The following is a 134099-nucleotide window of genomic DNA, read 5'->3' as shown; positions in this document are numbered from 1 at the left end:
ATTTGTTAGGGTTACAAATGTTGTAATGAAACACCATGACTAAAAGCAACTTGGGTAGGAAAGGGTTCACATAATTATTTTATGCACTGTGTAAAGATTAACCTTGTATTATTCAAATTCTGGTTTCTCTGCCCCATATCCAGTTGCAATCCAGACGCGACATTGTAATGCTTATTCGAAGAATCTCTCCTGTCTTGAGTTTGTGTAAACATAGCTCCCCATTTATTCTCTTATTTATCAATAAAAGACAATCAGACTAGGGCTGACCTTCTGCCAGCCAGGGGATGGGAGAAGGGAGCGGTGAGGGAGAGGAGAGAGAGAAGAAGAAGAGTGGATTCACCACGCAGAGAGGAGATGATCTCAAGGAGACACCATGGGAATACACCTGGGGCAGAGAGAGCCAGATCAATACTAAAATACAAGTACCTCAAGGATTTTGGCTGTGAGGTAGCCAGATTATTTTAGAGGATTAGACTAGATTAATAACTTCTCGGGGTTTATTTGGCTTCCAAATCCTGGATCAGTCCACTGAGGGAAGTCAAGGCAGGAAGTCAAACCAGGCAAGACTCTGAAAGCAGGAACTGATGCAGGCACCATGAGGAATGCTGCTTGCTGGCTGGCTCACTGCCCGTGGCTTGCTCAATCTGCTTTCTCTCAGAGAACACTGGACCACCTGCCCAGGGGTGTTTCTACCCACACTAGGCTGGGCCCTCTCGCATCCATCGCTAATTTAAAAAATGCCCTACATGCTTGCTTGCCTTTAGCCAGCTCTTCTGGGGACCTTTCTTAATTAAGGTTTCCTCCCCTCAAATGACTGTAGCTTGGGTCAAGTTGACATAAAGTTAACCAGGACGGGGGGGCGGGGGGGGGAAGGAACATGTCCAACATGCAGCTCAAAGCCAACATTTTGCCAAGTATATCTATGGCCCACAAAATTATAAACTTCCTTAAAATATTCTGTTTTGTTTTTTCTTATATTTTTGGATCTCTACTGTGTAGTTCTCGGGCCTGGGTATTGGAGATGACAGCATCATGTTGTGATGTCAAGGTTGGCCTTGCTGGGCAGAGGCATCTCTTGAGGGAACTGAAGAATTGAAAACACAAAGATAGCTCCATGGAATGCACTGACTTTTATCGGTCTAAGAGGCACAGTGCCAGGTATGAGCAGGGCTTTTGTAGCCAAGGGTAAGGAAATGGGAGGGCAGAGGGTTGTTGGGGACAGAATTAGGAAGCTGTGGGGCAAGAGATAGGTCAGTTGCTTTGGGGGCACCTCTGGTTAATCTCATAGAAAGCCGTCTTGCCGAAACTCAGAATCCATTTTATATACAAGGGAGTTTTCTTTATTCCTACACAGAGTGGGGTGGGGGTAGACAGCATTGTTTCGTCCATTCTGGCTGCTTCACGATGACTGGGGAGGCATTGTTTTGAGCTTCGGGAGTCTAAAGAAGATTTTGTGGTTGTTGTTCTAACCTAAAATGATAGCTCACTGTTTTGTGTGTCCGTGCATACACATGTGTAGGCGTGGGCTTACACAAATGCAGAGACCAGAGGAAGATGTCAGATATCTTTCTCAAATGCCTCTCCCCCATATTCTTTTTGAGACAAGATCTCTCGTTGAACCTAAAGCTTGTCCTTTAACGAGGCTACCTGACCAGCGAGCTTGAGGTCCTTGTCTCTGCTGCCCGATGCTGGGCACAGCAATACCGAGAGGCTGACCTGAGGTACTCTGGCTTGCACAGCGAGCACCTTCCCCAGTCAGCTGTCTCCCAGTCCTACCTCACTGTTTTCTTCTACACTCTCCAGTCACCATTTTGGTTTTTTACTGTTTGTGGTTTCCCATCTCAGACATTTCAAATTTTTCTCTTCTTAAAACGTCCAGGCTGGGGCGAGGAAGCTGTTCTTGTTACCTGTCGGGCTGTCTTGTTTTGTTTCATGGTTGTTATGGGTTTTGGTTTTAGGGTTCAGTGTTTTGGGTTGCCCATTTCACTGTTGGTCAAACATTAATCCATCATCCTTTTTTATATCTCGGACCTCTCATCTTCAGGTCTCATTTGCTTACAATCTATCTTTTGTCACACAGAGGATTCTCAGTTCCATAAGGAAATGTGAGCCGATCTTTCTTTCACTGGTTTAGTTTTTATCTGTGTGGTGGAGGCCTCCTTTGCTTCCAGGTTGAAGCTACGTTCTTATCTTCCCATCCATTCTTTGGTTTCTCATGTCTGGGTCTCAAAGCAATCTGGAATTTGTTTTCTGATAGGCATGGCATGATGTCTTAGTTCAGGTTTCTATTGCCATTGTAAAAACACCAGCACCAAAGCAACTTGGAGAGCGCTTCCTTTCATATTACACTTCCAGGTCATAGGCCATTACTGAAGGAAGTCAGGGCAGAAACTCAAGGCAGGAACCTGGAGGCAGGAACTGAAGCAAAGTCCATGGAGGGGTGTTGTCTAGTGACCATTCTTCATGGCTTGCTCAGTTTGCCTTCTTATAGCATCCAGGACCACCTGCCCAGGGCTGTCCCCACACACAGTGAGCTAGACCCTCAACAATGAATCATCCATCAAAAAATGCACCCCAGGGCTGACATACAGGCCACTCTGGTGGGGGCATTTTGTAGTTGAGATTCCCCAAATGCCTGTAGTTCATATCAAGTTGACATAAAACTAGCCAACTAGCCAGCATAGGTAAGGATCAAAACTATTTTGATATCATAAAGCTAAGGTAGTCCAGTTAGGGGTTTTGTCCCAACTATATCCTGTCTTTGCCCACCATAACCCCAGCTGAGGCCTACAGAACAAATTTCCAGTCCCTAAGGCTGGCTTCTAGCTGAGCTCTGCCTATGAGAGCACTCAGAAGATTAGAGGGCAGAAACTAAGGAGACCAATTTTCTGCCCCTCTTATTCTGCTCACGCAGCCTCTCTGGAACTAACCACATCTCTTTTATTGTTCCAGATTCCCCTGGGTCATCATGGTGTACTCCCAGCTTCTATCGGATGCCCAAACCCTCTTTATGCCTCCAGCATGGTGTCAGCTTCACAGCTCCCCACCCCACATACACTATCACTCTCTCCCATTCAGCCCCTCCTGCTTTCTGTACTTCTTGTCTTGGGTACTCCTGACTAAACAAATAAAACTGCCCCCCTCAGTGCTATGGATAAGAAAACAAAGAGAAAGAGGGTGGAGAGGAAGAAGGCAGAGGAGGAGGCAGTGGGGGCGTGGATCCTCCCACCAACTAGAAACACCGATCTATCTGATATTGAATTCCCATAAGCACATGGCTTTGTCCCCATCTCTCTGTGGCCTACTGACTGCTCGGTTTCTTGTATCAACATCACAGACCTGGGCTAAACTCCGCAGAGTCTAGTGTGCCCAAGGTTTCTAGCAAAGCCTCACTGTGGTTCTTTTCAAAGTGACTTGCTCTGTTTGCCCGGATTTTCTTCTGTTTGAATCAACTTGATTCCACAAGGAACCCGCCTTACTGAGATTTTGATGGCCCATTAATCTGGAGAGATGGGAATCTTTGTACGTTGCCTGTCTCCATCCTTGGGTACAATATTTCTCGGCATCAGTCGGGATTCCGTTTCCTATGTTTGTGATTGTTCAGACGTCAGTGACCTGACAGTGACGTCTGTCACCAACTGATCACTTGGGTGGATCTGATTCATTTGGTTGGCTAGGTGTGTCCTCATTGCTCCATGAATTACACACTCGAACACAAAAGACAACCTTCGCTGGTTGTGTCAGACTGTGCAGTGTGTAAATAGCCACACCCCTGCTGCTAGAACCCCTAAACAAGCTCCTGACATCCAATCCTTTCATTCTACTGAAGCTACTCCCAAGCACTTTCCAGATTCTATGGCCATCGGCATTTGTATCTTATTTCTTTTCTAAGAAGACCATTGCATTCATCTATTTATCCGTGTGTGTGTGTGTGTGTGTGTGTGTGTGTGTGTGTGTGTGTGTATGTGTGTGTGTGTGTGTGTGTGCGCACGCGCGCACATGTGCGCACACATTTGTGGAGGTCAGAAAACAACTTACAAAACTTGGTTCTCTCTTTCTACTGTGTAGGTCCCGGGGCTTGAACCCAGGTCTTCAGGCTTGGCTGCAAGACTATTTATCCACTGAGTCATCTTACGGAGCCTGATTCTTACTTCTGGTCTTAATTAGTCCCTTCCTCGATGAGGAGCGGGTGGGTTGTTGTGTGGCTCATATGTTTCTCCATCTTGCTGAACTCTCCAATTAACTCCAGGCATTTGACAGCTCCCTGAGACTCCTGATTTTTCTAGGTAGGAAATCGTGTCTGTCTGCAAATAACAGCACACTTTCCCCTTGCAAATTTAGCTTCTTTTATTGCCAAGTCTCCAATTTTGAGCGAGACGCAGAGGCAGAGAATTTGACCTTAACTTGATCCTGGCTTTCAATAGAAACAACTGTCACCATCAAATATGATGCCTGATGAGTACTTCTGACAGGACGGACTGCACCGATCCAATGGAGGTTCTTTTAATTTCCGAGAGTTTAAATTGGCATTGGCAAGTGTGTGTGTGTGTGTGTGTGTGTGTGTGTGTGTGTGTGTGTGTGTGCATGTAAGAGTGCACCTGTTGAGGTTAGAGGCCAACTTGAAGAAGTTGGCTTTCTCCTTGCACCACTCGGGTCCTGGGCATTGAACTCAGGTTGTGAGACTTAGCAGCAGGTGCCTTTACCCACTGAGCCATCTCGACAGCTCTACTGTTTTAATGAGGAACAGAGAACATTCTGTTCCCAATAGGTCATGTGATCCGACCCTCCTCGTGGTGAAAATCAAGAAAACCCAACTGCCCAAAATGTTAAATCTTGAGAATCCACCGGAAAGCTGAGGGCATCATGGGAAACGCCTACACCAGAATGCAGAGGGTGGCTCAACAGGTAAGCCTGACGTTTAGAACTATGCAGTGTGAAGAATTTGAAAATGGCACCAACATCCCCATTACCATCACTCTCAGACCTTCTGCAGGTTATTCCAACATGAACAGAGAGGTGCCCCTGTGAAGTGATACACAAAAGAAATTAGCATCTCAAATCATCACTCCTTCACATCTGGCCAACATCGTTGGTGGGCCCTACAAAGGAAAGGAGATCTCCTCCCACCCTGACCTTGGCAGATGACATTCACCTTGTGAAAGACAAAATCCAAACGACTGTCTACTGATGGCTAGAATAGATTAAATTAGAAATGCCCTTCATAGGGCTCAGATATTTAAATACTTGGTCCCTAGTTGGCGTTACTGTTTGGAGGGGTGTGTAGGAGGAATGGCTGCAGTAGATAAAGTGCGTCATTGAGAGCAGGCTTTGAGTCTCACCCTGAATCCTGTCTGTTCTCTCTGCTCTTTGCATTTGACAGTGTGAGCTCTCAGTTCCTGCTCCTGCCGCCATGTCTCCCCCCCCATAACACGGATTCTCACCCCTCGGGAACCATAAGCTCAAATAAACTCTTCCTTCTGTAGTTGCCACAGGAATGGTGTTGTATCACAGCAGCAGAAGAGTAAGTAGGACACTGGCTCTGAAGACAGAAGGAGCTATGTGGCTGTAGATATTAACCCCTTCTGGGAGTTGAGAGTGGCCCCTGGCTGGCAGCCTACAAGGGAGCAGGAAACCACAGGGAAGTGAAGTCTGTCAAGGAACCTGAGTAGGCCTAAAAGAGCATCCTGATCTCCAGATGAACACGCAGTCTTGTGAGTCCTAAGCTGAGAGCGGATAGCCCCAGAGGGACTCAGAGGGACAAGGCAGGAGGATCACTCGAGCTCAGGAATGAGACTCCATATACAAAACAGAACCAGGGATGTTGAGATGGTTCAACAAGTAAAGAGAGCCAATGCCAAGCTCATGACCTACAGCGTAAGAAAGAAATGGACCCCACAGTTTGTCCACACTGCACATGCTAGAATAATTAAATGTGAAAAAGGATTTTTAAACTGGGTATAGTAGCCTGTGCCCATAATCCTCAGGAGTCTGAAGTAAGAGAATTTCCTTGAGTTTGAGGACAGCCTGGACTACATATTGAGGACAGCCTGGACTACATATTGAGGACAGCCTGGACTACATATTGAGGACAGCCTGGACCACATATTGAGGACAGCCTGGACCACAGAGTGAAACCATGTCAAAAGAAAGGAAGAAAAGGGAGAGAGGGAGAGGGAGAGAGGGAGAGAGGGAGAGAGAGAGAGAGAGAGAGAGAGAGAGAGAGAGAGAGAGAGAGAGAACTAGCACACTTTTAATTCCATAATTCCATAGTTTGGGAGGCAGCCACAGACAGGTCTCTGAGTTTGAGGCCAGCCTTGTCTGCCTACGAGTTCCAGACCAGCCAGAGCTACAGTGACACCCTGTCTCAAAACAAGAAGGAAGAGGAGGAGGAAGAAGAGGGGGAAGAAGAAGAAAAGAAGGAAGGAATGACAGAAGGAAGAAAGAGAAAACCATTCTAAGAAGCCCCTGTACAGAGCCAGCCGTCTGACCCCTGCACTGTGAGCTAATGCCGCGGTTCTTCTCAGCCACTACAGCGGCAATAATGACTTCATACAGACAGGAAATAAACATGTCTGCTGCTCCCCAGGGAGCTCACTGAGACTCGGGGTGACACTCGACAGCTTCACCAGGAAGGAGACCAGTGAGAGATTGATCTGTGAAGCCCTGATTCCTGCTGCATCAGGATGAGCCCCAGACATATTAGACCACATGCAAGAAGCCAGCCCTGAGATGCATTTATCAGAAGTGTCCAGAACGGGCAGGTGCATTTAGCTGTGGCTATGAAACACAGAAAGGGGAAGTGGGGTCTAATGCTAATGGACACCGGGACTCTTTAATGGGAAGGGTGAAGACAGTGTTTCAAAATTAGTCTCAACATATACAAGCACACTATGCTGCTTCCTCTCCCTCTCCCACATGGCTTCCAAGGAGCAGGAAGAGAACGTGGCTGCCCACCCAGAGGCCACAGCTACAGGGCTTCGAAAGTCATGCAACTTACTCTGTCTTGTGCTGCTGCATGTAAGAGAGTACCACAGGTGAGTGGTGTTTGTAATGAACAGAGAGTTATCCGCTTGCTCTTGTGGAGGCTGGAGGTACTGTCCCCTCCCCTGTACTGAATCCCCACCTCTTATAATCTGGTCTTCCTGGAGCATGGGCTCTGTTGTTTTTCCTTACCCAGCAGCTAGCTGTGACCTTCACGCTACATCACTGAACAGCAGAAAACAGAACCACAAAGAGAGCAAGAGAGACTGAGCCAGCACCAAACCCACCCCAACATTCACAGTCACCTCAAAATATCCCACTTCATAATTCAGTCACTTCACAATTAAAGTTCAGCACAAATTTGGGGAGAGACCCACACAGAAATCACAGAACCAGCCAACAAGCCTTACCCAAAAGGTGTAGCTGCATGGCTCTGGGACCCTGGCATAGGACAGTGCCACAGTGGGGGAGTGGAAGGGGACATCCTACTCTCTGAGGTGAAGGTTTGTGATCTAGGCAGGAGGCAGCAGAACCGTGAGCTCAGATGGTGGGTGAGTATCTGGGATACTGACAGTGGGGGGTCCCTGGAGCTGTAGGCTGTACTGTTATATTCGGGGATGCTCAGATAGAAGCACTCAGGGACAGCCTCCCGTTGAAGGAGGGATGGATTGGAGCAGCCATGCCTTCAGTTCTGCATGCACCTCCTAAACGCTGCTCAGCCAGCCTCCCTCCTGCAGCTGCCTTGTTATTAAATTATTCCTGGGAAGTTAGGGACGAGGCATGAATAATTCAAAGCAAGGGGCTTTAAATCTAATCACTCCCTGTACTGCCTGAACTCTGACATGGTGACCGGAGCAGACACAGAAAGCTGGGTAGTGGGGGTGGTGGGGGAGTATGGGGGTGTGTCATCCTGAATGAGAATGTGGGGTCAGCATTACACACAAGCATTGCAGAGGACAAACAAGGTGACACCCCAACCCTGCAGCTATGGCATTCCTGCCTCTCAGTGAGCCCAGGCTAATCCTAGGCCTTGGAAAGTGACTACCCATGCCAGGCCTCAGTTACCTTGTCTATAAAATAGAAACAAAATTAGGGTCTGCCTCCTGACATCGAGCTAAGAAGTAGCCAGTGTAAGACTCCCTTATCCATGAAAGACATCGTCAAGGGACCTCAGTGAGTGTTCAAAACCAGACAGTGCTGAGCTGTACGTGTACTATTTTTTGTTTGTTTGTTTGTTTTTTGTTTTCTTATATATACACACACACAGTCTACTCTGTAACATGTGACCAAACATCTATTCACCCAAGATAGGACACTGTGGCAGATCAAATAAATGAATCCACTCAAGTCTAGCTCGGAGAACGGATGAACATCATGGGTTACTTAAAGTAGCATGGGTGAATGACCCAAAGCAACAGAGACACTGAATAGCCCACCCCAGCATGGGTGATGTCTCCTGAAGGTGAGATTCCCCAGAGCTCCTTGTACAACTTGCGCACATCTCCACTGAAGAGTCTTCTCTCCCCAGCATTTACTGCTCTCACAGCGTTGGGGAGGGCCTCATGACTTTCTTAGATACCCAAAGCTTTTTAGAATCTTGTAAGCCTCCCACTTCCCTCCAGGAAACAATGTTTCTATTTGAAGGAAATAGTTACAGAACACTTAGACAAAGTTTCACCTTTCATTGACAGAAGGCGGGTGTCCAGCTTCTCTAGACCAACCTGAACTTCCACCATCTCTCCTGCGCTTTGTTCTTTGAATATAGATACTGCAGTGCTGTGACAGTGAACCTGATAAGAGACAGCCACTGAATAGCTAAGGTAGCTAAGAGGCAGTCACTGTATACAGCATGGAAACGCAGGACAAATGGGTAATTCCTACCCTACACTAAATGAAGCATGATGGCATGAGATTTCATCAAACCACTTAAGCTGAGAGGGAGGGAGAGAGAGAGAGAGAGAGAGAGAGAGAGAGAGAGAGAGAGAGAGAGAGAGAGAGAGAGGCAGAGACAGAGACACAGAGAGAGACAGAGAGAGACAGAGAGAGAGAGACAGAGAGAGAGAGAATGTTTCTGAATCACTTCTAGAATTCTCCATTGAATATATTTGGACTGCAGATGATCACAACTATATAGAAAGTGTTGTGTGCTGGCACATAGCAGACCCAGGCCTTAGAGTGTGTGTGGGTACCATTCCACCTTGATGGGTCGCATTGGGATAGAAAGATACTTCCGTATTTGCTCAATGGTACAAGTTTAACCCCATGAATTGAGCCTGTAAGCTTGCTAACCATCACGTGCAGAAATGCCTCCTCCCCATAGGGAGAAGGAAAATACAGCTTTTTATCTTCTCTACAAAAGTCCCCTCAGTCTCATTACTTTTGAAATGGCACATGACAGAGAAACTGAATATGACACCCGCCGTTACCATGGTGAACTAGGTGGTGGCCTGCACTCCTGACAGCTTGGGTAGCACCCTCAGCTCCCAGGTCAGAAGAACAAGCCACCTCTGCCATCCCAGCCATCCAAGAACTTCCCTGCCCCCAGTGTAAAAAGTGTCACTTGGAACCAAGAGTAGTAGTTACTGGCTACACGTGACATTGCCTCCCTATCCCCCCCCCCCGCCCGTGCTCTGGAGCTCTTCTGTAGCACCCTGTCCTTACTCCACAGGAGTCACACTTAGGGTCAAGCCTTTATTGGCACAAATCTTCCAGGCACTGTCACTGGACCTGTGAGCCCCCAAGCCTTCATCTATGCACCAGCTGACATCTAAGGATCGTGGGTTGGCGCTCCCTCTATAGAGGTTTGCCAGCACTGCCACTGGGACTCAAGGCTCAAGAGACAAGCTGCGGAAAGGAGCCCTCAGGCAACCGGCTTCCTCTATTTGACTGGGATCCTGGCCATCAGCCTCCTCCTGGATTTTCCTTCTCTCAGCCTCCAGGCCTCTGTGTTTCCCCACATTAAAATGGGGATGTGATTTCACTCTATAGTTATTCTCTGTGGACTAGCAAGCTACATTGTGTCTCCCAAACTCATATTCTGAAATCCTAACAACCACCTCTTAGAGATCATTAAAGTTAAATACTATAATAGGGCAAGCCCTAATTCAACGGGGATGGTGTCCCTCCGTGGTTAAGAGGGTATTAGAGAGATGGCACAGTGAATAAGGGGGCATACTGGTCTTCCAGAGGACCCAGGTTCGGTTCCCAGCACCCACCTGGCATCTCACAACTATCTGTAACTCTAGTTCCAGAGAACCCAAAGCCCTCATCTGGCCCCTGTGAGCACTGCGCATACGTGACGCACATTCATACATGTAGACAACGGTGTACACACATAAAATTAAAATAAATAAATTTTATAAGGAGGCGGTTAGAATCAGGTAGGACGGCCCATCTGAGTACTTGGAATGTGAAGGCAGGAGGATCAGGAGTTTAAGGTCACCCTTGGATGCAAAGAGTTCAAAACTGACTTACCCACATTAAAACAGGTCTCGAAAGAAAAAAACCGAAGGAAGGAGGAGGAGGAGGAGACGTTAAGATAACAGCAGTGACAACTGGGACGTAGCCGCTCACAGAGGGGTAATGAAGGAAACAGCCAAGAAGAGAGCACAAGAAGAAAGCAAGCCGTGGGTGCTCGGCCATAGCCTTCCAGCCTCCAGCCGTCTGAGGAGGGAAATGTCTATTGTTTAAGTCATCCAGATAGAACACATTAACACAGCTACACAGTGGCTTCTCCTACAGACATGGAATGGACTCTCCAAGGCTGTCTTCCAGACACCAGAGTTCCAGAGATAAGTCAGCATATGGGCCTGTGCCCATCTCTCTGAACTTCAAGTCACATCATCAAGAAAGATGTGCCTGAGCCCTGGTCCTCTAAAAACTGCCCATGATCATGGTCAGAGCACTGGGTCAGAGCACATGGTCAGAGCACTTTCTCTTTCTAAACTGTCCTGAATGGTGGTAGACCCTGGGAAGGGTAAGGTTTGTAACACAGTCTAACTTAGAGTTGGAGGTCTAGGCAGAGGACCACCAGGAAAAGGAGCCAGAGACCAGTGGGAAAGAGTCCTGCAGACCAGAAATCAAGCAGTGCTGTTTTGTGGTGAAGGCTGGAGCTAATAAGAGGACAGGCTGTCTACAAATGACACACAGCATGTAATGGTGTGTGTAAACATGCCTGTATCGGAGCCATAGGTCAACCTCAGGAGTCTTCCTCAGTCTCCCTGCATCTCATTTCTAGGGGCAGGATCTCTCACTGAACCTGGGGCTCATTGCATTGATCTGGCCACAGTCATGCCCATGTTTACATGGGTGCTGGGGACCCAGACTCATGCTTCTGAAGCAGGCACTTTACCAGCTGAGCCATCTCCTTCATCCCTGCTATATGGATCTTTTAGGGACACCCTCAAACCATATCTGAATGCATGACTCCTGGGGAGCCCAAGTTGCCATGGAATTACAGCCTCCAGGAGTCTGACGAGACAGTGTCACCCCTCCCCTTGCGGACTACTCCTTCTCAGCTCCAGTCATGAGCCTTCGTGGTCTGCAGCCAGAGGTAGCCCTCATCAAAGACCGAGTATGTAGGCTTAGGTGAAACATTGGCGATTTGTTCCCACAGATGGCATCCAGCAGAACCAACCTTACGTGGCCAGCTCATTTTATCAATGTCATCTCGACCTGCCACATACTGGCCCAAGCCACTAGAGAGCCTCAGACCAGACTATCACTTTCTCTAAGTCCGAGACCTTGGCGTGGGCTCAGATAGTCTCTAACTTCCCCACATTGGTTGGGGACCACCTGATGCCCTCTTATCTTCCCGGCTCCTTGTTGCACCCTGTAGGGCTCAGCTCAGCAAAGGGCAGCCATTCTTCTTTTTGGCATTTTTCAGATAAGTGGATGTTTTTACTCTGGGATTTCGGAGTGACCTTTATCTGCAGTCTGGAAGGAGGCATCTGTCACCAATATGAAGTCTCTAAGTCTCCCAAAGTCTACTCCACGGCTGCCCCCCATCAACACCTCACAGAGGCCTTCGGTGGGTCAGGTGCTGAAGATCCCAACACCTGCACACTGGACACCAAGCTTTCAGTTTATGAGCCTCTGACGGACACCCCTCGAACCAAATGAGAAGACCCCACCTGGCCAGGGAGAGACCTCCCACCTGTGGGATATTTATCCTGTCCCCAGGGCCAGGCACACAGGTGCTGAGGAGCACAGGGGAGGGAGCAGCAAAACGCCACCAGGGGAGAAGGTGTCAGGGCTGGACTTGCCTACCCAGAACTCCCCTCGTCTCACTGGCACAGGGGTGGGGCTCAGCTTCTCCGAAGCACTTTTTTGACTGACAGCTGCTCAGAACAGAGATAATAGCAGCAAAAACCCTAGCTGGGGTGAAGGAAAAGCTGCACATGTCTGAGGTGGGGGTGCAATAAATGAGGCTGTTTGGGATCAGATAGGCAGCCACAGGTCACTTCAGATAAAGCTGTCCTAGGGCATGTGATGTTAGGCGGAATCTTTGGTGGAGTCTCTGTTTTTGTAAGCTGTTTGGCTCACCCCCAAATCAGCACCTCTCTGGTGGACCAACCTCTTGTGGTCTCACAAAAAAGGAAGACTGCACAAGTTAGCAGGAATAATTTGCCCCCTTTCTGGAACCCAGGCCCTGCCACAGGGTCCTCAGACACTGGACTTCACTTCAGAGTTCCTCGAAGCCCAACGCCAACTACATACACAGGGTACAGGAGTCAGACAGGGTACAGTGGAGAGAAGCGGGGACCACCAGCACCCACATGGGATTCCCGTTTAGTCTTAGGGTACCCCCCATCTCCCAGATACTGGAAGAAGACTTGGGAAAATCTGAGGCTAGTGTGGGGGAGACGCAGAGTTGGGTGTAACCCAGAGTAACTCCACCCCCTCGTTTAAAGCAGAACTGACAGCAGGGACCCAAAGTTATGGGGCATTGCCAAGCCCTCCCTTCCAGGAGCTCCAGCTGAGTTAGATACAAGAGGAAGACACAAGTAAAGAGGGCTGTCCCAGGGTAGGCAGGAGAGAGAAAGAAGGCAGCTCCCTAGAACCAGGGCGAGCCAGCTAAAGCAGAACTATAGTCAGCAGATTCCTCTCCACCTCCTGACCAGCCACTAAAAGCCTAAATGCTGTGTCCATCTGCCTCCCCAAGCCAAGGCCACCAGACACCAAACCAGGATGAAAACCGCCTCTGACAGACTCTGGGTCCATGCAGACGTCTTCCCCCAGTCTCTGCCTGGAAACAGGAGGCTTTCTGTGCAGATCCGCACCAGACGGCCCTCATCTCTCACTGTCAATAAATCAGGCGTCTCCAGGGCAATGACTTTTACTTGGTAAATACTAAGCAGCAAGAGACAGCGACACAAGCCTCCAGCCTGGGGAACTGCAGCCAGAGCTCTGCCACCTATGGATTTGGTGTCCTCTCTCCTGAAACCAGGCATGCTGGGTGATGCTGGGGAAGCTAGGTTGGGGGTGCAGACGCCAACCTTTGACCAGATTCCTATCTGCAGGGAAAGGAGGAGCAAGTCCCAGTTCCTCCATGGGACTGGGAGGTGGGGTCCAGAAGAAGGGACTAGAGGTCTCTCTAAGGTCATTTACGTAGGATCATGACAGCTGGTGGAAAAGCCCATCTCAACAGAGAGAATGGCTGCTCCAGCTTGATGACAGTTCAAAGGGAGCAGGGAGGCCTGGAAACAGGAAGCAAACAGACACAGATGGTGGTTCTGATGGTAAACCACACTGAGGTCCCTGCCCATGGTGACCATGGGTGAACATGTATATAGTTCCCTTTCCTTAGCACCCGCCATTTTGTGTACATTCTGCAAAGACTCAGGGTTTGGGTGGTGTTGAGCCTACTTCCCGGGACCCAAGGATGGACTCTTGTGCTTCCAACTTGGCCAATCTGTGTATTCTTTCCCATAATCCCTCTTTCTGTCTGCCTGTCTCTGTCTTTCTCTCTCTCCTCCTCCTCCTTCTCCTCCTCCTCCTCCTCCTCCTCCTCCTCCTCTTCCTGCTCTTCCTCCTCCCTCCTTCCCTCTCCCCCCTCCCCGTATTATACCCTCAGACATATCCAACCTGTGGAGAAACAGAAGCACTGGCCTTGCTGCCTACCCACTGTGGAGTTGGGGATAGTTTTATTGGCAAAGGCATGTGAAGGAGTTATGTGGACCTTCCTCTCTAGGATGCAAATTCATATCCAAACACAAAAATCAAGCATTGTTTCAGAGTGAAGACTCAGTTTCCCATGAGGGGTCTGTATGAGACAACTCAGGTGCTCACATCTGAGAGCTTCCCTGGTAAACTCTTAACTAAGTGGTAACTTAGATCTGACTAAGGAAGTTTACCATTGCGCTGATGTGCTACAACTCAGTCACTCCCTTTATACAAAACGAAATAATGGAAGTTATTGGGGGGCAACCAATTCTTCACCTTCTGCAATTCTAATCACCCAACCACCTTTGAGAAAACCCACAGTAAACTTCACTCCTCTCAGATACAACATCTGTATATCACAAGAAAATGGAATGAAAAGGTGAGTGCGTGACTAGATGGATGCTTACACAGACAGTGAGGATGGGCAAATGCATGATGGATGGGTACGTGGATGGATGGATGGATGGATGGATGGATGGATGGATGGATGGATGGATGGATGGATGTGTTGATGTATGGCTGAGTGAATTTATGGACAGATAGTGGGGCTGGACAAGATGGATGGGAAATGGGTTGATAGATATATGTATTGAATATGGAGAGATGGATGTATTGATAGATATCTGATGGATAGATGCACAGACACATGGATGTATTGATAATGGATAAATAGATGAATGCATAGATGAACAGATAGATGGATAGACAGACTATAAAAGGACAAGTGGATGATGGGTAGGTGGGTGAATAGGTGGACAGATGGATGAATGAATAGATTGATGGGCAGACAGATATGATAAGTGTATGAGTGGGTAATGAAAAATAGGTGGGCAGGTAGATGAATGGATGGATGGATGGATGGATGGATGGATGGATGGATGGATGGATGGATAAATAGCTGGACAGATGATGAATGGATAGACAAATAGATGAATTTCTCTGAGGAGAAAACAGCCTTTTAGAAGGTAGAATTGAAATTTTCACTTGTTTTTACCTAAGGTAAATACCACATAACAGGCTTAACAAAACACTTTTTAGCTGTACTAGACTGCCAGACAGCGCTGGCAGGGTCACCAACCTCAGATCCTACACACATCATGTGACACCCTTATGAAAATCTGGCAAAGTCAAGGGGAATGATTTCGTAATGGCCACACATAGAATCACACTCTGGAGCTATTTCCTGAAAACTGCTGCTGTTTGCACCCTTTAACATGCACTTTGAAACGTAACATTAAGTATATAATTTATATACTATATTATATAAAATCTTTTAGGGCTGTGAAGGGTGGTAAAGCAAAAAGCATTTTATTTTCCTACTTCCTGTGAATTCTTTCCCTTGGCTCTTATACAGAATAGACGCCATCATTTAAAATGGGAGGGGGGGTTACCTGGGAGGAGAGGGAGACTGAGATTAGGATATAAAGTGAATAAATAAATTAATAAAAATAATAAAATGTGGGGGAGTCAGTTATCTCCTTCCACCCTGTGAGACAGGGTCTCTCGCTGTTTCTGCTACCCTGTGTGCCCCAAGCTGGCTGAACAGTGACTTTCCCCTGATTCTCATGTCTCTGCCTCCCATCCCGATGAAGTTCTAGGATTGCAGCTGTGCAATGCTGCATCCATCTTTCTCATGTGGGTTCCGGGAAATTAACTCTGGTCATGGGGTTTACTCAGTGCCTTTACCTACTGGGCCATCCCTCTGACCCTGCAACAACGTCGATTAAGAAAGTTTAAATAACTATTTCCACTCATTATCCAAAAAGCAAAAGAAAACCCCCACTTGTTCTAGCCAGTTAAATCCACACAGTATAGAGGTTTTAAGGGTCTCAACAACCATACATTAGCTTCGGGCTCTCTGAATGCACGAGAACCTCCAGATAGACTTTGGAGACTCCTCTATCAATTGTCCAACCTTGAGGCCACAGAGACCAGAAGAGAGGTGACAGCTCAGTCACAAAGGGCCTGGCTGCACAACTCCAGTCAGGAGCCTTTCTGACCCCTGTCAATAGCATGATGGTGGCTACAGGACAGGAGGACCCTCAACCCTTGTCCATCAACTTTACATTATTATAATGTCTGAGATAACGTGCAAAGAGAACAAGGTCATCATAGCTCACAGTTTGGGAGACCCAAGTCCATGATCGAGTGGCTCCAAGGTTTTAGAGACTATACTAAGGTAGCACATCACAGCCAGAACACAGAAGAAGGCCAGGGGGCCCCACAGTGCCTTTTGAGGGCACGGCCTCCTGAACTTAACAAGCAGTCTTTTGGGAGAAGTTGAAATCTAAACCACCACATACTGTACTGGGGAAGCCATCTCCCTGTGCCTGACACCTTGAGCATCTTGTGGAATGTCCTTCTTGGAATGAGACATCAACAAGGTCATCAAGCAGTGGCCACCCAGAGCCGGCTCCCCTCTCCCAGTGAACCATGACTATACAGACCCAATCAGCCCCAAGCTCATTTCCAGGACCCAGAGCAGGCCTCTTCCATGGTTCTATCCTGTAGAGTCCACCACACCCTTAGTTGACTTGAGGAATGTGCAGAAAGCAGTTAATCACATTGGCGTGGGAGCCCTGCATGGCAGACTGGTAACAGGCTACTGGCCAGAAGCTTCCTCTCTCCACCACTGTCCAGTAAAGAAGTCACAAGGGTCCCAGAACTTTCCATTTGAATAAGGCCGTGAAAATGAAACATCTTCAAGACAGGGGTCAGAAACATGCTAGTTGTCTACTAATTATCTCCTAATTGGTAAGCTTAGTTCAGAATTCTCCCCTTCTTAGACCCAAGGCTCTCAGACATTTTGCGCTTTCAAAACCTGGGAACCCCAAAGAGTTTTGTCTGTGTGGGTTACATTTATCTGTACCTACTATAATATCATTTTCAGCTGAGACATTTTAAAAAACATCCGTCCATTATGTAATGTAAAAGATAACAGTAGTAAGCCCACTGCAAGCTTATATAACTAACACATTTTTAATTAAAAAAAAAAAACTAACTCTATTTTCCAAAAAGCATGAAGCGAGGAGAGCAGTGTTGCCTGACAGATTTGTGAATCTCTTTAATGCCTGGATTAGGAGAAGACAGCTGAGTTCTCCTGGCTTCTGCCTTCAGTCTGTTATGATGTGTGTGGCTGAAGCACAAGGGGACGTGCAGAACTCCTGCTACAGACCGAGAGCAGGGAGAAATATTTTAATAGATTTTCAGAGCCCCTGGGGCACAGACTCCAGGAGGCCCTAGTTCCCTGGAGCCTGGTCCTTTGCAGGTACAGACCCATGCTTTGTTCTCTTCCCAGCATGGCGGACTCTGCTACTGCAATGGGAAATTGTACTCTGCTCTCTAATAGTGCATCTGTCCCTGTGGCGCAGGGAAAAGGTCCCTTGTCCCTGCACGACAGTAAGTGCATGCAGCCATCAAACCTGAGCTTTGATTGTGTTAGTGAGTCTCAACTGTCCAGTGGACACAACTTAGAGTCAGCTAGGGAGACAATCTTAAAGGAAAACTGGTCTCGATCAGATTGGCCTGATGGCTAATCGAAGTGGGAAGACCCACCATTTCACAAGCTGGGCCCTGAACAGTGTGTGGTCAAAGTTAGCTGGGGAGACTCAGCAAGCAAGCTGGGATCCATGTATTCATGTTTGCTCTGTTTGCAATGTACATGGGATGCTTCAAGTTCCTGCCTCGACTTCCCCATAGCAGTGGACTGTAACCTGGGCATGAGCCAAATAAACCCTTCCCTCCCCTTGAGTTGTTTTTGTCAAAATGTTTGTTACAAACCAAACTAGAAGGCCATGCTTACAAGCTCACTAACTTGTTCCTTGAAGGGTTGCAGGCAGAAGACATGAGATGCCCACACCACAGACATAAGACAGTTAGGGCCTGCTCTAACTGTGATAGTAAATCCTGGTTGTCACCCTGACCGGGTTCAGAGGAGCCCAGAAATTAGTAGAGCTTAATTCCTGGTACATCTGTGAACGTGTTTCCTAGAAGGATTAACCACAGGCTAAAAACACTCCTTGAATATGGGTGGGGCAATCCCACAGGTGGGGTCCTAGATAAAAATAAAGTAGAAAATGGAGAAAGCCCACTGTCTGCTTTGATTCACCACGGGGTCCCTGAATGATGCTGTGCCTCTCTGTGGTCCCAGAAACAGTGCCCCAAAGGTGTGGGGCAAAGTTTCTGAAGCCGTGAGCCAAAAGAAATCTTTCTCTCTGTAGGTTGTTCCTCTCAAGCGTTTGGCAAAGCAATAAAATTTGAACTTTGAAGTCTCATAGAGGTGACGTAGAAAGGTTCCAAATGGATGCTGCATACCCAGTGGGTTTGTGTTACAGTTTAAGATTTCTGAGCTTGTGGATCCCTGCCTTTTGCCACATGCAGTAAGCAGATCTTTGTCCCTCAGGAAATAGGTATTCATCCCTCAATACTGCTCACTACAAACACAATTATGAGCTTAGAGGAAAAGAGAACATATTAGCCTATTTTTTGTTACTCTAACAAAGTACCCGAAGCTGGTCATTTTATAAAGGAAAATGTATTGCTTAGGTTCAACCGTATGATGTCAGTGTTAGCCTGGATCTGGCAAAAATCCTCATCACAGATCACATCACAGTGTCAGAGCACTGCAAGAAGAGATCTCATAGTGAGACATGGATCAGGGGATAGAGGACGAGGACTTCTCTTCTTACAACAGCCTTCTTGTGAGAAACACCTTCTAAAGGTGACAGCCCCAGTTCTTAATTGACCTGTCACTGGGTTCTGCCTTTTAAAGGTCTCACCACTTTTCACTTTGCCACATGGAGAAACAAGCTTCTAACACTTGGAGACCTGGAGCACACACTGAAGCCATAAGGAAGGGCTTACATTCTCTACATACTCATAAAAACAATGTAACAATGAGAAATCCATAGAGGCCTAGCCTTCCCTGAAGAAACATGGTATCCTGGTGATTTAGAAAAGACTCCTTTCACCAAGTCAGGTAGATCCTTTAAATATCAACTTGCCTCTTTAGACAACATTTTAACATCCACATTCATTAATATTGCTATCAACTATGGCTAGTGGAATGGCTCATTAGGTAAAGATGCTGCCACCCAACATCTTAATCCCCTAGATCCCACTGTAGAATGACAGAATTGAATTCTGCAAGTTGTTCTATGACCTGCATGTGTGCACCATAGTATAAGCATGCTATGTGTATGCATATATATCTATGCATATACATACATATATGCAAATTTTATTATATAATATATTTATATATTGCCATTAATCTCATCAGAAAAGTCTTTAAATACTGAAAAACTCTCAAGCTTACATAGGGTTATTACAAGTTTTTCAAAATTCTGACTTGCCCTTGAAATCTCAAATTTTACCCTTGGAAACAAATATTGTTAGTTGTTTCCTATGAAGGCCTTCATATATCTACAATAGAATGTCCTCCAGGTGCCTGAGCCTCAACCATCACAGTGCAGTTATCCATCAATCTTTGCAAGTGGAAATTATAGTCCATGAGAAAAGTGGCTAGTTTAGCTTGCAATTCTTACAGTACATGAGAAAAGTGGCTAGTTTAGCTTGCAACGCAAACATTACCCAGTCTTATTTCTGGAGACTACTGTTGTGTCTACTTCCTACTTCTGATCCAAAACACTAAGATGCTTACTTGAGTGCCAGGGTTTGATAAAAATCAGTAGCTGTTCCTACTTTATAAAGGTCAATACTAAATAAGAATCACATCTCACCAGCCCTTAGTTGGAGAATTTATCAAAGCAACAGAAATGAAACCAGCACATTCAGATGAAGAGCAATCTGATACAAAAAGCAGCACACTGGCTGAACGGTCCTGTTTATATAAAGAGCAAGAGCAAGCAAAACTCTCTTACCATGGAAATCAGAACATTGAGCTGCATCTTGGGGCTGAGAGTGTTTGGGCTAGGACAAGATGTGGCAGAGCTGCCTTGAAGTGTACAGGGAGACTCCATCTTGAAAGAAGAGTTTATTACTTATAGTTCCAAATACAAGGATGACCATGACAGCAAGGCCATATGGGTCCACACTGAGGCTAGTCAGAAGGAAGAAACATAGGCCAAGGCCTGTGTGTGTGTGTGTGTGTGTGTGTGTGTGTGTGTGTGTGTGTGTGTGGTTTTCAAGAGAAAGAATTGTACCAAGGTAGAGAAGTTAAGAGGGATTATCACTGAATGCTTTTATGCATCCTGAAAACACTGGGAATAGAGGCATACACGTATGTACCAGTGCATGTGTGCTCTTTGAGAAAGAACTTCCCATTGACCAATAGCTCACCAGTTAGGCTAGGATGGCTGGCAGCAAGGCCTGAAAATCCACCAGCCTCCATCTTCCCAGGCCTAAGGTTACAATGTGCTCCATCCTTCAGCTTTATGTGTGAAACTCAAACTCAAACTCAGGTCTTTCCTTGCTTTTACCCCTACTGACCAACCCATCTCCCTCGGCTCCACAGTGTTTTTAATCTTTTCGTTTTTAATTGCCAAAGGCCAGATAAGGGAAAACTAGCTGTGTTTAGGGTCCCAGGTCTGCACCACACACTTTGTGGCAGATGACATCATGTGAAGATCACAAGTGGGGTAGATTGAGCACATGGTGAGGCAAAGGGGCAGAAAGTAGGGGAGGGTGGAGTCACCTTGATCTTTCAAAACACCCTCTCTCCTGGGACCTGGGAGCTACTGGAAACACACATAAAGGGCCTAATAATCCCTTCTCAGGGTATTGTCTCTGGTGACCCACTGTACTGTCTGGTTTTGTGTGTCAACTTGACACGGCTGGAGTTATCACAGAGAAAGGGGCCTCAGTTGAGAAAATGCCTCCATGAGCCATCCCTGGGCTGATGGTCTTGGGTTCTATAAGAAAGCAAGCTGAGCAAGTCAGGGGAAGCAAGTCAGTAAGTAACATCCCTCCATGGCCTCTGCATCAGCTCCTGCTTCCTGACCTGCTTGAGTTCCAGTCCTGACTTCCTTTGGTGATGAACAGCAATGTGGAAGTGTAAGCTGAATAAACGCTTTCCTCCCCAACCTGCTTCTTGGTCATGATGTTTGTGCAGGAGTAGAAACCCTGACTAAGACACCCACTTAGATTAGTTTCTGCCTCTTAAAGGTCCTACTACCTGACACCATTACTCTGAGAGCCAAGCTTCCAGCATGTGAACTGTAGAGACATGTATGATGTTCAAACCACGACCGACTCACCAAATGGCCAGGATTTTTCTACTATTACAAGCAATGAGGCTGAAGTTACCATTTAATATGCAGAAGCTCCAAGGCAAACCTCAGGATCCAGGGTGGAGCCAAGTAGCCCCTGAGCGTTGCCTAAAAAGGTAGAGTTGGCCTCACACAGGACAGGAAACCTACAGGCCCAGGGTCTGATGCTGTCCTTACTGGGCCCCACGCAAGTCTTCAGCCAGACTCCCCTAGCAGCCACTGCACTGTGTCCTAGAGGCTGAAGCCCACCAGTCTCCTGAGGCCAGCACTGGCCTGGGTCGTCCACACAAACGGGCAGTGTAACGGCATGGCTTACAGCAAGCAAAGAATGTGTGTGGACTAGTGCAGGGATCGCCAGAATAACTCTGAAAAGTTAAAGTGCGTTCTGTAAGTTGTCACCTCCGACTCGCAGATGAGAGTGTAGAGGACACCATCTGTACCCGCATCTGACACGGCTCAAGTCATTCCAACCTGAGCCAACTCCAACCCAGTGGCCATGAGACTGGGCCACAGTTGGATTTCACAGTTACTATGAAACGCCTGCTTTGATACCGGCTAAGCCCTGGTCCAGCCAAGGACAGTGTGGAAGAGTCAGAGCTGGCCCAGATGCTCACACAGATGGGTATGCGGACCTCATAGCCAGCAGCTCAGGGAACCATCCCTGGCCCTGCTGTGGACAGTACAGGTCCAGGTGGTATAACCAGAGCTGGCCTTCAACAGTCCTTCCTCGGTCCTGGGAGGGAATGGTCTAATTATCACAGCCCTGGCCTGTGCAGCTCTCCACAGAGCAGAACCCAGCGAGAGGAGGCCTGTACTGCCAGATGGGCCTCATTAGGATGGGAGTGTGGTATTTCTTATGCAAATGAAGGCAAATAAATCCTTTGGAGAAATGTGAACAGCGAATACACAGGAGTGTGGCTTTCTGCTGGGTTCTGGCTAAGAGGAGGAAAAGGAGAGGGGCCCAGCATGGTCCTGGAGCACATTTAACCCTGGGGTGCTCTGTATTTGCCTACCTAGGCACCCCAACAGAGAGCTGAGGCCCTTGGGGGCTCTAAGAGATGATCCTGGCCAGGCTGGTAACTGGCACAGGGAATCGTTGGGGTATAAATAGGCAGAGATGGCAAGAAGGCCCAGCTGCTGGGACAAGCTGGAGGCCATGCCCGACACTGTCCCCAGGGACCCAGCTCCAGCAATTCCAACAGTTGGTGCGCACTTGACAGACCAGCCTGATCACCCCTGAGCCTCCTCGCGTTCTTGCAGGTTTCCACCTCCCTTCTCCCACAGCCCTGACAACTTCTCTCCACTTCACACTTTCCTCCGCCTCACTGAGCCCTCCTCAGCAACTCTTCATCTCCTCTCCCTAAAGTTTGGGGCTTTATTTGTTTGGGTTTTGTTCTGTCTTGTTTTGTTTTAATGACAGGGTCTCGAGTAGCCGGGGCTAAGCTGGAACTTGCTTTAATAGCTGCTGAAATGACCTTGAATCCGGATCCCTCTGCTTCCTCCTCCTGAGGCTGCCATCACACCTGGCGGCTGAACCCAGAGACTTGACCATGCTAAGCAAGTGCTCTACCAGCCCCTCCTCGAGGCTCCTAACCCACACTGCTCCCTCAGGGCCTCTCCCTTTGACTTTACAGTCATGGGTTCACCTTGGACTCCTGTTCAATGATTGTGGCAGCTCATCCGAGTGCTGTGTGGGTCTCTTCAGAGCTGTCATCGCTGTAGGCAGGGCCTCCACCTCACACCTCACATGAGACTCACTCATAGCCCAATACCCTCCATGAGGGTGACCGGTCCACTGACCAGGCCTAACGCAGGCACCTCCCTTTCCTTCTCCAACTCAGATTCAGCAGTCACTCAGTCATCCCAGCCGCTCTGTATCCTGCATCTCCTCCTTGCCCCCTCTCTGTTTTCTTCCCACCCACTAAAACCACAGACCTGGCTTCTGAGTTGTTGGCACCCCTAGCCACCAGCTGAAGTGGGTGAAATTCATCAGTCATTCATCTAATCTCAACTGGACTCACGTTCAAGACTCCCCAGTGGGCCTAGCACTCACCTTGACCAGGCCTCATCTATTCAGATCTTCCTACTCCACACCCAGCTCTGCGGGCGTTACCCATTCCCCTTTGGGTACAAGAATGGGTCTACCCATTCTGACCTGGCAACCTCAGTCTCTAAGGAAATCGGAGGTAATTTACACAGCTTCCATCCATTAGTCAGAGCCCCGGCACTGTAACACACACCTGAGGTAATCATCTTATATAAAAGGTCCTTTTTTAAAAGACTTATTTTATTGTATGTACATGGGTACTCTATCTGCATGTATACCTGCAGGCCAGAAGAGGGCATTGGATCCCATGACAGATGGTTGTGAGCCACTATCCTTGCTGGGAATTGAACTCAGGACCTCTGGAGGAGTAGCCAGTGTTCTTAACCATTGAACCATCACTCCAGCCTCCCCTTTTTTAAATTAAATCAAGTTTATGTTTTTATTCATTGGAAATTTAGAACCAGCCACTAAGGATACCAAGGAGTGACTAGTCCACACTGGCACCAAAGCCCTTGTCCTTCACAGGGCTTCTCCAAATGACTTCATTTAGAAACAGTGTCCTTGCCAATTACCTAGCTAAAGTGAGGTCATGCTGGAGTAGAGTAGGTTCTCCCTTCTGTAAGTTGATGTCTTCATAAAAGGGTAAGAAACACAGAGACTCAGCCACCCTACGTCTCAGCAGTGCAGGTAGGAAGATGAATCTCCAGCAAGAAACCACAGGGGCTGCAGAGAGGAAGTAATGGCTCCCCCAGCGTCTCAGAAAGAGCATAGCCTGCCGGAACCTCAGTTCTGGATTTCTGTACTCCAGAACCATGGTTTTAAAGCACAGGGTTTGTAGTTATTACAGAAGACCTAGCAACCAATGGAGATGCCAATTGTCCCAACGGTCATCACAAGCCTAACTCAATTCTAATCAAACCCAAACAGGATATGTTCAGACTACAGCTTTGGGTATGTACGTGTGTGATCGTGAATGGCTGTGTATAGTTGTATGTATGTGACTGTAATTGTGTCTGTGATTGTATGTGGCCGTGAGTACATGAGTAGGTAGGATTATGAGTGAGTATATGACTATGTGAGATTGTGGGTGTATGTATGATCTGTGTGTGTGGTTGTAGATGTGTGTGTGTGTGTGTGTGTGTGTGTGTGTGTGTGTGTGTGTGTGTGTGGTGGGTGAGTACCAGAAGTTAGATTGAAAATGGAGTTAGGATAATATCTTACCCTATTTTCCTTCGTTTTTGTGCATTTGGCGAGGGAAAGGGATTTGTGAGTCAACCTCATGGGAAGAAAACACAGTTCTGCAAAGGGAAAGTGGCCAAGCGTGGCCAGCTTAGCCTTCTGGATGTGGTCACTGACAAAGGGAGGGGCTGAGAAAAAAGGGAGACAGGAATAATCAGAGGGGTTCTAGGTCACAATGAAGGAGGAGGACCATCAGATCTATGGGCAAACAGGTCAAACAGGGGTGTCGAGAGAGCCAGAAAGCTGACCAGTCAACACAATAGTGGTAAAATTTGGTGGCAGGTCATACCATGCTCCCTTAGCTCTAGGTCCTGAAGGACTCAGTTTTAAAACTAGATTATTCAAACAGATATGTCAAACTCATACTGGTGGATATATATATATATATATATATATATATATATATATATATATATATATCCACGTGGTAGCTTGCAATCACCTGTTTCTCAGTTCCAGGGAATCCCATGCCCTCTCCCGACCCCCATGGGCACTAGGAACACATGCGGTACACAAACATAAATGCAGGAAAACACTCAGTCATGTAAAATTAATAAAAAATAAATCTCTTAAAATTAAAGAAAGGAAGGAAGGACAAAAGGGAGGGCATGCAGGGCAGAACACAGTGGTGCCCGCTGTGATCTCAGTGTCCAGGAGGTGGAGGCAGGAGGATCAGGAGTCCAAAGCCATCCTCTGCTACACAAAGTGAATAAGAAGGGGCGTGGGTCAGAGGGAGGAAGGAAGCTGTAGATGAAGCGTCCATTTCCCAAGTGCCCCAGCACAGGAACAGTGAAACAACGGTGTCATATCTTTCGGCAAAAGTTCTGGAAAACATGAAGCAAATGAAATCTGGTTTATAACAGATACCAGAAGCAGAGGAAATCTCACAGTAAGTGCACGATTCACTTTTCCCACCAAGCCTCCTTCCTGGTTCTTGCAAGGAGGCTCCTAGCACCTGAACCTGTGCCCACCCAAGCTGACCTCATGAAGAGTGACCCAAATGCTCATGAGAAAAAAATTATGAACCACGCTTTTAAAAAAATTGATTAAACTGTGATATTCTCCATATGCAAAGTTTTTTTTTAAAAAAAACTGAATTTAGGAATTCCCAAAACATGGAGCCTTTTAATTAGCATAAACCAGTGTAAAAGGCATACAAGTCCCTGTCTGAGCCCATGTACTGCACTGGCTTACACTCTTACTGCCTGCACGTGTCTGTGGGTGCATAGAGTGGGGGTCAGAGGTCAACCCTCAGGAGCCACCCACCTTGCTTTGTGTCCTTTTTATTACTTTTGGTGGTATTGTTATTGGTACATGTGTGCATCTGTGTGTGTGTGTGTGTGTGTGTGTGTATGCACGCGCCTGCAATGCATGGAGGGGCATGGTTGCCATGGTTTCTGTGTGGAGACCAGAGGCCAACTTTGTGAAGTCAGCTCCCTACTTTCCACTTTAACACAGGTTCCAGGAATCAGATGCTGGTTGCTAGGTCCGCCTGGCAAGTAGCTGTACCTGACTGAAGAGCCATCTCTCTAGCCCCCACCTTGTTTTTCAAGACACAGTCTTTCACTGTAACTTGGAGCTCGCCAATTAGGCTGGACTGGATGGTCAGCAAGTCCCAGGAATCCACCTGCCCCCTACCTTGCCTCCCTGCTCTGGGATCACAAGCACACCTGGGTTCTGAGGCTAGAACTGGGGTGCTTATTCTGGCAAGGTGAGTGCTTCCCTGTCCTGAGCACTTCACTCCCCCCCCACCCATGCCCCACTTACAACTCTCCCCACACCAAGGGCTCCTTCCACCCTTCCCTCACAGCTCTGTCCGAACAAGGGAAATTACAACCCCAGTTTAGTCCAGTGCTCAGACACCACCCAGAGGAGAGACAAAGGAGCATGGTTTTAGGCAAAATAAATTCCCTCTCCCTTCTCCTCCTTCTCCAGGCACTCCACGTGGTGGCCGGGCTGTTTGTGAGCTGGCCTCTGAAGACCTTCCAAGATGAGGCCTCCAGTTTCTGAAATGTGATCATTCTCACAGCATCACTGGTCCCGCCAAGTCCTGCCACTCCTCCAGCCGCCCGGTGAGTCCTCTGAGTGGGTTCCAGAAGCCGTGATGGGTTTCACTTATCACCTCCCCGGCCCCTCTCTGGCAGCCCACAGAAAAGCCGCCTGCCTGTGGTGAGGACTGGAACACACTGGCCTCTGCTGCACAGTGGGAGACGGCTCTGGATGTTCCTGGGCAAGGGGAAGGTGTGTGGTGGCTGGAGCCTCCGTCTGTCTCAATCCACAGGCACAGTCTGCGAGCCCTGCCCGCAGCCAGCCAGCTGAAGGGTACACACAGGGATTGTGCACAAAGACAAGCCCATATACACTGTCACTCTTTGTTATTAAAATTAAAGCCCCGTGCTGGGCTCATTTCACATCCAGGAAATTAGCAAAAGATCAGAACATTCTGGCAAGAGTTCTAAGTGAACTAGGCCCAGTGTATGGTGAGTATGGCTCTTTGTAAGGACCTACAGGTCCCCAAACTCCCTCAGCTAGCTCAAGCCACCTCCGTCACTTGCTACCAAAGAGAGCTCGTTAAAACAAGGAGCATCCTTGGAGACATTTAGAGCCTCAGCTCATCTCAGAGAGTTACATTGAACACGTATGGCTTATCAGCACAGTAGAAGGAGCTATATGGTCTCCAAATGATATAAAGTCTAAGTGACAACATGAAATAAGTCCACTCGGGGGGCCAGGGAGATGGCTCAATGAGTAGAAGTGCCTGCCACTAAGACTGAGTTCAATTCCCCTGCACCCACACCTACGTGGGAAGAGAAAATCTACTGCATTCCCCAACACCTTCACACTGGGCCCCAGCACTACACAGGAGCCTTTGGGGGACACTGAGCACACACACCATAGCAGGCCTTGAATCTGGCTTGCTTTAGCTGCATGCCATTGTGCAGAGAAATCTTCCTAAAAGGGCAAGTCTCTGCTTGCCTTTCTTGGTCCTCCGAGCCTCACTGCAGCCTAAGGGATCCCAGGCACCTGCGATCCCCCCACACTGCGACTTCACCCCGCACACACCACACTCATGCCACAGGTTGCCACTGCCACACCACGTGTTACAGATACCCAAGCTCGTCCTTGGCCACACTGGTCTCCAGCCCAGTGGTCCCTTCAATGTTTCCCAGTGGAGTGTTTATATTATCAGATTCAGTGCTGTTTTTATTGGTCTGTTTTAATTGTGTGTATTTACAGGACATGGTATGATGGCCTGATATGTCCATCTGTTATGTAAGGAACAAATCCTTCCCTTTGTCCTTCCTTCTTTTCTCTACTCCTAAACTCAAGCGATGCCCCTGTCTCAGCGTCTCCAGTAGCTGGAACACTGTTCCCAGCTTACACTTATAGTTTGTGGTGAGAACACTCATAAAACAATTTTCTAGCTGTTTTAGGATGTACGAAATGTTATCTTTTAATTGTTTTTATTTTAAGTGTGTGTCCATATGCACATGTGAGTGCAGTGCCCTCAGAGGCCAGAAGAAGGTGTCAGAGCCCCTGAAATTGGAATTACAGATCCTGTGGAGACCATACAGGTTCTGAGAACTGAACCTGGGTCCTCTGCAAGGGCAGCCGGTGCTCTTGCCTACTGAGCCATCTCTCCAGCCTCACAATATCACTAACCAGTTACCCTACTACACAACAAACACTAGCACTTATTCCCCCACCTGCTTACAACTTTCCCTAGACCACCTCCCCTCATCCTCCTTACCCAGGGTCTAGTAACAACTCTTTTGTTCTCTAGTTCCAAGGGTTTTATATTTCACCTGAGTGAGATCATACAGTCTTTGTCTTTCCGTAGTCACCTTTTATATAATGTCATCCAAGTCCATCTATCTTGTTACAAGGAACAGGATTGGTCTTTTTTATGGCTTTGTAATATTCCATTATAAATATAGACCATGTTTTCGTTAGTCATTCACCTCCTGCTGAACATTTAGTTGATTTCAGACTTTGGTTATAGTTAATTATGTTCCAATAAATGTGGACAGATAGAGAGCTCTTTGATACAATTTCATTTCTTTATTTTCACAGAAATACAGTAACTAGCTTGTGTGTTGAAATTTTATGTATTTATGTGCGTGTGTGCACGTGGGCATGATGAATGGGGCACATGCATACCGTGGCATGCATATGGAAGTCAGAGGACAACTGTGGAGTTGGTTCTCTCCTTTCATTCATACGTGAAGTCCAGAGATTAACTCCTGGCCAAGCCTGAGTGCCATGCCCCTCTATGCTCTGAGCCATCTCTCCAAGCCATCTTTTCAGGTTTCTGAGGTTATAGTGCTTTCCCTAGTGAGGGTGTTAATTTACATTCCCAGGGAATAAGATGCCCCCTCCACAGCTGACCAGCCCCTGTTATTTCTTGTCCCTGTTTAGCCCTTTGAAAAACTTCTAGAATGTTCCTTCCTCCACGCTCTTGCTAAACTTGCTAGCTTGCTTTCTGATATGTGTGTGCAGTGGTGTCTCATTGTGATTTCTGTTTTTATTTTTGTATTGATAAGGACACTGGCATCTCTTCAAGTTCTTAACCATTCACAGACTTCTGAAGGATTTGTGTTCTCAACATTGGGCTGTGTGTCTTTTCTCGAGAGATGTGTGTATACTCTGTCTAGATAGTAGTCCCTTATGAAACAGGCAAATATTCTTACTTTTCTGATAGTCTGACAATTTCTTTATAATGCAAGCGTTTTTCATTTTGACTAAGTCCTATTTCTATCTACTGTTGCTTTTGCTGTGTGAGTGTACACGTACACACACCTGCACATGTGTGTGCAATAGGAGTATTTTTCTAGCTTTACGGAAGTACATTTTCTTTGCATGCTACAGATCCATCCAGATTTCCTATTTCTTCTTTTTCAATTACATTTTTATTTCTTCATTGCATGTGCACGCATGCACACTTGCCATGATATACACGTGAAGGTCCGAGGACAACTTGCAGGAGTCTGCTCTCTCTTTCTACATCGTGGGTCCCAGGGATCGAACTCAGCTCCTCCAGGCAGGAGGCACCTTTGCTCGCTGAGCCATCTCTCTGGCCCTGCTATTTCTTCTATTATATATTGTCTATAATTTTCCTTAGTAAATTTTCTTGTTCTGAAAGGTTCAAGAGGTAAAAGAGTCTCCTGTTTCACCTGGGCATTTGTTTGTGTGTTTAGTTGTTTGATGGTTTGCTTTGGTTTATTTTGGTTTGTGGTGCTGGAGATTGAACCCAGAACTTGTGTGTGGTAAGCACATTCACTTCCCCTGAGCTCTATCTCCAGCTCCTTGCCCTGTGACAAACCTTTTCCCTGAGTCTGCTAAGACCCAGCTTACAGTTTGCCATCTTCTTGTTTTTGTTTTTTGTTTTTGTTTTTTTTTTTTTTTTTTTTTTTTTTTTTTTTTTGAGCTGGGGACCGAACCCAGGGCCTTGCGCTTCCTAGGTAAGTGCTCTACCACTGAGCTAAATCCCCAGCCCCTTGCCATCTTCTTAAAACACCATGCTCATCTTCCCCACTAAGCTCTAGGCTCATTCCCTGCCTCAGTCATCCCATGACTGGGTCACCTCAACACTCTGGGCCACAGTCTGCTTCTTTTCATACCAGGAAGTTATAAGCGTGTCAAAGGCCAAGAATTCCCTTGTCTCCCAGCTGGGGCATGGTCAACTGAACTCACTTGGACTTGTTACTTCCAAACTGGTGTTCGTAATGTGTGCTGTGTATGGGAATGATGGCTGTTTGAGTTCACTGAGGTGCTGTCTCCAGAACGATGGGCCGTTGCTCCCCTATCCTCCCCCCTAGTGCACTGCAACTTTCAAACCCAAGCATGTTTGAAACAACAAAGTGTCCTCCATGGCTCCTTATTTGGGAATAGGCTGGCCTGCGGACTCTGTGAGAACAAAGCAAGAGAACGCCAGAACAGAGTCAAAACACCGTATCCATGAGAACAGCTAGGTCAGCCGTTTCCAACAGAGGTCACACTGTTTATCCCAAGATAGAAAAAAATGTCTACAGTGGGCAAGAGATAAAGACTCTGGAAGCTCAGCCGTGGGAAGCTCAATGTGGAGAGAAGGCTCAGTTGGGAACCCCCTGCTACCTGCCTCAACTTCCCCAGTGGGTTTCTGGTAGATGTTGAGAGTGAGCGGTTGGACGGCATCGTTGCTGTGTGTTGCTATTTGTTCTTCTTGGAAACCTTACCAGACAGGACGCTTTGCTTTGACCGAGCCTTTGTTCATCAGACATTCTGGCCGGCACCCCCAGTTGATTTTTGCTAGATGTTTTGATCACCCCATCCAATGATATTTAAATACCCGGCTGTCTCTTGCTATTTCCTCTTTTACTTTGGCTTACCATGTTCTTAGTGAACTAGGTCGTTCAAAAACAGAAAGAACGGCTGTCGTAAATCATTCTCTGGCCCATACAAAACGGTGTCAAGGAGGAAGGGTACCCTTGCCTCTCCCCAGCAGAGCCTCAAAGGTAATTTTTAAAAGTAATAGGAATAGAAAAGTAAGCCGGGGAAAGTGAGAGATGGTGATGGGTGAGCGGACATCCTTCGAACCGGCCCTCCCTCTAGCACAATCAGTTCTTTCTAGAACCAGGGGAGGAAGAACGGTGGGTGCTGCCGCTTTTCCAAGCCCCACAAGCCCCACAGCATTGTTCGTTGCTCATAAAGTGTCTTTATGTCACCCTCTTTCTTTCCCCTGAGGTATTTGGCCTGAGCAACTTCACAGATAAGCTTTGAAAAGTGAAACCAGTTTCCACTCTTGCAGCGGCAGCCCTAGGGGTCCTTCGGGCATTATCACCAGCCATCTAAGTTGGTAATACATACCCGGGGCTGAACAAAGCATGGGGGGGTAGTGCTCCCTTGGGGCCAGGGAGGTTTTATGGGATCCCTTGACTAATTAAAATTCACTCTCTCAGACAGCTGTGATCTTTACTGTCTTGTGCACCTGAAAACTACATCATGACATTTAAGCCATGCTCGCTAGCTGAGATGGCCCCAGCAGCAGCCACAAATCCCAGGCAGAATGGAAATGCTAAATTCCGTGTTTGGGGCTTGATTTGAAGGGCAAGAACACTCAGATTCATGAGGTTTGTCTACCAACGCCCAAAAGGGCGACCTCCCACCCTGTCCCTGGGCTGACTCGGCCTTTGGATAAGAACAAATAGCACTTTTATAATGCTGTTATTGGCCAGTTGCTGTCTATATGGAGTACAGTTCACTATACTTAACCCCACAGGGTCTGGAGCCTGAGCAAGCCCACTCCAGCTCAGCTCCAGGTTAGATCTGCACTGAGCCACTATCCCCACCAGAGGCCCCCAAAAGGATCCAAAAGCCAGGGGGAAAAAAATGAAAACTTCTGCCTTGTGGCCAAAATCCTACCTGAAGCATCCCTTTTTTCCTAAATATTGGGGAGACACACATAGGAGGAGTACCCCCCCCCGTTTCCTTCCGTGGTGCCATGGTAAATGGGATTATTTTGTGAGGATGGGCCTCTGGTTCACAGAGACTCAAAGCATATATTCCTGACCCGTGTGGGTTCAGGGAGTGTCTTGAGATGAGCCCCAGAGTTTTCCTCTGCACGCTTCACAGGAGCAGCTCTGATAGGCCAGCATGCCCTGCCTGAAGAGCTAGCACTGAAATGTGGTCCTATCACAACCAACCTTCCTATCCAGGCTGAACTTCTAGCAACGGTTAACCTTGACTGCCAACTTGATTGGGTCTGAAACTAATTAAACAACATGCCTAAGAGCAGATTAGTGAGACGATTTCAAGGATGCTTTAACGGAAGGGACTCTCCCATGTGTATGTAGGACCTTCAGCCCAGAGGTAAAGGAGTCCTAGGAAAAAGCAGTGCTCCACCTACCCACCTTTACTTTCTGTTGGTAAGTGCATCTGCTCTGTTGTTGCTGCTGCTGCCCCTTCAAACCCTGACTTAAGAACCCAGCTGCCTCTGCCTTCTAACATCAACTGACATCAGTGGCTCTCCAGACCTTAGGTGCCAAGACTGGGACTGTGAGATACTCATCCTCATGGGCTGAGCAGGTTCTCAGCCTGTCCAGCCGTTGTTGGACTACCGAGACTGAATCATACTGATAAATCCCCTTTGCAAAATATACTTATTCTGACCATTCCGTTCTTAGAGAATTCTAACACACGCCTCAATGTTGAGAGGTGGGACCTAGTGGGAGGCCTGAGCCACTAGACAGACCCCTTCATGACAGCCACAGAAAGCACACTAAGACATCCATGGTGTACCTCTATCTCAAGGCGACACCCATGGAGACTCTCCCACCAGCACCTATGAGCCAAGGAAGACCAACTCCCTCCTCTCAGGGTCCCACCCATGTCCCCAGCACAGACGCCCCTACTGGCCACACAGTTCTGCGCAGCTCTATCTGTCCTCAGGAGTGGTAGGGAAATTGGTGTCCTCTTGTGGCAGTAAGGCTCAGGGACAGATCTTTCCTGTTGATCAGGGAGAACGACCCAGGACTTCTTGGTCACATCAGCCAGCTTGGGGACATGAGGTCAGGTGACTCGCTGTGGAGAGACTTCAAGTTCGAGTTACTCTACTCTCTTGCTTCCTCTTGAGATGGCCAGAGGAGAAGGCAGACACTTGGCAGAAAAAAGTCATCAGGGTTTGCTGCACAAGTGTGAGGACTTGAGTTCGAACCTCAACACCTGCATGAAAGCTGGCCCCAGCGATGAGCACCTGTCATTCCAACCCTGGGGAGGCGGAGACAGGTGGGTCCCTGGCTGTCAATAGCCAGTTAGCCTAGCCAAACTGGTGAGTTCCAGACCAAAGTGAGCGCTCCTGTGAGAACGGGGGGGGGGGGGGGGTAGAGAGCAGTTAAGGAAGCGTTAACTTCCTTATGCTTAATGAACGTTCATGAACAGGCACACACCCTAGCACGAGAAAGAAAGTAGGGAGGAGGGAGGGCCAGAGGTTAAAGAGCAGAGGAGGATGGGCTTGGCAATCGATGGAGCGTCCTAGATGCTCAGGTAAGCCTGAGTCCTGATTGGGCATCTGTACTGCTTCCACTTCCTACTCTGTGCTGCTCTGGGTCCCCTCTATCACCCGCCACCAAGGTTTGTTTGTAGAGGGCGATGCCCACTCTGGGTGGTGTAACAGATTAGGATAGATGGGCTGGCTGACCAGTTATGGTATTTCCCAAAATTCTGTAGGCTGGCTAATGAGGACCAAGGTGTTGGCAGAGTCTCTGGCGAAAGCCAGGCTTCTCACTGTGTCCCACAGGAAAGGAATGGCAGCTCCCTTGGGGCTATTTGTAAGGGAGCTCATCTAGTCCTGAGACCACTGCCTCATCACCTGAACTCTTCCCCTAAGGCCCCAACAAGCTCACACAGCTGGTCATGGTTCAATGAGTGAAGTTTAGAGACATGTGGTATTCAGACCGTACCAGTACCTACTCGTAGAGTACGATTCATCCGAAAACTGTGTGCAGAAGTCTGAGAGGGACATCTGCAGCCAGCCACTGAGGTCCGTGCTCCCCTCTCCCACTTAGCAAGTGCAGCTGATGTCCACACCTGCTGGGGCCATGTGTGAATGGAGACACCTACTACAGAGGAGTGGGAGGCTCTCAACAGGGTCAGGCAACAACAGCTCCCCAGGGAAGGCGTTGTGAAGGCAGCCCAGCATTGACCATCTTAAGGAAGAGAGCCCGTTCCGGTCAGTGAGGTGGCCCAGCAGGTAAACGTGCTTGCCATCAAATCTGGGACCCATGTGATAGAAGAAGAAAACTGACTCCAGAAAGTTGTCCTCTGACCATGGTATAAATGCACATGCACACACTGGAAGACACACACACACAAACACACACACAAACACACACACACACACACACACACACAGAGGGGGGACGGGAGTGGAGTGGAAGGGGGAGAGAGAGAGAGAGAGAATAGTGTAATAAAAAATATTTAATTCCGGAAACAGTGTTAGGCAGATCTGGGTTCAAGGCTAGCTTACTCTACATATCAAGTTCCAGACCAGCCAGGGCTACAGAGTGATATCCTGTTGAAAAATTAAAGAGGAGGGGGGATAAGGAGAAAAGAAAACAAAAAGTATTAAGAGAACACATATAACTAATTTATTATTAGTTATAATATTATAATTAATTATAATTAATTATGTTATATTAATTTATTTATTAACATTATAATGAATAATTTATTAAATTTATTAGATATTAGTTATAATATTATAAAAATGTCTTATAACTAGTATTATTTTAACTGTTCTACTTTATTAATATTGCTAACCCATGCCTAATTTACAAAATAAACCTGATATAAGCTATGCACATGGACACCATGGTACATCGACGAACACCACCGGTGTAGCAACCACTGGATCCGGAGATGTGGACATGTCTCCCTCAGATAAAGAAAGAAACCACTGCACTTCTGCTTAACTCGGACACTCTGAGCAGCTGACTGCTGAGGCCGTGGGCTGGGTCTGTGGCGCCAGCCCAGGCTGCCCCTTTCCCTCCTCTGTTGTTGTGTTTGAGGTGGGGCTGAGGTCGCTGGACTGGGAGCTGCAGAAACCCCCCAACGACACAGTTGCTAGCTTAATTGGAAGCTGCCTGTTATTTTGCTGCTGTTGTTTCCGTTAGTTGATTTTTTTTCCACTGTTGTTTCTTTTGAGCAAAGAAAGGTAATTGATTTATACATATTGATCAGATATCAAGCATCTTGCCCAACTGCCGCCTCACTAGGACTCTTTCTCTGTAAATGTGGGGGTTCTCTTCTCATAAAACCAGATCATTAGATAACAATTCCGACTTAGTTTCCGATTTTAAAATACTTACGCAATGGATTTCTTCCCCTTCTTTGTCTGTCTAGGACCTCCAGGACAAAACTGGATCAAACTGGATCCTGGGCCCTGAGCTCATCCCCGATGCCTTAGGACTATGTCCAGCACTGTACTACCAAGCATGTGAGAATCACTCGTTCATACATATTATAATTGGACTATATCCATTTTTTATTTTTAAAAGTGTCTTATTTCTTTGTATTTGTTGGTGCATGTGAGTACATGTTTGTGTGGGCACACATGTATGTGTGTGCATGTGGAGGTCAGAGGTCAGCTTTGGGGGTTATTCTCCAGGAACCATTACTTTGTTTTGGTTTCTTTTTTATACATATGTGTATGGTATGTGTGCCTGACTTTATATGTGCTCCCGTGAGTGGGGGCACATGTGTGTATGTGAGTATGTTTACACATGTGCACACACACACAGAGGCCCAAGGTTGATATCAGGGTGTCTTCCTCTATCCCTTTCCACCTTATATATTGAGCCAGGGTCTTTCACTAAGCACAGAGCTCAATGGCCCTCTCAAGGATTCTGTCTACTCCCTCTCTCTCTCCCATTTGATAATTACAAATGGACCACAATACCCCCTTGACTTCCACATGGGTCCTGGGGATTGGAACTCTGGCCCTTACTTACCTATGATAAATGTTCTCATGCTAAGCCATCTCCCTGACCCCCACCTGTGTCTTGAGATGAAGTATAGTAGTTTGAATGCAAAATGTCCCCCATAGGCTCATGTATTTGGACACTTGGTGCTAGATGGTAGCTGTGTTTGGGAAAGTTATGAGATCCTTAGGAAAAGAAGCCTCCATGAAGGAAGGGAGGGAAGGGGTTCACTGGCTTCAAAGTTCTACTTCTTGTTCCCCCTCCCTCTCCCCTACCCTCATCATGGGTCTCTCTTTCCCCCTTCCCTCTTTGGATGTGGTGGGGATGTGACCAGCCATCTTCTTTCTCCTGTTATCCCTCAGGAACTGTGGACCAAAATAAACCCTTTCTCCTTTAAGTTGCTTTTGCCAGGGTGTTACATCACAGCAACAAGAAAAGAAACAAAGATACCGGATCTTGTTTGGCCTGGAGTTCCCCAGTTAGGCTGAGCTGGCTGTGTTCGTCCTCTCCTGCTCCTCAGTCTTGGGATTATGCTCCTCCACTCCAGGCTTTTCTACACAGTTCTGGACTGAAGCTGGGTCTTCATGCTTGAAAGCAAGCACTCTTCCCACTGCCCACCCGCTTCCCTGCCCTGTCTCTCTTTCCTTTCTTCACCTTTACTAAAGATGCATTTCACATGCCACAGGATTCGCCCGTGTAAGGCGTACAGCTCAGTGCTGGCTTGAATATTCAGAGTTGAACAGATATCTAATTTTAGACCACTGCACCGTCTTCAGAAGAAACCCCATCCATCAAGAGTCAGTCCTGTCTCTGCTCCCCTCTTACTGTCTGGGGTTGGGTTTTAATGTGTTGTATGTTTACGTGGTTCAGAACTGAAGATGACAGAGAGCTGTAAAGCAGGTTGCAAAATACCCGGGAAGTTCTAGCACTTACTCCATGCCTTCTACATACCTCCCACAGGTAGCCATTTTCATAAGTTGTCTGTTTCCTGCATTTCTTTATGCAAATACACGGGAAATCCCACGTAAGATTCCGACTCCCTACCCTCTCTTCACAGAAAGGTAAGGTAATTTATACAGTGCTCCCCGCCTTCCTCATTGACTTAATCTGTCCCCAGCACATTCTCATTCTTTCTCACAGCCCTGGTTCATGTTTATTTAATCAGTTCCCTGTTCACAGACCCTTGGCAGAGCTCCAGGCTTTTGCAATTACTCTGTGTAACCTCAATCACGGGTCCTTTAACATTCGTGAATATCTGTGTGTGGGATGGATTCCTGGGGGTGGGATTGCTGGGTCAAAGGACACACAGCCTTGCTTCCTGTCTCTATAAGCAATGCCAAACTACGTCCTGTCAGTACTGCCCAATTTTTCATTCTCTACCACCAAACCTGTTTCCCAACAGCCACACCTGATTATGCGTGGATTTGGAGCTTTGATCAAACTGACTTAGGAGTTCCGCTTGGAACTCCTATAAGGACTTCATCTCGGGTCTCTGTCTCAACCGTAAACAGGCCACTGCTTCTCTTCACTGTCTTTTTTTTTTTTTTTTTTTTTTTTTTTTTTGGTTCTTTTTTTCGGAGCTGAGGACCGAACCCAGGGCCTTGCGCTTCCTAGGCAAGCGCTCTACCACTGAGCTAAATCCCCAGCCCCTTCTCTTCACTGTCTTAGTTTCTCCTTGCAAACGTAAAAGTTGGGCTTAAAATATCCATTGCCCAGCCTGCAAGATGGCTTGCTGCCAAGACTGTCAAACTGAGTTTGGCCTCCGGGACCAACGTTACAGAAGGCAAGAACCAATTCCTGAAAGTTGTCCTCTGACCTCCATACGTATACTGTGACTTGTGCCCAACCCACACAAGTATACATACAATCAATCAATAAAAGAAGGCAGCTGTTGGAGTCAGACAAACCACCTCAAAACAGTGCTTTAAAGCAACCATGACAAACGGTTCCTGGAAATTCTGTGGGTTCAGTGCACTCAGCCGGGTGGGTCTCCTGATCCAGTTGCTACTTCCTGGGGTTACCCCCATGACCATGAGCAGTCAAGCTGAGTGGGATGTCCCGTGGAGACTCTCATTACTGGCTACTCTAATTACTTTGGCATTTCTCCAAATAGCTTCCCCCAGTGGCCAGCCTTGTCTTCCTCACAACATGGTGGTCTGGATGCTGTGACCTCTTAATGCCTGGATCCTGAGGTCATAAGACATCTCTTCTACATTGTGCTGGCTGCAGTGAGTCATGGGGCCACCCAGATTACAAGAACCAGAAGATTTTTTTTACCACTGGATGGGAGAAAGTGGTTGTGCAGTGCAGACACAAAGAGCTGGTGGCCACCTTTGAGACCGCCCGCCACCGTTCACACTGACACGCATCCGTCCTTTGTCATAATTACAAGTATCTCCTGCTAGGCCTGTCCCTGCCTTTTAACTCAGCTCAAGTTTGCATGTCCGACCTGTGCGTGACATGCACGCACGTGCCCTGCTTTTTGTTAACCTATCACTCTGAAACAATTCGAGGTTCCCAGAAGTTCCCAGGATAGCAAATCACTCATGCACATAGTAAAGTAAAATGAAAATGTTTTTAACAAAATTAATATTTTTTTAAAAAATCTAAAGAAGACATCACCTCATGATTTGGGGGCTGGTGGGTCTCACGGTAGAACCTGGATTCTGTCCCACATTGTCCAATGAAGCCTTTGTCCTACTTGATTTGTGGCGAGACAGAGTAAATGTGTCCAGGACAGACCCAGCATGGCAGGTGGCTTCAACTGCTAACATCCCTGTCTTGTGAACGTGAGAACTCACTCCTTTGGGGAAGCTATTATTGGTCCCTCTTGTTCGTGCGTATACTTACGTGTGGAGATACACATGTATGTGTGTGAGGGTGTTCCGCATAGCACACATCAGAAGTCAGAAGACAACCTCAGAGGTCAGTCTGCAGGCAACTGTCTACCTTTTGGTTTTCAAGAGTCTCACACTGGCCCAGAACTTTACCCAGCAGGCTAGGTTAGCCTGGCTAGTGAGTTCCAAAGATCTACCTGTCTCTGTCTCCCATCTCACCACCCTCTAGAGAGCAACAAAGAACTGTCTAACGACTCAGGAAGGGCGCTGACCTGCCGACACTTGAATTTAGGCTCTGGCATCCAGAAATATGAGAGTATACCTATCTGTTGTTTAAGCCATCAGATATTCATTGTAACTCCCCTAGGAAACTAATACAGTGTCCATGCTGTTATATAAATGAAACAATGTAGCACTACGAGGTTGGCCTGTTTGCTCAACAGAGTTCCCTGGATACCCACCAAGATTTAGGTGTTGAATAATCCACTTCATTGTATGGGCTGCGACAGTTTACTTAGCCATATTCCCCCTAGAGCATGGTTCCTTTCCCCCTAGTGTTTATCTACCACCAACCAAGCTGGAGTGAACAGTGCAGACGCTCACCTCCATGACTCTGGGATAAACGTCCAAAAGTGGATTGCTAGGTCATATGTGTTCATTTTTAACATGCCAAACTGTTTTCCAGAGTGGGGAGTACCATTTCACATTCCTACCAAAAATGTATAAGTGACCAAGTATTTTCTGCAATCTCACCAGAACTTAGCATTTTCACGTTTTAACAGGTGTGCGGTGATCTCTCACCGACTTCAGTTGCACCTCCCTGTTATCTAGTGCGGCAGTGTGTTTTCCATTACTGTGACAAACTACCTGAGACAGTCAACTTAAAAGAAGGAAATGGGGGTTGGGGATTTGGCTCAGTGGTAGAGCGCTTGCCTAGCAACCGCAAGGCCCTGGGTTCGGTACCCAGCTCCAAAAAAAAAAAAAAAAAAAAGAAGGAAATGTTCATGTGGGTTCACAGTTTCAGAAGTTCCAGTCCACTGTCACTTTGCCCTATTCTGGTGGGCCCATGACAGTACAAAATGTCAATAAAGAAGTGTGTGGCAGAGGAAGTCTGTTATCTCACGGTACCTAAGGGAGGAAAGGGGAGGATCTGATGTTCCAATATCCACCCTCAAAAGAGTTCCCCTAATGACCTAACTCCCTTCCACCGGCTGCCACCTCACAGAGGTTCTCTTGATATAGGGCTATGAACCAAGGGTCCTAACACTCAGCCTCTGGGAGAGGGGACAGACAGATTAGGGATGTCAGCCATTGGCTCTGGGTTTTAGTGTTCTCTGTGTTAAGGTGTGAAATGTCCCCTCTTCCGCCATCAACTCTTGAGCCTAATGAGTCCTTTGTCTTATCTAGATAAAGATCCTTTGAGGGGGAAGCTAATGTCCTTCGAATCATCAGTAAAACGGTTTCACTTGGGAGCTAGTAGGTAAGTGTAAGAGGGCAGAGGTGTTAACACACACCCCAGCAACTGGGGGTAGGGAGGTTGGAGACACGTGCATTCCTTGGGCTCACTGGCCAGATGGTCAAGTCCCAGGACGCACTGGGATTGAGATTGTCAGTAAAAAGATGCCTGAGCTCTGAAGAACCACCTATGCACACCCATTCACAGTTGTGCACACACACACACACACACACACACACACACACACCACTACATATTGCAGTCTGTATCTATATTCAAGTTAAGTCTTCTTATCTTCCACATATGAGAGGGCATGCAGTTCCTGTCTTCTTGTGTCCGGTACATCACAGGTAGCATACTAAATCTCCAGGTCTACCCATTGTCTCCCGACAGCAGGGTTTCATTATTATTATTCTAAATAATATCCATTGGGGATGATCTCTGCATTCTATTTACATATCCATCTGGTGGGCACGCAGCTTGCTGCTTTTCCATTTTAAATTTTTTATTACTAAAATGATGTACTCTCTGTTTCTCTCTCTCTCTCTCTCTCTCTCTCTCTCTCTCTCTCTCTCTCTCTCTCTGCCTCTTCTCCTTGTCTCTTTCTTCCTGTGTCTCTTTCTTCCTGTGTCTCTTTCTTCCTGTGTCTCTGTCACCGTCTGTCTTTCTCCCCTTTGAACTTCCATCCTCTTCCTTCCCGTTCCTCTCCCTTAATCCCCGACTTCAGCCACCCACGCCCTCGCTGTGACCCGTGTAAGCCTGGGTTCACCTTTGCCTTCGTCACCTTCAATAGGCTCAGAATTCTGCACTTGACCTTGTTGCTTATGACAGTCGTCTTTAAGTCGTCTTTAACCAGACGAGGTGTTCAGAGACTTACCGTTTTCTATTTCCCCCACACACACCCCCATTCTGTGCCTTGACTGCTTTCGCCTCATCTGAATGTGACATTTATTCCCTGTGCCTGCCACTGTGAGAGCCACAGCCCAGCACACTTGTTACCCACCGACTTTTCTCCCCCTGAAGTTCCCCAGCCAGCCCCTCTTCTGCTGATGGCGGAGTCCTCAGCAGGTGCTCGAGCGTGTGCGTGCGCATGCGCGTGCCCACTGTCCTGTTGATGTTCCTGGGTGTTTAAAACTGGTTTTCAACCTTCGTTCCTGCAGCAGAGCTTAGCTGCACAGCCCTTGGCTCACACTCCCCTTTATTGAATCGCTTGGGCATGTTATCCCACTGTCTCCTGAATGCTAATGTGAAGAAGTGTGATGCCAACCTGATTTTATTTCCCTCCAGGAATATTTTTGTCTAACTGTAGCCAAATTTCTTCATCTTACATGTCCCATCGTTTTAGAGGGTATCTGTCAGTGTTGACACTCTGTGGCGGTTTTCTCTGGGATGCTGTGTGCTTTTTCAATATGTAGATTAAAATCTTTGTTTGGGGAAAGTGTTCTTACATTATGTGTTTAAGTAATTATTCTCCCTTTGGGCTGGCCTCCTTTGTAGACCCCAGTTATGCATAGATTGGGTCTCACACCCTTGTCTTCTGTACCTAGCTCTTTCTGTCTGTTACCGCATAATTTTTCATTGTTTCGATGTGGCGCATATGCATGGTGTGGCGTCTACCATTTCGATCTTTTTAGATGTTCCGTTCAGGGCCACTAAGTACATTCGTCGTGTTATGCAACCAGCACTAGCAACATCGCCAAAGCCTTTTTCACCAAACTGAATCTCTGTGCTCCTTAAATAACTTCCCGCTCCCCCTGTCTCTTGTAACTAACCACCATTCCACTTTCTGTCTCTAGGAACTGACTGTTCTATGTGCTGCATAGAACATTTAACTTTTTTGTGTCTGGCTTATTTCACTTCCCGTCCTCCATATCCATCCATGTGTTTACTGGATGTGGTGGTAAATGTCTTTAATCTCAGCACTTGGGAGACAGAGGATCACTGTGAGTTCAAGGCCAGCCTGGTCTACGTAGTGAGTTCCAGAGCAGCCAGAGCTACATAGTAGAGGAACCCTGTCTCAAAAAAGAAAATAGATTCACCCAGGTATCAGAATTCCTTTGCTTTTTCAGGGCTGAGTAGCATTCTGTTGCATGGACATACCGTATGCTGTGCGTGTGTTTGCTCACTGATGGACGCTGGCCTCCACCCAGAGTGAATAATGTAACCGTGGACACTAAGGTTCAGATATCTGTCCAAGTGCCCGATCTCAGGTCTTTGTATGTGAGCCCCAAAGTAACTTTCCGGATCTAATGGCAGTTGTATATTGTTGATTTTTTTAACATCCACCTGTTTTGTGCTGTAGTTTACACTTTCCTGCTCTTTGTTTGTTCATTTGTTTTGTCTCGTTTTTAACATTCCACCAGCAGTGCACAAGGGTTCGGATTTTCTACACTTCTATCCCCACTTGTTTTTGGTGTTTGTTTTTTGTTTTATTAAGCAATAGACTGCCCAATGTTAGCAGGGTTCTTTTGTTAGTTCTTGAACTTAAAAGAATTTTTAAAAGAATTTTTTAAACTGGCTCAGAAGGAAACTCCAGGATGATTTTATTGGAACCTGAGAGAAAAATAAAAGAAGGCAGGCAAGTCAGCAGTCTCAGCAGCTGCCTAGGAGAAGATGGGGGAGGAGCAAAATCATGCTTTCCAGGAGAGGCCGGAAGAGGGCATCCGATCACCGGAACTGACAGTCGTGGCTGCCCTGTGGGTGCCGGGGAACAAACTCAGTCCTTGCAAGCGTGGTGCTCACCTAACCACTGCGCCTCCTCTCCGGCCTCTGTCTGCCTTGATAGTCCTATAAGATGTTAGCTGGGAGTCCAACTTCACCCTTTCGCATGTGAGTATCCAATTTTCTCAGCACGATTTGTTGTTCAGAGGACCATTTTCCCCATCAAATAGCCTTGGCATCTTTGTTGAAGATATTTATTTTTAAGGAGAAGCAAACCATGATTTCCCAAGAAGATAAAATAAGCACATTGAAATGATCTTATTTGAATCATGAATGAATGAATGATAGAATCCAGTACATACTGCAAACAATTTAGAGGCAAGTTCAAAGACTAGAGATACTTACAGACCATAAAATTACACACACGCACACGTGCACACACACACACATACACGTGCACACACATGCACCCATGTACACACACATGCACACACATGCACGCAATATATATATGTATATATTATATATATGTAATGTATATATATGTATATGTAATATATATATGTAATCTTCCAAAGATTTTTTTCCTCCTCTATTGCTAAAATGTTACCACAGGGGAGCCAGGCATGGTGCTATATATACCTTTAATCCCATTACTAGAGAAGAGGCAGATCTCTGTGAGTTTGAGCCCAGGCTGGTCTACATAGTAATTCTGGGCCAGCCAGAGTTACATGGTAAGACCCTGTTTATTAAAAAAAAAAAAAAATCCCAAGAACTGAATTCAACCCCCACTTCCCCATAGAAGCTGCTTACAGTGGTGTGTGTCTGTAACCTCATGCTGGAGAGGCAGAGACAGGAGACTCTCTGGGGCTCCCTGACTAGCCACTATCTGAATCACCAAGCCCTAGGTTCAAGGAGAGACTCTGTATCAAATACGAAAGTGGAGAGTAATCGAGAAAGGCAGCAACCACAGGCAGGTACACACACAGACACAGGGAGCCACACACATACAGAGAAAGACAGACACAGAGAGAAAGAGACACAGACAGACAGACAGACAGACAGACAGACAGACAAACACACACACACACACACACACACACACACACACACACACACACACCCTGAAACATAACTTTTAAAATAAAAAGAACTATAGGGCTGGAGAGATGGCTCAGTGGTTAAGAGCACTGACTGCTCTTCCAGAGGTCCTGAGTTCAATTCCCAACAACCACATGGTGGGTGGCTCACAACCATCTGTAATGGGATGTGATGCCCTCTTCTGGTGTATCTGAAGACAGCGACAGTGTATTCATACATAAAATAAATAAATCTTTTAAAAAAAGAAAAAGAAAGAAACTATAAATGTAGTCACCTAGAACAACAGGTGAGATGGCTCTGTGGGCAAAGGTGCTTGGGACCAAGCCTGATGACCTGAGTTTGATCCCCACAGGGTAGAGAGAGAGAGAACTGACTCCAGCAAGTTGTCCCTCCATATGTGTACCATGGCACACATGATACACACACAGTTTTGCTATGGTTTTTTTTAAGATTTATTTATTTTATGTATACAAGTACACTGTCATTGTCTTCAGACACACCAGAAGAGGCATCAGATCTCATTACAGATGGTTGTGAGCCACCATGTGGTTGCTGGGAATTGAACTCAGCACCTCTGAAAGAGCAGTCAGTGCTCTTAACCTCTGAGCCATCTCTCCAGCCCACTTTGGTTTTTTTTCTTAAACCCAGCAAATCTTGCAGAACTGCAGGTTGGATGTTTAAAATTGCTTGGTAGAGTTGCCTTTCTTCCAGAGGTCTTGGGAGAAAATCCGTTTTCTTTTTTATTATCTTAATAATATATTTTAATTGATTATTTGGGAGTTTCACATCAATGGCTCCAATAGCCATCGCCTCTCAGACCTTCCAGGTCCACCCACTTCTTCCATGACCTCCCCGCCAAAAACATGGAAAAAACAAGTCCATTTTGTGTGGTTCACTAGAGCATGGTCAAATTCCTAGTGGCCACCTCCCCTTCCTGCCCCCCTTCCCACCCCAAAAAAGACATTCTCTGATTGCCTTTGGGCCAGAAACCTTCAAATGAGGAGAGCCCTGCCGACTGATGGAAGGGGTGGGGCCTGCTTTCGCGGGGCGGGGCCAGCTCTCCTGCACTGAGTGGGTCCTGCTTTCCCTCCTGTATGGGCATTAACATAGCCCATCAACATGGTCTTCAATGGAAACAACGGGCTGCAGATTATTAACTTAACCCTTGACAGTTTCAGGTTACTCGTGGCCCTCAGCATCGTCACAGGATTCAGCATGGCCTCAGGTGGCTCTACATGCTAGTCATACCGAGTGGCCCCTGAGGCAGCAAAACCTGAGGACATCACCAATGCAGCTGCGCAGATCGCTTAAGTCCTCATGGATCTCAGGTTTCATCTCTTCCTGAGGCAACCGCATGGGCCACAGTCACCAACATGGCCTCCAGTGGCTTCGGGGACCACTGTGGTCCTTCAGGGAGGTCCAATCCAGTGAGTGAACCTTTCTTTATCTCGAGCTTCCATCCTTGCCCGGATCCAGGGCGATCCTGAAGCCGGGCAGCAGGTTCTGGGGCTGAGTCTGAATAAGCTTCAGACTCTACTAGGCAATGACAGCATGTCCCCCTCAGCGCTCTCTCCCTGTCGCCACCATCACATCTCCAGTTCGGCTTCTCTTCATGGTGTCCGCACTATCTTTCTATCTTTCCCACCCCTCCATCACATTGCTTATTTTAGTGGTGCCTGCCTGTCCTCAAGTGCTTTCGTGGGTCGGGGTGGCGGGGGTGGAGGGGGTGGGGGGGTCTTGTTTTCTTTATATCTAGCAGCTGCCTTTATTCCTGGACTCCTGATCCTGCACCATCCCACCATCTGCTTCCATGGTCATGCCTCCCCCTGGAAGACCTTTTGTGACTTCTCGGGACCTTCCCCTGATGCTCTAGGGCGACTTCCCCCGTCCAGATCATCAGTATCATCACATCACACAGAAGCCTCTTTGGCCTGCATGTGGGAAGGTTACAGGGCTTCCATGGAGACATCTTTGGAAAAGTCAGGGTGTGCCTTCAACAGAGGACCCAGCAACCCTTCCGCAGGAAAAAAAAAAATCTAATCTGCACAGCTACAGATAAAATCAGCTGTGTAGCACAGAACATGGCGGTGAGCACATCTTCAGTCCCACTGCTCCCGGGGCAGAAGCAGTTAGATTGCTGTGAGTTCCAAGTCAGCCTGGTCTACATAGCAAGTTCCAGCCCAGCAAGGCTACAAAGTGAGACCCTGTCTCATGCATAGATAGATAGATAGATAGATAGATAGATAGATAGATAGATAGATAGATAGATAGATGGATGGATGGATGGATGGATGGATGGATGGATAGATAGATAGATAGATAGATAGATAGATAGATAGATAGATAGATAGATAGATAGATAGATAGATATAGACAGACAGACAGACTAATCTAAGGTGTCCCTAATTAAGGAAAGAGTTTTGTCTGCGGTGTTGCTCCTGCCTGAGAATTCAACCTCCCGTACCAGATGGTCTGCCTTAGGGCTGAGACATGTCTAAGCAGTGTGTAACAGTTTCTTACAATCAATCCTTATATTCTCTATACATCTCTATGTCTCTGTCTCTCTGTCTCTTTCTGTCTCTCCGTCTCTGTCTCTTTCTCTCTGTCTCTGCTGTCTCTGTCTCTCTCTCCCTCCCTCTGCCCACTCATGGGTCCCAGTAGAGAAAGATCTATATAGTCTAACACGTATTCCCTCCAAATCCTTATTTGTTCTCTCTCCAGCTTCTCCTGTTGCCGTCTCTCTGAATTCCTTGTCTCCAAGACAGCCTTGCCTACCCTCTTCTATCTACCAGCCAAAGCAGCTCTCAGAAAAACACCTTCTCTCCCTCTCCCTTCCATCTTGTTTGAAGGTCTTTCCTGTGAGCGGTTTGCCCCACCACCTCCATCCCCACAGATCCTAACCCTTCTATTGCAACCTCTAACCCCAGGCCCAGGGCTTCACTACCCTTTCCCTGGTTGTTTGGTTCCCTATAACCCATCACAGAACAACTGAAGGAGATGCACTTCCGTGGCATTAGATGGATGTCAGGTATTAACACTGCTTAGAGTTCTTAAACTTTATTGTACGTGTTCTTTCTGATACTGGTTTTCCTATAAACAGACAAAGATGTTTAGGATCAGGCCATCCAACTCTAATTAGCAGCTGTGGGACACTCCCTTGCTGCTGAGCTGCCTAGAGAAGAGGACCATGGGTCAAACAACTACCCCGTGCCAGCCTGAGCCATCTGGAACAAACCAGATACCTTGAGGCAACCCTAACGAAGCTGCACTGACTGCGTGGCCCCTGGAAACACAGCTCAGTCAAAGCTCTGTGAAGCAGTTTGTACCAGACTATTTCGGTCACAAGCCTGAGTGAACCATGTCCACTTTGGCCAGGGAGCCACTTCTGTGGTGGAAGGGCCACTGTCACTAGTACTAAGGAGCAAGGGCATGATTGATCCCGGGCTAAGAGATGAGACACTGGTGGCTGTCCAGGACTAAGGTCTGGATATCAAGTCCTGCAGGAAGACTGTAGCTCTAGAAAGGCCGCTTGTCAACTGCCTTTGCCTTCCCACTGCCGCTGCACTTCAACCAAGCACTAAACAACAAGAAAGCTGCGAGAGACTTTGTTTGTTCGTTCCTCTGTTTGTGAGTGAGAGGATCTCCTGTATCCCAGGCTAGCCTCAAACTGAAAATAACCTTAAACTTCTGAAACTGCCTTTCCTTTCCAAGTACTGGGTTGTAAGTGTGCACCACCCACTGTGGATTTATATGACCCTGGGATCAAACTTAGGACCCTAAGTAGAAAGCCCCCTACCAAATGAGCTACATCCTCCATCCCCAAACCGACTTTTATAGAGTTTCTTGCCTACCCACTTGTAGCTAGATAGAACAAAAATCCTCCAGCCAGCTTACTGGTGTCATGGGGACAGTTGCTTGGTCACCCAGTGCCTACCTTGGAGACACAAACATCATAATTCATCAAAAAAAAAAAAAAAACCACTTGGGGCTGGGGATTTAGCTCAGTGGTAGAGCGCTTACCTAGGAAGCGCAAGGCCCTGGGTTCGGTCCCCAGCTCCGAAAAAAAGAACCAAAAAAAAAAAAAAAAAAAACACTTGCACACAGAAGTGTGGTGGCACATGCCTTTAATCCCAACACTCCAGAAACTGAATCAAGTGGATCTCTGTAAATTCAAGGATAGCCTGATCTATAAGCAAGATCAAGGCCAGCCAAGACTACACAGTGGAACTCTGGGTCTTAGTCTTCTATTGCCCTAAAGAGACACTATGACCCAGGCAACTTATAAAAGGAAGAATTGGTTGGGGCTTACCAACCAATCCAGTCCAGAGGATTGGTACATGGCCATCATGGCAGGAAGCACGGCAGCAGGCAGACAGGCAGGCATGATGCTAGAGCAATAGCTGAGAGCTTACATCTCACCTCTAAACATGTGTCGGAGAAAGCACAACGAAAATGGTGTGGTCTTTTGAAACTTCAAAGTTTCAAAACTTTGGATGGGCCACTCTCATCCAAACCACCACACCCTGTCTCAGAAAAAAACGAAAACAAAAACTTGCCCAATTGAATGGTTTCACGGCCTGATTTGCCTACTATCTTTTCCTTACCCGGACCTAATGTGAAGCTGAAGAAAGGTATTTATTTAGTTTGCAGGTGGGGTAGCATCTTTCATTGTGTCCATTCAAGGTTTAATGACAGATTATTAGAACAAAAAATATTTTGCTCCTTGAGGAGATGACATCAGCTTTTATGCAGGCCAGAGTGGCAAGCTTGGGAAAGGATATGAAATTGCCCTTTAGAATGGGCTTTATGAGGGGAGCCTACTACCAGAGTCAGAGTGATGATTGACACTTTAGATGGAAGAGCATTAAGAAATACAGCAACATGCCAGAGGGCCGGAGATAGCCTTGAAGAAAGAAAGAGAGGCTTCTGTTCAAAAGCTGGAGGAGGGCTGAAGATACCATAGTTAGGAAATAGCAAGGAGGTGTGGCCTGATTTCTGGGAGAGGATGGGGTGCCTAGCGGGGCTGGGATCTAACACTTTGACACTAAAACATGTTCTACTCTTGTTGATTCTTTCCTGTGTTCAAGAAAAACATGGTTTTGAGACTACTTCTTCAAGATCTCTGGCCCCACATTCCCGAGATCCCAACCATCCCTGCCTTCACGGCCGTGTTGGTCAGACTCCATACAATGCATCTTCATTTTCTGAGCCACAATCCAAGTACCCAAGCCTTTCCATCAATCCTGGTCATGGGATTCTTCCAAGCATTCCTGAGGGCCCAGTTCCATACACCATGTTTCCGGTACCACTGGACTAGAAAGAGCAGACTCAAGTTTGCTGACTGGAAACAGCAAGAACTTGCTGGAAAAGCACGCTGTGAACTTGGACTTAACTTTTACATCTTTATCTGTTTGAGATCCTCTGGGCTCCCTCCCTCGCCCACCCTGAAACCCTAGTGATCCTTGGATAAAGAGTCCTCACTAGAAAACTATTGGGCAGTGATTAAACTGATATCTTTAGGCTTCAGGGAGTCACCAACATCTTCCCAAGTTCCCTAAATAAAAAGATCAAACGTTGACTCAAACATTGATGGCCAGCCCTTGAATTGTGCCTGCTGGTGTCAAGGGCACTGCAAAAAGAACCCTGGGGTGGGGGTGGGGGTGGGGGGCCTTTCTGTGCTGGGAAGCCTGGCTGTGGAATGCCTCCTTTTTGTAGGCACCTCAGCCTCGCCTCTGGTACTTTCCATCCTCGCCTTCTGAATCGCTGCCACTCGGTCCGCTCCCCAGATAAAGTCACATGGAACTTTTTAAAGTTCTCTCACACAGAGCTCAGACTCATAAAGACAGTAACCAGAGCTCCAGGAACTAAAGAGAAGCGGAAAGGGGAGCCTAGGTCTCCTCGATACCGCGCGGCTGCCAGGAGCCTAGCAGGTGAGCCCGCGCCAGCCACCTGGCTGTGCATTCCCCACGTGTCCCCAGCGGCCCACTGCCATGGAAACCGCACACAGCATCGCCTGCTGCTCACACCCTCCAGGAGCCAGACAAACAACCGGGGTTGGCAAGGCCACAGGGTGGGTAGAAAAGACAAAACAAAAAATTAAACTAGCTGAGCCTTCTCTGCTCCCGACTGACATGATGTCTTGGACAAGATAGCCCCCTAATGACTTCCTCCTCTTTGAAAGTGGAAAGTCAGATCTCTTGCATGGGAGATTCAGAGGCACCAGCAGCCCTGGGATCTGTCTCAGTTACGACACATTTGAATAACAACGATAAGGACCGCTCCGGAGGGACCTAGTGGGAAAGTGCCCTCTCAACCTTTCCAGCCTGGAAGCTGAAATACTAAGTTTCACCCCCACCACACACCCCACCCCTTCGTGGAAAATATGATTGCGAAATAGGCCAAATAGCAATCTCTCCACAGCACACAGCAGGAAGTTAAGAAGTAAAAGTTAGAATCTCTTTTCTCTCTTCCATGCCCGGCACAGGTTCCAGGAATTAGATCCTCCTGGTGACATTGTAACCATCTCCCTCCTCCTCACCTCCTCATCCATGGGGATGGGGAGTAGGGGGGCGGGACAGGGGAGGGGAGCACGGCAGCATCACAAATCCCAGCACAGGGAAACAGGAGACAGTACGTGAGTACAAGTCAAACCTGGTCTACATGATTCTGGGATAGTCAGAAGCTACTCAGTGAGACCTTTTCTCAAAGCACTTGTACATGCACACTTGTACACAAAATACCCTCCGTGAATGACAGCCCAAATTCTTCACAATCTGTCTCTGGTCCTGAACCCTCCCCATCACCAACAGCTTGAACCTAAATCCCCACAGGCTTGCCTGCTCATCATTCTTTAAACAGACTGGGCTCCCTTCAAGATCCTTTATTCCAGAGACAGAAGGAGTAGGAGCTAGAGGCCAGCATCTGCCACATAGTGAGTTGGAGGCCAGTCTCGGCATCACGAGATCCTGTCTCAAAAAAACAACATTAAATAAAGCTTCCTCATCCAAAACACCATAAATCAAGTCTAACAGGACATCTCAGGAGCAGTTTGACTTGTGTAAGTAGAAGCTGTGATAAGGGCTGGAGAGACAGCTCAGTGGGCTGCTCTTCCAGAGGCCCTGAGTTCAAATCCCAGCAACCACATGATGGCTCACAACTATCTGTGATGGGGTCTGATGCCCTCTTCTGGTGTGTCTGAAGTCAGCTACAGTGTAACTTATATGTAACAAATAAATAAAAGAAGCTTCGATGCTACCCTGAAGCCTGTCCCATGCTACAAGGGAAAGGTGTGAACACTAGGATTTGATAGCTAGAAAACAAGGAAGAATCAGAACTATTCCTCCCAAAGCAGGCAAGAGGGGATGGCACAACCCCGACAGAGGGACAGCCAGCAAAATCTGCAAATATAACGGGTGCAAAAACCCTGAGATACAGTAGTCCCACTACTGAAATCAAGTCTATAAAGACAAATCCACGCAGACAGCTACGCAAGTTTATTTTGTGTTCCATTTGCTGGAACCGCAGACATTTGGACACTTGCTAACAATAGTGGACTGTATAATGTACTGTTATCCAGATCCGCCAGTCAGCTGGTGAGCCCCAGCATTATGGGTAAGTGTATGGCACACCACCTCTCTAAGGCAGAGAAAGGAAAAACACGTTCACACGCATGTGCACAAAGAGACACTAGAGGGCTAGGGAGGTAGAATTAAGTAACATGCACAAAGCTCTGGGTTCGATCCTCAGCACTGCATGAAACAAAGCCTAAAACATGTGCCTGGGATGCCAGCCCAGCTCAGGAGGTCGAGGCAGGAGGATCAGAAGCTCCAGATCACGCTCAATCACGTAGCAAGTTCAAGGCCAGCCTGGGCTACATGAGAGCTTTTCTCAAAAGAAAAAAAATTTAGTTAATTAATTTTAAAAATAAAGACACCATGTAGACAAGAATCTAATAAAAATGATTATCCAGAGGGTCAGGGTTGTAGCTGATTGGTACGGTTATTGCCTAGCATGTGCTGAGACACCTCACGAAAACAGAGATGGGAGAGGCTTGCTGAGAATGTCTTTACTCTATATTATTTTGACTACTGAATCACATAATGTTCAGCTTCCACTGGGAAGCCAGACAAGTTCTTAAAGGGATTTTAGTTACACGGGTCTGAGACACTTTTTAACCCAGTCACCTTCCTAAAGACCTAAAGAGTTGGGTCCCACTTGGTAAAGATGCTCCCTAGAAGCTATGACCTCTTTTCTCCCTAGAAAACTCCCTGAAGGGACAGCATCTTGTCCCATTCATCTTTGGGTCACTAGACTGAGCAACAGATAGCTGTACATCCTCAAATATTGACTGACTGGATGGGTGGGATTTTGTGGTGGGATTTTGATTGACAGGCACAACTAAAGATGCCAAATTAGGCTCCAGGATGCGTGACAGGGGCTGTTCACTTTATTTAACAAGAATCACCATAGAGATGAGAGTAAGACAGTGGGGGAGATGACGGTTGCTAACAGCAGCAGCCTGGGCCTGTTGAGCCCCCGGAGGCAGAGCCTGTACCATAGCTAAATACAGGGTTCATCTCTGTCAGGAACTTCATACTTTGTGGGGGGGCACTTTTGGGGTGAAGTTTTATTATTTTAACAGCAAATGTTGAAAATGTTCAAATATGTATTATCCCCTAAAATGTGTAGTAGGAGATTCAGTTTTTCTTGCCATTTTTCCTTTGCCGATCAAAAAAAAAAAAAAAAAAACAGGAAATGAAATCTGGTTTATATATAATTTGTCACACATGTAATATACCCAACTCTGTAAGCACTCCAAGTTTTCATTAACTCTACTGAAATATATTCACATTAAGAAATCTCTCAGCCCTAATGTTGTTAGTTTCAAACTTCCCAACTTAGTTGTTTTGCTAAAAATGCAGATTGGAGCCAGATGGAGGGCAGAGCACCCCCGTTTGACCTTCCTCCTAGCCAGAATCCCACAAATGACAGGAACATCTTCCCTGATTAAAAGACGCATAAAGAAGAAAGGGAGAGAGAGGAAAGGCAGGTCCAATCCTGGTGTAGGCGGATAAGAAAGACCACCATCACTGACCACAGCATTTGCTGTCAGTCTAAAGCCCATACCCTCAGCGGTAACAAACAGATAGGCAGATGCCCAAGGATCTACAAGTACTTAAAAAAAAATCACCACGATTAAAAAAATAAATAAATATGACACCAAAGAATTACGACCAAAGGAAATTAATAGAAGAAATAAAGAAATTATGATATAATTTCCATCTTCTGCAATGTAATAGAAAATAGTTCATTCATTTAAAAACAAATTATAGCTATAGCCAAGAATGGTGGTGCAAACCTGGAAGCACTCAGGAGGGTGAGGCAGGAGGATGCGTCTGAGGCCAGCCTGGGTTACATGGTAAGATTTAATCTCAAAACAGGTTATAAACAGTAGAAACTGAAAATGAGTTCTTTTAGTGCAGTCGATGGGAACTGGAAAGGTGAATCAGCAGTTAGGAATACCTGCTGTTCTTTCAGAGAACTAGAGGACGTTTCCAGCACCCACATAGGGCTTGAATAACTAGAACTCTATTTAACTCCAGCTGCAGAGGATCCAGCGCCCCCTTCTGGCCTTTATGGGCATCTGCACTTATATGTGTGCACATACGTACACATAAAAATTATAATGAATATATTTTTTAAAGTAAATAGACGACAGATAGTGTGTTACACATAACTGAGGGGTAGTAGCATCATGGAAGATGAAGCCAATTGTTCTGAAGCTAAATGTGAAAGGACAGAGAAGCAAACACTGTGGGTTAAAACTCACCAGATGCGGAGGACAGACCCAGACATTCCAACGTCGGTATGACAAGCGTTCCCAAAGAAGAGAACACATAAGCAGAGAATGAAGAAATACTAAAAGATCTGAGGGTGGTAAGCATTCCAAACATGGAAAGGACATTGCTCATCAGATTAACCAGGGCTATTTAATGTCAAGTGGATCAAATGAAAAGTAACAGAACTTTCAAAATGTAGGCACATTGAAGTAAATATTTATAATATAAAAAAATAAAGGGAAAATCTTGATAACTTTTAGAAAGAGAGAATAAATTAACAATAATAGTGTGAAAAATATCTTGGCATTAGGTATACCGTCAAAGCTGAATGCTAGAGGATCACGGAATAATTTTACTGACATTCTTGGGCAAAAAAAAAAAAGTATTTTCTAAAAAATTGTTTATTTTTTTCTTTATGCATATGAGTGCAGTATGTGCCCCATGTGTGTGCTTGGTATTCATAAAGATGAGAAGACAGCATTAGATCTCCTAATCTGGTGTTAGAGATGGTTCTACACTGGCATATGGGTGCTGGGAACAGAACCCGGGTCTTCTGCAAGAGCTGCCGTAGGCTGATGTCTATATACAGGTGGAAGCTGGCACAAGTTAAGGGGAGGCCTGAAATTGAACAGTGAGAAAGGGAGCGGGGACAGTTTTGGTAAGGAGAGAGAGAGAGAGAGAGAGAGAGAGAGAGAGAGAGAGAGAGAGAGAGAGAGAGAGAGAAGAAGAAGAAGAAGAAGAAGAAGAAGAAGAAGAAGAAGAAGAAGAAGAAGAAGAAGAAGAAGAAGAAGAAGAAGAAGAAGAAGAAGAAGAAGAAAAGGAGAGGAACCAAGATGGAGGCAGAGAAGGACGACCCAGATCCGTACGGCCTTAAGCGGTCACAGGTAGTTATGAATATTTCTTAAGGGGTGGATTTTTATAGGTCATCTTATCTAGGTGGGCGGCTTTTACCCTTATCGATTGAGTGTATTGTGTAGACGTATTGTGGATTGAGAATTTAACATATAAATCTGATTGCTGAATTTCGAACATCTAGTGTCCCGATTTTACGGGGTTACGGGGTTGCTGGGACCGTGAGCAGAGCTCGAGGCGGAGGCTGAGAGCCAGCCGGGAGAGGGTGGCCATGGCATGCGGTTAGCAACAGGGGCGGAGACACCTCCAGGACAGAGATGGGGGGGGGTAGGGTGGCATGGTGCGCTAAAGATGAAACTACCCCGCAGATGCCATGTGGCCCTATGGTGCCGGCAATAGCGAGGTTATGAGAGTGTTTTAATATTTACGCAGATCGCTAAGCCATCTCTCCATTCTAAAAACTATTTTTAATTTAGATTTCAATAACCAACCAAACGACCATTCAAGGGTAAATGTTAGATAAAGACATTCCCAAGCAGGCACAGGATCATGCCACCTCCCAAGAACTCAAGAAAATAGAAGATAGAGACTCAAGCTGGATTCTTACAGCCACATTGCACAGCTCATAACCACCCCTACCTCCAGTTCCAGGGGATCGATGCCCTCTTCAGGCCTCCTGTATTCGCAAACACATAGAGACACATAAATAAAAAATAAATTTTTAAAAAAAAATATTAAATTTCAGGCAGATGTGGTGGTGCACACCAATAAATTCAGCACTTAGGATGCATCCCCGTGCACATGCATCCCCGTGCACATGCATCCCCGTGCACATGCAAGAGCAGGTCATAGGAACTATCCAGTTAGCTCTGACACACAGGCTGGAGAGATGGCTCAGTGGTTAAGGACATTTTCTGTTCTTGCAGAAGGTTTGAATTCATTCTGAGCACCCACATCAGGGGGTTACAACCACCTGTAATTCCAGCTCCAGGGGGCCTAACACCCTCTTCTGAACAGACACACACACACACACACACACACACACACACACACACACACACACAATTTTACATTTTTAAAGAAAATATATTTTAAAGCTGTGAGATTTCTAAGAGAAGTATAATTTAAAAGTTCTCTATATCATCCAATCAGTAAGCTAGTTTTGCTCTTTGAAACAAATGGAAACTTTTGTCAATTTCACATATTTGAATTCACTCAGGGGCAGGGGTTTTAAAAAAAAAAAAGGAAATCACCTAAGAAATGTATTTAAATAATTACATAACTTTCTAACTCCCTTTAAGCTAGTAATGCAAGGACTGGGGTGTTGCTCAGTAGCTGGGTACTTACCTACTGCATAAGGTCATGGGTTCAGTTCCTGTCACCATAAGAAAGAAAAAAAAACTCAAAGAGGAAAACTCATGAGCATGGGGGCACAATGATTGCAATCCCATCTGTCAGGAAATTGAAGCAGGAGGATCACGAGTTTGAGACCAGCATGGACTGCAGAGTGAGGCCCTGTCTTTATATTAGAATATATAAAAATCATGCTAGCTAAGAAGTGTCTAAACTGAGATGGGTACTATATGATCTCTCTCTCTCTCTCTCTCTCTCTCTCTCTTCCCCCTCCCTCCCTCCCTCATTCCCTCCCTCCTTCCTCCCCTCTTTCCATCTCTCTCCCCATTCATCTCCATCTCTCTCTATGTATGTGTGCTGGAGCTCGGACTAATAGAGACCCACACACTAGGCACTCAGTCCACTACTGAGCGTCAGCCCAGTGCAGACAAATTCTCTTAGAATTCTACGTCACTTAGATAAGTTAAGCAACATTCCTGATAGGTCCTTCTACATCGTAAATTGAAACTTACGTCCAAAATGCAAAGCTAGGTACAATGGTACACACCTGCCATTCTGGTACTTTGGAACCTACACTAGGAGGTTGTTGAGCTTGAGGTTGGCTTGGGTTACATAATAAGACTATATATCAGGGGGCTGGAGAGATGGCTCAGTGGTTAAGAGCACTGACTGCTCTTCCAGAGGTCCTGAGTTCAAATCCCAGCAACCACATAGTGGCTCACAACCATCTGTAATGAGATCTGATGCCCTCTTCTGGTATGTCTGAAGACAGCGACAATGTAATTAATATATAATGAATAAATCTTTAAAAAAAAAAAAGACCACATATCAAAAAGAAATTGAATTTTGCTAGCCTACCAAACATGATATAGACAGCAACATGGTATAACAGAAATACCAGGTATTTACCTCATGACCACAGGGTCACTACTCAGCACCTCAAGACAGCATCATAACAGGAAAAAATCCAACCTAAAAAGCCAAAGTATGGTTTCCACTGAATACCTCTATCATCAAGAATTTTGAAAACTCTTTAAGTCAAGTTGTCATAAGCTGGGCACATATGCTACATTTTGAATCTGAAGTATCCCCCACAGGCCCATGTTTTAAGTACTCAGTTCCCAATGTGTGGCGCTGTTCTGCAGGCTGTGGAGACTTTCGGAGGTGGGACTCGGAAAGTTACACCTGATGCTGGTTCTGGCCTGCCATCTCTGACTTCTGGTTGGTGCCATGTGAACAAGCTAGAACAAGCTGTGGCCACCACGGTCTGTGTCTCTCCCCTGAGACGTCCCCACTGGGATTAACTGAAATGCCTCTTCACCGTGAGTCAAAAAGAATCTTCCTTCTATTAAACTGTCAGCTATTTGGATCACAACAGTGTAAAATAGGCAATGCAGGTACCATCTGTCTATCGCCATAGTAAACAAAGAGAAACATCTCCTTTGTCCTTTCAAGTCCAATAAAGACTTTCTTGTAACCCAGGACTGCAGGATACAGGGTGTAGTAGGTCAGCTTTTTAGCCCCAGCTCTTCACCTATGCTCATACTCCATCCATAGCCTCAATATAAGGGGAGACCCACTTCCCAGCCCTTGACCTTGGGGCTTGGCCAATGGGATGTCAGCAGCTGTGATGCAAGCAGAAGCTTGAGACGTGTTTGTGTGACAGATGTGCTCCCGTTGGGCCCCTGACATCACCCACCGGTGTGCATGCCCTTACTAATCCAAGGACAGGGATGACAGACATGGAGAGAGGAGCTGTCCGGCTGCCATAGCAACCGCCTGCAAACTCTGCCTAAGATCCAAATGCTTATCATCGTTGGATACCACTGTGATTTGGGGATGGCCTGTTATACAACACGATTGTGACATTAGCTAACTGATACTTGGAGGCCAAAACATCCAGGCACCTCCGTGGGGCACGAGGAGTAACTCGTGGGTTTTATTGTTAAAATGGCTTCTCTTCCTTGGGAGGATACTCCTGGAAGAGTCTGTCCTCTGCAAGCACAGCTCAGAGACGCCAATGCCCTAGCATGCTGCTAGCAAGAGTGGCTAGGGCGACAGCGCAGAGATAGCTGTCAAAATAGTCCTCGAAATATTGGCACCCACTGACCCAGCAATTTCACTTCTGCCTATCGATCCTAAGGGGGAGAAAAGGGATTTCTGCACATGCCAGTGTGTCTCGTAATAGAAAGCAGTTCTCTGAACATCTGTTCTCCAAGGTTTTACCTCTGTCGTTCTACCCAATGCACACAGCACTGTAAGTTTCGCAGAGGCCCAGAGAGATGGATTCACCTTCCCAGAGTCAGACAGTGCTAGTGATAGACATAATTGATACCTCTGGCCCAGGGGTCCATGGTCCAAACCTCATGGTCATCCTCCCTAAAATAGCCACGAAGGTGTAGGACTCATTCACATCTTCTTAAAGGTTTTAGAAATAAATTACCACAAGGAGACTCTATAGAATAAAAATAAGAAAAGTACCTCAATATGGGATGTGGCAAAACATGAATATGTTAATAAATAAAATAATGGGGAAGGGGGGTATGACTCAGTGGGTAGAGTGCTTGCCTAGCATACATGAAGCTTGTATGAAGTACGGCATAAACTGGGCGTGGCACCTGGGAGAGGAAGGGAAGTAGAAGCAGGAATCTAAGATCATCCTGGGCCCAACACTGAGACTGAATCTGAGGCCTATGAGATCCCATCTTAAAATACAAATATAAGACACCTACAAAATTAAACGTGTTGTACAAACTAAACTTCTGAGGTTCTGCTACATGCCCATGCAAATGCCCACTTTAAAAAGGATTCATTTGGCCAGGTATGGTGGTGCACACCCTTAATCCCAGCACTCAGCGGGCAGAGGCAGGCAGATCTGAGTTTGAGGACAGCCTGGTCTACAGAGTGAGTTCCAGAGAGCTGGGGCTACACAGAGAAACCCTGTCTTTTAAAAAAAAAAGATACATTTGGGGGCCAGAGACATGACTCAGGTTAATCCCAGCACTTGGGAGTCAGAGGCAGTCAGATCTTCGTGAGTTCAAAGCCAGGCTAATCAACACAGTGAGTTCCAGGACATCCCAGGATGCAACATGAGACCCCGACGCAAAAACAAAGATTAGAAGCCCTGGCTGCTCTCACTGAGGACCCAGGTTCAATTCCCAGCACCCACATAGCAGTATGCAAACATTTCTAACTCCAGGTCCAGGGGATCTGGCTTCCTTTTTTGGCCTCTATACACACTGTGTACTTACATGCACATAGGGGAAACACTCATACATATATAATAAAAATAAACTGTTTATAAAACAAAAGGACTAGCAATAGCAAGGCCTTGGAGCTACAACAGCTTTTACAGCGAAAGCGTGAGAGCATTCCCGCAAAGGCTTGGGCTCCTCGCTGTAACATCCTGTGACTCTAAAATTATACCCCTCAAACACTCACAACAATGAAATGGCACGTGTCCACACACACACACTTGTACAAGCATGTCAACTTCAACTTAATTTGTAGTAGAAGATGCCAGAGCCCGGCTCAGCCTCGGATAACAGTACCCACATGCATAGCAAGGCCTTGTGCTCCATGCCCAGCAAGGGGGAATAAAAGACTTGAAAACAATGACCATCAGCAAGACGAGGAATAAGCAGACTGTGCCGTCATTCATCCTGAGGTCTTCACCACAGCCACGCCAATGCCTGCGCCACGCTCTCAGACTTCCAACCACGCCGATGCCTACCCCACGCTCTCAGACTTCCAACCACGCCGATGCCTGCACCGAGTTCTCAGACTTCTGAGTCTTCTCATCACAAGAAATTGAAGAGATTTTGGCATTGTGTGTATTTCAAAAAAGAAAATATGCAATTACGATTGATTTTTAGTATTTATTAATTAAGATAATCTTGAAGTTAAATGAGAGCAGATTTAAAGTGCTCACATCACCAAAAAAATTATATAAAGCAATCACATGATGATGAGCTTAACTACCCCATGATGAATCATATTCAATACATCATGTTAGACACAATAGATTTAATTTTTATTTATCATATTTCAACTTAAAAAATATTTTAAAATTTGGGGAACTAAAGATTCAAAACTCCAGCTCTAGCGGGGAATCTAATGCCCTCTTCTGGCTTCCCCAGGCAACTGCAGTCATGTGCACATTCCTCCTCAACACATAATAAAAAACTTTAAAAATATTTTTAATATTTTATTTTTTTATTTTGTTTTTTATTTTATGTGTATGTATCTTAGTGTACAGATGTTCGTCACACACATCAAGTGCCCACAGATGCTACAAGGGGATGTTGCATCCCCCAAAGCTGGACTTGGTTGTGAACTATCCAGTGTGGGTGCTAAAAACTGAACCAGGGTCTTCTCAAGAACGGCAAGCGCTCTTAACCACTGCGTCACCTCTTCAGCCCCTCGAATGTTTACGTTTTTAAGTAAAAATAATGAGTGCTTTGCCTTTTAACAGTAGTGTCTAAAAATAACCACATATTATTAAAAATATGGTGAGAAGCTGAGAGTTTTGGCTGCAGCATTAAAGAGGTAGAGATGGGTGGATTTCTGTGAATTCCAGGCAAGCCTGATCTACATACCAAGTTCTAGCCCAGCCACCGCTACATAGTGGAAAAAGTGTCTCAGAAAAACAAAGAAAAATTTTAATTAGTTTAAAGAGCAGCATGGTAACATTTACAGCTCTCTAAAGAGATTCCCGGCTTAGTGGGTGACAGCTAGATTCTCACATCTGCTTCGGGGCCTGTCTATTGAATGCCGCACATCTTGAAGTCTCCCTGGAAATTTCCACTGCATTCTCAAGGGAGAATGAGAAGTATGTGCTTTTAGAAGGCAAATGAAATCTTAACGTAATTATGAAAATATTCGGGGCCATACTTTTTAAACTACTGTATACAGTCTAATTACTGCATAAAAGTAGGCAAAGACGGATTTCTGGCTAGGTAACACATTGCCCCCTAGTGGTGCTTTTAGTTATTGCAATCTTCTGATTATGAATCACAGTTGTGTTTGTGCCTTAGATATATCGATCCATATTTTATGAGCTACACATAGCATGCGAGTGTGTGAACGTGTGGAGTGTGTGGGCACAGGTTGTGTATGTGCAAGGATATTTGGTGTATTGTACACAGGGCATATGCGCATATGGCATGGTATAAATGTGCATATGGTTTGCATGTTGTGTTGTATGAAATATATATGCATGCGTGTGTATGCATACGGTATAGTATCTGTCGGGTAATGTATGTGTCTTGTGGGTGTGTGGGTACATATGCTATATGTCTGCCTTGTCTGGGTATACATGTAATGTTCTATGTGGCATGTCATATTGTGTGTGGCACATGCCCTTACCATGTGTTTTGCTGCAGCACGTTTGTCCATGTGCATGTGTTTGTGTATGTACTGTGTGTGATGTAAGCTGGCATATGTTGTCTACCTGTCTGTGGAGCACGTATGAATATGTGGTGTGTGTTTAGGACTTGTAGGTGAAAGAGTTAACTTTCTGCCTTCTCCTGCGTACATGCGTTCTCTGTATATTCACACGGAATCCTTTTGGTCTTTCACCAAGTGTGCATTAAACCACCTGGAGACCGACAGGCAGGCGGAAGTCCTTGGGAGACATCCACCCCTCTCCAACACTCTTCCTCCATTAACTTCATAGTAGGCCTCGCCCCCATTTTCCAGCCATGGCCCTCTCTCACAGGTGAGGCAGCTAGCTCCAGGGAGTCAGTGCTAGATGTAGGATTCCAGCTTGAGTCTCCTGGCGGGCAAGAAACTTAATGCTTTTGTAGTAGTGTTATAAAAAGATAACATGAGATGCTAATGTAATTGGCATATTAGTGCCGACTGCGACCTCAAATATAAATGTAACTTTTGTAGCATTAATGTTACCGAGTAAACATTAAAATGTTATCACACGGGCTGGAGAGATGGCTTAGTGGTTAAGAGCACTGACTGCTCTTCTAGAGGTCCTGAGTTCAATTCCCAGCAACCACATGGTGGCTCACGACCATCTGTAAGGGGATCTGATGCCCTCTACTGGTATGACTGAAGACAGCAACAGTGTACTCATAATAAATAAATAAATAAATAAATAAATAAATAAATAAATAAATAAATAAATGTTATCACACCTCTCTGAGATTAAAAATAAAAACCTAACAACCCATGTGTAGGGCAAGGGTGTAGCTCAGTGGTGGGATATCTGCCTAGCAAGCATGACAGCGGGAGTTAATCTCCAGCACAACAACACAATTAACAGAATGTGAGAAAGCAAGGAAGTTTCTGAAAAAGAACGATATGAATGTGTTCCCGGGAGCAGGAGGTGGGGGTTAGTCTCTTCTCAGGATCCCGACCAGACCACCGCCTCAGCCTTCCCCTTGCTTCCCCTGGAGAGGAATCCTGGCTGCACCTACAGCCACACCCCCACCTATGCAAGGCGCTGTCCACCGCCAGCATCCTCTCTCTGACTTCGCACGTGACTGGCCTCCTCTAGCATATTAAGATGCTGTTGCCCACCCTGGCTGAAGAGAACAAACAGAGCATCCAGTCTTACTTTCCTCTGCCAGCTATTTGACTTTACTAATCTCTCATTCCTCCTCACGTCCTGCCATCTCACTTAAGCCTACTCCAAACAGGCTTCTGTTTGCTTGGTTTTGCATGTGGCTCCGTGGAATTATTTTAATCAAGATCTCAGGTTGTTTCTGCCTGCTGGCCCTCAACCGGCTCACTTTCCTTGGTTCCCCTTCTTTGTGTATGGGGGAGCAGGGTCCAGGGGCTCACCAGCCAACGCGGTCTGGTCTCCATGTCTCGTCCTCCTGCCTCAGCCTCCTAATCCCTGGGATTGCAGCTGGGTTCCTGCCCGTCTTGATGACTCCCTCCCTGGGTTCTGTGATATCTCCTGGCCCTCTCCCTCCGCCCGTTCCTTAACGTGCCTCTATTCTCCATCCACTCTGCGGTCTCTACTTCTCCGCGGCCTTCTCTCCCTCTCTGTCCACCTACTTTTCCTTGTTCTCTTGGCTCATCCGTATATCCTCTCCCGCTTTGCCAGCGAGCAGAGAAGCATCTGCAACTGGTTCTGGCCCAGGAGCTGTGAACAGAAGAGACAGGTCATTTCCCAGCACCGCCTGGCGCACAACGCTCCAGCTGCCTTTTCTCTGGCTACAGCTATATGAAAAGATCTTCACATCGAGACGTGTGACCGAAAACCGAAGCAGCTGGACGGCTGAGTCATGCTATGAGAGACAGATGGGCTGGGAAGAAGCCCAGACCTGCAGCAGGCTTCATAGGAGCAAGAAACAAAGTGTGGTGCCAGGTGTGGTGGCGCACGCCTGAAATTCCAGCACTTGGCAAGCGGAGGCAGGAGGATTGCAAGTTCCAGGTCAGCCCGGGCTACATAATAAGATCATCTCAAAAAAAAAAAAAATTAAGTCTAACTACAGTTTTGGGGGCTGTTTGTTACCAAGGCAGAGGCCCAAATCTGACTTCATATAGTTAGTTATCTTGCCCAGGTTTGTACTTTAAATACTGTCTGTACACTAGTAACGTCCACATTTCTAGATCTTCCTAGAGTCTAGACCAGTTTTTCTCAGCCTTCCTAATGCTGTGACCCTTTAATACAGTTCTTTGTTCTGATAACCCCCAACTATAAAATAATGCTTGTTGCTACTTCGTAACTGTAAATTTTGCTACTGTTATGAATCATAATGTAAATATCTGTGTTTTCCAATGACCTTAGGTGACTCCTGTAAAAGAGTCGCTCAACCCATGGCTTAAATACCACTGGTCTAGACCCACATAGCCAATCACCTAGTCAACACTCCAATAAAATGTTAGATATCTCAAACAATATATACAAAGTGAAGTGTGTGTATGTGTTTCTGTCTCTGTCTCTGTCTCTCTTTCTCTATCTCTCTGTGTGTGTCTCTCTCTGTCTGCCTCTGTGTGTGTGTGTTTGTGTGGTGTGCACATGTTGCTATGGGTGTTTGCTTGTGTAAGTGTGCAGACTCATGTGGATGCACATGTGGGGAGGACAGACATTGACACCATATGTCTTTCTCACTCACTTTTTGCCTTATATTTTAAGACAAGGTCCCAGTAACCCTGATACTCGGGTTGACTCAGCTGTCTGGTCAGTGAGTTCCAGGATCCTTGTTTTTCTGTCTTCTCCCTCACAATCCACCAAATGCTGAGATCACAGATTCTCACAGCAAATGCTGGTTTTTATGTTGGTGCTGGAGTCCTGAGCTCAGCCCCTCATTATTTTTTGACAGCTATCTTTATCAAATGAGCCATATTCCCCACCCCTGCATGGTGCTAACAACCGTCTATAACTTCAATTCCCGGGAATCTGACCCCCACCTCTAGCCCCTGTGAATACCATGTATGCAAGTGGTACACAGACACAAATGCCAGCAAAATCCACATACGCATAAGTTATTTTTTATAAAAATAATGTATTTAAAAATAATGACTGTTGGGGTTGGGGATTTAGCTCAGTGGTAGAGTGCTTGCCTAGCAAGTGCAAGACCCTGGGTTTGGTCCTCAGCTCCGAAAAAAAAAGAATAATAATGACTTTTTTAAAGCTGGGCGTAGTGACTCACTCCTGTAATCTCAGCAGTTGGGAAGCAGGCATGACGATTGCCACCAGCCTGAATGAAGAACTGAGTTCTAGGCCAGCCTGGAAATTATGCCATTTGCAGGAAAATGAATGGAACCAGAGTCACCGTAAGTAATAAGGTAAATAAAAGACTCCAACAGTTCAATAAATCATATATTTTCTCTGATATGCAGAATCTAGATGTGTACATGTGTGTTCATGTATGTGTGTGTGAGCATGTGTGCACAAAATGGAAGGAGGACTATTAGGGAGGATGAAGAGGAACGGGAGGACGGGGAGAAGGGAAGAGAGGATAATGGAGGTTAGGTATGCATACGTAAGAAAATGTCATACCGAGAGCTATTATTTTGTACACCAACTGAAAATTCACTAGATAAAAGGAAGCCATTGGGCATACAACATAGAGGTGATGTGCAGATCACCTGAGGTCGAAGATTGTGCCTGTGTGTACGTGTGTGCCACACGCATGCAGTGCCTAAGGAAGACAGGAGGGGGCGTCAGACGCCCTGGAGCTGGAGTTACAGGTGAGCTGCTCACATGGGTGCTGGTAACTGAACTTTGGTCCTCTGCAGCAGATGCAGCAAGAAGCCGGTGAGCCTTCTCTCCAGCCCCCACATTTCACTTTTTTGTGTAGTGAAGTGTATCCATTGTTGCTCTTATTGCTTCTGGATTTTGAGTCATAGGAAAACTAGACTTGTTTCCAGTGTGAGTCACCGTGTGAGCAAACATCTGAGGAGCTGCCTTCCTGTGAGTGTTAGTTAATGACATGCACATGTGTGAATGAACGTTTGCCCGGATAGCTGCATCTCCAGGCTCACAACACTGAGAAATTCACTTGCTCTCTAATGCTTCGTTTAATTGTCAACGAGACACTGGGAAGGAAGTCTCAATAACCGGTTGTCTGGATCCGGTTGGCCTCTGGGTATGCCTGGGTGAGGGGAGGCAGGGGGAGCTGTCTTGCTTTAATTGAGATAGGAAGACCCAGGCTGAAAGTAGGCAGCACCACTCCCTTGGTTTGGGCCCTGCTGTGTCTAAGAGCGGGGAATGCTAGCTGAGCATAAGCAGGCGTGTGTTTTTCTCTGCACTCTAGATCAGACATGTGCTATAACCAGGTGCTTCAAGCTCCTGTCACTTTGACCTCCCTGTAACGGTGGGCTGTAATCTGGAACTGTGAGCTACAATAATTCCTTACTCCTTTAAGATTGGCGGGGGGGGGGGGGGGGGGGGAGGTCAGACTATTCTAACATAACAGCAAAAGGGAATCTAGGGCACTCATTTTCTGTTCTCATTCTTTGTTGCCTCAAAAACTCTGAGGTCAGTCTTACTCCCAAGCTACCAGTGGTAAGGGAACTTCTCTTCATCGTGTGTGTATGTGCATAGGTGGTAATTATGTACATGTGACAACACATGGACATATGTGTAAAGGTATGTGTACCCACCATACATGTGCTTGGGAAGCCCAAAGGTTGGTGTTGAGTACCTATCTTATTTGCTCTCCACTTTACTTTTTGAGACAAGATTCCTTCACTGACCCTGGAGCGTGCCATTTTGGCTAGTCTGTCTGGCCAGCAGGTTCCAAGGAGCTGCCCATTTCTGCCTGCCCCTCCCCCAATCTAGAACTGCAGACACATGTAGCCACACTAAGCTTTTTACATTGTGCTATGGATCTGGACTAGGGGTTTTATAACCATGCTCTCTAAATTCCTCTTTTACTTTTTTAAAGGGTGAATTTTGACTTTTATGTGTCTGAGTGTTGGCATGTAGATATGTGCACTACAGGTGTGCCCGTGGAAGCCAGAAGAGGGAAGGGATCAGATTTCATGGAACTGGAGTTACAGATGGGTGTGAGCCACCCACCCTGTGGGTTCTGGGAGCTGAACCTGGATTGTCTGCAAGAGCAGCCGTGCTCTTAACCTCTGGGCCATCTCTCCAGCAAGTCCTTTCCTTTCCTTTGTTTATCTGGTTGTTCGTGTGCCTTTGGCTGCTTCCGGGAGTGTTGCTTAAGGTGGTGTTCCAACGTGGCAATTCTTTCTTCAGCTCTCTCTTTCCCTCTCTCTCTCTCTCCCTCTCTCTCTCTCTCTCTCTCTCTCTCTCCCCTATTACCTAAATCATCTATTGTGCCTTTCATTTCCATTGTTATATTTTGAACACTTAACCTTTTTTTTACTTTAAAATTATTGCTATGGGGCCTGGAAAGGTAGCTCGCAGTTCAGAGCAAGAGCATTTGCTGCTCTTCCAGAGAAAGATCATAAGTATAAAATAAAATATAGCCAACAGAATCAAATCATAAACACACAGAGAGACAGAGAGAGTCAGACAGACAGAGACAGAGACAGACAGAGACAGAGACAGACAGAGACAGACAGAGACAGACAGACAGACAGAGACAGAGACAGACAGACAGACAGAGACAGAGACAGACAGACAGACAGAGACAGAGAGCCTGCCATGCTATGCTGTCTCCCTGTCTCACTACAGGCCCAAAGCAGCAAGGCCAAGAGTCAGTGGACTAAAAGTCTGTCAGTCAACAACAATAGCAACCCTAAGTGGAAAGGAGAGAGCCCACAAGGTCTCAGTGCTTCACAAAGGACTATGGGCAAAGGAATGCTGGGAGTGAAGGGAACACTCTTCCCCAGAGAAGAGGATATTTATAGGTTAGTTATCCAATGCCAAATGATGAGCCCTAAAAACATACACACACATAACATTACACAGACTGAGCAGGAGGCATTTGTGTATGTAGGACTACATGGGCATACATAATCATATATGTGTATAACAACAGGTAATGAAAAGGAGGCCATGACTTTGAAAGAGGGAAAGGAGGGGCATATGGAAGGGGCTAGAAGAAGAAACAAGAAGGGAGAGATGACCTAATTATATTATAATCTCAAAAAGAAAATTTGTCAAGATAAACCTTTTCCCTTAAGTTGATTGTTAAATTACTGTGCCACGTGGTACAAAGCTGACTAAAACAGAACTCAAAAACAAAACCCTCCCAATACCAGGTATGGGGGTAAATGCCTGTATTCTCAGCTCCCATGAAGCTGGGACAGGAGAATAACCACTTGGAGTAGAGGTAAGAGAATAACCACCTGTTATGAGTGGTGGTAGAAGGACAACCACTAGGGGCGGATAGAAGGATGACCAGTTGTGGTGAGACTTCCTGACCTGTCTGAAAAGCAGGCATGGAACAGGAAAGGAGGAATAGTCTTCATCCTGCCCTTTGCCCTGCTTGTCAATTTCCTCTCAAATTCCGGTCCCAGGCAGCCCCAGTCCTGAACCTCCCCTATAGCAAGTACAACAGGCTGTGTGTGTTTGCAGGGTTGTTTGGTTGGTTTTGTCTGAGGGTTTTTTAGTCCGAGCTGTCCTCAAAGTCGCCTTGTAGTTGAGGATGACCTTGAACTTCTGATACTCTTGCTTCCACCTCCTCAGTGCTGGGATCACAAGCACTGAAAGGACCTTCTTTCTGCTAAAGACACCGGAAGACCATGCTCTCAGCAAAAAGATTTATTTGCTCCAGAGGGACAAATGGCAGACGGAGGCAAAGGACTAGGGAGAAGGGGAAGGGACAAGGGGAGGGGGCGAGGGGAGGAAAGGGAGATATTTGCACCAGAGGTACAAATAACTACCTCTGGGTGGAGAAAACAGAGATGTGGCCCATAGGCAAATTGCAGTTTACAAAGAGAGAAAGAGAAACCACAAGTTAGGATGACTTTGTTTTGATTGGGCATTTTAACTAGGGTAGATGAAAGGGGCTTCAGATTGCTAGACTTCAATACTTTGATATCTTCATCGCGGTGGCCGGAGGAAGTGGCCAAATAAGGGAGAAGACTGTGGAGGCTAGCTTCAAGGATGCAATCTAGCAGTTGAGCAAAGCAGAGGGGATCAGAGAAAGGGGTTAGTAAAAACTGCGGGGGACATGTTTGCCATGCTCAGGTCTGCTAGAGACTGACACCACCGACTCGTCTTACAAGGTGTTAGAGATCAAACTCACGGCTTTGTGGATGAACTCTGCCAAGGGAGCTACAACCCCAGACCCAGACCCAGACACCCAGACACCCAGACACCCAGACACCCAGACACCCAGACACCCAGACACCCAGACAGACACCCAGACACCCAGACACCCAGACACCCAGACACCCAGACACCCAGACACCCAGACACCCAGACACCCAGACACCCAGACACCCAGACACCCAGACACCCAGACACCCAGACACCCAGACCCAGACTCAGACCCAGACTCAGACCTGCTATGTGTATTTTTTTTCCTCTCTCACCTCCAACTACTTGATCACAAAGGCTAAACTGGTGAATGATAAAGAGAGGTAGGGATGAAAGTGCCCAGGAGTTAGGCAGGATCTCCAGCCAATGTAGCCATTGAGATGTGAACAGCAACAGAGTCCTTCCTGTCCCCATCTTCCTATGGAAATAATAAAGGTCAAAAGAGCAGAGGCTCTGTCAGCCAAGCCTGTAGAGGAGTGAGCAGGTACTCCACTAACTTGAGGCAGCTTTGAAGTAGCACATGGAATAAACTATTGGAGGATGTTCTGGGGATACGGAGGTAAACACAAAGGACAAGCTTCCCTCTGAGCTGCATCCTGGGAGGGGAGGAAGGCAGACACAGGCGCAGACAAATTCAATGAGAAAGCGTTAGAAAGAGGCAAATGTGAAAGAAATAAAGCCAAGCTGGCAGCAAAGAGAGACGGGTCTGGAGGAGTGCGTGTGTTAGAATAGCTAGAAAAAATCCCTTTGAAAACTCGTGTGAAGCAAATACAGAGGCAAATGCCAGCAGCAAACCACTGAACTGAGAATAGGACCCCCATTGAAGGAATCAGAGAAAGAACTGGAAGAGCTTGAAGGGGCTCGAGACCCCATGTGTACAACAATGCCAAGCAACCAGAGCTTCCAGGGACTAAGCCACTACCTAAAGACTATACATGGACTGACCCTGGACTCTGACCTCATAGGTAGCAATGAATATCCTAGTAAGAGCACCAGTGGAAGGGGAAGCCCTGGGTCCTGCTAAGACTGAACCCCCAGTGAACTAGACTGTTGGGGGGAGGGCGGCAATGGGGGGAGGGTGGGGAGGGGAACACCCATAAGGAAGGGGAGGGGGGAGGGGGATGTTTGCCCAGAAACCGGGAAAGGGAATAACACTCGAAATGTATATAAGAAATACTCAAGTTATTAAAAAAAAGAAAGAAAGAAAACTCGTGTGAAGCTGAACTTGGTGATGTTTAAACAAAACAAAAACAAGCACGGGGCTAGAGAGATGGCTCAGTGGTTAAGAACACTTGCTGCTCTTGCAAAAGACCTGAGTTCAGTTCCCAGCACTTACATGGTGGCTCAACCACCTATAATTCCAGTTTGGGGGAGATCTGACAGGCCACTGAGGAGCACCTGCACACATGTAACACATACTTACAGACAGACATAGACATAGACAGATGGGTGGATGGATGGATAGATAGACGGATGGATGGACGGACGAACAGACAGACAATTTGGACAGGGACTGAACAGGGTTCATTGTGTAGCCCTACCTGTCCTGGATTGACTCCGTAGACCAGAGATCCACCTGCATCTGCCTCTTGAGTTCTGGGATTAAAGGTGTGTGCCATTACACTTAGCTAAATATATATTTTTAAAGTCAGCCAGCCATGCTAAAACTGGTATAGAGGGAAGAACCTGTACAAATAGTTTGGAGTCTTTGAGAATAGAAAGAAAAGGCTGAAGAGATGTCTCATCTATTAAAAGCACTCGGTACTCTTCCAGAGGCCTGGGTTCTATTCCCAGCAACAACATCAGATTACCCACAACTCCAGGAGTTCCAGGAGATCCAACACCCTCTGCCTTCTCAGGGTACTGCACATACATGGTACACGTAAACTCATACATACACAGCTACACATAAATAAAAACAAACTCTCTGGTGTGGTAGTGTACTTTAATCCCTGCCCTGAGAGGCAAGGGCAGGAAGACCTCTGTGAGTTCAAGGCCAGCCTATATAGTGAGCTCCAGGTAATTAATTATGCTTTTAAACCACATGAAGAGATTATGAGGGGTTCATAAATCCACATACTCATATAATGAAATGAAAAGGAGTCAGAAAGACTAATGGAGGACAAGTCTCACAGAGTCACAGGATAGCGGGTAGGTAGAAAATGGATATGGGTGGATTAGGAGACAATAGAGCATAAATTGGTGAGGAAATAGGAGGATAGAAGTATAAATACATGGGTAGATACACGGATGAATAGATGGATGGATAGATAGATAGATAGATAGATAGATAGATAGATAGATGGATTCATGGATGGATAGATAGATAGATAGATAGATAGATAGATAGATAGATAGACAGACAGACAGACAGACAGATAGACACTGTCAAATCCTAGATGGTTTTGATCCCATTTTAGATCCATTTTAGATCACTCGATGGAAGCCAAACATTCCTATTTGTTCCATGGATGCTCTTTATTTTTTCCATTTTATTTCCACTTCTGTGTACGTGTGTGTGTGTGTGTGTGTGTGTGTGTGTGTGTGTGTGTGCATGTACGTTTATGTGCATGTGCCCTCGGAGGCCAGAAGAGAGAATAGGCTTCACTGGAGCTGGAGTTACAGGCAGTAGTGAGCAGCCATGCAAGGGTACTGGGAACCAAAACCAGGTCCTCTAGAAGAGCAGCAAGCCGTTAACCACTGAGCCATCTCTTCAGCTCCCACATGCCTTTTTCTAGTGACTTATATTCTTCACTGAGAAGTAAATGGGCCCTTGATTCCACAGAGCAGCACAGCCGTTCCTGGCCAGGGTGATTACAAAGCAAATTCCCATGCAAAGCTCTTAATGCCCTTAGAACAGGCATGGCCAGGGCAGGTCCTGAAAAAGCCAAATTCCCCAACTGCTACCTCTGAGGCAAGCGGCTTCCTCTCATTCACAGCACTGAATATACAACCAAAGTTACCACGCCCTCAATGGGCCATGATGGAGAAAAACAGGAGGCACAGGTTTACAAGGTGAGAATCCTTTGTCTCACAAGGTGAGGATGCTGAGGCTAGGCCCTACTCTAACTCTCTCCATCGTGTATAAAACTGTGCTTTTTCAGGCCATGCCATAGGAGATGCTATTTTACAGGCAGTTTGGGGCTCTATTTGGGGAAGAGGGATGTTAGGAGTAAAGAAAACTAGGGAGGCTTAATGGTGATGGGGATCGGTTTGTTGTGGAATAGTGAAGATCTGAAAAGATGAGAGAGAGAGAACTTCTCTTACAGGTGAGGTGTCTTATCAGCCCTGGGGATCCGGGCTGGCAGAGGGAGGGGTTGAGGTCTGGTGTTGTCAAGAAGTGTAAAGAGTTAAACTAGAGTATCCAGAAATGGTGTTAGTAGTGTTGACTTGGGGAATTTGAAACAGTCACAGGAGGGGCTGCTGCTGATGCAGGAGAGTCACAGGAAGGGGACACTGTTCAGGCTACAGTGGAGTTGCCTCTGAGTCGCCTCTCAAGGATGGACCCACAACTTCACCATCTGTCAGGCACACCTCATGCATCACAGACTTATGAAATGGGTGGTTCCTGGGAATAGAACTGAACTATAAGCTTGTCACTCTAAGGGTGAACTGAGAGGAGAGGGAAACATGGACATTTCAAAATCATATGAGGGGAAACAGGCCCAAGAACGGATTGGCCACATCAGACCAAGGATAGTGTGTCTCATGGACCTCATAAATTGATGGACACCCAGCACTAAGATAACGTGGTATGGCCCACCAGCTTGACACCCAGAATGCACTAAAGATCAACAGTCAGGAAACACTGGTCTGACCCTGGAGCTTCGGCTGGACTTGGGCCCTGCTGCCCACTGAAATGCCTGCTGGTCCATCTGTTTGCCTGGTGGACCTGGACACACACACACACACACACACACACACACACACACACATACACACACATGCACACATACACACATGTATGCACACATACTCATACATACACACATACACATATACACATATACACATATACACAATATACACACATACACATACACACATACACACACATACATACACACATACACACACACATATACTCACATACACAGAGAGAGAGAGAGAGAGAGAGAGTTAGTTTCCTGCTCCAGACTGTTTCCATTCTTCCTAGACTCCACCCTGAAGTCTATCTTTAAGCCTGACTCTCCCCTGGGCCACAACAGCAACTTCATCCCAGGGTTGGTCTCAGGTTCTTATCTATAAGGATTCTATCGACATTTCTATACATGCATTTCTCAAACCCATTGCACTCTGCCGTGGCCTCTTTAACTTCAATCTGCTCTGTAAACCACATAATAGGGACCTATATGAAAATAGAGAGCTATATTTACCGTGTGCAGTGAGATAGGAGAATTAAGGCTGGAATCAATGAATCTGCCTTAGCCTCTGCCACATTTCCAAAACAGGCGGGATTGTCTGAGAAACTGCCGACAAAGAAACCACCAGGCATTGTGAAGGTGCACAGAGGATGAGTCACTTCTCAGATCTTCAAAGTCAGCTGCATTAAAGTTGGTGAAGGCCCCGTTCTTTGAGATGTGAGTGGGTCTTCTAGTGGTCAGCATCCTTGAGCCTGGCCCTGCACGAGGCCTCAATCACCTGCTTCTCGTTCTGCAGCTTGGTGCCGCAGACAGGATGATCTAGAACACATGAACCTTTCCTCTGTGCCTCGGAGCACGAAGACACTACGCTGCGATTCTCTAGACTGTTTCAGCGTTAGTGTCTGTAGTGCCAAAGGGAGCACATTCAAACACTACTGACAATGTATTACCATCAGGATACAGACTAAATCCTCCAATCTTTCAATAATTCAAAAGGGACTAAAATCCAGGCTTTTAGGTGAAATGATTTGATCTCTAGCAATCTACCACAACTTTTTATGTATTCTACTTTATTTTTTTTAAGATTTTTTTAACATTTATTTATTTATTATGTATACATCATACAGCTTTCTGCCTGCATGTATGTCTGCAGGCCAGAAGAGGGCACCAGACCTGATTATAGATGGTTGTGAGTCACCATGTGGTTGCTGGGAATTGAACTCAGGACCTCTGGAAGAGCAGACAGTGCTCTTAACCTCTGAGCCATCTCTCCAGCCCCCTCTACTTTATTTTTTTATTTTATTTTTTGAGACAGGCTCTTACTACCTAGCCCTGGCTGGACTAGAACTGGTTATGTAAGCTAGGCTGGCCTTGAACTTACAAAAATGTACCTGCCTCTGCCTCCAAAGTGCTGGGATTAAAGGTATGTGCCACCACACCTGGCCTGCAACAACACTGTAATAATATCAAACACTAAAAGTTCTGTGGTTTGACATGGTCCAAATTGCTAAATTCTCACGACATCCACATCTTAATCTGGCCAAATTCCCTTCTATTCCTAATAAGAAAATAGGCTAAATAACCACATATCTGTTTGGTGACTTCTCCAGGCCAGAGTTGAAAGCAGAGACAATAATCACAAGGTAGGCTGTGTGCTGTGTTTCCTTATTGTGAAATCCTACTTAGTAATGAGGTTGGTTCAATTCCTATCACACTTAATTAACAGCAGAATCCAGAGCTCATTTCCAGTCCACCACTGTGGATCTTGCCTGCCAGGCTGTCACTCAGATTCATCTGACTGAAAAGAAATAGCCCCACCACACACACACACACACACACACACACACACACACACACCCTACCTCTGACTCATCTGTCCTAGTTTCTTTGGCAGCTCTTTTACAGGCTGCTCTGAAGAATACTGTGGAAAACGATACAGTTGAAAATATTAGACATGAGTTGGCATGGTGAGGCACACATTTAATCCCTGTACTCGGGAGGCAGAGGCAGGAGGATCACCAGGAGTTCAAAGCCAGGCAGTGCTATATTCCCGAGTTCTAGGACAGACTGAGCTACACACTGAGATTCTCACTGGGAACGTAGCTCTGTGAGTAGAGTGCCTGCCTAGCATGGTGTGGTGTCAGAAGCACCTGAGAGATAGGAGGACCACAAATTCAAGGGTCCTGTTGGTTGTGTATGTTGGGGGTTGGGTGAAACTCGCTGGTAGAGGTCTTGATTAGCATGTGTGACATACAAAGTTCAATTCCCAGAACTGCCATCTCCCCCAAAAAAAGTAGTTAGGCACACCCTTGCCACGTGGCCTACTCGGGGGTGAGGGGCCTGGGTTGTCGAGACAGGATTTCTCTGTGTAGCTCTGGCTGTCCTGGAACTCGCTCCGTTGTCTAAGCTGTCCTCAGAGACCTGCCTGCCTTTGCCTCCCAGTGCTGGGATTAAAAGCGCGCACTACCACCACTCGGCTACATGGCCTGTTTTATTATCAGCCCTGGGGAATAAGAGGCCTTATTGGGGAGTGAAGGGGGGAGATAAAGAAAAAGAAAACAACAACAAATAAAAATCCAACAGTGAGATTTTGTCTCGAAAATAAAAAAAAGTCATGAAAATTTAAAAGAGGAAGTTGTGTCGCAAAACGTTAAAATAAGGCGGATTCCCGGTCGTGGGAAGTAGAAAGTCCAAAAGGAACTAACTTCCAAGTACTCCCGGCTGGGGATCACCTGCGTTTAAGAACCGCATTTTCCCCGAGGGTTATACAAGAAAAGCAAGCCCAGGCGAGCGCGAGCAGAGAGGGAAGCGGCAGCAGGAAGCAGCACAAGGCCGCCGACCCAGGCCAGTGGCAGGTCACGTGACCGGCCAACATGGCCGCCCGCGGAGACTGCCGCCGGGCGGGGCAGGATTCGGAGCCGGAGCCGAAGCCGGAGCCCGAGTCGCGGCCGGAGCCTGGGCTCCAAGCAGGCCTAGAGTCCGGGGAAGAGTTCGAGATCGTGGACCGGAGCCAGCTGCCAAGCCCCGGCGAGCTGCGGAGCGCGTCGCGGACTCGAGCGGCCGAAAGCTGGTCGGCGCCCATCCTGACGCTGGCGCGCAGAGCCACCGGGAACCTGTCGGCGAGCTGCGGCAGCGCGCTGCGCGCGGCCGCGGGGCTGGGAGACGGCGGCGGCGGCGGCGGGGAGCGCGCAGGTAGGCCGGGGTCCCGCGGGCTGGGGCTACTGCACCGCTGTAGAAACTTGACCCGCCGGACAAAGAGCTCTGCGGTGCTGTGTCGCGCGGCGCAGGGCTCTGCAATTAGTGTGACCCAGCGGGAGAAGCGCGGGACGGGGCGGCTGCGGGCCGGGACTCCCCTCCCACCTTGTGTTTGTCTTTGTGAACCTCAGAACAGCCGCGTCGTGATCACCGATTGACTTTAAATAGGAGATTTAAATTAGAGGCTTAGACGGAAAGTCATCTGTGTTCATATTTTGCATACTTGAGAAATAAAGTCCGGTGCTGGTCCCCTGTCAACAATCTCGGCAGCCAGCCGGTTGTGCACCTGCGGCTGAGGTTGACAGCTTAGTCCAAAGTTGGTGAGAGCAGTGAGTCAGAGTCAGGAGGTTTTGGTTCCCTTTATTCTCCCGCCACTAACCCCCTGTGGAACAAGGACAACCCATCACCCCTCCTACTCGTATTTCCCTATCTATAAAAAAATGGGGATTTAAAAAAAAATTTTAATCAGCTACCTCATACAATCCGGTTCCACTCTTATGATCTAGATTAGAATTTCAGCTTACCAGTAAGAAAGGACAGACGCAAACGATTATTTATTTTTGATGGCTGAGCATGGTGATTCAGGTGCATACTTCTTGCACAACATGTTAGTGTATGTACTCGGGACTGTGCTAATTATAATGCAGTGGTGTTTCTGTTTCTAAACATAGCTAAAATTACAATATAAAAGATAGCCAAGGTGTATGGTGTTGTGGCGCTCACCTGCTATTAATACTAACACTTTGGAGGCAAAGGCATGTGGGGCTCTGAGAGTTTGAGGCCGGCCAGGTGTTCATAGTGAGCCCCTGCCTCTAAATAAACCAATAAATAAATAACCATGTTTCACATGGCTAGGGCACTTATTGTGAATGGACCGTGCAGACTTCAAGTTGCTGAGGTAAAGTGAGTGTTGACTGTAAAATGCCTGGGATATCACTTTACGACCCAGATTTTATTTTAAAAAACAAAACCACAACAAAAAAGCAACAACAAAAAGCTTCTTTCCTTGGTAATGAATTAACCTTGTTTTTTGGTCTTGGTTTGGTTTGGTTTTGAGGTTTTTTTTGTTTGTCTAGTTTTTTGTTTGTTTTGAGACAGGGTTTCTGTATGTGGTCCTGGTTTTCCACAAACTCACTCTGTACACCATTCTGAACTCAGACTCAGAGATCCTTCTGCCTCTGCCTCCTGAGTGCTAGAATTAAAGACGTGCACCACCACTGCCTGGCAATCTTGGTTATTTTTATAACCTTGGCTTGGTGTGTGTATGGTGGTTCACATGTACTTGTGTCTGTGTACTTGAAGACCAGAGGTCGATGTTGGCTCTGTCTTCCTCAACTGTTTAACTCGCCTTATTTTAAGATAAGTTTTCTCACTGAGCCTGGAGCTCACCAACTGGCCACACTATCTGACAGGACCCGGGTATCCTCCTGTCTTTGCTTTCCCAGCACTGGAAATACTAACAAATGCTGTCATGTCATGCCCAGTTTTTAATGCTGGGAATCTGAACTCAGGTCTTTAAGTTTCATCTCTCCAGCCCTGATTTTTTCTTTATCATCACCATGCATGCCTTGGTGTGCCTGTGGAAGTCAGAGGATGCCTTTCAGGAGTTCGCTCTCTTCCTCCACCATGTGAGTCCCAGGGCTTGAACTCTTGATCACCAGGCTTGTCAACCAATGCCTTTACCTACTGAGTCGTCTCACCAGCCCTGGCTTTTAGTTTTTGACTCTTATAACAATGGCTTAACACCTACACACATTATGTATCTATACAAAAATAGTTTTTCTACTTAAAAATGTTTTGGTTTTAGATTTTTACTTAAACCTGTTGGCTAAGGAACAAAATGCAAGCACCCCACCCCAACTCACTAAATAAAATGTGTGTGTATATATGGACATGTATCTTAACTAAGATACATTAGTTCAGACCTCCAAGGTCAGGATCACGACTATTACTTTGCTGCACCTTGTCTAACTGGAAAATCGTCAGGAAACAACACACATAGAGCCATCACCTGTGTTAGCAAAGCCTTCTTCTAGAACATACCACACACACACACACACACACACACACACACACACACACACACCCCTGTAGCTAACATTTGTTAATCTCATAGAAGGAGAGTAAGGACTGTTATCCAAATTCTTTGGTCAGATCGTGCAAGCCTTGTTTTCTGTCAGACAAGGATAAGTGGGCTTCTAGAAAATAACACCAAACATAGGAGAAAGTGAGATTCATGTAGCCCAGAAAGCTGCAAGGCTCAGGGGCTTCTGAGGGTTTTTGGTTACATAGGAAATTGACAGAACATCTCAAAAATTTTTGGCAGAACATCTTATCTAATCAGGGTAGAGTTTAGGGTATAGGGTGTGGGACATGTCAAAGACATGGTCAAACCCAAGTTTTACAGAAAACAGGAATGAACTTATTTTGACCTTGTAACAAAATGGCTTTTAATCTTTTGGGCTGTTTGTTTGTTTGTTTGTTTGTTTGTTTTGGGCTTGGTTTGGTATTTGGTTTTGTTGAGACAGGGTTTCTCTATGTAACAGCCGTGGCTGTCCTGAGGCTCACTTTGTAGAGCAGGCTCACCTTGAACTCCCAGACATCCACATGCCTCTGCCTCCTGAATGCTGGGGCTAACAGTGTGTGCACCACCACACCGGAGCAGTGCTGGCGGCTTATAATCTTAAGCTGGTGTCAGGCTGGTCCATCACTCTTCAGTTAACTTTTTAAATGTGGGAGGAGGACATACTACAGTAATGACAAAAAGCATAACAGGGTGAGTACATGAGCCGGTGACTGTGACTCACCCCCACCAGATTCTCTTGCTATCCATGACTGTGTGGACTGTACTCTGCACCTCCAGTGGTAGGAAAGGCTTGTTTAACAAGGCTGCCCCATGGTGCGTGAGGAATGCAGTTTTGCAGCAGCTCTGAGGTCATAGAGCTTGGGAATTCTTCTGTTCCCTTGCAGTCTTTATCAGTCACTGACTGAAGCATTGTTACTCCTCTCATGTTATTCATCGATAGGTAAAATGTGCCGGTGCCTCTCGAGAATCATAGATAATCAATAACCATCTGACAAACAAGGGTGCATCTGTTTTCCTTTTAGGGCCGTGACATAAAGTATAGACAGCACTTTATTCTGTGTTTACCGAATGCCACAACAGTGTTAGATCTTTGCTCACACCGTCACCCCCATGCAACTCAGTTTCTACGGTAAGCCTGGATGGCAGTAGGGCTGCCTTCATGAGTATGCCCCTGCAGCGGCTGTGATCAAAAGGCAAGGCTTGCAGACGCATTATGCTTGGAATTGATTTTTTTTTTCAGGCATTGTGTCTCATATCTCTAATCCTAGCACTAGAGAGACTGAGGCAGAAAAATTACCGTAAGTTTGAGGCTAGTTTGGCCTATAGAGTGAGACTCCTGCCCCCCCAAAAATTAAACAATAATTTTCCTCAAATTTCTGGGAGGTGAATAATTAATTATTATATGTTTATATGTGTGCCTGAGTGAATTTATGCTCACGTCATATGTGTGAGTGCTTGCAGAGTCCAGAAGGGGGCATCAGATCCCCTGGAGCTGGAATGAACTGCCCAATATGGGTGCCGGGAACCAAAGTCAGATCCCCTGGAAGAAGCAGTACACACTCTTAATTATCGAACCAACTCCCCAGCTCTGAATTTGTGTTTCATAAATGAAGCATGCTGAGACCAAGGAGCAGGGGCACTTGGAGCCCAGCTCATAGGAGATCCCTGTCTGCCGTCTCAAAAACTCTGAATCTTCTCCCTAACACTCCTCAGCTCTACCATAGCCATGAGTGGCCAGGAAGGGCAGGGACAGAGTGCCTCTGAATACCAGGGCAGGGTGGGACCACAGCACACTAGTCAAACCACTATAGAGGTTTATCTATGGTAAGGGAAGACTGACATTGGTATTTTGGTCTGGCCCAGATTTTACATGGGCTTTATGAATTGTGTGGTAGTTACAATTATCTTCATCCATTTTATTACATTTTGACTGATTTAATGAGAGACTTTGGGGTGGAGGGAGACAGAGAGAAAGAAAAGAAAGAAAAAGAATGTTGTAGGCTGCTTTGATGCATGTTTTAAAATATCTCACATGAGCCCAGGTGCATAGTTGTCTTGCTTTACTTGGGGGGCTTTTTCTTATACATGCATGTGTGCATGCGTGCTCATGTGTACTATTCAGTCTTTCCAGTGCCTTTGCACATAACTCACTAACTTTCCCCTCAGTGTGGCACTTTCAGACCCACTGATATATATAATGGCCCATCTTGCTTTTTGAAGTGAAACTTCCTAAAAGATGAAGGCCCATAGGGGCAGTCTTTACTTCACAGTTATTGGATAGGCCTGGAGCATACAGCTGGGGATAATATCAGTGGAGCATACAGCTGGGGATAATATCAGTGGAGCACAAAGCTGAGGACAGTACCAGTGAAGCATGCAGCTGTGGCTGTAACTCAATCAAAGAGTGCTTGCCTGATAGGCACCAGACTTTGGTTCAATACCCAACACAAGGTAAGTGGGCATGGAGGCAGGTGTCTGTAATCTCAGCACTTACAAGATGAAGCAAAAAGGTCAGAAGTTCAAGGTCATGTTGTCTTTTATATGTTTCCTGTTTTCATGCATTGCTGTTCATGTGTGTGCGGTGCCAACACTGCTTGTATGACAGAGGATAACTTGCAGGAGTTGGTTTTCTCCTTCCAACATGTGGATCCTGGGGATGGAACCTAGGTCTTCAAGCTTGGCAGCAGACCCTTTCACAAGCTGAGCCACTTTAAAATGCTGGGCCAGATACTGACTTTAAACCTAAATGTGGACTAGGGAGATGGCTCGGTGGCTAAGAATACTGGCTGGTCTTTCAGAGGATTCAAGTTTGATTCTCACATCCACAAGGGGGCTTACAACCATCTGTAACTCTGGTCCAAGGGTATGAGACACCCTCTTTTGGCCTCCACGGGCAGCAGGCTCGCATGTGGTACACATGCAGACACGCAGGTAAAATTCCCATACACACATAGCATAAAAATAAACCTTTAAAATGCTTTTCTTAAAAAAAAAAAAAGGAAAAAGTAAAAAAAAGAAAGGAAAAAATGTCTCTACTTCTGAGAAATACCAAAAATATTTCACCAAGACTTACCAAATGGTAACTATACCTGTTAGTCATCCATTTACACACACACACACACACACACACACACACACACCTTGTTTGATGCAGAAAACTTAAAATGATCTAAATGCTGCTTATTTCAATACCCTTTTGCCAATGCAGTATTTTTTTTCCCTTGATGTCATTGCACTGAGACAAGCTATGGGCTCAGGGATCACCTGCCTTTATAAAACAAAGGAAGAATGCATGGGAAACCTGGGTTCTCACAATGAGTGCACTGACAGATCTCAGGGGCCTGGTGTGCTGCTGCAAGCCTTTAATCCCAGCACACAGGAGGCAGAGGCAGGTGGATCTCTGAGTTTGAGGCCAACCTGGTCTACAGAGTGAATCCAGGACAGCCAAAGCTACACAGAGAAACCCTGTCTCAAAAAACTAAATAAATAAATAAATACTTTTTCATAAATTTTCTGATTATGATATATTCATGCTTTGCCCTTGTAGAAGTCCTCCTTTCTATTATTTTTCCCCTTTTACAACTTTTCCAATCTATTTTTTAAAATGTAAATATTTAATTAATAGGTTTTCCCAACAGATAAAAATAACTTTACCACTCCTATTCAAATGCAGCATTTAACCCACTTTTTCCTCCACGCAGCCTAGAGGAAATGTTGAGAACATCAGGCCCAGCACCTCTCTCCAGATTGAGAGAATTTAGAAACATTAGTCTCATTGCAGTCTTAATTAACCTTTATTGTAAAGTAAGAGTTGTAAACCTGTCTTTTAGATTTAACTATTGGTGTGTGTGTGTGTGTGTGTGTGTGTGTGTGTGTGTGTGTGTGTGTATTAGATACCTAGAAATTCCTTTCCCCAAAGTCGGGCATTTAGACAAAAGACATTCCCTCAAGGACTTAAGAAGATAGTTCATACTTACTAAAAGGAGTCATTCTCCTTATCTCTGGCAGAAAGGACTTATGGCTCCTCCATTAACCTATGCCTCTGTTGCCTATTAGCATATCGAGGTCTATGCTAGCCCCTAAGCTCCTTCATTCCCCATTCAGAAGTGTCTGCTACCTAGTAGCAGACCCTACCCTAAACCTCTCGCGTGCCCACGCCACCTCCTGTTCCCACTCCAGCTCAGCTTCTATCCCTCGGCTTCTCTTCCCTTCCCCCATCTTCTCCTTCCTGTATAACTCAGCCATTTTGGTTACGAACTCTGTTGGTTTTCCTCTTAGCTCCACTCTTGGTCCTCTGCATCTCTCTTCATCCATTTGCACACTCTTTCTCCTTCCCTCTCTCTTCACTCCTCCTGTCTCCCCCCTCTGCCAACACTCTTCTCATAGCCCTCTATTCTGCTGCCCATATTCAGTCCGGACTCTTCCAGATGCTTCTGCCTGTGCTCTCCCTCATATCTACAATAAAAACCTCTTCAACCATATCCGAGAGCAGTCGTGTCCTCGTTTTCATTCAAATGACACCTACATGTTCCCTTTTAATTCTGTGTCCTCGGAAGTGTTCACATCCAGAATGTACATTATCAACAAGAAGGGCAAAACCTCCCACACAAAAATTAAGATTGAGCAAGTGGGTTGCAAAAATAAACAAAACAAAAAACCTAGGAGGCAATAGATGATGAAAAGTTGCTTGACCTTAGCAGTAGTCAAGACGGCTCCAAAAACACTGGAACTTCCTGCACCAAAGGGCAAGTGAGAAGGCTGGCACATGCCAAGAGGCAGGGCCATACCACAGGGAGACCCCTTCACCGCGCAGCTAGTGCACCTGCGGGAGCTTTTAGTTTGAAGTCTTAGGGTGGGTGGGTGGGATTTAAGGTATTTGGGGTTTTTTTGCAGGGGGGTAATATGTGTATGGGGGAGGAAGGTATGTTCAGGTGCCTGCAGAATCTAGAAAACCTCATAGGATGCCCTGGAACTGGACTTACAGGTGGTTGTGAGCCTGGGTGGTAGGGCTGGGTCCTCTGAAATAGCAGTACATGTTCATAACTATAATCTCTCCAGTGGTGGAGTCTAATTTTTTTTTAAACTCTAGGGTGCCATTTCCTGGACTTAAGGGAACATTTGGTAAGTACTTGTCCTAGATAATCCTATACTAACTGTAAACAGACGCTCACTCTCCAAAGCGACAAGATGAATTGAGTGAAAATGGAAATGTAGTTATTTCTAACAAACTTTTTTAAGGGTTTGCAAAACATAGAATAGCCACAAGTCGTGGATGAAAGCTCGGAGTCTGGAAAGGAAGGAAGGAAGGAAGGAAGGAAGGAAGGAAGGAAGGAAGGAAGGAAGGAAGGAAGGAAGGAAGGAAGGAAGGAAGGATGCTTTCTTTCCTGCAGGCACAGATAATGGGACAGAAAGACATCTGAAACCCTGTGAGCCTCAGGTAGTTGCAACTAGGTCCAGGGCAGGTAGCTCAAAATGGCCACTTTCCTCCATGGGGGTGGCTCTGAGCTGGCTTCGTCCAATAGGAATGGTCAGGGGCGGGGTTGGGGTGGAGCAAGGCTGCCTAGACTTTGCGCCCTATCATAGGTCAGGGGAGAGACCAATCGCGGTGAAGCTTGTTAGAACCAGCCCCCTAGCAACGCAAGGAGCGGCTTAGAAGGCTGAGTTTGTGGTAGTCAGTCTCTGCTGCTACACAAGCACCCCTCATAGGAACTCATAGGAACTGTGGCCTGCAGAAATGGACAGCGACTTGACTATGAACCCCGGATATCCGTCCGCCAGTGCGTCCTCACCCCTGAGCAAGCCCCTGACCCTCTACCGTATCACTCTGACCCCTGTCACCTCCAAACCCCACTCAGCCCACTAACGAAGCTTTCCTTGCGTGTGCCCACAGCTTCCAAAGGCCAGATGATGGAGGAGCGTGCCAACCTAATGCACATGATGAAACTCAGCATTAAGGTCTTACTCCAGTCTGCCCTGAGCCTGGGACGCAGCCTGGATGCAGACCATGCTCCCTTACAGCAGTTCTTTGTAGTGATGGAGCATTGCCTCAAGCATGGGCTAAAAGGTGAGCCTGGGGTGTGTGGGAGCACAGGGATTTGGGCTAAGTCTTTGGCCTCACTAGCTCCAAGCATTGCTGTGGTTGCAGAGAGGAGAGTAGCCCACAGAACAGACAAGTTCCCTGTGTTCTAGAGCAGCATTGTTCAGTAGAAATGATACTGCAAGCCACAGAGGCCATCCTTAGTTCTCTGATAGACACTTTTTAATAGTAAGGCTTAAAATCCACCCTGTTTTACATTGCCAGCACATGTCACTTCAGTCCTTTTATGAACTAGCCACACTGCGGGTGCACCATTAGTAACTCGTGTGGCTCTTGGTAGCCTTGGGGAGCACAGTTAAAGGCCACGATGGTGAATACAGAAACATAGAATTATAAAATGCTACCAATTCAGGGAAGCAAAAAAAAAAAAAAAAAGGTGAGATGGTAGAGAATGAGGGGTTGACATGTGGTCTGAGACTTAAGGAGGAGAGAATACTATAGAGATTTGGGCCCCCAGCATTCCTAACACAAAGGAAGGGGGGAGACAAAACAGATACGAAGGTGCAAGTGGCCTGAGTGGGACCAACCGTGGCTCCAGACAGATACTTGGTAACCAGGGAGTATGGAATGGGAGATAGAAGCGAGGAAGTGGGGAGAGGCTGGACCATGCAGGCCCTTAGAGGTCATGGCAGGAAGCTGTAGTTTCTTCTAAGTAAACTTGGAGTTTACGGGAGCAATGTGACTTGGTTTGCATCTTAAACAAATAAACCCTTATATCCAAATAGAGAACAAATTATAAGGGTAAGGAAATGAAGACGTTGAGAAAGCAATTAAGTCACTGTGGCAGCTCAGGATGGAAGTAGCTATAACAAGGAGTCCAGCGTTGATGCTGCCACTGGGACGGACGGAGGCGGCAGGATTTCACAGATCTCCAGCAGTAACCTGAAGAAAGCCAGCGTTGATGCTGCCACTGGGACGGACGGAGGCGGCAGGATTTCACAGATCTCCAGCAGTAACCTGAAGAAAGCCAGCGTTGATGCTGCCACTGGGACGGACGGAGGCGGCAGGATTTCACAGATCTCCAGCAGTAACCTGAAGAAAGCCAGCGTTGATGCTGCCACTGGGACGGACGGAGGCGGCAGGATTTCACAGATCTCCAGCAGTAACCTGAAGAAAGCCAGCGTTGATGCTGCCACTGGGACGGAGGTGGCAGGATTTCACAGATCTCCAGCAGTAACCTGAAGAAAGCCAGCGTTGATGCTGCCACTGGGACGGACGGAGGCGGCAGGATTTCACAGATCTCCAGCAGTAACCTGAAGAAAGCCAGCGTTGATGCTGCCACTGGGACGGACGGAGGCGGCAGGATTTCACAGATCTCCAGCAGTAACCTGAAGAAAGCCAGCGTTGATGCTGCCACTGGGACGGAGGGAGGTGGCAGGATTTCACAGATCTTCAGCAGTAACCTGAAGAAAGCCAGCGTTGATGCTGCCACTGGGACGGAGGGAGGTGGCAGGATTTCACAGATCTTCAGCAGTAACCTGAAGAAAGCCAGCGTTGATGCTGCCACTGGGACGGAGGGAGGCGGCAGGATTTCACAGATCTCCAGCAGTAACCTGAAGAAAGCCAGCGTTGATGCTGCCACTGGGACGGAGGGAGGTGGCAGGATTTCACAGATCTTCAGCAGTAACCTGAAGAAAGCCAGCGTTGATGCTGCCACTGGGACGGAGGTGGCAGGATTTCACAGATCTCCAGCAGTAACCTGAAGAAAGCCAGCGTTGATGCTGCCACTGGGACGGAGGGAGGTGGCAGGATTTCACAGATCTTCAGCAGTAACCTGAAGAAAGCCAGCGTTGATGCTGCCACTGGGACGGAGGTGGCAGGATTTCACAGATCTCCAGCAGTAACCTGAAGAAAGCCAGCGTTGATGCTGCCACTGGGACGGAGGGAGGCGGCAGGATTTCACAGATCTCCAGCAGTAACCGAAGAAAGCCAGTGTTGATGCTGCCACTGGGACGGAGGGAGGCGGCAGGATTTCACAGATCTCCAGCAGTAACCTGAAGAAAGCCAGCGTTGATGCTGCCACTGGGACGGAGGTGGCAGGATTTCACAGATCTCCAGCAGTAACCTGAAGAAAGCGCATGGGATCAAAGACAGTTCACTGCTGAAGGAGAGCAGAGCTGGTCTGTCCCGAGGCCTCTGCCAGCCAAAAGCCTGGGGTCATAGCGTGGAGTATGGAACTTTGTGGTCTCATTTGCCTTTTGAAAGGAAGACAGTGGGCCTCGGGAGAACCTGCAGCCCAGACTCACACTGATGTTTTCTCTTTTAGTCAAGAAGAGTTTCATTGGCCAAAATAAATCTTTCTTTGGTCCTTTGGAGCTGGTGGAAAAACTTTGCCCTGAAGCATCAGATATAGCTACCAGTGTCAGGAATCTTCCAGAACTAAAGTGAGTAAGAAAATGCAGAGTAATGCTTTTCACTCTGATGTTTGCCTCCTCCAAAGTCCTTCCTGATTTGGAATACTCTGTAACATGTTTGATGTGGGCTCTAATCCCACCTGTGCTGCTCACTGGTCACATGACCTTGAGTGGGACGTGAATCTTTCTGGGCCTCACACTTCTGTTCTTTAATGTGAAGGCAGTGTTTGCCACGTGGTTCACGTCATTTATGTTTGTGTTGGGACTGCAGACAGGGCTCAGCAGTGAAGAGTGCTGACTCTGCAGAACACTGGAGTTTTGTTTCCAGCATCCACAGTAGGTGGGGTGTGGGGATCAGGGAAACTGCAGATGTGTCTCCAGCCCAGTGACACAATATTTCACCACAAACATAAATTGCATATATGAGCCTGTGTCTCAGAAATGTCCTGACACTCTTAACACTTGAAGTGTCTGTGTACAAAACTCAAAAAGTACCTAAGTTGTACAGCGACTGTTCTCAGTGCCCAGACGGAACCTCTAGAACTCCTGAACTACAGTGTGACTCTCGAGCATGCGTGTGTGTGTGTGTGTGTGTGTGTGTGTGTGCACACGTGTGCACCCCTCCCACAGGTGATTATTTCATTCTGTGTTTGTTGCTGTTCTTACACAGTAGTGGTGTGATTCTCTGTTTGAATTCTAGGACAGCCGTGGGAAGAGGCAGAGCGTGGCTTTATCTTGCTCTCATGCAAAAGAAACTGGCAGATTATCTGAAAGTCCTCATAGACAACAAGCATCTCCTAAGGTATAGACAACAAGTGTACCCTAAGGTGTCAGTGAAAACTGTGATTAGTGAAAACTTAAATAGTAGCTATCACTGAGATTTATGACTGACTGGCTCTCTATAGGTATGGTTTATATACAAGTAGTCACTGTAAAAGATTTTCTCTAGACTGAAGTTTATATAACAGAAATCTCTAGAGTTGATTCTCTTGTCTAGTTCAGATAAAAATATCCTTTACATCATAGCCAAAACCCAAATTTTTCTTATTGTTGAATATAGCTTGTTTTAATTTTTGGTTTTTCTTTCCTTTTAAATTAATTTACTTATTTGAGGGGTTGTGGATACCACGGCACACATATGTGGATCAGAAAAAAATGAGGAAGTCAGTTCTCATTTGTTCTTTCTCATATCTCTCTCTCTCTCTCTCTTTCTCTCTCTCTCTCTCTCTCTCTCTCTCTCTCTCTCTCTCCCTCTCTCCCTCTCTCTCTCTTTCTCTCTTTCTCTCTTTCTCTCTCTCTCAAGACAGGATTTCTCTGTGTAGCCCTAGCTGTCCTGGAACTAACTCTCTCTGTAGACCATTCTGGCCTTGAACTCACAGACATCCACATGCCTCTGCCTCCCAAGTGCTGGGGCTAAAGATGAACACTACCATACACTGGTCAGTCCTCTCCTTCAATCCAGTGGTTTCCAGAGATCAACTCAGGTTGTCAGGCTGGTGGCAGGGGCCTTTGTCACTGTCACCACACCAGCCAGTCCTGGTGGCCTATGTTTCAGATAGCCAGGTTCTGTGACAGAGAGAAGCCAGTGAAGACACAGGGACCCAAGGCAAAATGACAGGAAGTCGGTGGCCAGGAGTAGGGGAGAAGGACTGAGACGAAGATCCCAATGGAGGAGCCTGATAGGCAGCTTTGTGGATTTCTGTTGCTGTCACAAAACACCTGAGAGAATCAGATTTTAAAGGGAAAGAGGTAAAGTAGTGACTCAGTATATACGGCTTGTTGTGTAAGCATGAGGTTCAGTCCCCAGCACACACATGAAAAGACTGGATTTAAAAGCTTGGCTCATGCAGACAAAACACCCATACATACACATAGAATAAAATGATAAAAAATAAAATTCAAAAGCAGACAGACATCTGAGGACCAGCACCTGAAGTTGACCTCTGTCATGTACACACACACATATATATGTGCACCCACACACATGGTCCCACACAAACACACGTGGTTTCAGTCCATAATTGGTCCTTTTGCTGTGTGCCTGGAGCAAGGCAGCATATCCTGTAGGAACCATGGGGTAGGTAGAATAAAAACTGCTGACTTCCAGCAAGTGAGAAGGAGGAAAAGGCAAAGGTCACCTTCAGAGCACACCTCCAGTGACCTAATCAGCTCTCAACTGGTCCCACTTCTACCTGCTTTAACAGCACCAAGCTGGGAAGCAAGTTGACTACATGGACCTTTGGGAGACATTTAGGCCAAGAGAGGGGTTTGGCATGGTAGGAGAAAGGAAGCTCCCTGAGGGTCCCTGCTCCAGGCTAAGGCTGGAAGCCAGGTGGCAGCCTAGCAATGGAAAGGCAGGAGAGCCGGGGTGGGTGAGTAGTGAGGGATTTCTGAGCAGCTCCCTGACTTGCCACTCTCTTGCAGTGAGTTCTATGAGCCTGAGGCCTTAATGATGGAGGAGGAAGGAATGGTGATTGTCGGTCTGCTGGTGGGGCTCAACGTTCTGGACGCCAATCTCTGCTTAAAGGGAGAAGACCTGGATTCTCAGGTACCGTGGAATTTAGGCTTTAGTGGAATGGACCAGGTCAGCAATTGTTTGCTTGAACTCTGCAGACATGTACTGAACCTGAAAAAGGGACAAAGGGCAAGAGCCCTTAGGTAGGGGTTAGGACAGACTGCTGTTCTGGGGAGGATGTCTCAGGGAAGATGAAAGAAGGAAGATGGGTAGAGGGACTCAGAGATGAGGCTCCTTTGGTAGAGTGCTTTCGTAGCATACACAAGGCTTTAGGTTTGGTTCCTATCACCACATAAACCAGGTGTGCCTGTAATTCCAGCACTCTGCAGGTAGAGCCAGGAGAATCAGACGTTCAAAGTCATCCTCAGGACACAGCAATATCAAGGCCAGTCTGGGATACATGAAACCGTGTCTCAAAAAAAGAGATGGGGGGCTGGAGAGATGGCTCAGTGGTTAAGAGCCCCGGCTGCTCTTCCAGAGGTCCTGAGTTCAATTCCCAGCAACCACATGGTGGCTCACAACCATCTGTAATGGGATCTGATGCCCTCTTCTGGTGTATCTGAAGACAGCTACAGTGTACTTATATATAATAAATGAATAAATCTTAAAAAAAAAAAAAAAGAGAGATAGGACAAGAGAGGTGGCTCATTGGTTAAGAGCACTGGTTGCAAGCTGAGCATGCTCATCCCTGCTTTTAATACCAGCGCTTTGGAAGACAGAGGCAGGAGGATCTCTGTGAGCTTGAGGCCAGCCTGGTCTACAGAGTGAGTTCCAGGACAGCCAGGACTGTACAGAGAACCCCTATCTGGAAAATAAATTGTTTAGATAAAAAGCACTAGTCGCTCTTTCAGCGAAGCCAGGCTTAGTTCCCCAGCACCCACATGGCAGCCGACAGCCATCTAACTCCAGTTTCAGAGGAGCCAGCGCCCCCTTCCAGCTCCCATAGGCACTGCAGGTACACAGATAAACGTAATTTTTAAAAAGGAGAGAAGAAACGAAACAAGACAATGTCTCAATTTTAAAAGAAAGGAAGAAAGAAAAAAGGAGGGCCGGCTGAGAGTGGTAGTGTACACCTTTAATTCCAGCACGAGAAGCAGAGGAAAGGCAGGTTTCTGTAAGTTCCAGGCAAGCCTGATCTAGTGAGTTTCAGGCCAGCAAGGGTTCATAGTGAGACTTCTCTCAAATAAAAGCGAGCCCACAGCGGTGCCTTACCGACTGACTGCTTATCACCTGTCTTTCTCCTAATCCGTATGCTGAAGCCTGTATCAACAAATCTTTGATAAAATTCTCAACTCTGCTGAGAGAAACAAGCAGAAACACCCAGCATCAACCTGAGCCTCCAAATGCACACACACTAAGGGGCACACACCACACACAGCAACATACACACATCCACAAAAAAATAAAAGAACCGTTTTAAGATGGGTATGGTATGACACATACTTGTAAGCCACGTCCGTGGGAGACCAGGGCAGGAGGACGTCAGTTCATGTCTGCAGAATTCAAGGAAAAAAAAAAAAATATATATATATATATATATGCATATATATATATATATATATATATATATATATATATATACAGAGAGAGAGAGAGAGATATCTAGGAAATATATATAATCAAATATATATTAAAAACTTTTATTCGGGGTTGGGGATTTAGCTCAGTGGTAGAGTGCTTGCCTAGCAAGAGCAAGGCCCTGGGTTCGGTTCCCAGCTCCAAAAAAAAGAAAAAAAAAACTTTTATTCTAGTTATCTAGTTTACTTTGTTTTTTACTTCTAGTAAAAAACTTTGGGGTTGGGGATTTGGCTCAGTGGTAGAGCGCTTGCCTAGCAACCGCAAGGCCCTGGGTTCGGTCCCCAGCTCCAAAAAAAAAGAAAAAAAAAAAGAAAAAAGAAAAAAACTTCTAGTGAATGTTGAATGCTGTTGATTTCTTGTTTGGGTAACATCCATTTCTAACTCAAACAGAGTAGTTAGTATGTGGCTTTCCCATAACAGTGTTCCCCAAATAAGCCCCACTTGGTCATTGTGTTGTATTCTTTTCCTATACTCCTGAATTACATGTCTCTGCTTATGTTCTGAGTCTCTTGTGGGCCTTTGACTCCTTCCGGGATTGTATTCTCTCATAGATTGAACCAGGAAATGGTCATTCTCCTGTTTTGTACCACAGCTTAGTAGAACATGAAGTTGGATCTTTGCTTGTTTGTTTTGTTCTTTCTTTAAAGGTTTACATTCCTTAAAAAATACATAGTGTATGTGTACTCTTAATACGTAAGTACAACCTGCTCAGTCTACATAATGTTACTTGAGTGCGTATTTTGAGAGCTGACCATTAGTATTAGGTAACCAATTGGTGTGCTCTTCCCTGAGGAAGACTGTCTCCAGCTCTCAGCATCCCTTAGTTGCCTTCCTGTAGGTTGAGGCCCTTAGGCTTTCCCCTCCATGCACACCAGCTTGTCTGTTGGTGTTGCCCTTGTTCAGCTCATGTTTAGGCTGTTATGTCAATGAAATCTCATAGGTGTAGCTTCAGACAGTCCCAGGAGGCAATCCCACAGACAGAATCATGTCCCTGTGTCTCTGACTCTTAGTCTTTCTAACCCATCTTCTGCAATGATCCCCAAGCCAAGTTGTATTGTAAATGTGTCCACATGTCTACATTTTGAGTGGATGTAATTTTCTGTAATGATCTCCATCTGTTGCAGAGAGAAGTTCTTCTTGATAGGGGTGAGGACTACACTTATCTGTTAATATATGGATAAATATTTAGAATGCAGTTATAGATTATGCTGGTTTAATAAAGTGGTGGTTGTAGGTTCCTCTCCAAGATCCATGACCTCACTAGACATGGTTTCCCTCTTGTTGATCGGGTCTTCAGTTCAGTTAGAGAGCAGTTGCTTACTGTCAAGGTATCTGTGCCACTCCTGGACCCCTTAGGTCTGTGGTGCCATGCTGGTCATTGTTTGGTTCATCTCAGCCTTTCATAGAGCATCCAGGAGCACATGCCCCAAGGCACTGCCTACAAGGGGCTGGGACTTCCCACATCAATCATTAGTCAAGAAAATGCCCTAGGGGCTTCCCTACAGAAGCATTTCCCAGTTGTTCCCTCTTCTCAGATTCTAGCTTGTGTCACATTAATGAACAAACGAACGAACAAGACAGGTGTGCAAAGGACTTAGAAGTGTCAGATAAATAAGACTGTCACTTCAGCCTAGAAGTCTAGTGTTCTCTCCCTCTCCCTCTCCTCTCTTTTTAAATTACTTAGTACACCCAAACCTTTGATGCTCTTTATGGATACCATGGTCCTCCTTTAGATGCACACACAGTTGTGGAGTGACCATCCTGATATTTCAAGCCTTACAGGGTTTGGGGGGATGAGCACTGCATATCTGACCTAAGCCTGTGACCTTTATTTCAATCAGGTCGGAGTGATTGACTTTTCCCTCTATCTGAAGGACGTGCAGGATCTTGACAGCGGCAGAGAGTAAGTAATGTGCTGCTCGAAGCTCCTCACCAGCTGGTGACAGGGGTTGGTTTTGCTTTGCAATTTTAGCTTTGTTGAGTAAGTTTAATTACAGAGGTGAGTCTGGTGGCAGCCTCCCTGTTTCAGGAGTTGAGCTCAGAATAGAGCATGTGCGTGCAAGTTCCCCTTTTATACCGTCTCCTTTGCCCATCGCAGCCCACCCCCCTTACCATGGGAAGCCGCTATAGTCACTTCCTTCTAAGCCGTGTGGTGTGCATGCGTGGTGCAGCACGTGGGTGGATGCATATCCCACAGCACACATGGAGGTCAGGACAACTGTATGGAGCTGGTTCTCTGACCACCTTTATGTGGGTTCCCAGAATTATACTCAGGTCATCCGGCTCGCATGGCCAGTACTTACCCACTGAACCATCACATCAGACTCCAATTTTATTTATGTTATTTATTTTATCGACTCTCCAAAACATCTTGAGATTTTCTACCAGTAAGGGGTAGAAACACATGTAGTCATGTAGTGGTTGTGTGTTATACAGACATACAGGACTAAATCTGAGCTCCTTGTATTGTAGAGTAAGAGAAATTTTCCCAAAGGAGGATGAAATAAGAAAAGTATGATACCAAGGAATCAAGGAATATATATATATATATACACACACACACATATTATACACATATATATATAATATTTTTTCTTATTTTATAAGCCAAAGAGTTCAATATATAGTGCATGATATATGTTAGTAGATATGGTGGTTATGTGCACAAAGGAAGACAGACAGTCAATAAGCCATTACTATGGGTTACCTCAAGAAGCAATATCAAGTAAAGAAAAAAACAAAAGGTAAAAGAAGCAAAAAGGTAGCAACTGAAAAACGAACTCCAACCCAGCACCTGTGGCCTGAAACAGTGTGGGGTGGCCTCACTTACGTGAGCTATATGTAAAGGTGCGTGGAGAAGTTACAGCAGGACAGTGAGATGGCTCTGTGCGGAACGGTGCCTTCTGCCAAGCCTGGCAACCTGGGTTCAATTCCTGGGACCCACATGGTGGGTGAACTGACAAGTTACACACACACACACGGGCACAATTTACAGAAAGAAAGAGCTGGAGGGATGATTCAGTGGTTAAGTTGCTCCTCTCGTAGAGAGCCCACATCAGTGGCTCATAGGTGTCTGTAACTCCAGCCCCACGAAATCTGACACTCTCTTCACAGTTATTTGCATATGGTGTACTTACTGACAAACAGGAAAACACATATATACAAAATTTTTAAATTATTTTTTAAATTTTTTAAAAAAGAAATCAGTCAATCAGAGGGAAAGCTCAACTGTAAAATGTTGAGGGCTTTTACACTCCAACATCCCTGACCTGTAGATTATTCTACTGCGTTCTGAAACGTCTTTGTTTCCTCGAGAGCGTATCCCTTTCTTTCAGTACAGTGAGACCCAGGGCCATGTGTGTGGCAGGCAGGTGTGTTCACCATGCACAGATGCCCATGGCTTTCTGTCCTCCCTAGAGAGGCCCAGGCAGTCAGGGTGACTTGTCCTCAAGCCTTGTTGCTGTGTCAGGCAAGCCTTGCTGTTTACTCCATGGTGGCTCTGTATTGTTATAAAGTTATAAAAAATATAATGCTGTCTTTTACCCTCTGCCAGAAATATACATCTCAATTCTGTTTAGTGTCCCAGCCGCCACACACTCTCTTAAACTTAATTCGCCACAAGAAAGAACACACACTTTTCGGGCTGGAGAGATGGCTCAGCGGTTAAGAGCACCCGACTGCTCTTCCAGAGGTCACGAGTTCAATTCCCAGCAACCACATGGTGGCTCACAACCATCTGTAAAGAGTTCTGATGCCCTCTTCTGGTGTATCTGAAGACAGCTACAGTGTACTTATATATAATAAATAAATAAATCTTAAAAAAAAAAAAAAAAAAAGAACACACACTTTTTAATAACCTCTGATCCAACTGATAAGATATAATTGCCCATCTAAGCATACAAAGCCCTATACACATCCATCCCTTAAGAATATTCATAACAACCTGCAAATACAGAGTGGAATCTTAATGTCAGCCTCCATGTTCTCTCCGAGGCTTCCTCTTCCCATCTCCTTCTGTTCCAGTTTCCTCCTCTTCCCTCAGACTTTTCTCCCGCCCATCCTTCCTTCCCGTCCAATAACAGGCCTTGTCTGTCCCTGCCTTCACCTGTATAACATCCTACAGCTCTGACGGTCTCTCGGTTTCTGGAGGTTGAAGATGGCTGTGCACAGGCTGTAAAAGGTTTGACATGACTCTAAGGTTTCTCTTTGTGTGCTCTTCTCACAAGGCATGAAAGAATTACCGATGTCCTTGATCAGAAAAATTACGTGGAGGAACTTAACCGGCACTTAAGGTAGGGCTCCCTCCTGGTCAATGCCAGTTGCTCTGTCTACTGTTTCAACTGTTATGAGTGCGTTTTGTCTAAGCAGAGAGACAAGTTGTAACCATTCAAGCCACATTTGTGTAGAGAGGACCCCTCCCTGATGAACAGCATTGGGGAGACCTTGGGCTTTGCTTTGTGCTGTCGTACAGCAGAGAGATAAATACACAGAGCCTGGAGTTCTGCCCTAGGCCTTGGGAAAGGAACAAATGAAATCCTATGAGAAATGAAGGAAGAGGCCAGCAGTGCTTCTCAACCTTCCTAACTTTAATACAGTTCCTCATGCTGTGCTGACCCCCAATCATTGCTACTTGATAACTATAATTTTGATACTGTTATTAATTATAATATAAATGTTTTTGGAGATAGAGGTTTGCCAAAGAGGTGATAACCCACAGGTTGAGAACCACTGAGCTAGCTAGAGAGCCAACTCAGCAGTTAAGGCATACTGTGCTTCCAGAATTCTGTTCCCAGAATTCTGTACCCACCTCAGGCAGCACTCAACTGCTTACAACTCCAGCTCCAGAGGGTGCTATCACCTCTGGCCTTCATGGTCACCTGCACGAGCACACACACACACACACACACACACACACACACACACACACCCCTCCCTATTCACCTGGTGCGTGTGTGTGTGTGTGTGTGTGTGTGTGTGTGTGTGTGTGTGTGTGTGTATTAAACAGGGTCTGAATATGTAGTTCTAGGCTGGCATGGAGCCTGGACTTCCCAGAGACCCACCAGCCTTTGCTTCTCCAGTGCTGAGGTTAAAGGTGTAAGCCACAAGCCTGGCCTAAAATGGTCTTAAATTTAGGGGTAGGGGAGGAAATCTAGGGTTGATTCAGAGATGCCCTAGATTTTAGCCCCATCACCAAAAAGAAAGGTTGAGGTGTGGCATATGTACTGGAGTTCCTTTTTTTTTTTTTTTTTTTTTCTTTTTTCTTTTTTTTCGGAGCTGGGGACCGAACCCAGGGCCTTGCGCTTGCTAGGCAAGTGCTCTACCACTGAGCTAAATCCCCAACCCCTGTACTGGAGTTCCTTAACATAAGTGCTTATGCTTGACCATGGCCAAAGTAGATTAACAGTGAAGCGAGCGACCTCTTCCAATTATGGGGAGGCTGAGTTGATACTCAAGGGATTTAAAATGCTTTCAGCAAAGGTGGCTTGACATCTAGTCCAGAAACTTAAGTTCCTGCTCTTGTCAAAGGGCTTGTTGCTGTCATCAAACCTGTTATTCCCTCTTTACGGAATCTTTCCTTTTTTATATTTTTTCAGTATAAAAGTAGTTTAAGATGTTACAGGAATGGTGGAATGACTAAGTGGTTGAGAGCACTTGTTGCTCTTGCAAAGCACCCACATGGTAGCTCATAACCCCAGTTCCAGGGGTCTAACACCCTCTTCTGACCTCTGTGGACACTGCAGATATGTGGAGCACATATATTCATGCAGACTAAACATTCATACACATTAAAACATAAATCTAGGCTGAGTGTATTGGTGTAAGCCATTAATCCCAGCACTTGGGAGGAAGAAGCAGGTGGATCTCTGTGAGTTGAGGACCAACCTGGTCTACATAGCAGGTTCCAGGGCAGACAGAAATACATAACAAAGAGTCCCTGTCTTTAAAAAAAAAAAAAAAAAGAAAGGGGAAAATTAATAAATTAGTTTTCAAAAAGAATTTTTCAAAAATGTAGAAAAGTGTAAATAGGATTCGAAGGTTAACTTTGCAGAACTGGGCAGATGAGATGGTCCAGCAGTTAAGAGCATTGACTGCACTTCCCAACATGTTCAATTCCCAGCATCTATATGCTGACTCACAGCCATCTACACCTCTAGTTCTAGGGGATCTGACACCCTCTTCTCAGTTCTGCAGGCACTGTGCATACATGTAGTGCGAATAACCATACGGAAACAAACGTGTATGCAATAAAATAAATAAATAAAAATTAAGCATCCGCCTTGCAGCTGTGGAGATGGCTCAATCCTCACTGAGTTCCTCAGTGTGAGGACCTTGCTGCTCAAGGACCTGAGTTCTGAGCTCCAGTACCCAGATAAAAAGCTGAACATGCCGTGTACATATGCACCCTCAGCCTTGAGACATAGAGACAGGCAAGTCCCTGGAACTTACTAGCTAACCATTCTAGCCAACTAGTGAGCTACACGTTCAGTGAGAAACTTTATCTCAAAGGTTAGGAGGATGGGGCTGGAGAGGTCACTCAGTGGTTAGGAGCAGTTGCTGCCCTTGCAAAGACCCTGGGTTTGGCTCTCAGCACCTACATGGCAGATCACAACCATCTGTAACTCCAGTACCAGAAGCTCTGATACTCTCTACTGGCCTCCTTAGCTGCTAGGCACACGGATACATGCAAGCAAAACACCCATACACATACAAATAAGTCTTTTTAAAGAAGTAAAGAACAACTTAGACACCCAGTGTCAACCTCTGGTCTACACACGTATACACACGCACATGCACATACATGTAGATACACAACTGGCAAGATTGCTCAGCAGGTAAAAGGTTCTGCCGCCAAGCCTGATGGGTCTTGGCAGGGCATGGAGGCACACACCTTTAATCACAAACACTTGGGAGGCAGAGATAGACAGGTCTCTGAGTTCGAGGCCAGCCTAGACTGGTCTAGTCTACATAGTGAGCTCCAGCTCAGCCATAGAGAGAGACCCTATCCCAAATAAAATAAAATAAACTGAGCCTGACCTCTGGGCCCCACTTGGTAGAAGGAGAGAAATATACCCATGAGTTGTCCTCCGAGCTCTATAGCTGCATGGTGACAAATGACCCCTGCCAAATAAATAAATAAATGTAATTTAATTTTTCTTTTTTTTTTTTTTTTTTTGGTTCTTTTTTTCGGAGCTGGGGACCGAACCCAGGGCCTTGCGCTTCCTAGGCAAGCGCTCTACCACTGAGCTAAATCCCCAGCCCCGTAATTTAATTTTTCTATTTTAAAAGGTCTAATATGAATGCCAATATATTTTTTATTCTCTTCTATTATAGTGGAGGGAATATTTTCTTTATAGCTGAATAGCTATATTAGTAGATTATTTGGAGGATAAGATTTATTGATAATAGTTTTTTGTTGATGTTACTTTGGGGTTTTTATGTCAAGGTCTCTCTACATAGTACTGGCTGTCCTGGCACTCACCGTGTATACCAGGCTGGTCTGGAACTCACAGGGACCCTGCCTCTGTCTCCTGAGTGCTGGAATTAAAGGTGTGCACCACCATATCAGGCGGATAATGTTTTAATATTCACACACATTGAGAGTTCCTACCTCTGAGTTCTGAGCAGCCCTGAGTCTTCCCTTTTGTGCAGGAAGTCAGGGCTATCCCTTCTTGTTCACCACTTGGGAAAACAGTCCACAGTTTTAAGTTTATGCTGACCCCGTGCATTTATTCACTACAGCTGCACAGTTGGGGATCTTCAAACCAAGATAGATGGCTTGGAAAAGACGAACTCAAAGCTTCAAGAAGAGGTTTGTAACTTAGCTCTAACAAAAGAGTGACCCAAGGTTAACCTGCCACCCCAGCTTTTTGGGCAGCTGAGCCAAGAAGATTCTAAGTTCAAAGCTGCCTGGGCTAGAGAATGAGTTCAAAACCAGCCTAAACAACTTACGGACCCCGTCTCATAAGTGAAGAGTGCTCCATGACAGAGTGCTCGCTGAGAATACACTGTACAAGAAGAAAAGAGAGGAGGAGGTGGGATAGTTGGTGCATCTGACCATGGCCTCTCACTGGGAGGAAGGGCAGAGTCCTCCCGAGGACTGTACAGGAGATGGAGCATCTGTGTTCCACCTGCGTAGCGTTTGCCTGTGAAACACTGAGGCTCATCTTGTCATAGAGCAAGTCTTTATCACCTCTGGGCAATGCACCGTCGGGTGGATGCAAAATGGAAGTTTTCTTTTCTACCCACCTTCGCTGTAGTGTTACATGCTTCCCTGCTGCCCCAGAGAACACAGACTACCCCAGAGGCACCCCAGCCCACCCCTTCTGTTTTGGCCTCTCAGGAGCACAGATCCAGTCTCCCCACAGTGTGGTCTTTCTCTGCTTTCTCACTAGGAAGAGAGAGAATGAAAGACAGGAAGAAGGAGGGCTGAGGCTGAGGAAGAAGGCTTGCTGCCCGCTGCCCCGCAATCTCCCTGCTGGATACATCTTGTCTCCTGTTAGCAGGAGGGGGCTTGCTCAGCCTTGAGACTTTCCACAGGTAGTAGGAAGGAGGAGAGCTTTGAGAAGGGATTAAGGAGCGTCTGGAAGTGTGGAGGCAGGATGCAGCAGGCCGGGAGGGTCTGTAAGTGAAGGACCCACCAAGGCTCACTGTAGCTGCTCTCCTTAGGGGCTCTCGAGGGAGGGGCTCAGGACTGAGTGAGTTAAAGGATACACAAAGACAGTATTCCTAGGGGATCGGCATGTGAGGTGCCACTGCAGTTAGCCCACATACCTGGCTGGGTAGGCAGACCTTGGAGCCTCCTGGAGATAGGTAGGTCCTTAAGCCTCGTTCTAATGTCTCTAAGTTGGGTGATACATAGAACTTATCATTTTGTTGTGGAAATTAAGTCAGCTTATTGTGGTACTCATGAAGCAGCACTGGGGAGGAGCTGAAGGCTTGGTTGACTTCAGAACAAGGCACTGCTCCCAGGCAGGTGGCATGCTTCAGCCTGAGAAACTTAGTGGCTGGGTGTTTTCCACAGCAGACTGCAGGGGAAAACTTGCTTTAGAGAACCCCTCACAGAGGAATGGGAAGTAGCTAATGGCTGTCACCTGCTTCTTCCCCTTTGACAACCTATGCCTCCAGGGCCTTAGGCTGTCTTTCTTAGGCACAGCAGTTGTTGAGAAACTTCAGTCTGTGGTCTTAGGAGAACTCTGAAGGGTTTTAAAGGGCAGTTCAGTGTCTCAGGATCCCTCCACTGGGGAAAAATGAAAGAGGCTTGTTCCTCGCTCCTCCTCTTCTGCAAGCAGGGACCTGGAGCTAGACTAAAGAGGGTCTAGCATCTGTGTTGTCCCATCTCCTTTGCTTCCCAGATAATCTGCTTACTAGACACATGCATTAATGACTCCAACTCTTCCTCCCTTAAGCCATGATGATGCATCTCAGAAGACGAAGGACTCCTCTGGGCCCACTTCTGATGACTTATGTTTGATTCTTTCCTCCAAAATCTTTAATCTCCCTTGACAATAAAATATATTTGTTTATCAAGAACCTGAACATGAGAACTAGGGAGATGGGTCGGCGGTAAAGTGCTTGCTCCATAAGCGTGAGGAACTGAGGGGGCTTCTCCAGCCCCCACTCATATGCCTGGAACCCCAGTGCTGGGAAGCAGAGACAGGCAGATCTCTGGGCTTGCCAGGCAAGCTCAGCCAGAACAGCACAGTCCATGTTCAGTGAGAGACCCTGCCTCAAAAACTAAACTGGAAGAATGGAGAAGACCCCTCTGCCAACCTCTGGCATTCACATGTGCATGCACAGGCAAGGGTGTGCACACACATGCAACAACAAATGGGGCTGAGAGTGGTAGCATGCTGTGCTGATCTCAGTACTTGGAAGGCAGAGAGAGTCAAGCACGTTTCTGTGAGTTCCAGGCCAGCCAGTAGCTACACAGTGAGACCCCATCCCAAGAAACAAGAAAACATGCTGAGATCCCTCCACTGGGGCCTACTTGAGTTTTTAAAATGACTGATGAGACTGTACCATACATGTCCCCCTGTTGGCATATCTTTTCTCATCATTAAAAGCTATTCTAAATGTTTGAGTGATGGCAAATTTCTGTTTGGCCTTCTGTAACCGTAGATAATGTGTGTGTATATATAAATTATCACTCGCATGAAGCATGAAGTAACTGATCTTGCAATGTGGGAAAAAATTTGGAGAGGGTACAGAAAGCCAGGATGGGGCAGGTGCAACAGAGTTTTTACTATGTTCTCTGGAAGTTTAAACCATACATTTCCTATTTAAAGGAAATAAAATACCAGGCGTTAAGGTGTGTCATAAATTGTGTAGAAGTAAGTGTCAGCTCTTAATATGGGCAGCAACATTAGTTTTGATGTTAAAAAAATATAAGAAATCTTTCTTAATCAGCTTTCAGCTGCAACAGACCGAATTTGTTCCCTACAAGAAGAACAGCAGCAGCTAAGAGAACAGAATGAATTAATTCGAGAAAGAAGCGAGAAGAGTGTGGAGGTGAGAGGCTGACCTGACAGCCAGGCAGTCTTCTTTTCTCTCTCTCTCTCTCTCTCTCTCTCTCTCTCTCTCTCTCTCTCTCTCTCTGTCTGTCTCTGTCTCTCTCTCTCTCTCTCTCTCTCTCTGTCTCTCTCTGTCTCTCTCTCTGTCTCTCTCTCTCTCTCTCATGCACGCACACACACATCATCGGTCTCAAGCTTGTAGCTGACCCTTGGCATGGTGGGGGAAGGCTTCAGGGTCCCCCTGAGAGTATTGAGTCTCCTGTATAAAATGGCATCACAGTCTTAGATGGCCTGCAGGTGTCCATCAAGATGCTTTACACCTCTCTAGATGACCTGTGGAAATGGTGGCCATCCTGGCTTTTCTGAGGAGGAGAGACCGAGCCTGCGCCATGCAGAGAAGAATGGCTCGCACTGTTCCCACCGCATGGTCCGTGTGTGAGCTCATGCTGAGCCTCCAAAGAGCAAGGCCAGCTGTGATGTCACTGTCCCAGACTCCAGAATATAGAAAAGGTGTCGTGTGTGATCAGAAAGTACCTCTCGTTGCTGTCCCTACACATGTCACACACATGCTACTAGATCACTTACAACTCCGCAGACTCCGGTCTTCGTACTTTAGAGTTCCAGTCTGTTCTTCTAACTGTTCTTTCTTGGCTCAGGGCTGAGTGGGCTGTCTTTCCATCCCTGGCTCTGTGGCTGGGCACAGCCTTCCTCCTCCTGCACTGTTTTAGCACCTTGTTCTTCCTCCACTGCAGATGTCCTAGGTCGCAGCTCTGCCTCACCTGGTAGCTTAAGGGTAGAGATCAGGTCTGAGTCATCACAGTGCTGGGTGAGAACGGCAATAAATGCAGTGTGACGGGTCTAAAGAGAGCCTTTCCCCCCAGGAATTCTTGTCCTGTCGTAAAGAAAATTAACTAAACCATTACACAGTTTAACTCATAATAAACTGTTGGGTTACCCACATGTGGTAGCACACCCATAAGTCTGTCACTAAAGAGGCCGAAGCAGGAGGATCACAAGTTCAAATCCTGCCTGAGGTACATAGTGAGCTGCTGTTGCACAGTCACACTAATGTGTCAGCCTGCTGGCAACCATCATCTTTCAGGCTATTACAGCTTTAAGATCCTTCATGTTCAAGAGGTAGAAAATTATCCTTTTGTTGTGCTAAGGATTGTGACATAGTTTGAAATGTATTGTCCCTAGCTCACTTTCCAACAGTGAGTCATTCTTGGTGTTCTTGTTTGATTCAGATAACAAAACAGGACACCAAAGTTGAACTGGAGACTTATAAGCAGACCCGGCAGGGCCTGGATGAAATGTACAGCGATGTGTGGAAACAGCTGAAGGAGGAGAAGAAAGTCCGACTGGTGAGACCCGGGGCCTTGGGAAGAGTCTGTCAGCTGCCCTCCAGAGGAAACCTGTCTACACTCCACATGTGTGCTCACACCTGCTGGCACTCCTAGAAAGCCGGAAATGGTCCTTTTTAGCTCATGTCTACCCTGCAGTTCTGTGTCATCATTTGTGTTTGTTCCCATTGTCTGCATCTTCTCTAGAGGCTGCCATGAGACCATTTCTGGCTCTCTGTCACAGGCTCTGGCCCACTGTTTCCATGCTGTGCACTGGAAGCCACAGTTCCATTTTGAACCTAGTTTTCCTGTGTGCTTTCTTGTCTTGGCTTCCCATAATACATATGGGACACTGGGTCCTGAGGCACCCGGGCCAGAAAGAACCATTTCAGAATGGTGGCAGCTGTCCCATGATAAAGTCCAAAGTACTCAGAAATTGTAGTCTTACTCCATGAGGTCTCCTGGTACACAGCCACAAGCCAGTCAATTCTGCAGACCATGAGACAACCTGGCTTCTAGAACTCTAGGCTCATGTTGACAGGTCAGTGTGAATCGCCCAGCATTGAAGGCCAAACATCTCTGGATTATCTCCGCCCACCAGCTTCCCCAGTAATGACATGGAGACTTTGTATTAATTATGAAAGCTCAGGCCTTATCTTAGACTGGTTCCCAGCTAGTCCTTATAACTTAAGTTCACCCATTTATATTAATTTACATTCTGCTACAGGGCTTGTTGCCTCCTCAATTTCTACCTGAGCCTGACTCTTTCCCAGAGCTCCTATCTCTGCTGGAAGTCCTACCTACTCTCTCCTCCTTTGCTGTAGGCCATCAGCTCTTTATTAAACCAATCAGAAGGTGTTAGGGAGTTTACAAGAGGTGATGCAGCTACCTGTAATCAGATCTCTGCCAGTACAGAAATCAGCATTGAATTATACAAAGACAACCTTTACATGGTGCTCAAAAAGATCACCCCAACATGGACTTGGTACAGAGCCAGATTTCACTCTACCATAAGAAAAGGGGGACAAAGAGCCAGGTGTGGTGGTGCTGTATTGCCAGTATACTCGGGAGCTAAGGCAGGAGATTAGTAGTTAAAGGCCAGCCTAGGTTACACAGTTAGACTCTCTCCAAACTGAGAAGAGGGAGGAGAGAGGAAGAAAGTAAAAAAGGGAAGGAGGAGGGACAGAGGGAAGGAGAGAGGGAGGAGAGAATGAATGAATGCAGTCCCATGAGACCTTTCTCCACCTGGCACACCTACCCTGCCTTGCAGTGACTCATGGTCACTGCCCATGACCCCACCTTAATTGAGTATGATCCCACCTCTGCCTCAGTGCTTCTTGTACATGTCATTAAAGGAACTAGAAAAGGAACTGGAGTTACAGATTGGAATGAAGACCGAGATGGAAATCGCCATGAAGTTACTGGAGAAGGACACCCATGAGAAGCAGGACACACTCGTTGCCCTCCGCCAGCAGCTGGAAGAAGTCAAAGCAATTAATTTACAGATGTTTCACAAAGTTCAGGTGAGAGCTGGCCTCAGGTCTGTAACACACACACACACACACACACACACACACACACACACACACACACACACACTGATGCCTTCCAGTGCTGTCTTCTTTCCTACAGAATATGCAGACAAGCCTAATCCTCAGCCTTCATGTTTTGTAGCATTTAGGTTTCTATGTTTGAAACAGGATCTCATGTGTAGCCCTGGCTGCCCTGGAACTCACAACATAGAGCAGGCTAACCTCAACCTCAGAGTTCCACTTGCCTCTGGCTTCTGAGGCTTAGGATTAGGCCTCTGGGATTAGGAGGGTGCACTGTGTCTGCTCATATATTTATTTTTAAAGGTTTATGTGCGTGTACATGTGTGTCTGTGTGAGTGTATGCACGCATGTGTGTGCAAGTACCTGAGGAGGCCAGATACCTCAGATTCCTTAGAGCATTTGTGAGCTGCCTAGTGTGGGTGCTGGGACCTCTTGGCAAACCATCTGTTTTAAGTTTTTACATTTTTTTCAGGTTTGGCTTGTACAGCGACATAATAGTGCATGTTAGGGAAAAGTGCTGTAGCAATCTACTAGAATGCCTTTGAAGTGTGGAGGTTTCTCTGTAACAGGGTGAGCCCTTCAGACCCTGCTCTTGGCAGTCACTCAGAGACCTAGGCAGCTTTGCAGTTGTGCCTCTGAGAAGGAAGAGGAAAGGAGCCATCCAGACACGTCCTGTCTCAAAGTGAGATGGACACTAGACACTGCCTCTGGTATGCCCCATGGGACTTGTTGATCATTGTAGCTACGGGGCTCTAGGAACTCCATCTTTTTCTAGGCTGCAGAATGGTGAAAGAGAGTATTTGTTGGTGGGCACATAATTGTCTGTCTATAGTTAACCCCAAGAGAGCTTCTGGGAAGTTCCATCCAGACCCTGGTTCCCCTCAAAGGCCATAGACTCTGGCTGATGGCCAGTAACTCTCCAGTGGACCATGTGACCTATGAGCTGGAAGTCAACTGCCCCTCTCACGATGGTCCATCGCAGCCTCTGATGATGGGGTAGAAACAGAGTATGCAGTGTAGATAACCAGCTTGGAAAGACACACTGTCTGAGTAGGAACTGCCAAGACCACCACAGCCCTAAACAGTAGGCTTTGTTTCTGCTTCTGAAAGGACTTTTGTGTCAACCGAGGGCCACCACCATCCTTGGCCACATTCTGAAGGAATTCAGGCAGTGTCCTTCTCAAAGATAAACAGCTTTGATGGCTAGCCTCTTGCTGGTGTCAGTTTGCCAGCCTGGCATTTGTAATAGGATTCCTAAGTATTTCTCATAGCAGATTCTTGGCTCGTTGGCAGTCCTGTCACCTCTGTCACAGGCTCTGGTCATTTCCCTCCCAAGTTCAGGGAATGCTCTTCTACCTCACTGCTCTGCATGACTGTCGGAGTCTGGGTCTACACCTGTGCCTGTGTCTCTCTGTTTTATTAATGATGGATCATCCAAAGTCCTAGACTTCTGTAGAGGAAACTAGGGTCTGATTTTCACTACATAGGGCCGCATGTATCCTAGGCAGGTGCTCTACCAGTGATCGTTCCTCCAGCCTTCATGAGCTGATTTACAGGGCCTATATGGCGAGTGTGTAGTCTTGGCTGGTTGGGTGGGTGGGTGGGTTGGTTGGTTGGTTTGGTTTGGTTGTTATGTATACCTGGCTGTACTGGAACTCTATATGTATACCAGGCTTGTCTCTGCCTCCCAAAGGCTAAGATTACAGGTATGTGCCTCCATGCCTGTCCTAGTGTTTAGTCTTCTATGTTGAAGGGTCAAGAGCAGTTGCTCCTCTAGCGCCTTCCTCTGGATGGGCTGTGTGTCTCTCTGCAAACTAGTAGGCTTTGGCCTGGACTCCCCTCTTCTTTCAGCACCTTGCTCAAACAAGGTTTACTAACTACTTTGCATAACTGGGAAGAACCACCAACTTTCCAGCTTGTCACATCAGCCTTGACAGCCTTTGGCCTTAAGAGCAGCACTCCCGTCTTGGCCATTGAGTCTGTCGTACTGATCAGCAGTGACAGAGATGTAGGCAGGGGAGTAACTGTGGGACTTTCCTGAGGTGAGGAGAGTGCATCTCACCTGTGCATCCTCATGAACTCTGTAGGGCGCTAACTAAATTAAGCTGTAGAATTCCCAGGTATCATCAGGGTTGATCACATGGGAACTCCCCACACATTAGGGTCAGAAGTGTTACTGATAAGGCAGGTCCCCCTCGCCCTTGTTATGGTCAGTCTTCTCCACGTTTCCTCTGCAGCTCTTTCTTTGAGCTGAACTACACTTAGCGTGCAGTTTCATCTTGTTTTCTTTGGTGCTGTCCTTAGTGTAAGTGTCTGTCAGAGCGCACCGTCTGTGTTCCCCAGGACTTCCTTCCGACCTCTTCCAACTGCAGCCTCTCTGTAGCCTGTCCTTTTACAGCATATCCTTTGTGACTTCAGAGTGTTCCCTCCTGCTTCCTGATACTGGGTATCTGCTCTGATTACACAGTGCATCTCACAGACGTGACTGAGGAACAGCGCTGCCTCTGACTGGCTCTTCAGCCCCCAGGCAGTCTCTTTTCTTCTGAGCCTCCCTCTCTTGATAGGAACAGGCTGACAGGCTCCCATGAGCACCTTCAAGGGATCACATGAACTGGCAAATGTGCCCAGGCTATGAGAATCCTCAGGAGTGGAGTTCACACTCACTCCAGAGCCAACCCCAGAACCTGCCTCTTTGCTCTTCTTCCATTGCCAGAGCTGGAGCCTTGACCTGGTTTGTGTTCCTGGACTCCAGGGAAGGACAGCCATTAATGAAATACTCTTGAGAGTGTGGTAGAGTGTGTTAACAGTGAAGTCTGTGTGTTGTGCAAAGATGTGGAGAAGGAGGCAGCTTACAGACCCCTCTCCTTGCTTTGATAGAGTGCAGAGAGCAGTTTACAGCAGAAGGAGGAAGCCATTGCATCTTTTGAAGGAAAAACCACCCAAGTGATGTCCAGCATGAAACAAATGGAGGAAAGGTAACCACGTCCTGGTGAACAGGCCATCTCTAGAAGGTTCTGAGTGTGCATGGGCCTAGAGATAGAATCCCACTGAGAAGCTCAGAAAAGTCGGGGTGACTGTTCTTCCTTGGTCACCCTCTGCCTAAGGAAAAGGCTGGGGTACAGCAGCCTAGCCTAAGTGATGTTCAGTCCTTCAGTCAGGCTTTTGGCCACTCCATCAGAGTGTCCTCTCAGGATTTGGAACTAGACAAAGAGTGAATTTCCACTGTCACATTCAAACATCAGCTCAGCAGTGGATCAGATCAGAGTTCCAGGGACTGAGATTGGCTCAGTAGTTATGAGCACTTACCCCAGTTCATTCCCAACATCCACAGTGGGTGGCTCACAATGACCTTTAACTCTAGCTCCATGAGATCTTCTGGCCTCTGCAGACTCCAATATACAGCGCACACACACACACACACACACACACACACACACACACACACACACACAAAATAAATTTTAAGAAAATGATAGCATCCCAAACAGACCCTCCCAGAGGTGGCCAGCTGTGTTTTGAGAGATGCTGATGCCAAACAAAGTGGTCCTTTGGATAAATAGTATCAGAGCAATTGGAACTTCATTTGCAAACAATGACTCTCAACCCCCACCTCTAATACGACAGAACAACTGCCTCAAAGAAGAGAGTAAAATTCAATGTAAAACTAAAAACTGAAAGTCTTTTGGAAGGAAACAGGAAACTCTGCATGACCTATGTCTTAGGATTTCATTGCTGTGAAGAGACACTATAACCATGGCAACTCTTAAAAAGGAAAACATTTAACTGGGGCTGGCTTATAGTTTCAAAAGTTTAGTCGGTAAACAACATGGGGGGAAGCATTGTGGCAGACATGGTGCTGGGGAAGGAGCAGAGAGTTCTACAACTGGATCAGCAGGCAAGGAGAGAGAGAGAGAGAGAGAGAGAGAGAGAGAGAGAGAGAGAGAGAGAGAGAGAGAGAGAGAGAGAGATGCTGAGAGAGGAGATGAGGCAGGGCTTAGCATTTGAAACCCCAAAGCCCACCCTCATACTTCCTCCAACAAGGCCACACCTCCTAATCCCTGTCAGGTATTTCCACTCCCTAATAACCAAGCAATCAAATATATGAGCCAATGGAAACCATTTCTATTCAAACCACCTCAACCTATAAGAGAGAAACAGGATGAATTTAGACTCTATCAAAATTCTAAACTTACTAAGCAACGTGTCACTAACCTTTAATTAATTCCAGCACTCAGGAGATAGAGGCAGGTTGATCTCTGATTTAAAAGAGTCTACAGAGTGAGTTCCAGGTCAGCCAGGGCTACACAAAAAAACGTTGTCTCAAAAATCCAAAAGAAAAAAAAATAATAATATTGTAGTGGTTTGAATATGCTTGGCCCAGGGAATGGCACTATTAGGAGTGTGGCCTTGTTGGAGGAAGGGTGTCACTGTGGGGTAGGCTTTGACATCTTCCTTCTAACTGCCTGGAAGCCAGTCTTCTCCTGTTTGCCTTTGGAACAAGATGTAGAAGTCTAAACTCCTCAAGCACTGTATATGCCTGGATGCTGTCATACTTCCTGTCATGATGTTAATGGACTGAACTTCAGAACCTCAGTAAGCCAGCCCCAATGAAATATTGTCCCTTATAAGAGTTGCCTTGGGGCTGGAGAGATGGCCCAGAGGTTAAGAGCATTGACTGCTCTTCCAGAGGTCCTGAGTTCAATTCCCAGCAACCACATGGTGGCTCACAACCATCTGTAATGAGATCTGATGCCCTCTTCTGGTGTGTCTGAAGACAGCTACAGTGTACCTATATATAATAAATGAATAAATATTAAAAATAATTATGAAAAAGAAAGAGTTGCCTTGGTCATGTTGTCTCTTCACAGCAATAAAACCCTAAGACAAATATCAATATAATAATACTTAAACTTTCATCCTATAAAAAGTAGTTAAAAGAATTAAAAGGAATTCTTATAAATTTAGTAAAAATTTGCAGATAATATCTGACAGTATCTGAACTTGTATTAGACTATATAAAGAACCCAGCAAACCAAACAATTCAACTAGAAACAGATGGAGCTGCAGGGACAGATGGGCATAAGGACCTGAATTCAGATCCAGAGAACCCACATGAAGCCATGTATGGATCTATAAAATCGGAGTGCCTATGGCAGGATAGGAGGCGAAGAAAGCCAAGTCCATGAAGCCTGTGGGCCGCAAGCCCTGTGCATACAGTGGCAAATATATGGATTTGTCTCAGCACGATGGAAGGGGAGGACCGGTGCCTTGGGTAATCCTCTAACCTCTACGTGTGCATGCCTTTGATCCTAGCACTTGGCAGGCTGAGGCAGGAGAATTTCTGAGTTCAAGGCCAGCTTCATCTGAGTGTTAGGACAGTCAGAGATACACAGAGAAACCCTGTCTTGAAAACCAAAAAGAAAAAAGAAAAAGCAGCGTCCATTCATCATTGTATAAATGCCTGGTTAGGTGACGAGCTGTGCATGGTGGTGCACATCTGCATGCTGAGGCTAGGTAGGAAGATCGAGAAACCAGCCTGAACTAGGTAGCAACTTCAAGGCACATCTAAGCTACAGAGCAAGATGCTATATAAGGAAGGAAGGGAGGGAGGGAGGGAGGGAGGGAGGGAGGGAGGGAGGGAGGGGAAAGGGAGGGAGAGTCGCAGCTCAAACTGAAAGTTTTTGGTTACTAGAGGTGAGCCTTTCTTACAAAGATGGAATCTGTGTGTGCTTGGCATTGCTGCAGGTTACAGCAGGCTGAGCGGGCCAGGCAAGGGGCAGAAGAGAGGAGCTACAAGCTGCAGCAGGAGCTCAGCGGGAGGGTCAGTGCCCTGCAGCTGCAGCTGTCCCAGCTGCGGGACCAGTGGTAAGGATCTGGGCAATGCAGGGCCAGCCTGAGAGGACTAGGAGGTGGCTTCCCACCTTCCTTCTTGTCTCCAACAAGAGTAAGAGATAGTCAGTCCCTCACCTGAGTTCACCCTTGCAAGGGTAAGTTAACATGAGAATATATCAGGTATGATACCCAAACCTGGTTCACAAATGAGAACCTGTGTCCCCAGCCTCCTTGAGTGGCAAAGGATAAGTCAAGATCCAACCAAACTCACTCCTGACCATAGTCACTCTCCCGACCCTTTGGTCTCTTCCTGTCTACTGAATGTTCACAGAAAGAAGCCAGATGATACTGAACTTTCTTGCTGCTCATGTGGGTCCTTGTTTAGTCCTCAGTGTTTTTCTCTCATTGGCATAATAGCCAAGTATGTACCTGGCAGCTCCTAGTCTTTTGGGAGCTCGGGTGGCCATGTAGGAGGAGGAAGAGGCGGCATGTAATGGTTTTGATGTCTATTCAGATGGTTCCCCATATCTTGTATGGTAGACTGTGGGTCTTCCTTGGAAATTTCCCATTGAAACTAACTGTAATTCACCTTTGGGGAAACAACAGCTCAGGTCTAGAGAAAGAACTGAAGTCAGAAAAAGAACAAAGACAAACTCTTCAGAGAGAACTACAGCATGAGAAAGACACCTCCTGTCTGCTGCAGACAGAGCTGCAGCAAGTGGAAGGCCTGAAGAAGGTAAGAGCTGCCTGTGGCCAACACAGCGACCTTTAGCTCCACGGAGGACCATCCCTCCCCTGCCTCTGTGTGGGAGCAGGGACTGGGGCAGTGTTTCACCCCAACAGCGAGTCTGTCCTAAAAGGAGATTTCATAAGCTTGAGAGTAAGAACAAAGACGGGGGTGGGGGTGGGGGCACTAGGAAGAGCAGAAAGAGAAGCAGAGAAGAGAAGGGAGGGCCAAGCCAGCACCGAGTGAGCAAGCTTTGCCCTTGTGGCTGGTCTTAGGGTTGCCTACTATCTGGAGAGCTGGTGCGAGACAAGTCAACATTTTCACCAAAAACCTGTGCATGTAAGCTTCTCCCCAGAGGTTAGTGAGCCATTTTTCCCAAAGGTCAAGAATCCCAGGAGGCAGACAGAACCAGACCCCATAGTCATCCCATGCTCCATCTCCTGGCATCGGCTCAGTCCTCTGGAGTCCCCAGTGTCACTTTCAGGAATGTCCTGGATAGGTGAGCAAGAGTGGAGTGTTGAGCCAGTGACATCTTGTAGTAGGAGGAGACCTCTCAGGAAACTCAGCTGATGGCAGTCTGCCGCACCGTGATTTCCTGGATACCTCCATGCATCCTGAGCGTCGGGCTTCCAAACCCACGGACCTCACCTGGCTAACAGAGCCAGGTGTGCACTGCCCTCAGTGCACCTGCCCTCAGTGCACCTGCCCTCAGTGCACCTGCCCTCAGTGCACCTGCCAGGGAAGGAAGGGGCTCAAGAGCCACACCAGCCGGAGAGGGCAGAGGAGAGGACACTGGGCATGAAAGGACCCAGAAAGTGTCTCTCATTGAACACACCTACCTCAAAAACCTTCAGTCTGCTGGATGCCGCCAGTGAAGGGGCAGATGCATGCTCCCCACGGTCACTCTGACCTTTTCATTTTAAGACAAGGTCTCACTGCATTGTGCTCTCTGGCCAGCAATTTGATATGTAGAACAGACTGGATACAGAGGTCTGCCTTCTACCTCCCAGGTTCTGGGATTAAAGGTGTGCGTTCAGCCCCTTAGTCTTTTAGAGACCTTGACATAGACAAATTCAGGGTTCGTGGATTTTTGTGAAGAAAAGAATTCCATGACTAATCAATACAAAGCAGTTGGAGTTCTATTAAATATCTTTTTAGAAACACTTTTATCACATTTATTGTGTGTGTGTGTGTGTGTGTGTGTGTGTGTGTACATATGTGTGCACACGTGACAGTTAGAGGACAGCTTGCAGGTATCAGTTTTCTCCTACCACTGAATGGGTCTTAGAGGTCAAAGTCAAGTTGTCAGACTTGGTGAAAAGTGTCTTAATCCACTGTCCAAAGATTTTCTTCTTTTTCTCCAAAGACATTTTAAAATAGACCTTAGAACTAGGTGATGATGGCACACACCTTTAGTCCCAGCCTTTGGGAGGCAAAGGCAGGGGATCTCTAAGTTGGGGGCCAACCTGGTCTACAAAGTAAGTTCCAAGACAGCTAGGGTTACACAAAGAAACCCTATCTCAAAATAAATAAATGGATGGATGGATGGAAGGATGGATGGAAGGATGGAAGGATGGATGGATGGATGGATGGATGGATGGATGGATGGATGGGAGGATGGATGGATGGATGGATGGGAGGATGGATGGATGGAAGGATGGATGGATGGATGGATGGAAGGATGGATGGATGGATGGGTGGATGGATGGGTGGATGGATGGATGGAAGGATGGATGGATGGATGGATGGAAGGATGGATGGATGGAAGGATGGATGGATGGATGGATGGATGGATTAAAGGAAGGATGGATGGATGGATGGAAGGATGGATGGATTAAAGGAAGGAAGGATGGATGGATGGATGGAAGGAAGGATGGATGGAAGGAAGGATGGATGGATGGATGGATGGAAGGATGGATGGATGGAAGGAAGGATGGATGGATGGATGGATGGATTAAAGGAAGGATGGATGGATGGATGGAAGGATGGATGGATTAAAGGAAGGAAGGATGGATGGAAGGATGGATGGAAGGAAGGATGGATGGATGGATGGATGGATGGATGGATTAAAGGAAGGATGGATGGATGGAAGGATGGATGGATGGAAGGAAGGATGGATGGGTGGAAGGAAGGATGGATGGGTGGAAGGAAGGATGGATGGGTGGAAGGAAGGATGGATGGATGGAAGGAAGGATGGATGGGTGGAAGGAAGGATGGATGGATGGAAGGATGGATGGAAGGATGGATGGATGGAAGGATGGATGGATGGATGGATGGATGGATGGATGGAAGGATGGATGGATGGATGGATGGATGGAAGGATGGATGGATGGAAGGATGGATGGATGGATGGATGGATGGATGGAAGGATGGATGGATGGATGGATAGAAGGATGGATGAATGAATAGAAGATAGATGACAGAACAGACGTTAGAGCCAGTGGGGTGGCTGAGCAGATGAAGGAGCTTGACTCTAAGCCTGACCACCTGGGTTCAATCCGCAAACCCACAAGGTAAAAGGAGAGAACAGACCCTCTGAGGGCTATCCTCTGACATGCACGTACATGTGCCCATATTCATGTACTCACATGCAGACACACAAAGAAATGTAAAAAGAATTTAAGCCATTTTTGAAGCAAGACAACTTTGTATAAAGTTCGTATGTGTACTTTCCAGATAGCTGTTGGGGGCCGGGATCCCGTGCACGCACTATCACATCCAGCCCAGATGACTGTTCTTAAAACCAATGCCTTCAGTAGGTTCCCAAGACAAGCAAAGCTTTACTTGCCCATTGGAGTAATTGTTTTGGTTTTTAAAACAGCAACTATGTAGACAGGGTCTCACTACATGGACACCCACACGCTTCTGTGTCTCAAGTGCTGGGATTAAAGGTGTGAGGTGTGTGCCACCAGAAACTTTGGGGAAGGGGTTAGAGATGGTCTGTGTAACCTTGGCTGTCCTGAAACTAGTCCAAACTCTACCTGCCTCTGCCTCCTGAATGCTGGGATTAAAAGTGTAAGCTACTGTGAGCTGGTGAGATGGTTTACCAGTTAAAAACATTGGCTACTCCTGCAGAGGTCCTGAGTTCAATTCCCAGCAACCACATGGTGCCTCGTAACCATCTATAAAGGGATTTGATGCCCTCATCTGGCATGTTGGTATATGTGCAACTACATTTAAAAATATTCATAATTTTTAAAAAGTGTGTGCCACCATGCCCAGCCCAGGTAACTATTCTGAACTGGCCTGACTGTATCCCACCCCGTCCTGTGCTCTTGTATCCAGCTAAAAGCCGACTGTTTGAGGGAGTCTCCTGCAGCCCAGGCTGATCTCAAACTCACTGTGTCCCTGCCTATAGCTGGTGCGAAGTCATCCATCCTCAGGAGTTGACAGCCAAGCAACAAAGCTACTTTTTGCTTTTGTAAAACATTCTGATCTCTTGACCACGGTGCTTACTAAACATTTACAAAAGGAAAATGCAATCATGTGTGAACATGTGTCTTGTCTATTTCAGGAGCTTCGGGAGCTCCAAGACGAGAAGGCAGAGTTGCGGAAGGTCTGTGAGGAACAGGAGCAAGCCCTCCAGGAAATGGGACTGCACCTTAGCCAGTAAGAGCCACCCACATGCAAGACTGGATCTATGCACCTTCCAGGCCTAGTGCAGGAGGAACCAGCCGGGAGGCCTCTCAGCTTTCCTGGGGTGACCTCCCAGGAAGTCAGGCCTCAGGAGGCAGCTATGTGGCACTTAGTTCTTTGACCAACCCTAGTGGATCTGTCACCTGGCAGGTCTAAGAGAAGAAAAGTTCCTCTTGCACCGTCATGACCAGAGCCTTGGGGGATTGTGACCAGTTCAGCCAGGATACATGTGACCAGAAGAGGTTTAGAGATGGGAACCAAACAAGAGAAAGCTAGAAAAATCAGGAAGTATGAGACTGTACACAACTTTTTGTTTTTTTTTCTGAAAAGTTGGAAGGTCTCCTATTTTGCTTTTTAAAGTATTTATTTTTATTAATTTTTAGTATGGAGAGGCAGAATATACACGTAAGCACTGTGCCCTCAGACTCCAGGGTATTGGGTCTCCTGAAGCTGGAGTTACAGGCAATTGTGAGCCACCTGATGTGGGTGCTGGGAACTGAACTCAGGTCCCCAAGAAAAGTAGTGAGTGCTCTTAACTACTGAGTATCTAATCTCCAGTCCCAAAGGTTGTACACTTGTGGTACTAGAGATTGAACTCGGGACATGTGTCCTGTCACTGCTTTGTCCCAGCCTTAGGTGTTTGGTACAGTCTTACTATGTAGCCCAGGTTAGCCTTGAACTTCTAGTCCTCCTTCTGAAGCCTCCATATGAGGATTAGAGATTGCCCCACAATGCTAAATGAAAGGTCTCCTATTACTAAGAAAGGAGGACATTCTGCCTTTGTCCTCTCCCATATGCTAACAAAGGCTCATTCACTATTCTCTCTCAGCGTCTTTCTGGGCTACTGATGGACCACACCCTACCCTGAGCTTTTCTCTACACACACCACACTGCTTTTTCTAGACCTGGTACTTGCCATGTTCTGCTCTTTTCCCTACTCCCACCCTACTCTCCCTGAATAAACACAAGGCCAAGTGTCTGTCCCCATGCCAAGCTCAGGTGAACTCCTTGCAGCCCAGGAGCACTCACCAGGAGCAGATGTGGAGCTGACTGGAGGGGGCTACTTGTGTTTATACCTGGGGCTTCCTTTTGCCTGTCCCCACAATGGGTGGGCACAAAGCAGAGTCATACCTAGGGTCCTCAAAGATGTGGGCTTCTGACTTTGGGGCTGTCTCAGTGCTGCCACGTGATCTAGCTTTGGAATCCTACCTGGAGATGCTCAGTCACTGTGACCCTCTAAGCCATGCTGTTGTGGCTGTCCAGAGTTAGGTGTACATGCAACCCAGATAGGACTGCCCAAGTAGCCACTTCGCCCTATCTCCCCTTCCTGCAGGGCCATGCCAGGTCAGCCTCTTGTTCAGTCAGTCTGCTGGCCTTTTTCTGCAGCTGGACAGGGAAAGGGGTACCTGCTAGTCAATAACAAAGGCCATGGCGGTTTTTAGGATGTTTTGATGCTATGTTTAAGCTCTGGCTTAATTCAGCCTATCTCAGAAATCTACCTAGCAATCTAAGGTATTTAAGAATAATCAGCTTTTGAAGAAAGCCCAAGGCTAGCTATGGTGGCACACACCTTTAATCCTAGCATACAGGCAGGTGGACCTCTGAGTTCAAGGCCAGCCTGGTCTACAGAGTGAATTTTAACTTGTCCCCAATTACTTGGGGTTAATTGCCAGGCATAGTGGAGGACACTGTTAGTCCCAGCATTTTGGGAGGCAGAGACTGATGGATCTCTGAGTTTGAGGCTACTCTGGTATACATATTGGCCTCCAGGGAAGCCTGGAACCTGAGACCCTGTCTCAAAAAAGTAAATAAATAAAACACAAAAATAAAAGTAAGGGCCGTAGACTCTGTGCTACAGTCATGGTCTATCTGCACCAACCTGCACTTCCGAGCCTGGGGCACAGGCCCAAAAGGCCTGTGCCAATTGGAAACGCTAAAGAGGTGGAGGCAGGAGGATCACAAAGTTGAGGCCAGTCTAAACTACACATGGGATTGGGAAGATAGTTCATTGGATAGAGCACGTATTCGCTCTTCAAGCATGAGGACTGGAGCTTGGATCCCAGCAGCTACACTAACAGCCAGTGGGTAGGTAATCTGCCTGTAATCCCAACACTCAGGTAGGCAGGCTATCCCCCAGGGCAAGTGACTAGCTAAACTAGCCATGTCAGCAAGCTCTGGTGAGGTAAAGTGGAAAAGTGATCAAGGAGAACACCCAATATCGTGCATCTGTTCCCATCTGACATGTGCGAACAAGCATGTGGGAACACCCCACACACACACACACACCCACACGCCACACATGCACACGCCACACATGCGCACGCCACACATGCACACACTGTACATACACACACCACGCATGCACATACCATACACACATCACACATACACACACACTGCACACACATATACACACCATATATACCACACACGCATACACCACACACACTACATATGCACACGCCACACATGCACACACACTATACACATGCCATACATACACACCACACATACACATGCCACAGGTACACACCAAAAAAAATCCAGAAGTTTCCCCTCAGATCGCCAGCACAGTGTTTCATTTTTGCTGACGTAGTTCTACCAACCTAAAGCTTGTGCAAGCCTCTCTTCTGTGTGAAGGAGCTGTTCATCCATTAAAGAATGGAGAGTCACAAAAATGGGGAGCATTTTAAAAGCACCCTGTTTCATCCTTCTACTCCAGGGTCCATCCGTACCAGCACCCGTCCCCACCCCCACCCCCAGTCAGTACATTAGCTGTGTCTTAATCGTTCACTGCTGAAACATTGTCTCTGTTTTTGCAGGTCCAAACTGAAGATGGAAGACATCAAGGAAGTAAACAAGGCTCTGAAGGTATGGATAGAATGGAGGGATGGATAGAATGGAGGGATGGATAGAATGGAGGGATGGATAGAATGGAGGGATGGATAGAATGGAGGGATGGATAGAATGGAGGGATGGATAGAATGGAGGGATGGATAGAATGGAGGGATGGATAGAATGAAGGTATTAGATAAAATGACTTCTACCAACAGAGTCACAGCCCAGCGTGCTGCAGTGCTGCAAACCCAACATTCAGGAGGCAAAGGCCACCAGTCACGGAGTTGAAGGCTGGCCTAGCTAGGCTTACACAATGAGACTGTCTCATTGAACAATAAAGACTACTCAGAGTGCCCCCCCAACACACACACAGTGGTGACAGCACAGTGGGCAGGCATTCTGAGACGTCAGCGCTGCAGGTGGACAGGCAGGAGCTGCTGGTGGCTGCTGTTCTAAGACCCTAGCCCTAAGCCCAAGCTCTTGGTAGACGCTATGCCCGTTGGCTCTCTGACCTTGTGTGCTTGAGAAGTTAGCAGACAGCAGGGTCTCTGCTCTGCATGTCCACGAGGTGCCAGGTAGAGAGGGCCTCCTCATCCAGTTGCCACAGCAGAGCAGAGGGGCTCCTTCAAAGGGAGCCCAGCAGAAGTAGGGATTCCTGGCTGCTCCTGCTCTTGAAGGAAGCTCCTTTTTTTTTTTTTTTTTTTAAGATTTATTCATTTATTATATATGAGTACACTGTAGCTGTTTCCAGATACACCAGAAGAGGGCACCAGATCTCATTACAGATGGTCGTGAGCCACCATGTGGTTGCTGGGAATTGAACTCAGGACCTCTGGAAGAGTAGTCAGTGCTCTTAACCACTGAGCCATCTCTCCAGCCCTGAAGGAAGCTCCTTGATTGTAGTTGTTGGGGGCTGCTGTCTCTGTCTTGCTATGCAGTGTGTGCGTGACAGTGGCAGCTGACAGCTCCAGAGGGATTTTCAAGAGTAAGGGGGAGTACCTTAGGTAGCCCCAGCAGCCTGCTCCTCTGGTAAAGGGTGTCATGGGCCCTTCACACTTCTGCAGAATTCCTAAGGGAGAATACACTTTAGTTTTCCCTTGTAAAAATTTGCAAGACATCCTCTTCCAGAGCCTCCGTTTTCATTTATGTAAAGTAGCTAAGCTGTTCCCCGAGGCCTCTTGAGGACCCAGGGCCGGGTGTGCAAAGGAGCTTCACTGGGCTGAAAACTTCCCTCCCCTGCATGTTGTCTCTGCAGAAGTCCATGCTCAGATCTGGTCAGCCTTCCCTCCAGCCAATTTAGCTAGTCATGGGATCATGGCTCAGGCCAGACATGGGGGTTACAGGCACTGGAGTTTGACTGTGGTGACCTCAGCTACAGGGAACTTAATAGAACAGGGAAGTCAGGTGGTAGTGGTCCACACTTTTAATCCCAGCACTTGGGAACCAGAGGCAGTCAGATCTCTGTGTTCAAGGCCAGCCTAGTCTGTAGAGTGAATTTCAGGACGGCCAAGTCTACAGAGAGAAGCCCTGTCTCAAACAAACAAAAGGACAGGATAGCATCTTGGCTGAATCAGCCTTGATAGCGGCCAGGATGCTGTAAGCAGGCACTTTATATGGACATGCGAAGTCCACTGCAGCCACTTGAGAGAACAGACGTCATCATCTAGTGAAGCAGCAAGGCCTGGTGAGAAAATGCGGCAGGCAGTCACAAGATAGTAGGTGCAGCCAGCCAGGGACTGCCAGGGACTGCCAGGAGGTACAGTTCTCAGGTGCTCTTTCTTCCTCAGGGCCACACATGGTTGAAAGATGACGAGGCAACACATTGTAAGCAGTGTGAGAAGGACTTCTCCATTTCCCGGAGGAAGGTATGTAGGAGCCACTCCTTGGTTGCCTGGAAAAGCCTCTTTTCACTACAGCTCTGCCCATTGATCAGCTGGAGCCCCTAGCCCCACGTTCTCTAATGACTGGCATGGGTGGGGCAGCCATGTGTACAGCCATGTGTAGTTCTGTGTAGAGCTGCTGCAAGTGTGTATGACACTGGCAGTCCTCTATATGCAGCAGGACCAGTTGGTTGACTAACAGGCAAACCACCTGATCAGTTAGAGGCTGCCTAAAAGCACATGGGTCTAGGACATAGCCATTTAGAGAAGCCACGCCTTACATGATAGGTGTGGGGTCCCACTTCCCCAGTAGTCTTAACTGCCTTTGTCCCAACTTCTAGCACCACTGCCGGAACTGTGGCCACATTTTCTGCAACACCTGCTCTAGCAACGAGCTGGCTCTGCCCTCCTACCCTAAGCCAGTGCGTGTGTGTGACAGCTGCCATACCCTGCTACTGCAGCGCTGCTCTTCCACAGCCTCCTGAAGCCATCAGCCCTACCAGCAGGGACCTTAGCCTGTTGACCTCCATCCTCAAGAGTGGAGGGAGCCTCAGGTACAGTGCCAAACTTGGGATCTCCAGAGACCTGCAGGGACCCAAGAGAATCAAAGGAAAGAATGAAGCCTTCACCAGGCCGTCAGCCTCTGAAGAGAGCGCCCAGTGGCGGCTGAGCACTTTCCATGGCTTATGTGGAGCCAGCTCCTGTAGATACACTTCGTGTCCTCGGTTATGTCCTGGCTTTGGGACAGGTGCAAACTCACAATTTTGCTATGCCACTTTCATTCTTCAGAGGATTGACCTGTTTTGCAGCAGTTTGCTAGTACAGAATCCTCTTTCCTACCCGCGTCCCACAGAAACCTTGATTTCTGCTGTGCTTTGAACCGTGTGGGTCTGTCAGCGTGCCTTGTCCGCTTCAGCACCCAGCATTGGCCATCATGCCCCTGGCAACTCCTACTGTTAGCCCTGCAATAAAGTCCTTTATTTTTCACTCTTGTACAAAGTGCTGGCCTCCAGCTTGCCTGGGGAGGAGGGCCTGCTGGGTTTGAGCTCTTCAGCTGTGTTGCTTTGACTCAGGCTGCTCTATCCAGGTGAACCAAAGCCAGGGTAAAGGACCTCAAGCCTGTCACCAAAGTCCAACTGAGTTACTTACACAGATGCCTGACTCAAAGTGGAGTTACATCTGCATTGCAGTCAAGTACAAATGAGCCAATAACGACCACTGTACAGCCTCCGCCTGCCTTGAAAGTCCTCAAAACACTGAGCCTGTAAAAGGCAGATGGCTAACAGGTTTGTTTTTTTTTGTTTTTTTTGTTTTTTTTTTTTGAGACTAAGTCTCAAATAGCCTGGTCTGGTCTCAAATTCAAATGTAGCCAAGACTTGAACCTTGAAGGTATTCCCTTGCCTCCACCTCCCAAGTACTAGCATTCTAAGCATGTGCCACCATGTCCAACAAAACACACAAAACCTATTTTATACATGTTGGGTTACCTCAAGTAACTTACTAAAAACTGGCTGAGTACTTTTTTTTCAATTTATTTTATGTATGTAAATACAATGTCCCGCTCTTCAGACACACCATAAGACACACATCAGATCTCATTACAGATGGTTGTGAGCCACCATGTGGTTGCTGGGAATTGAACTCAGGACCTCTGGAAGAGCAGTCAGTGCTCTTAACCTCTGAGCCATCTCTCCAGCCCCCTATCTGAGTACTTTTATACCATGGCAAAGCTGAGCCATCCATCAGGACCATGTAGCTACATGAGACTTGTAGTGCTAGCAGACATCTGTGGTCATGTAGACTGTCTATCTTCCTTATGGTACCACCCAGTGCAAGTTCACATACCCCTCCCAAGGTCAGTGTTCTCAGACTTCTTTAGGCAGAAGTAGGCAAGTGCCAGGGTACAGGTCAGATAGGAGCTTACTAGAAGTTCCCTCTACCACGTGGAGTCCAGGGATCAAACTCAGTCATTAGGCTTGGCAGTAAACACCTTTACTCAATGAGCCATCTTGCTGGCTTGACTCTAAGTATTGAAACATCTACTCTCTTGCTCTCTCTTGCTCTTCCCCCTTTGTCCCTTCTCTCCCCATTCCCCTCCCCGCTTCTCTCCATGTACTCATGGCCGACCTCTACTCTTCTACTCTTCCTTATCTCTCTCTTGTCCCTCTCCCCCTTGTCTTGTCATTAAACCTCTCCACTTGGAAAAAATATCTAGCTGCACCTGGCAGTCAGTCTATACCTGACCCTTTGTTCACAAATGACACCTTCACTGCTGAACCTGACCTGATTATTGTCCAGACTCAGCCGAAATCAATCCAAGCCTGTATCTCCTGCTTCCCATTTCAGTCAGAACTGGTACCAGCACTTTAGTCTCCAGACTTTCCATGTTTTGTAAATGAGAAACAGGGTGTATTAGGCCTCTGTCTCTTCTCTAACCCCCATTTACCCAAAGTTCTATAGCAAAAACTGCACATCCAGGCTTTAAAAACAGGCCTGAGGGGCTGGAGAGATGGCTCAGCAGTTAAGAGCACCCGACTACTCTTCCAGAGGTCCTGAGTTCAATTCCCAGCAACCACATGGTGGCTCACAACCATCTGTAAAGAGATCCGATGCCCTCTTCTGGTGTATCTGAAGACAGCTACAGTGTACTTATATATAATAAATGATTAAATCTTTTTAAAAAAAAAAAAAAAACAGGCCTGAGTAGCTCCCAAGCCATTAAACCCAGTGAGAAGATACAGTGGAATTCACTCCTCTACCTGAGCCCATTTTCTAACCTCAAACAAAACAACAAAACCCAATTTTCCCACAAAGTTCACAAATTGTAAATAACTGGGAGCATTAGTCATTTAACTTGTGTTATCACACCTTTCCATCTGTGTACAAAAATAAAAAGCAGGGTAAGCACCCCCCCCCCGTTTCCATGCCACTGATCCTCCAGTAAAAGCACATCAAACCCCACCAACACCTAGCACATACATGCTGTTCAAATTTCTCCCCTCTTTTCCTCAGCTTCAACTCCACACCAAGTAACAATTACTTTTTCACAAAGGATCCAAAAAAGTCCCAAGTCACCAATGTTAGCTGCCTGGTCAAGGCAGAATTTTATACCGAATTCAACTGTCTGGTCTAGCTTGTACCTTCCAGCAAAGGCACAGGTGCTCCAGTGATGCTGCTCAAGCTGAATTAGAATGATGTGCAGAAGCCATGGCATTTTTTGGTCAGAGATTTGCCTGCCTCTGTTCTGCCTTACTAGTGCTTGGATTTAAAGTCATGTGCCACTAAAACCAGCACTGAGTTTTAAGGTTTATTTTTGTTATGTATGTGGGTATACCTTCTGGCATATGGAGGTCGGAGGACAGCTGCAGGAATTGGTTCTTCTACAAGCCAAGGCTACACAGTGAGATTGTCTCCAAGTTTTTTTTTTTCCAGGATGGGGGTGGGGAATGACAGGGTTTATCTGGCTGTCCTAGAACTCAGGCCTGGAACTCAGCCTGCCTCCTGAAGTACCACACAACTTTTTCCTAGTGCTCCAAGTCAGATGGTTTAAGAGTAATGGCCTATTTCTAAGAGAATGTGACTTTCAGAACAAACCTTGCAAATTCCAAAAGCATGAGGTCTAAGGGTGTAGAACCTGAAGCCAGGTGTTAAGGCCTGGGGATAGTGGGGGTGGGGGGTGGGGTGACATACAATAGATGAGTGTACACAGCACATTTAACTAGCACTCAGGAAGCTGATTTGAGACACGGGGTATATATGGAAACAATGAAGAAAAACCCCAGCCTAAGAAAACATCTATAAATATCACAGGTACAGCTTGCTGCCTCGCACCTTGACTCTGGTATTTGTTTTAGCCATGCTGGAGAGCCAGTGTTGAGTATAGGCAGTTGTGAGCCTCGTATACAAGTAGAGTATGTTACAGAGCATTCAGATGAGCAGCCAGGCCAAAACCACCCTTCTGCAAGGGCCCCACAGACACGTTTGCCTGTAGATGCTCACATTGGAAGTCTGAAGACCAGCAGCCTCAGCTAGCCAGCCTGTTTGTCATAACAAGAAAGGTGGACCTGTACCTCTGGCAGAAACAGAACACCAAGTCCACAGGACACTAAAGCACAGACAAAGTGTAGCTTTTAAAAGGAAGATTTATTTGACAAGGTTCACTTAGCGCAATACACCTAAAAGTAAATCACAATACAATGAAAGACTTAAATCAAGGCCTCAGAATTTCGTACAAACACCAAGACCAAAAATCCTAAAAAGTAATGGTATTGCGTCTCAGAATTTCTCCATTAACTTAAAAAAAGAAAAGAGCTTTAAACTCACGTGCCTTACAGGTTATCAAATGAATTTAGAATTAACAAACATGCCAAATGTTTCACTTTTAATTGTAGACGCAGCTCCTATAGTTTTACAAAAAAAGCATGTCTTTTCAACATGCATCAACAGTGTTCAATGTATGTATGTATAAGAGCAACATTTAACATAATTCAACTGCTTTAACCTAAATACACTTACTGCTTACGTACATCCTACATAACTAGAGAAAAGCTAGGAATTAAGTTTAACAGTTAAAGTTACTCAACTTTGCCCTATCATCCTAGGTGACTGCTATGTTCAACATTGAACCTTCTTTGAGCGATCGATGCCAAAGTTCACTTAAGAGAGCAGGCATTAAAACCACAAGGCTGGATTGCAAAAACTGTTAAACTGAAGGGTTTTAAAAAAATTTCTTTTTGACCAAGAGTCAGTGATCAAAATCAATTACATTCCCCATCCACCACTCATACTAGACATGCTAGACATCCCTCCCATTCCATTCACGCCCATAGATGCACGGCTTCCGCTACTGTAGTAGCTGCTGTTCACTGCTCCTTGGCTACCTGTAAAGAGATCCGTTTGACAAGTCAGGAATAGTGCTAAATGATCAGTAAAATAAAATAGCATTCCAAGAAAAAATTTAAAAGGTATACGAGTGCAAATGGCTGTTGTCCAAGTGGTGAGACGCTGTCTGGGAAAAGGGAATCCCGACTCCAAACAAATCTCAATTAAACCCTTTTCTCCAGTACCAACTTGTCAGACTCTTGTGCTACCATTTCTTCAGGATCAACGTGGAAATTTAAGTTTAAAGGAAAACTAGTGTTTTTCAAAAATTGCAAAATTACTTTGTTTTTAAAGCTACCCAAAAGCATTTTAAAAAATTGTACCATAAACATGTATTGTATGTCCACTGAATGATGTGTATGAATAGGGAGCACAGGGGAAGTCTTTTGTTTTGCCTACTCATGGTGAGCAAAAAGTAAAAGAACTTAAAAAAGTTGGACTAAAGGCAACTTACTGTGCCCAAAATGGCAGCCTCCATGGAGTTAAGTCAGAGTCACTGACTGCTATAGAAAGTGTTATCACAACATTATCAGTCTGTGCTATTGGGAATTTAAATTATATTTTTTGAGAAAATATTTACCTATGCAATGTTTGATTGAAAATCACTGGAGTTTTCCTGTAAAACTTGGTCTGCAAAAGGATTTTGTAGGGTAAGACTATAATACCAAAATTACCATTCTTTAGACCAATTGAAAAAAAAAACAAAACAAAAAAAACCACATACCATCCCTAGTAAAATACTGTCTTGAACCCAACCACCATTCTAAACATAAGAATCACTCTGTCGAAAATTAATTTAATGCTACAACAGAAAAGCAAATTAATGTTTTAATACACAGATGTTTTAGTTTGATAGTGTTCAAAATTATGATTAGAACATATATCCTCCCCAATGACTATTTCTGTAAATTAAGCTATTAAGAATCATAATGAAAAAATACATTTAATACCCCACTTTTTAAAAGGAGCCTGCATATCACCCCCAACTAAAGAAACCTACCTAAAACATACTCTAAGTATATGAAAAAAACACTCACCATATCCGCTCATGCTGCTCTGGCCACCATAGCCACCTCCATAACCACCACTCAGCTGCTGGCTGGCTGGGCCACCGTAACTGGACTGGTTTGCTGTTAAGTTAAAAGAACATTAGAGTTTTGTCCCTCATCCAATGTGGTACCTGGTGGTACCGGGCTTGTAATTCTATGTCTACAATTTTCCAGTCTTGTTCTTATATCACTGTCTCCATCTGCCTACTATCTATGACAAAATTCCAATTGTCTATAACCAGATTAACCTTTATAATCATATAAGCTAGTCAAATGTTTTATAAACCAAAGGGTTAAGGACTAAATACACATGACTCCCTAAATAGAGGCATTTTGTGACCATCTTATCAAACTTTAGTTTAATAGTGTTCTCCTCCTTAGCTCAATATATATTTAGATGTCATTATACAGGCTATCAGTTAACACCTAATTAATTATGCCTAATTAAAAATTTAATCCTGTATTTTTTACTAAGTATTTTAGACTTAAACTTTATTAACAGATAATATAATATTCAATAGTCCCCTCCCCCAAAGAGAAGTACTCATATCTACTTTGAGTAATCTACCTAAGCAGTTCTTACAAGATTTTAGAAATACATCAATTAAAATATTTGTTCAAACAATCTATCTGCCTACATTTGTTTCCTAACTTTAAGATTATTGTAACTTATGTAATTATTATTCTAACAAACTCTTATGCTAAACTAATTAAATATGTATTAAAACTTAGCTTATTATCTACTTATACAGATATAAACGTTTTGGTTTTTAAAAAAACTAACGATATTTACACAAGCCCATGCCTCCCATCATTTGGCTACCATAAGCACCACCGCTTGCTCCTGCTGTAGAATTCAAGAAGAGTTCTACATATCTGTGTTCTGAAATGAGAGAAAAGGCATACAAGGTTAGCTTAAAAAAAGACACTAAAGTGATATTTACACAAACCCATGCCTCCTAGCATTTGGCTACCGTAAGCACCACCGCTTGCTCCTGCTGTAGAATTCAAGAAGAGTTCTACATATCTGTGTTCTGAAATGAGAAAAAAGAAAGTTTAAAAATGTTTGTTGGTAAAAGAAAACAAGTCAAGCAACTTAAAAGTAATTTGTGAATCACAAATGTTTTGGCAAAAAGAAAATTCCCACGTTAGTAAGAACTAGCTTTTTTTCGGAGCTGGGGACTGAACCCAGGGCCTTGCAAACGCTAGGCAAGCGCTCTACCACTGAGCTAAATCCCCAACCCCAAGAACTAGCTTTTTTAAAAAAGATTTATTCATTTATTATATGACTACACTGTAGAGAAGAGGGTATCAGATCCCATTACCGATGGTTGTGAGCCACCATGTGGTCACTGGGATTGGAACTCAGGACCTCTGGAAGAGCAGTCAGTGCTCTTAGACACAGAGCCATCTCTCCAGCCCTAGCTTTTAAAACATTTATCTTTGAACTATCATATCAACTAAAGACAAACTTCAAGATTTTATCTTCATAACAAATCCCAAATGAGGTTTAAAAACATATATATCTTCAGTACAGCCAAGCTATCCCTACCCCACTAGAGATCAAATCTTCCTATATATCCCCTTATAATGGCTATAATGATTGATGGCTATGGATTTGGTTTGGATAGATTTAGAAGAGGTAAGGTAAGAATTCTCAATTCTACTCTAAACACTGTCACTCAACTGCCTGAGTTTTTAATTACACTTACGCATATTTGCTTTATCTTTTGACATAGCTGCAACAGCATCTTCATGAGTTGCAAACTCAACATCTGCTTCACCAGTTACTCTGCCATCAGGTCCAATCTCAATATGTACTCTCACAGGGTTGAGTGGTGAAAAAAACTAAAAAGTACAAGTTATTCCAAATTAGTTAACTTTTTAAAAATCTAAAAGTATGATGATCACCCATTTTTTACTGCTGTACTGAATTATCAAGTGAGTTTATTTGAACACTTACATTATAAATGTCATTCTCAGTAGCTCTGTATGGTAATCCCCGCATGTGTACACAGTGTCCTGTTGTACTCTGGAAAGTGGAGCCACCATCCCCATATCTGTGGTCAGACATTCCTGAAAAACAATAATTGAGGTCTAGATGGACAAGTGTGTAAGTATCCTTCAATTGAGAAATTCAATTCTTACCTTACCTCTTCCAAATCTATCCGAACCAAATCCATAGCCATCATTATAGCCATTATAATCATCATAGCCTCCATAGCCTGAAAGATGAAAAGTACCAATAGTCAAGAAAAAACAAACAAAAACCCTACACAAAAGAAACTGGTTCAACATATCAACAGCACTACACACCTCCACCATAAGCACCACGCCTCATCCTCTCAAAGCCAGCTCCTCTGCCAATGCTGTTATACCCTCTGCCAGCCCCAGGTCTGTCATAGGGACCTGGCCGCTGCATGGCCATAAGTTTTCGTGGTGGATCATAATGAGTTCTAACTTCAGCTCGACTGCTCTTAAATATTTCAATATACCTAAAGCATTGTCCAAAAGGAAGGGGAATGGGGAGGGGAGAGAAAACATTAGTTCATGTCATACAATTACTTAGTTATACAAGAAAAACAATTTAGTCATAGCCATGAAACTGACTAATATTTAAAGCCAGATTTCTTACATTTGCATAGGCAATGACCAGAAATTCACTCAAAAGACTATTTAAACTTTATAGGAAAAAAAAAAAGAAAAAGAAAACAAACTCCTCTGAGGCAGAGCCCAACCTTAGAGGCAGAGAGGAGTATTGTTAAGTAAATGGTTTAGGAGGGAATAATTCCACTCAACTTTCATATTTCAACTTCTTTGGCAGTATGTGTAGCAAGTGGGCTAAAAAGCCAGCCTCCACCAACAGTCTAGCCCACACTACACACTTCCTTTCGCCAATACCCAGCCTATGCTTTTAGTAGGAATCAGCATAGGTAAAAAAAAAGCGCATGCTTCAATGAAAAATAGTCACAAGCAAAGAGAATAAAACCCTTTGTGACAATTTCTTGAAAGCTATGCTTATTAATACATATGCAGAATATTTATACAGCAAGAAAAAGTTTGTTGCATTTCAACTTTAAAAACAAGATCAGAAAGTATCACATTTTCTTATGGTAATATTAATTGCCTATGTGGGTGTTATTACAGCTAAAGACAGGTTTGTAGTAATTTTTTAAAGCCATAGTCTCTCAACTCTATTGATTGGGGTTAATAAGCTAAGAGTCCTACAAAATTGTAAAGATAGACCAAATAAACTAGGGGTAATCTTAAAACCTAAAATTTAATTTGAATGCAATATATTAACTAGGAAAATTTAGAAGTTATAGCAGGTTATCAATTAACTGGGAATAGGAAATGGGTTATTTCCTCCTTCTAAGCAGAGAGAATATGGATTTAATTGTTTACCATAAGAAAAGTGACATATCCAACCAACCATCCATCCCCACCTGTGCCCTATTCTTTCCTTGTGTTTCTTTAGAGCCTTTTCAGCTATTTCCTGTGAAGCAAACTGCACGAAGGCCTCCCCCGTACTCCTCCCCTGGAAGTCCACCGGCAATGTTATCCCATTTGGCACGATTTCCAACCCTTCAACCCAAGGACAAATAACCCCAGTAGGGGGGCAATATTAACATCACAAGCCCAGAAATGATTCTTCTTATAGCTTTAAATAAACCAGAATTTTAACTTTAGGTGAATGGTATGCTTTCAACAAGTATTCTTAAAATATGCATTGCAATAAAAAGAAGTTCCACTATTACAAAGTATAACTCAATTCTTAACACACCCAAGGCACAGTATATACAGTAAAGGGAAAAAAAAGCTTTATACTCCAGAGGGTGCATTAAGAATTCAACAATTAAAAACATCTATGCAACTTAATAGAATTATACAGCTTGAAATTTTTTAAGCATTACAATAACAGTGTTAAGTAAAATAAGGTATCTTTTAACCTCATTACATATTTCAATTCAAGTTATCGGAACTTCAATTTTAAAATTATACATTTAAACATTTATATAAAAATTGAAAACATTACTTAAGAATCATAATTGACAAACATACAAACTAAACTTTCAACAATAACTATCTACAAAGCAATCATGCACTCTTATGTTCTAACAGTAGTATGATTCACTTCTGGAAATTCCGTCTATGAAAAATCCTTCCCGTGGATACATTCCCAAGCTTACAAAAAGGCCTTAAAGCACTTTCCTAGAAGATATGAAATTATGTTCATATTTAACGTTGACAGATTAGCATTCAATTCTCACCAATTTAGATAAAACAAAACAGACTTGATTTGATACTACAAAATATTACAAATTGATACATATATATAGTTCTATAGTCAAAGTTCTAATACATACTATGCTAAAAACCATAAAGATTTCTAATTCTGTTTATGTCATCAAGAATATTAATAGTACTTAAAACATATAAGATTTAACATTCTGCTAAGCATGCAATCCTATCAGCTCTTCAACATAAAAACATTCAAATACTTTAGGCCCAGAACAACTTCAAAAACTTTCTATACTGTTTTCATAAAGACTACAAGCATACAGCCTACACTTGCGACAATTGACTTTAACCTCTAATAAACTAGCTAAACCAAGTTCCTTTCATAACAATTTTCATTCAGAAAATTACACTATCTAAAATATGTCTGGTCCCATGACCAAAAATAAGTTCTTATAACAAACACCATAATAAACTAACACTCTACACTCAACACTAATCTAATGTTAAAAAGAGCTTACCTTTAACTTGCAGTACTTTGCTAAACAGCAATATGAGGAAGTAGTTAAGATGGCTGAGTAGAATCCTCAAAGGTCTACTCTGAACTACAATACTAAATATAGGCAAAGTTAACACTTTGGAAATACTTCTAATTTCCACCTTTTAAGATGGGCTTAAGTTATTTGAAGGTCTCCAGGAAGAAAATGTGAATTTTACAACATATATTCATCAACCTACTTTCAGTACCTAGACTACTCAACTTTAAAGTCTAATACTAAATCATGTCGCCAGAAGCTGCCATACCTCACTGCTCAGCAACAAACAGGACTACATACCTGAGAAGAACTGAACAATTTCTTCCTTGCTACATCCAAAAGGGAGTCCTCTAAGCCGTACAAAGCCATCATTGGCCGTGTCAGGACTATTGGGACCAGTATGCTTCAACACCCAATCCATTTCAACGTTGTTTGACTTGAATACTGAAAGAGGTGCTTAGAATTAGTCAATTAAGTTAGAGAACAAAGTCCAGATTTCCTGGGTTTTAGATAACTAGGAAGAGCTGCCATAAACTCCCTTAGATGACCATTTCCATGCGGTCAAATACCTAAAATTCAGAAGGGGTAAGACCTCTATGTGTTTAAACATTTACTGTTACTAGGGCAATGTAAATCAAACCTTCAACATATCTGTGTCCCATAGTTTCTCTGTCTTTTTTCAAGGCCAATTTGACTTCATCTTCTGATTCAAGTTCAACAAAAGCCTCGCCACTCGGTCTGCCTTCTCTGGTGTAGATGAAACGAATACCTTGAGCCCCATTTTGAATTTTGCAGTCTGAAAAGAAAACAATGCTTAATACAGAATTTAAAACCACCTCTGGGTGATACAGGTGAGATGCATATTCCTGTCATCATTAAAAAAAAACAAAAACAAAAAAAAACAAAAAAACAAAAAAAAAACCCACTCCTAAAGACTAAAGACTAAACTGATCACTCACCATCAAATTACCTGGTATATAGGATATATTCCTAATCCATCAAGGTACCTTAATACTCAAAAACAGTTCAAATGAAGCTACTGCCTTGCCTCTAAGTATCCACTAACCATCTCTGCACAATGTCTCAGAATAACCTCATCTGGGCCTGGTGACCTCACAGCATTTTCTGGGTGGGGGACCATGTCAGCTCTCCTCTATCAGCAGCCACATAACTGCTCACTCAAATCCAAACTCCAGCTCAATACTCACCTGAAAGGGCATCAATGTAAACAACTAAAGGCTCCAAACTGCACAGCTCAAGTCAAACCCGATGGCAACTGCCCCCTGCCATTGCTTCCAGTATACTTGAGTCTTGTTTTACAGGTCGTTTTCTGTTACCACAGCTAAATTCAGACAGTAAGGTCAACACTACAGGTACCTTTTTACGAAACTTGTCAATGTTTTTGAAATACACCTCTCTTCTCTTACAACAGTGGGAATAAGATTCTGATAGAAATTATTCAGAAAGCCTACACATAGTGTAAAAATAAGTAAGATTCTACAGTGACAAAACTTTCTTGGTTTCAGGGTTCTCAGTTGTAAAGGGATCCAGTTTTTTAATTAACTAGACCTAGAGCATGAATTCAAGGACCAAATCCTAATCAGGAAAAATGAACTTTTCCAAAGCAGAATGCCTCTTTTCAAGTGAATATATGTAAGGAAGTGCAGTAGCGCTTCAAAGGGGAAATTACTATCACTTGTCTGTACTGCTCCATTTGTTTTTCAAGACCAGGGAAGAAATCATATCTTTCCCTACTGAATTCTTTCAGAGACAATTCCAAAATGCACAGATTGGTGCTTAGAGACCGAAAAGATTCTGCAGGGCCACCAGCATCCCAATGGGAGAAGGGGAGGGGGGCGGAAGGAGGGGGCATTTCGCAATTACCATTGCGTAACAGCGGCTGGCTGAGCGCGAGCCCGGGAACCGCTGGTGCCTGTGACTCGCTAGGGGGCGCCCTGAGGTCCGCCCCGCCCCGCCCGGCCCAGCCGCGGGCCCCCACTGACAACTCCCGCCTCAACTCACCAGAAAAAAACCGCTGCACTTCATCCGCGGAGCAGGACCAGGGCAAGCCCCGGACCTTCACCACGAAGCCCTCTCCGCCTTCTGCTCCCAGCATCATCGTCTCTTCGCTGGTCCTGGCGTCGAAACAGACTGCAGGGCTGCGGGGTGGGAGGGGGGTGGGGTTGTTAGGAACACGTCTAAGAAACAGTCATTTAAATGGCCCTCCCACTTCAAGGCGCCCTGCGGGGTTCGACCCGGCGCCGCTACGGGAGCCCCGCCCGTTACGCTGCCTTGACCCCGGAGACTCAAGCATGCAACCCGGCCTCGGCTAGCGACCCGATCCCCAACACCACTCTGTGCGCTCAGTGCTGAGGAGGGTCTAGGCTAAGAAAACCCTGGCCTACAGCCATGGTGGAGACAAGGAAATGGCGGCCGCCGCTTCCGCTCCGCCTCCTCAGACATCTCACACAATAGAAGCGGCGCGGCCTGCAGGCCTAGGCGGCGCTGCCACGCCGGCGAGACACTCGCGGTTTCCAGGGGTAGCCTGTGCTTGCCACGGCCCCCCAGGTTTTAACCTAAGTTCAGCGACAAGCAATCGTCACCAAAATAGGCGTCCGTGGAGGGCTCTGGTAGCAAACGAAGACAGAACACCACTCACCTCCACACAAAGCCTCGGCGTGGCTGAGGAAAAATGATAGGAGAGCGCCTGCGCAGCCTAAATAAAGCCCTCCGAGCAAACTCTGCGCACGCGCACCCCGTTGCCGGCCCCGCCCCACTTGCGTCACACAGAGATTAAACGCATGCGTATTAAGAAAACCTGCGCTCTCTCCCGCTAGCCCATTATTACACGCATGCGTTTGGGCTCCGGCCCCTTCATAAACTGACCGAGGGGTTTTTTTTCTTCCTGCGCCTGCGCCCTTTTGCAATTATTGCGCTTGGCGTCTCAGCGGTTTATCGTTTTACTTAAAGCGCATGCGTCTGCCTTCAAACCGTTCTCTAGACCTACCCGCCAGAGTGGGGGAGGGGAATGGCGATAATCAGCTCCCAGCAGGGACTGGGTAATAATCCAGAGTTCAGGTTTACAGGGGCGGTTGTTCTACCCTTAATCCGCAGCTTTTCTTCCGCGCTCCTGTCAGTTTTGAAAGACAGCAGGAGGAAAAGGAAGCCATGCCCTTTCTCCCTAGAACGCGTAGGAGCTGGAAGGCCGGTTTATGCCGAGCCTCCTCTCCGTACCGCCCCGCCCCTGCGCCCAAAGCCCAGATCACCGTGGGGTGCCTAGGACCAGTCCCCTTACCTGCCCGCTTTAGGGGATCAGTCCCCGACCCACATGGGCTGTCAGTGCCCGAGCTAGTCCTGTATCCCACTTTGCCTAACGAACTCGCAGTCTGCGAACCCCTCGCCTTCCCAAGGCCGCGGGCCCTCGCACGAGAAGCGCTCTGTGTGCTGCGCCTCGCGAGTGAAGGCTGAGACTACCAGGTGCGCGGAGGACGCAGCCCCAGAGCGCGGCGCCCGACCGATGTACCTCTCCCAGGTGGAGACACCCCCGGGTCATCTCGTGTGCACTTACAGAGATAAATGGGTAAAAATTTAGAATTCCAGCAACACAGCAGAATACGGATGATGTTCGGAGTCTCTCCGGACTTGACTGACCCACCCCTGCCAGACCTGGTAGAAATTAACAATAGTGTTATTGTTTTGGTGATGCCACAGTGGGTACCACAGTTGGTATGCCTCTGAATGCCATCACAAGAGGTCGCAGTCAAAATTACGTTTTTCTTTCAAGTACAATATTGAGGAGGCTAAATCCACTTTGGATAGTTTTTTTTAAGGGGGTGGTCATCAAAGGAAAGGTGCAGAGACAGCTTGCAGAACTTGGACCTTTTAAGTCTGCGCAAGGGTGTTAAGTAGACAGAAGCTTTCAGCAAGAGAGCAACAGGAGCTGTGTAACATGAACCTTCAAGTGTAAGGGAAACTCCGATGAAACAGGCTGGGAGAATAGTGGGGCATGACCTCACCTGCAAAGGAGCTATCTAGAGGAGACGGAAAACACTAGCTTAACTCATCAAAAGTGAGACTCCCAAGTCTCCAGGCCAGTAGGTGGGTGAAAAGCAAGACTACAACCCCAGCCCAGGAGAACTACAACTTCAAGACCTGCCGGGGCAACAGAGTGTGTTCGAGGCGGCCAGGGAAGCTTAGTGAAAGCCTGTCTCAAGAAAGATGAGAGAAATCTTAGTGGTAGAATGCTTGCTTAGCATGTACATTACCCCCTACATGGTCTTGAGACATGAAATAGATTACCAAAAATGTACTCTTCACTAGTTAATTCACACCATTTGAGAGCTCTAGTCTTGTTAGATGACCTAAGACCAGTGGTTTATGATTACATTTATGGGGGAGTGATGCATTCGAGAGAGGCTTTGGGTAAATCAATCCTACCACTTGACCACACAACACACACATACCA

General features: G+C 46.1%; 2 protein-coding genes and 1 long non-coding RNA gene across 35 annotated transcripts; 2 read left to right on the top strand and 1 right to left on the bottom strand.

Moving 5' to 3' along the window:
* Positions 1–30648: 30648 nt before the first annotated feature.
* LOC103693320 (uncharacterized) lies at positions 30649–49755 on the top strand. 4 transcript variants are annotated; one of them, XR_015631209.1, is made up of 11 exons: positions 30649–31154; positions 31384–31495; positions 31599–31769; positions 32355–32564; positions 33272–33423; positions 34203–34387; positions 35539–35632; positions 37077–37177; positions 40361–40433; positions 45344–45598; positions 47272–48262. It is a non-coding gene; the product is annotated as an uncharacterized LOC103693320 (long non-coding RNA). The 4 variants fall into 4 exon arrangements; XR_015631210.1 differs by lacking the exon at positions 47272–48262 and adding an exon at positions 49259–49755 and having other exon boundaries at positions 30665–30791; XR_015631211.1 differs by having other exon boundaries at positions 30665–30791.
* Positions 49756–75571: 25816 nt separating this feature from the next.
* Rufy1 (RUN and FYVE domain containing 1) lies at positions 75572–123613 on the top strand. Of its 2 annotated transcripts, XM_087572873.1 has the most exons (19): positions 75572–75916; positions 83956–84129; positions 86429–86546; positions 87217–87318; positions 88941–89064; positions 92451–92512; positions 94836–94901; positions 98350–98419; positions 101017–101118; positions 102368–102484; positions 103819–103986; positions 106894–106991; positions 109762–109881; positions 110455–110584; positions 114090–114184; positions 117034–117082; positions 118837–118914; positions 119271–121420; positions 121627–123613. In XM_087572873.1, the coding sequence occupies exons 1-18, from the start codon at positions 75598–75600 to the stop codon at positions 119412–119414; spliced, it is 2136 nt and encodes a 711-aa protein (XP_087428999.1). In that variant the 5' UTR covers positions 75572–75597; the 3' UTR covers positions 119415–121420; positions 121627–123613.
* Hnrnph1 (heterogeneous nuclear ribonucleoprotein H1) lies at positions 123052–133109 on the bottom strand. 29 transcript variants are annotated; one of them, NM_080896.2, is given in 14 exon segments: positions 123052–123809; positions 124391–124440; positions 124848–124940; positions 125653–125742; positions 125834–125893; positions 126572–126707; positions 126823–126956; positions 127013–127084; positions 127176–127354; positions 128306–128444; positions 129935–130078; positions 130275–130430; positions 131657–131793; positions 132294–132356. In NM_080896.2, coding segments are annotated over 12 exon segments (1350 nt in total). In that variant the 5' UTR covers positions 131754–131793; positions 132294–132356; the 3' UTR covers positions 123052–123809.
* Positions 133110–134099: the final 990 nt, after the last annotated feature.

This window comes from Rattus norvegicus, chromosome 10 (assembly GCF_021556685.1).
Source record: "Rattus norvegicus strain SHRSP/BbbUtx chromosome 10, alternate assembly SHRSP_T2T, whole genome shotgun sequence".
Classification (NCBI taxonomy): Eukaryota; Metazoa; Chordata; class Mammalia; order Rodentia; family Muridae; genus Rattus; species Rattus norvegicus.
Note: the sequence above shows the minus strand (reverse complement) of the source record. Positions and strands in the feature narration are given on the sequence as shown.

Bases quoted from the DNA above. Each gene is read 5' to 3' on its own strand.
- Rufy1 (XM_087572873.1), top strand. From the start codon at position 75,598: ATGGCCGCCCGCGGAGACTGCCGCCGGGCGGGGCAGGATTCGGAGCCG. The intron at 89,065-92,450 runs GTACCGTGGAAT...TATTTCAATCAG, and splicing joins GAGAAGACCTGGATTCTCAG to GTCGGAGTGATTGACTTTTC. The intron at 109,882-110,454 runs GTAAGGATCTGG...GGGAAACAACAG, and splicing joins TCCCAGCTGCGGGACCAGTG to CTCAGGTCTAGAGAAAGAAC.
- Hnrnph1 (XM_087569538.1), bottom strand. From the start codon at position 131,753: ATGATGCTGGGAGCAGAAGGCGGAGAGGGCTTCGTGGTGAAGGTCCGG. The intron at 130,431-131,656 runs GTGAGTTGAGGC...TTTTCTTTTCAG, and splicing joins AGTGCAGCGGTTTTTTTCTG to ACTGCAAAATTCAAAATGGG. The intron at 127,355-128,305 runs GTGGGGATGGAT...ACAATGCTTTAG, and splicing joins AAGGAAAGAATAGGGCACAG to GTATATTGAAATATTTAAGA.